The sequence below is a fragment of the Planococcus citri genome, chromosome 1 (assembly GCF_950023065.1).
Source record: "Planococcus citri chromosome 1, ihPlaCitr1.1, whole genome shotgun sequence".
Lineage (NCBI taxonomy): Eukaryota > Metazoa > Arthropoda > Insecta > Hemiptera > Pseudococcidae > Planococcus > Planococcus citri.
The window spans coordinates 23397858-23502157 of NC_088677.1; the positions used below are offsets into that span (position 1 = coordinate 23397858).

Genomic DNA, 104300 nt, shown 5'->3' on the forward strand with positions numbered 1-104300 from the left:
CTACTCACTTACTTACCAAAAGTACCTGATTCCATCCACGTGATGGTGAAGTACATAGAACTGCCACAGCAAAAAAAAAGTCATTTATGCCTAGGTCATGGTTATGAATTTTTTAAGTACCTTTCCTTTCACAGTTGGGTAGGTAAGATTAGACCTCATTGTTACTAAATGGATCTCAGATAGTTGTGTTGGAATTTCTTTTTCAACCACCATGTTTTGAAATACTCGTATACCTATTTTTAAAATTGGAGAATTTGTCGACAGAGGTAGATAAGCTACCAAAAACTCGATATCTTTTTTATGGTGGATATTAGTAGTATACTTAGGGTGCTGAATCCAACTGTGGGGGTTGAAACGTTCGTTAACGATTCTCTTGACCCTAAATCTGAGGTCAAAAAAATAAAGCAACTACATACAGTAAAAGTTGAAAAAATGTTTTTTTTTTATTTTCTTGAAAGGTATGTTCTGGGGAGTTGAAATGCAAATTTTTGCAACAATCGGCCCACATTAGGAGGATTTGTGCCATACATATTATTTTGAGTAAGGCTTGAGCTGGAAAAATCAACTCTTTTCACCTTGAACAAATGTGTTAAGAAACGTGATAAATTTAATAATAATAACTTATTATTCATTAATAATTCATACTCGGGTAGTTTTTGCAACATTTTTGGCGAAAAATTCGAAAAAAATTGATTTTGGGAAATTTCGATTATTGGACTTGGTAACCTTGAATGTGATGATTCTGAAAAAAAATATCGGGTTATGTTGCCACTCATGGGGGCCAAAAGTGGTGCAAGTCTCACGGACCTACAAATTTTAGATCGCCTGATACATAGACTCCCTTCCTGTAAAATTTACGTTTTGGACATTAGGTTGGTTTTCTCGTGACAGGTCACAATCACAAAGACGATTGTATTAAGTGAATTTTCAACTTTCTTCATAGTTTCTTCCGGAATATAGCAATATTCATTGTGCTGATAAAAAAATCGCAGATGGTGTCTGGTTTCTTCTGGTAGAATTAGCCCTTGTAAAGAACTGATTTCAAGTGGTGCTAGACATTCAAATAACCGTCTGATCGCCGAAATGAAATCAGTACTCAATTAGGCGTATTTTCTCGACACTGCACAGCCCTTGAAAAAAAAAGTAACTACATATTAGTTAGACAGGTACACATGTATTGAGATGAAATTACAAATTATTAAAACTAAAATTATACCTAATTAAGTTTAATCTACGATACGTTATGATCATAAGTTCACTGTTGATAAAGTGCATCAAAGGTACCTGACCTTATATTTAGATAGAAGAAAAACACGAATGCGCACTGCAGATTTTTGGGACGCAGTAGTGCCAATGTTTTGGTCACTACTGCCACTTTCAAAAAAACGAGAAAAATAATAGCCGAAAACTAATGAAATTTTTTCAATTTTTTGAATCAAATAGGCAAAAATGATGAAAAAATTGGCACCATTGCGTTCCAAAATATTTCCCCAGCTTCAGGAATGACATCTTTCAATATTTTGGCGTAATTAATGAAAAAATTTTCAAAACACAAATATTTACCTATTTAAAAATGAGCGTTTTGCAATTTTTCGATCGCTTCGTAGAACCCTAAAAATTGTCTTGGATTTGAACAGAAATAACATAGATCGAATCAGAATCTCAAATGAATGCTTCCATTCGGTATTGGGGGCCATTTTCCCCAAAACAAGTGTTGTCGCGACAGGAATGAAAAAATCCAGCTCAAATTTCTCCTCCTGGGACATCTTCGGACCTAAAATTTTTTATGGGTAACTTTTAACTCAAAATGAAGATTCTTGCTGAATTTTGTCAAAATCCGCTGACTTTTTTTTGCCATCCACGACCCTAATGACAGAGTACGAGATAAAAAAATTTACATTGCTTCTTCTTCACCATAAAAGTGAGAAAAATTCGTGCAATTACAGACGATGACGACGTAGACAAAAGTAATTATTTTTTTGATAATCTATTGGAACGAGAAGAAACCCTAATCGTGTGGATACGCAGATACAAAACAAATAAATCAACTAGAAGCTCACATTAATTCCATTTTCTATGTGATTTTTTTCTCAGTTTCTTCTAAGAATAATTGAATGATATAATTTTGTTAAAAATCCGTTCCCATTTTTTTATAATTCAAAAAACAAAAAAATTACAATTTTTATTGGGGAGGGAGGGAGGGAGGGGGTTAAATAATGTTCTATTTTTGTGTTTTGTCAAGAGAAAAAGTCATGCAAAAGTCATGCAAAAGTCATGCATTTGAATTTTGAAAACGTAAATTTGACTAAATCTACAGTAAATGTGTTGAAGTACCTACTAGTAATGAAAATTGAAAGTTGATTTAACCATGCTAAAAACATCTTAAGGTGAGAGGAAAATTTTCAAAAATTGACAACAAATTGGTGTGCTTGATTAATGGGAAAATTCTAGGAAACTTTGTCGTCATTTCACTCAAGTTTGAAAGGAGCCTGTTTTACCTCATTGATTCTCAACTTTCAAGAATTTATAGGTCAATAATTTCAGTAATTTTCTGATAATTTCGCGCTTCTTTTTTGATACTGACAAAGGAACCTCTTGAGGTGTCACACTCCGATTTGAACGAGACCGTAATTTTTGAAAAGAGCATAGTCTAAAACCCCCGAAACCAAATTTTCAGCTGCCCAAGTTCATTTTTCGATTTTTGGCGAATTTTTGAAAATTCAAAATTGACTGTTTTTGGCGATTTATGCTGTTTTTTTAAAAAGTACGTACTTGATCAGTAAAAATGGTCAAAATAAGTCCCAAATCTAATATTAATTACCCAAATCCAAATTTCACCATTTTCAGCCATTCTGGAGCCTCCAGCGCGATTTTCAATTTCTCCAGAATTTTCAATTTGCTCCAGAAGGCGTGAATATGAAGTTGGGCAGCTAAAAATCGAGTTGTATATTACACTCGACCTGTTTAACGAGTTTATCCACATTTGAGCCGATTTCGAGAGTGACACCTCAAAAGTGGTTTTTTGACTAGCTTTTTTCAAAATTAAAAAATCAAAAAAATCAAAAAATTACCGTTTGTGAGGAAATTTTTGAAATGTACGCGAATCGCTGTATTTCTTGAAGAACTAACTCCCGGATCGCAAATTCTACAATTTCCAGCCGTTTTGGAGCCTCCAGCGCAATTTTTCAATTTCTCCAGAATTTTGAATTTGCTCCAGAAGGCTTGAATATGAAGTTAGGCAGCTAAAAGTCGAGTTGTGTATTGTACTTGACCTGTTTAACGAGTTTATCCACATTTGAGCCGATTTTGGGAGTGACACCTCAAGAGTGGCTTTTTGACCAGCTTTTTTCAAAATTAAAAAATCAAAAAAATCAAAAGTTTCCCGTTTGCGTAGAAATTTTTGAAATTCGCGCGAATCGCTGTATTTTGTCCATAACCAACTCCCCAAATCCAAATTTCACCATTTCCAGCCATTCTGGAGCCTCCAGCTCGATTTTCAATTTCTCCAGAATTTTGAATTTGCTTCAGAAGGCGTGAATATGAAGTTGGGCAGCTAAAAATCAGAGTTATGTACGTATTATACTCGGCCTGTTTAACGAATTTATCCACATTTGAGCTGATTTTGGGCAGCTGAAAATTTGGTTTTGGGGGTTTTAGACTATGCTCTTTCCAAAAATCGCGGTCCCGTTCAAATCGGAGTGTGACACTTCAGGAGGTTCTCTTATGAGTAATGTACTTACTTACCCAGTGTAATTTTAAAAAGGCTTTGGTATTGTTTGGCCAACTTCGGTCATTTCTAACGGTTTTTGTAGCAACTTTTTGAAGTTTTTTGAAAATATGACTTTGGTTTTCAATCAATTTCATGTAGATAAGTTTTAAGATGATTAAGTATGAATTTTGTGAATTTTTTCGTCTCGTGTTGTAGTACAATTTTTATGCTATTTTTCATGATTTTTTTTTCTACCATACAAAATTTTCCCATGTTTAGCAAGTTGTTAGTTTCATGTTGTCATTTTATCACAATTCTTTCAATTTTTCCACAAAATCCAAGTTGGTTTTTTCAACTCCAACTCACTCTCGGTTTACTTAATTTTTTCTAAAATGGATTGAACAGACCGTTGACCGCGGGGGGGGGGTCTGTTTTTGAAGTAGTTGGTCAAATTCCCTTTAACTGTTTTTCAATGTTCATATTTTTGCGATTGATCATTATATTCATTACAGAAGCAAATACCTACTTGACCCTTTAACACCCCAGAGTACCTAATTCAGCGAATACTAGATTTCAAAAATTTTCAAGCGAGAAGTTGGACTGAAAAAATCGGGTTTTGATATTTGACAAAAGAAAGTTGAATTCAAGACACCACTCACTTGAGAAATTGAAGTTTCCCTCATTTTCCTCAAAATGATTACATATGTAGGTACCTATATTGATTCCCAAAAAGCTGTTTTTTTTTAGATTCACAAATAGAAAGTTTTAGTGAAACATTTCCTTCTCTTATTTTAACAACTTTGACTACTCATAGGCGAGAAATTTCATGAATGATAGGATGATCACTGATCAGATATCACAGTGCTATTCGCTTTCAAAAAATTCCATTTGAGAGTCTTAAAATTCTGAAAAAATTTGTTCGTATAACACTTGAAATTCTTGGGGATTTTTGACAAAAATTATAAAATTACTGATAAAGTATTTTAAAGGGGATTTTTGACAAAAATGATGAAATTACTGATGAAGTATAAATTTGAAAATTTGTTGAAATTTTGTTTGGTGAAGGGGAAATTGAGATGGAATCTTCTCATTTCATTGTAAAAATTAAAAATAATCATCGATTCAGAGTTTTATTTATTCATTTATTTATTTATTATTATTTTTTTTTGAAAAGAGTTTCAAAACGAGTTTGCCATAAGTACCCTGCTCGTATCAAGTATGGCATTTTCATAAAGAGTTTTCATGTTGTTGTTTTTTTTTTCATTTAGCCATTTTCAAGATTTCACAGTTGATAGGTAGTCATCTCCAGATATCAAAAGATTGAAAGAATCATTCATTTTGCAATTTTTGGATATCAAGATGAGTACAAATTTGACATCTTGAAAAGATGTGGTGATCAGAAAAATGTTCTCACTTTAGAAATTGGAAATCTATTGGTAATTTCACCAGAAAATTTTCGTTTTATAATAAAGAGAGATATTAATAACTCACTTCATTTTCCCGCCAAATTTTTATCTCACTTTATCTACAGTTTTGTCTTTTCTGGAATTTCAATCGAGCATCCTGAAGAAAAAAAAATCAAAGGAAAGACTTTTCGTTATTCTATTTTTTATTTTTTCGTTTCACGAAAGCAACATAATAGCTGCAGTTTTACAGAAATACAAGCAGTCCTACTCTCCTATAAGGTACAGCCACACACGTTACACAGGTAGATACAGATACCTATGGATAGCAAGCAATAATAGTCAATTCTTGCTGAAATGGAAGTCGGTTCACAAAGCAGGTGTAACCTAAACGTATTATTATATTGTGTATAGACGACTCTTCAGTCTTCTTCATTTTATTATTTGCCTAACACGTTTTTATTGGCTTTTGAAGGTCAACGAGAAATGATCCATTTCTTTTTTTTTCTCTCATCTACGATGATTTCATTCCGCGATTGTATCCCCTATTCCGATTTCACACAATTCAAGAGTGAGCCTGTTTATAGGGTGAATTGTGTTTGTATTTACATAAAAGATTACCTGTTTCGGGTGGAAACTGTGGTGTTTTTTTTCTCATTTTTTCAATAAAAGACTCGGGCAATTCTGTATCAATAAAGAAACATCGTATTAAAGCGATGTTTTTATTCAAAAAATATCCCCTGTTTGGAGTACCTTGGTATTTTTTTTTCTTTTCAAAATTACCCTGCGTTAATTTAAGGTAGGTAGCAATTGACTCGACTATGTATTGACAAATATTTTCAACGTCCCCCTTACTTGAGTGTGACGTCTTTCGAGATGATATCAGGTATACATTTGACCTCGTTCAAGTACCAGTAATTGACCAGAAAATCTTGGTTAGTAGAAATTATACCAGAAAAATACCCCTTTAGGCTAAAAAAAATTAGATATTATTCAAACACATTGAAGATTCACGAATTTTGGTTTTGATTAATCATCTGATTTTTTTATTTTCAGTGTGTGATCACTCGGTCTTTTTCGAAGTAGGTAGGTATAAATGTCTCAGAAATTGTGAACAAAGGATCCTCGTGTATTCTTGAATTGATAAAAAATTGACGTAAAAATGAAAAAAGTCTATAAAACGCGACTGAGCATGAAAATGGAGTAGCTTATCAACAATTTGCAGTTGAAATCGACCCGGTAAGGAAGAAACTGCTTTGCTCGAAATATAAATAGGTAACGATTAACTTACCAGAGCAATTGATACAATGTTCTTCAACTGCACATTTTCATGTTTAAAAAAAAAATCAAATCAAATAATTAATCCGTTCACTAAAAAAAAATCAATTATTAAAAAACCAAAATTTATCGAAATTAATTAAATTGAAAGAAAACATCACACTTTTCTATTTACGTAGAACATCAAACCACATCGCGTCGATATTTTAAAATAACCGAATAAAAATATTACAAATCACATTTATTAATTACTCGAACATCGAAAAAGAAGACCCCATCGCGAATGATAATTTGACTAACTGCGAACCGCCAAATTGAATGATACGACTCTCAGGTTCAATGATGATCGTACGAGTATAAAGACCCGTTACTTTTTCGCCACCCTTAACGATAGTGCAGTGCATACCACGATTTAGTAGTCTAGAACCAGGAACGCGATCACTCGATCAATGATAGCAGAATTTTGGCTCTCGAGGAAGGGGTTCTTTACAAATAAGATGGTAATCGTCATCAAAACTCGTCTTTCCATGGTAGGGAAAGCGTGTGTACTGGAAATAGGTATACTCGGAGGTACCACCACCTATAACGAAGATGTGAACCATTTCGCGGTTAGTTTTCTGACTACCTATAAAAAACTACTAACTAATCAACGGATTATTTCGTAATTTTTGTATAGGTACGTACGTAGAGGTAGAGGTACATACCTGAACAGCTGTGTTTCACCCTTCTGAAAGTACCTACGAATCATAACGTTAGCTGTCAAGGGGTAGGTGAGGTAAGCTGAGCGATTTTTTTTTTACCAAAGAGGTACTGCGTACCCGCCTAAAGCATCATTGTTTACACTGAAAAATCGTTGCAAAGGTTTAAGAAAGGAGTCGGCGAGGCTTAGGATGCATGAGAAGGTTTTTTTGTGTACCTACACACGAGTAACTGATTTACTGTGCCTAAAACGATACAAATTCTTTCATTTTTGACGAGTAAGAGTGCTCGGTGTATACGAAGTAAGTATTATGCTTCGTTTTAACCCTTTGGAGGTTCTTTAGGTTTTCATGTTGGGGAAGCAAATTGTTTTGAAGAATGTAATAGGTATATCCTGCCCATCCCAGTTGACCACATGCTAGCAAAAAGCTAGCGTTTTATTCGCGTTTTGATAAGTTGCTAGCAATTTACTCGCTTTTTGTGGCCAGCAATAATTGTCTCGCTAAAAGTAAGCGATTTTCTTGCAGTTTTTCGCTAGCAAATTCAATTCTAGCAATTTTCGAGCTGTTTTCCAGCGACTCTCAGCTAGCTTTTACTTCACTTTAACTTGCTCGCCTTATGCTAGCGTATTACTGGCGGATACTTGCTCGCAATTCTATGCTAGGACAGTTCAAGCAATTTTCTCGCATATCTCAGCTAGCTTTTACTTCACTTCATACATGCTCGCCTGATGCTAGCGTATTACTGATGGATATTTGCTTGCAATTCTATGCCAAGAAAGTTCAAGCAATATTCTCGCATATCTCAGCTAGCTTTTGCCTCACTCTATACCTGCTCGCTTAATGCCAGCGTATCACTGACTAATATGTACCATTGTACCTGCTCACAGATGATAGGAAACTTCAGGTAATATTCTTGCATCTCTGAGCTAGCATTTACTTAGCCATCTGGCTCTAGAAAAATGTAAGCATATCTCTAGTTTCTGCATCTGGTGACTTGGCGTTTTTTTTGTAGTCAAATGATAGGAACGTGCTACCAGATCTTATACGCATTTCTCACCAATAAACCTTTTTCTGCGTTATTTATTGTAGCAAAATGCGAGCAGGTATCTTTTACATCCCTCAGCGCGCATACAAAAATCATTAAAAATATTCCTGCATATGACAATAGGAGTAATTGCACCCCCCCCCCGCCGATCTTCCGGGGCAACTTTTTTTTTAAAGGGGACAACAAAATTTCATCAAATGGACATGGAAAGCTGTAATTTACTCTACACTCCAATTTTAACACCCTCTGAAGACGACTTCAGGTGGGTTCAAGTCATTTTAGAGCCTCCAGTAGGCTTTTGAAACTTTAAATTCCCACAACATTAATTTATCAATTGGAGTTGGCAAGCTGAAATTTACTTCGCAGGTTTCAAATGGTTTTGAAGCTTCCAGCTACTTTAAGGAAATTCCAATTTTCCAAAACACGCCATACAACCTTCGAAAAGTCGCTGGAGGCTCCAAAACGACTTGAAATCCACAAGCAGTCGACTTCGTAGCGTATTAAAATTAGTTTGCAGAATGAATTTCGACTCTCCATCTCAGTTTGATGAAATTTTGTGAAAATTTAAAGTTTCAAAAATCTGCTGGAGGCTTCAGGAATTTTCAAAGAGTCGCTGGAGGCTCTAAAACGACTTGAAATTCACCTGCAGTACTTCGTAGCGTATTGAAATTAGTTTTCAGAATAAATTTGAGCTTTACAACTTCAATTTGAGTTTCAAAAATCTGATGGAGGCTCCAGAACTGCTCAAAACAAGTTGAAACCGTTTCCCATCGATTTGGCATGTCGAAAATAGGGTATATCCCAAATTTCAGGTTTCTTGGTCAATTTGGTAAAATTTTGATTTTTTCTCACATTTTGGCCAAAATTTGATTTTTGAAAATTCACCAAAAATCGAAAAAGGTACTTTACCACTTGAAATTTTGACAGGTGATGAATTTTTGCATGATCTTTCGATCTACGTTTGTGAGGTTTGAAAATTTTCGTGCACGTCCTACGAGTATGTTGAAACGCAAAATCTGCGATTTCGGCTGACCTTTCAATCAAAATGGCCGCCATTTTGTAAGTAAGGCCAATTTTTTTCACCAAGTTTGCTTTAAAATGTTCCTTAGGATGTCCGCTTTAAGGAAAAAGTTGTCCCGGAGGATCGGCGGGGGTGCAATTACTCCCATTGCCGTGGACTAAAATGTTGTTCAAATGTTTTTGAAATTTTTAATTTTGATGGTTTGTTTGATACTTCATTTTCAAATTTTAAATTTTGACAATTTTTCTATTTCAAAAAAAACGTCATTTTTTATTTAATAAAGAGATTTTTCAACCTAAGCGCTAGCATAATGCTAGCGAATTGCTAGCGTCGATCTCTCTCATGGTATAGTTTGCTACTCTTAGATAAAGTGTGTCATCAAGTTGAATATAAGCTCAAGGTGGTATCTTGTTGAAAAGTAAGAAGAGTGACATCACTCTTCTTATACTGTCCCAAGATGCTAGCGTTATGCTAGCTCTGAGCTGGGACAGTCGCCTAATTTTTGGAATTTCCTGGAAAACTACCACCTGTTAAAGGTAAACACCCAGAATTTTTAAAAATTAACTAATAGTAATTATTTTACTGATCAAAGTTTTTCTACGCTAGCAAAATGCTAGCTTCTTGCTAGCATAATTTGCGCTAGCGTAAATGGTGCCGGAATATGAGACACTTTTTGCAAAAATTGCTAGCAAATCAGTCGCGATTTAGTCGCATGTACGTAGCAGAATGCAGAGCAAAGTGCCAACAAAATGCTAGCTTTTTGCTAGCTTTGTGCCAGCTACGTGCTAGCTATTTGTGCGCAATTCTGCTACTCTAATGTGACCTAATCGCAACTGATTTGCTAGCATTTTTTTAAAAAAGTGTCTCAAATTCCGGCACCATTTACGCTAGCACAAAATTTGCTAGCATTTGGTCAACTGGGCAATTGGGCAAATCGCAAAAAAGTTGAGTTTTCAACGAAAAATAATTTTGGAAAATGAAAGTTTTGATAAATCTCAAATCAAATCCTTCATTTCCTACAAAACAAAAGAATACAGGTCGGAAATTGTTTTCAAAAATAATTCAATAACAGAAGTGAAGAATATTAGTCAGAAGAACTTTTGGAATTTTTTTTTTATAAAAATGACTAGGTAAGACAAAAAAATCATAATAACGATAGGTACATAGTTAAAAAGGTCATCTGGAATTTACCCAATTGATCGTAAAAAAACTTGGTGAAAGAAAAATGCCTTCATCTAAAAAATGAAGAACCCCAAAATCTGGGCCTCAAAGAGAAGATTTTCTTACCAAGTCATAAAACCTGTTTGGAAATCAGACTGAAATATGACGCAAAATTTGGCTAAATTGAAAGTTTTGCGATGGAGTAACATAACGATAGAAACGTTGTTGGCTTGAAGAGGCTGATTTCTCTTTACATTACATTTTTCAAACTGTAAAAATATCAGAAATAATGATAATTGGCCAATAGAGAATGCAAAAATACCTCCCCCCGGGCCCCATTGCACGAATTTCAAGTGCTAAATTCTGTGTTTCAAATTTTGATAAATTTTCTAGAATCAGAAAGCCGAATGCTTTTTTGACGACACCCCTCTCCCCTCCAACACTGATTCCAATTACCAAATTTTACAAGATGTGTAATCGGAAAAAGAAAGGGAATGTTGCCCTTCTGGAATATAGTCATGGAAATGTTATTGAGTTTGTGCCATTTAAAATTTTGACTCCAAAATCAGCGAATTTTCTAAAATTAACCATTTATATCTTAGCTGGCAATTCTATAAAACTTCAGATTTTTTCAAATTATTTGCTCTGAAATTTTTCTTATTATTCAATTCGTTTGTTACTCGGTGAGAAAAAGTGTTGGTTTTTTTCCATTTTCCAGATAGGTAACAAAAGTCTTCTTTCTAGGAAAAACTTGATTAAAAAGGGGCTGTTTTCTTGTAAAAATCAATTCTGTTATCTCCTGGAATTTCCACAAAAAAAAAATGTCCAATGTTCTAGTAAAATTTCCAAAAAACCTTTGTTATTTCCCAAAGTTCTTAAAAAAGGTCCTGTTTTGTTGCCAGAATTGTCAGAAAGTCCCTCTATTGCCAAGGTTGTAAAAAAAGTCTCGTACTTTACGTGATTGTCAAAAAGTCCTAATCCAATGTTTGCCAAAATTGTCGAGAAAGTCCTGTTTATTTTCGTAAATTATCAAAAAAGTTACATTCTTACTAAGAATATAGAAAAATAGGTACCTACTACCTACTTGTTTTTCTGTCAAAGATGTCAGAAAATCTCATTTTTCGGCAAAATTGTCAAATAATTATCATTTTCTCCAACACGTAAAAAAGTCGAATTTTTTGTTGAAATTTTCAAGATTCGTTTTTTTCTAAAGAAGTCAGTAGCCAATCAGCGAGCAGCATTTTAATGAAGCCGATCAACGATTCGTTTAAGTTGATGATTCTAAATGTGTGTGAAGCTTTTAACAATGCCATCGAGTTAAGAGTTGAAAGAATAATTTAAAAGCATAGAGCATTAAAGCAGCCAATGCCAAAAAGCTTTGATTTTTGACTAAGTATGTCTACATGAAGTCATCTTTTTGTTCAGATATTGTTCAACAAAGTTCTATTTTCTTGTCAAAATTGCCATAAAAATAATTCTGTTTTTTTATGAATGAAAAAAGAAAAAAAAAGTTCAATATTCTGCCAAAGTTGCCAATAAATTTGTTTTTCCCCAAAAAAGTTCTTTTTTTCCAAAATTTCTATAAAAATATGTTTTTTTTGGTAAATGAAAAAGAAACATTTTTTTTGTTGTCTAAATTGTTACCAAAAAAGTTCAATATGTTCTACCAGAGGTGCCAATAAATTTGTCTTTCCCAAAATTGTCAGAATGTCCTTTTTTTTTGCAAAACTGGCATTCTGTCCTAATTTTTTCTAAAATTGTCAAAGTTCTGATTTTTGCCTAGATTATTGCCAAAAAAGTTCTATTTTCTTGCTAAAATTACCAATGACAATTAAATAATGCCGTTTTTTTATACATGGGTCATTCCATGTCAACTCAAAATCTTTCGATTTCGCTCAATTTTTTTTTACAATAATACATATATACCCATCCAGTAAGTAAAAACCCCGCAATTAGTTTGGTCCCAGCCCCCTAAGGGGGTTGGGGGGGGGCTTCCATTATTTTCACATTGTCTCGAGGTACTCAACTTCAGCAGCCCACTCCTCCAAAACTATGATACTTTGATCAAAACTGATTTCACAGTTCGAAAGGGCATTACATTTAAAACTTTTTAAGTACCTATTTTGAAATTTTCAAAAGTTGAAAGTTGAACTTTTAAATTGAAAGTTCAAATTTCAAAATGGCGCTGTAAGTGGAAGCTACCATTTAGAATTTTTGAAAAAATTTCCATAGATATACCTTTTGATGCCTTTTCTAAATATTCAAGTTTTGAGATGGGATCTCTTAATGGAGGGGGAACACCCCTACCCCCCAATCTTGGGCGAAACTTTCGAAAGAAAATATGGGGCATGATATATATCGAATTGTATGTTTTTGGTAACGCTGAACACGAATATGACGTCACATTTTTGATAGGACCTCATCGAGTGCCCCCAGCACCTCCCCAAAGGGGGTAAAAGTTCAAAAAAGTGTTTTGTTCGTGCGACACATCAAATAGTATGTTTTTGAGGACGCTGAACACGAATATGACGTCAGATTTTTGATTGAACCCGTTCACGGCCCCCAGCACCTCCCCAAAGGGGGTAACCCAAAAAATAGGATTACATTCGTGTGACACATGAAATAGTAGATATGTTTTCGATATCGCTGAACACGAATATATCCATAGTTTTTTTAATCGACCTCACCCATGGCCCCCAGAACCTCCCCCAATAGGTAAAAGTCCAAAAAAATTGTTGGGGGCCGGTAAGACATTACTTTCAAAATCGCCTTTTTTTGGTTGAGTTGACATAGAATGACCCACATATAATGTAAAAAATCCTGGGTTTTTTTTGCATAAGTTGCCATAAAACTCCAATATTTTGCCAGCATTACCAAAAAGTTTGTTTTTTTCCTAACTTGTCAAAAAATTCCATTGTTTGCAAAATTTATAAAAGTTTTCATTTTTTTCCAAAATTGTCAAAAAGTTCTATTTTTTTGCCAAAATTTCCATTAAAAAATGCTTTTTTTTGGTAAGTGAAAAAAAATTTTTGTTGTCTAAATTGTCACAAAAATAGTTTAATGTTCTGCCAAAGTTCCCAACAAATTTGTTTTTCCCAAAATAGTTGAAATGTCATATTTTTTGCAAGACTGGCATCGCAGTCCTACATTGCCAAAAAGTTTGGTTTTCCCTTAAATTGTCAAAAAATTCCATTGTTTGCAAAATTTATAAAAGTTTTTATTTTTTGCCAAAATTGTCAAAAAGTTTAATTTTTTTCTAAATTGTCAAAAAAGGAGGTAGGCTACTTCTTTTGTCATACTTAATTGTCGGAAAATTCTTGTTCTTTATCACAATTGTCCTTAGGTCTCATTTTTGGTATAAATTGTCAAAAATTCTATCAATTTTTTCTAAAAGTGATAAAAGTCACATTCTATGTTTAAATTTTCAAGAAGGTTCTACTTTTTGTCCTAGCCATCAAAAAATCATTTTTGATGAAATATTCAAATAAGTAAGTAGTCGTAATTTTTGTTGAAATTATTGTTTCAGGTTATGTTGTGTTTTTTTTTTCTTAGCAAAATTGCTAATGGTCAAAAAGCCCTTGTTTTGCCAAATTTGTCAAAAAAAAATTTCCTAATGTTTTTATAGTTTCTTTTTGCCAAAATTTCTTCAATTTTCCAAAAGAGTATTTTTTTAAATGTACCTACCTGAATTAAATCATAAGACAACTCGAGTAAATTTCTCCCCTTTTAGCATTATAGAAGTGTTCTGCCCAAGAATGCAGTAATCCAGTAATCATTCCCCATGTTCCCTTCACTACCACCAGTAGGTATACTTTATGGGTTTTCTAGATTCTCGTCTGATTATTACCATGTAAACAGAATGCCCATACATATTTGTTTATTAGTTTAATGAACTTATTTTATGAAATTCGAACCATTTCGAGTAGGTTACATCCAACGTGAGGGTATATACAGTTCAACCCAGGAGGAACGTAGACATACCTACATATTTATATTTTTTATAGTTGGCTATTGTCCGCAGATAGATAGGTCTACGATCATTGTTTATTTCCAGATTCTTACACACATCACTCTCGCAGTATCAGCCCAACTCCCAGTTATGTACCAACGACGATGACGTGAGAACAAACCGAACAGTATGAAGTGCTTGCCTAGCTATACCTCTTTACCTACCTACTCGTATGTCGTAACTCACGAGTGACGGAACTAGAAATGACAAAAAACCCAAACAAGAATGTAATACAAAGCAAAGTACACTGGAGCGAACCGAATTTGAAACTTGAACCCATTGATTCTAAACCTTTCTTTCATTCGTGGCTGCATCAATAGTAAAAAAATAAAAATGCACTTTTTATTCAATCTCTCTGTGTACGCTGGCAGGGGTTGTCAAGTTGGTTGGTGGTTGAACCTTTACTTACATCTTACGACATGTTTTGGTCAATTTATTGTTGTTGTTGTTTTTTTAAATTTCGTATAATGGAATATGTTTGATGGGATACTTACTTACCCTTAGTTATAATAGGTACCTACTTTGACTGCTTAAAATTACGAGTCATTTTACCCAAAACAGTTCTGAAAACCAAAATGATAAATTTTATTTCAACGTAGAAATTTTTTTTTTTTTTTGATGATTTGTGAACTAGAGAGCGAGATGAAACATGTAAAAATTCGTTCATCTACCCACCGTATAGTGTAAAATACAGGTACCCAGGAGTGAATATGAGCCGAAAAGAGACGAAACGAACCATTTTCGTAAACTGATCTTAGCGAAAAAATCTAACGAAAAAAAGAAAAAAACTCGAAAAAAATGGTAAAAATCATCAGGTGTGTATTCAATATCGATCTGGCAGTAAGAATAAGCACATCACAAAACCCATGAGAACCATTCGTCGTCGTCGCAACCAACGCAAACCCTTAACGTTCAAATTAAAGCGTGCATTTCACCCCGGATGTAAGTAAAAAAAAAAAAAAACTGAAAAATATTCGCAATAAATTATATAACACGAGCGTCGAGTGCATACTGTGAGAAAAATATTTTTCAGTTAGTTAAAACCCACTGGTTTGTTGTAAAAAAATAAAAAGAATAAAAAATGAAATACTCGCAGGTGAGGTTGTAAAGACCGGTTACTCCGTTAAAGATGCAATTGAAAAGAGGTTCAAAGTACCCTTTCAGAAAGCGCATGCAGAGACATCAAGGGGAGAAATAAATCCGGAATCGTGGCCTTTTCATGTACTATAAGCAAGCATTTATTAGGTGGTGGGACTGTAAAAAAAAAAAATCGGGGAGCGAAAATAAAAAAACACGAACCGGAGGGATCTGTCAATGTATTTCATAACCGAATCCTTTCACTAATCAATGGATTTACTACTTCCGTGTCCGGAAATCGAAGCGTATAATCCGTTCTTTTCAGAATAGCTAGGTCTCTATACTGCTGCATGTTTTTACCTTCTTTTTACTCGTAGATGCAGTTACACATTTTGTGGATTTTTTTTATTTTTTATTTTTTTGTAGATTTGACTGGTGGACTAGAAAACGTAGAGTAGATTGGCGTGGTTTCGCCAATTGGGATCGGAAAATTAATGATTTTCAGAAAATACTCAAATGGACAGAATAAAAATCGTCATTTTTTTTCAAGTTGACGTTATATAGTCGGGGAGCCCGCTTAAGGATCTATTGCACCTCCTCGTCGATCCTCCGGGACAACTTTGTTCTTAAAGAGGATGACCTAAGGAACATTTCTAGCCCTTGTACTCAAAAAAAAGTGGCCCTACTTACAAAATGGCAGTTATTTTGATTGACAGGTCAGCCGAAATCGCAGATTTTGCGTTCCAACATGGGACTTGCACAAAATTTTTCAAACCGTACAAAAGTAGATCGAAAGATTAAGATTAGGCAAAAATTTATGACCTGTCAAAATTTCAAGTGTTGAAGTGCGTTTCTCGATTTTTGGTAAATTCTTGAAAATCAAATTTAGCTCAAAAATGAGGGGAAAAAACCAAAATTTTACCAAATTGACCAAGCAAGCTGAAATTTGGGATATACCCTATTTTCGGCATGCCAAATCGATTGGAAACTGTTTCAAACCGTTTTGAGGAGTTCTGGAGCCTCCAGCAGATTTTTGTAACTCGAAATTCCTACAAAATGTCATCAAACGGAGATGGAAAGCCGAAATTAACTCTACACTCCAATTTTAACACCCTCTGAACTCTGAAGATGACTTCAGGTGGGTGTAAGACGTGATCATTTTGGAGCCTCCAGTAGATTTTAGAAATTTGAAATTTCCCAAAATTTCATCCAAAATTCATTCTGCAAACTAATTTCAATACGCTACGAAGTCGACTGCAGGTGGATTTCAAGTCGTTTTGGAGCCTCCAGCAACTTTTTGAAAATTACTGGAGCCTCCAGTAGATTTTTGAAACTTGAAATTAACCAAAAATTTCATCAAACGGTGATGGAAAGCCGAAATTTACTCTAAACTCCAATTTTAACACCCTCTGAAGACGACTTCAAGCGAGTTTAAATCATTTTGGAGCCGCCAGCCACTTTTTTAAAATTACTGGAGTCTCCACCAGATTTTTGAAATTTGAAATTACCACAACATTTATGAACTGGAGTTGGCGAAAGCCGAAATTTACCCTGAAAACTAATTTCAACACACTACGAAGTCGACTGCAGGAGGATTTTAAGCCGTTCTCGAACCTCCAGCGATTTTTTGAAAATTACTGGAGCCACCAGTAGATTTTTGAAATTTGAAATTTCCCTAAAATTTCATCAAACGGAGATAGAAAGTCGAAATTCATTCAAGATCAGGCAAAAATTTATCACCTGTCAAAATTTCAAGTGCTAAAGTGCGTTTTTTGATTTTTGGTGAATTTTTGAAAATCAAATTTAGATCAAAAATGCGGGGAAAAAATCAAAATTTCAGCCAATTGGCCTAGAATGCTTAAATTTGAGTTATGCTCTATTTTCGACATGCCAAATCGATTGGAAACTGTTTCAAACCGTTTTGAGCAGTTCTGGAGCCTCCAGCAGATTTTTGGAACTCGAAATTCCCACAAAATTTTATCAAATGGAGTTGGATAGCCGAAATTTACTCTGCAAACTAATTTCAATACGCTACGATGTCAACTGCAGGGGAATTTCAAGTCGTTTTGGAGCCTCCAGCGATTTTTTGAAAATTACTGGAGCCACCAGTAGATTTTCGAAACTTGAAATTTCGCCAAAATTTCATCAAACGGAGATACAAAGTCGAAATTCATTCTGCAAACTAATTTCAATACGCTACGAAGTCGACTGCTGGTGGATTTCAAGTCGTTTTGGAGCTTCCAGTGACTTTTTGAAAGGTCGTATGGCATTTTTTGGAAAATTGAGATTTCCAAAAAGTAGCTGGAAGCTTCAAAACCATTTGAAAGCACTGTGTGGTCGACTTCATATCATATTGACATTTTTATTTCAAGTTTCAAAAATTTACTAGAGGCTCCAGTAATTTTCAAAAAGTCGCAGGAGGCTCCAAAATGACTTGAACTCACCTGAAGTCGTCTTCAGAGGGTGTTAAAATTGGAGTGTAGAGTAAATATCAGCTTCTAATCGCCATTTGTTGAAATTTTGTGAAAATTTAAAGTTTCGGAAATCTGCTGGAGGCTCCAGTAATTTTCAAAAAGTCGCTGGAGGCTCTAAAACGACTTGAAATTTATCTGCAGTACTTCGTAGCGCATTGAAATTACTTTGCAGAATAAATTTCAGCTTTCCAACAAATTTTGTAGAAATTATGAGTTCCAAAAATCTGCTGGAGGCTCCAGGACTGCTCAAAACGGTTTAAAACAGTTTCCAATCGATTTGGCATGTTGAAAACAGGGTATATCCCAAATTCCAGCTTTCTTGGTCAATTTAGTAACATTTTGATTTTTCCCCTCATTTTTGGCCTGAATTTGATTTTCAAAAATTCACCAAAAATCGAAAAACGCACTTTAGCACTTGAAATTCTGACAGGTGATAAATTTTTTCCTGATCTTTCGATCTACCTTTGTACCGTTTGAAAAATTTTGGGCAAGTCCTATGTTGGAACTCATAATCTGCGATTTTGGCTGACCTGTCAATCAAAATGGCCACTTTTTTTGAGTACAAGGGCTAAAAATGTTCCTTAGGACTCCCCCTGGGCTCCCCAACTATCACAGGCTCAAATTTCGAGATGAAAGTTATATCATTTCAAATGGCTGAACTTAAAGATTTTTTTCAATATAGAACGAGTGAAAATGACCGTATGAACAGAAAAAGGTTCAACGATGGAAAGTTGTGATATTTGTTTTTTCAAAAATTTCAAATATGAATACGTAGGTAGGTATTTTACGCTTCCAAAAAAGGTCAATGAACTCAAGAACTAGTTTCATTAGGTATATGTAATAGTGACCAATACTACATAATTTCTCGATTGAACAATTTTTTCACAGCAGTTCATCTTTGGAGGTCTAATCGCTCCCCTCCCGCTCCAGATGTTTTCAGGGAACTGATGAGTAATTTTTTCATAACTGAAAATAATTTAATCTTAAGTAGTCCATCACAAAATCTGGCGAATCAGAATCAGATCGTCACCATTTACCATTTCGAACTGAGCCATCTGCAGCAAGATTCTGATGTTACCTATCTTATAAAAATTTTGCACTTGGAAATCCTATAGAAACCATGAAAATTAATTTGAACAGCTGAAAATTTGATTGGCTTGGCCATTTTTCCATGAATACTTAGTTCAACTTGTAAAAATATTAATTGCGGATTTAAAAAAAAATCGTAAAAACTGTACGATCAAAATTGGAGCAAATGGAATTTCGATTGTGACAGTTTCTGTTTCGCCAGCCTTCGAGTAATTTGACCATGCTGCAGTTTCGCGTCCAAGAAGTGCACTTTTGCTCGTAATGAAATTCAATTCGAATCGAGGAAAAGTGAATAACGCGGCTGCGACGACGAGTTGTCATCCATTGTTCATTGTTCAATTTTAAACACAACTCTTTGTTTGGCACCCTTCCGATTTTTACACTCTTTACGGAACTCTTTTCCGCATTTACAGACCCTTCGACATTATTTTGGGGGTATTTCATTGAAAAATGGTATTTTTTTATTTAGTTCGACTTCATAAGCCGTATCTAACAAGAAGTTGCGAAAATGAATGAATTAGATTGCAAAAAATACGAGTATATACGGAAGCTCCCTCGCCCTCGTTTTCGAATTAAATTCGAAAAATGTGTAAAGCCTAATCTGGTTTTATTAAAAAAAATAATAAGAGATGTATTTTTTTTTTCACTTTGATCTGCGAGTTATATGAATCGAGTTTCAGATGTCCGATTGAGATTAAAAAATCAGCAATAGATGGGTATAGGTACAGTAGGATAGGGTACTTGGATCGTTTTTCAACTTTTTTCGAATTTTATTGGACCTTATAGCAAAAAATTATGGCCAAAAGACCTTAATAAGACCCAAGAAAAATTTCAACTTTGTTACATCTTGCTGGCCCGAGCTTAAAGTATTCAAAAATTTTCAATTGTTTCAACTTTTTTGATTTTTTTTCAGTTCAGTTGTTTTTTTTTGACATCTTTAGTACATAGGTAAAGGATGAACCAAAACTAAGGAGTCCAATAATATTGGAATAAAGAGAGAGTTTTTCTTTTCCAATATCTTTAGTACTTTTATATGATCGCTTTTAGGCCATTAGAAAAGTTCAAAGTTCATTTTAACCAAATGCAGAAGTTCTCAGAATATTCGATTTTTCCTTAAAAAAATGATGTTTTTGTAATCATCTCTGAGGGTAAAATTAAAATTGAACAACTGATTTACATTTGAACGTGATGGTAAGCACTAATAAGACCACCTAAGTTTTAAAAAAAAAATTAATTTTTGAAGGTGCTCTTTTTTTGATTGATGGCCTTTTTTTTTTGCGAATTTTCATATTGTAATTTTCAATCAAAAATTGAGCAATTCAACATCCCAATTTTTCATTTTTTTGAACGTTCAAACAGCCGAAGTTGGAAATAATAGAAATATGTACAATCGCATGTTTCAAACTTTTTGTACCACGATTCAATATTTTATCTCCTGAAATGTTTGCTAGGGCCTGTTTGAGAACAGATTGAATTTCGTAGAAGAAAGAAAAGACGAGATAAATTTTTACATAGTACTTTTTCAAAATTCGTGTTTTGAAACCCTTATTTTCAAATTTTTCATGCCTTATCGTAGTACGAAGTGAAATTTAAAATATAATTTGATCATTTAACATATTTGCGTATGTGTCCTGTGTATTTTGTAGGTACATTTTATTAACAATCAATTTGTTTCTTTGTTTCAGGTGAGTAATGAAATTTCAAACAAGATGTTTAAGTTTCAGAATAACTGAGAAAGTACCTATGTACCTTACCTACGGACCTTTCATACTACCTATGTTACCTAATAAAATTTGTGAAAATAGAACTGCTCCTCACATTTCAAATTTTCAACTTTCTCCCAATAAAGGTACCATGTAAGTAAGTAAAATATAAATTTTCAAAAAAAAAAAAACGATGATAGGTACCTAATAATAAAAATAAAAATGGTTGTTCTCAAAAAAAAAAAAAATGAAACCGGTTTTTGAATTTAAACCTAGTGGAACATACATAAAGTAGGTGCAAACTGCGTTTTTGCACTTTCTCGGGGGTTTATGAAATTGCAATATTACGCTCGTGAGACATTTTTCTGCCTTAATTTCCACCTCCTTCCCAAGTTGTTTTTGTTCTTAAGCTTGAAGAAGACTTTCTCTCTTGAAAAAATAATTGAAAATAAACCCGATTAAATTGATTCAAAAATTTCCCAATTTTGGATCAGAATTCTTTAGGAATAATTTTATTTTTGAAAATGAAACTTTTCTCGGCCTGTCCCTTTGTATTGAACCTTCTAAAGTAGAAAAAGAAACCAAAAATTAAGTGAACGAAGTCGATACCACTTTTTGAAATTTTTCTTTTCTGTATCGAAATGCCTAAAATTTAAAAAATGTATAAATACAAAAAAAAAAATTACAAAGTGGAAGTGTGAAAATGAAAAAAAAATAACCACCTGTGAAGATGAAAAAATTGGCTTCTCGAGCTTTGAAAAACAATAATCTTTTATTTAATATCGCTCGACCTTACGATCGTTTGCGACAAAAAATATAGTGTTCAGATTATTACAAAAATATAAGTCAAGTTCGTTAATTGCTACATTTTACCTGAACGTTTGTCAATTTATCGATAATATTGTAACGGCCGGTTTCAAAATTCATCCAGAAGAGAACCATCTGCATACTTCATGTCCAACCAAGTCTAAATTTGACCTTTTCAGAACAGATTTTGTGGATGCCATGTTTTGTTTTTGACAAGTTTTTGTGAATAACGAAAAATTACTACTAGGTCATTTTGGTGCATTAATTTTTCACTTAGAGAGTAAATCCTGTCACAAAAATGTCAACAATAGGTCCATCGGGGTTACAACAATTCTGCTAGTTTTGATCAAAAGTCCTGTTCAAAGGAAAAAATTCAGGCGGCCTTCAAAATACAGAAATACAGGTCAATGACCTTAGGAGGTTAAACCGGAAGCCAAGCAGCCTTCAAAAGCCAGATAGAGAGGTCAATGACCTTGGAAAGATGAGTCGGACGTCCTTCATGAACAATACAGACAGGTCAATGACCTTCGGAGACCAGACTGGAAGCCAGGCGGCCTTAAGATGCCAGACAGAAAGGCCAATGACCTTAGAAAGGCAGACAGTACTTGAGACAGCATCCAGGAGCCAAACAGAAAGGTCAATGACCTTGGGAGGTTAGACCGGAAGCCAGGTGGCCTTCAAAAGCCAGATAGAGAGGTCAATGACCTTGGAAAGATAAGCTCGGTGGCCTTATTCATGAACCAGACAGACAGATCAATGACCTTTGGTGGCCAGACGGCCTCAAGATGCCAGACAAAGAGGCCAATGACCTTAGGAAGGCACACCGTACTCCAGACAACCTTCAGATGCCATACAGAGAGATCAAAGACATTGGAAGGCCAGGCAAGACGCCAGACGTCTTTTAAAAACCCGGTCAATGACCTGAGGAGGCGAGACGGCCTTCAGATTCCAGACAGAGAGATCAATTACCTTAGTAGAAGGAAAGTAGAATATAATATGTTCTGCATCTAATCATAATAAATCCCATTACAGAAAATGTAGCCTCTAGCATGCACATTTTAAAGATGTGAATTTATGTTTTGATTCATTTTGATCGAGATTTATTAAAAAATTTTCATTACTTTTATTCTCGAGTCTTAAGGACTCCAGACATCTTTTACGCTTCTGTTGTTATACGTATAGGGTATCCAGCGAGAGGTCTGCGAAACTTCAGATTTGGACACAACAGAGCAGGATATAAAAATACTAGATGAAGGTGTTGCCTATCTTTAAATTTGAAGGGGCAAATTGCGTTCTTCAAAAATAACGGTCAAAATCCATTTTTGACCTCGAGAGTGGAAGCTAAACAAAATCACATAATAATATGACATTTTGCTCAACTTTCAACTTCTGAAGGGGCTACGAATGAATTTTAATTTCGTCAAATAAGAGTAATGCAAAAAATATTTACGAAGATAAAATACATCTAAAAATGATTAATTTTATTTCCAAGTCTAAAATTTGAAGATTTGAGAGCTTGAAAGTTCGTAAATTTACAAAAATTTTCTCTGAATTGTCAATTTTAAAATTCAAAAAAAAATTTTAAATCTCAGTTGTAAAAAAAATTATTAAAACAAAATTTGTTCATTTCATTTTTAGACATATTATGTGATTCCGGAATTATTTTTTTAAATGCAATTTTTTGAAATTAAAATTCATTCGCAGCCCCTTCAATTTGCAAGTTGGGCAAGAAGTCATAATAGGAGGTGATTTTGTTTAGTTTTCAATGTTCCACGTTCTCTCACTCCAGAGATCAAAAATAGATTTTAATCGCTAGTTTCAAAAAATGCAATTTGCCCCCTTCAAATTTCAAGATAGGCAACACCTTCATCTGAGTAACATTTTTTTTAAAGTATTGTTGACGATGCATCTGTTCAACGAAAAATTGCTATTATTCGAATTTTGTGGTCAAATGAAGGGGTTAAAGTAAAATTTTTTTGAACAAGATTTGCAGATATTAAAATTTACTGCCGATTGGTACCTCTAATTTTTTTATAAATTTGGGCAATAATAACGATTTTGTAATTATTTTTATACTCCAATTTTCACTGCATATCAACTTCATACGTACTAAAGTTACGCTACATTTTCAGCGAGCAACTAGACATTTTAAAATACCAAAATGTTCAGAATTTTTCGTTCTTGAATTCAGTTTTTCATTTGAAGCTCTAGCTTTTATCGTTCAAAAGTAATTAAAGATGAATTGACGATACAACTCCCATATTTCCACTGAAAATATCCCGTAATTTAAATTCAAAATTATAGATACGATTTTATTCCATCTCGAATCGCAAAAATAAACACACCAATTCGCACACACGGAATCGCAATACGAATATATTACAAATTTATATGAATAGCCAAGTTATACATAAAAATGCGCAAAAATTGTACAATTTCAATATCACAGAACCATTAAAATTAATAACGTGAACGACACTAATTACGTACATTTACAATGATCATTTCTTATCTTAAAAAAAATTGTTACGCTACACGTTCGAAGAAAAAAAAATCCCCTACTTTCAAAGTTTTTGTGGAAAAAAACCCTGAGATCATCAATAATTTTCTAACAGCGCACAAAAACTTTTCAATAAAACAAAAAAAAAATACGACGCTTAATCTACCTACATAAATCGTGTAAAATGAATAAAATCGTAAAAAAAAAAAAAGGAAAATATGCAACGAATTCCCTCGTATGTAAAATTAAATAAATAAAACTCTTCTCATAAAAACTAGCTCAAAAGTAGTTTCACGTTCAATACATAAGCTTCAAGCCAACGACAAATCCACCTTTTTAAAAAGTAATTTATACTACTCATGAGTGATGATGTGATTTCTAATACTTTAATTTCATGTTCTGCAAACAAACCTGTCCGATTTTCAACTTTCGAGTATTTTTTATCTCAACTAAAAACTTTTGAAAGAAAAAAAATAATATCCGAATAAATGGCAGAAGAAAATATAACAGAAACGTACACATCTAGTGGATCGAAATTTCAGTTTAAATAAATATTATTAAAAGGATATTACACCACATAACTCACCATGAAAATAAAACCAACCTCGTAGATTCGTGGTGAACGTTTGGAACATTCAATTCACATAGGTAAAAAAAAGGATCAATTTGCATAATAACAAACAATTAAAATTCAACGCTATACAAATTTTTTTTTACAATATACATTATCTCTAGTTAAAAACATAATCAATAACTTTCAACCATCGTTATTTTATACCTTTGCTTCTAATTTTTAAAAATATACGTATATCTTTCACTAACTTCCTTATACCTTTTGCCAACCGATAGAAAATATGAAACAACTAGGTACCTATACATTTAGTAAACACATTTTTTTTCCATCTTACAGCGAACAAAAAATAAAAAATAAAAAAAAATAAACATTCGAAAGTGGACGATTTCAAGACAAGCATATTAGAAAAATTACATCAAGTTTAGTTGTGATTGTTTTCAGTGAAATGGAAAATATAATAATCAATTCGTCGAAAAATTTTCCCTACTTAAAAAAAAAATTGAAACAAATCAACGCCAATATTTTCACAAGTTACTGGAAATTTATATTCCTTCAAAATATAAGGTATGCCATAATCATTTTGAAAAAATGCCAATTATCAACTACAATTAATAAATTTTCCATTACTCAACAAATTTTTGAAATTTTCTTTCATTTTAAACAATTTTATCAATATTTTGCAGAAATTAAACGGTTTTTTTTTTACAATTTTCTCTGTTTAAAAAAATTTTTTTCACTAAATTTCCATAGAAATTTATGGATTTGAAAGTTGATTTTTCCCACAAATGTCCAGAAACTTTCCAATAATCTTTGTCAGCATGCTTCCTTTGATCAATAACTTGAAAAATACCCCACTTTTTGAAAAAAAAAAAATAGTAATAATCATGACAAGAAAACATTCTTTTGCTAAATTAAAAATGCCAAAGGAAGTGTGGTCGTCTGGTCAAGATACTGCCAACAAATCATATTTTAAAGACGAATGATTAATGCAACATCATCATATTTATATTACATACCGTCGTCGTCGGCGAGCACCTCGAGCAAAGAATTTATTCTCACAGACGACGACGCGTAGTTCGTCGATTCGTCATCATTATAATAAAGAAGTAAAGAGGAAGAGGAGAGAAATTCCCCGAGTAATTTCTCTAATCGCTGAATCGTCTTTCTAAGTAATTAAAAATATACGAAGCGACGTACGATTCTGTATCATCATCGAACGCGAATATTTTCAGTCTTTCAAATTGAAAACACGGTTTGGTTTGGAAAAAATAAATTAGAAAAAAAGAAAAAGAAAAAATGAAATGCACAACAAAACAAAAAACACATCGAAAAAAAAATAAAGAAAAATGAAAATCGAGCTCGAACGAAGGAACCAAAACTTCATCGCAGCTCACAATAACACCTTAACTCCCCAGACAATCTCATAATTACTCATCAGCTAAACGTAAAAGTTAAAACGAAAAAAAAAAAAAAAAAAAAATTGATAAAAATAGGCAACGAGAAAAGAGAAGAAAAATAACGAAAATAAAAAAAAAAATCTTTTCAAGATGAAATACAATGATGGTTAATTACATTCGACTGATTTAAAATTTAAATAAAAAAATGATTTCCATGTCGAAGAATTCGCACATTTTCTTATACCTAATTGACCTTCCCTTTGAGGTTTTCTTCGTTAAACCTCAATTCTATCATTTTTTTCGACAACCGTCCAAAAAAAAAAGAAAGAAATTGAGAACCGAACGAAAAATGCCAAATCTTCGATGTCCCTCATATTAAAAAACATACACCTATTTCAAATTTTAAGGTGAGTATCTCACTCACTCATCATGAGAGCTAAAACGAAAATAATTCATAAAAATAGGTAACAAGAAAAGAAAGAAAAAGACGATGAAAAAAAAAGAAAGAAAAAAAAATCTCTTACAAATGGAATACGAAACAAATGAGAATTGCATTCGACACTCAGCTAATATAAGGTCAAATAAGAATGAACTTCGATATCATAGAGGTTTCGTACATTTTATCCAGTCGATAAGATACTCTACTTTCCCATCGATCGTTTGTCTTTTACCACAAATTCTGAATTCTTCTCCGGCTTTAACCTTGTCTAATTTCGTTTCGGCGTCACTCTTAGTCTCGTCGTTATAATATCCATAAACTACGCTCTTCAGATCAGCCGACGTCGATCCGTTGGGAACTATTTTCACCGGCGTTGAGCACGCCGATGCGGATGTCGATGGTCTGGCTGCTGCTGCTGCAGCGAGGGCCGCTGCCAAGGCTTTGTCGACACTAGGTCTCAGATTACCCAGACTATTGAGTCGATTAATGCGACGACGTTTAACGCGTATTTCTCCGTTGGTCTTCACGCGGATATCTTTTTCGCTGAGTCGACGTTTAGTCGGCCTAATCACTGGGTCGGTTATCACAGCGTTCAACTGCAACGGAAGGCTGATCGACGATCGACCGTTGGCTCTTGTAGTTCGCGATGAAAGAAGATCGTCTAGGTTTAAACATGGACCGGACGTAGATGTTTCAGCGCTGGCTGCGATACCGCTGGCGGTGGTTTGATTTGGCGTCGATGTTTCGTTGAAATCGCAGCAGCGGTCTTCGACCGGTGACGTAGGCGGTTCGCCGTTTACTATGGATAGTTGAGGTGTTTCCGGATCCGAGACCGAGGATGGCGGAGTAGGCGGTAAGTCGGCCAAATGACGATCCGAATTTGACGAGTTATTCGTTGTAGCCTGTGAAAACGGGTGAAAAATTAAGATCAATGTTTTACAAATCAGCTGCTAGGAGAAAAGAGAAAAACTACGTTCAATTTCAAGATGATTTTTTTCAGGTATGATGATAAATGAGCACAATTACAAAACTGACATTTTTAAACGTGTTTTTAATCCCCCCCTTTTTTTCAGAAAAAAATATTCTTTTTAGTAATTTTTTCAGTTTTTTCTGAATAAGTAGTGAACCTTTGTCAAAAATTGAAAAAACTAGAAAAAAACCGGGAAATCAGAATTTATAGGAAAAAATTAATTATGATGAACAAAGGGTGAATTTGCCCCCGAGAGCTTCAAGGTTGATATTTGCATGGAAGGTGGATGCCATAACCTTCATTCAGGAATGTTTCAGACCCCCCCGACCTCACCGTTTTTGAGATAGACTCCCTTTTCTAAAATTATTATGAACTTCATTTTTTCAGCCCCATATGAGCCGATTTTTCTCAATTTTTTAGCATGTTGTAGGCACCTACTAGGGGCATTCTCATAACATCTAGTTTTTAAAAATTTCTAACCAAGGTTCACTATTCAAAAAAAATCTGAAAAAATTACTGAAAATAATAATATGGCCTAAAACACAGTTTTTAGTGAAAACATTTTGCATGAAATTCTTCTAGGTGCTGAGCTAAGGCAATTCAAAGTTTTGTTATGAGCTTTTTGGCAAGAATGCAGCGTAAAAAAAATCTGAAAAAAATTTCCACGAATTAGTCTCCTCTCCATGTGCCCTACACTCTATACGCAACCAAAATTTCCAATTTTTGGTCAAATGGTCGAAGAATAGGATTTTCAAACACACAAATCGCCGATTCTCTTGAATTCAGGGGGGAGGGGGAGGGGAAGACAAAACAATTTTTTTGCTCCTCTAAAGATAACTTTAGATTACTACGTTTTCAAAATCCGAGCTGAGGATCGATTCATCACTTTGGACCTCCGAGTAGGTACTGGTAGTAGGTCTAGGTACCCTTCACTGGGGGGATGGGATTCTGGAAGGGAGAGGTGGTAGAAGTGTAATTTCAATTTTGACTTGATATTCGTGTTCAGCTTCAGAGGCATCGAATTATGCAAAAATGGACACCTCACTCAATTGATCAAATTTGATTTTTTCAATTTTTTTAATTTTTGAGCACAAACCACAACCCATCCAAAAATTTTTACTCGAAAAAAATTTCTTTTGGAGGATCAAAAACACGTTTTAAAATGTCAGTTTCATAGGTGTGCTAATTTTATCATCGTACCAAAGAAAAATAAACAAAGTAGAAAAACACAATTTTAAGCGAAAATTATAGGTGGAGGGGGAGGGGGACATTTCTTGAGGGATGATCCTCATTTTGTAGGTACAGGCATGAAAACTATTGAATTTTTTTTAGTGACTGAAAAATAGCAAAAAAGTGACCGACATTTTGAGAAATGAGAGCAAAGTATATCTATAGTATACAGCTACAAGCAAAAAAAGTTCAGCAGGCTCTCATTTGGCTCCAATTATACCTAGGAAGCTAATTTTTTTTTCAATAGAAAGCTCTCGACGAGTACTTGATGCGAAAAATATAGCGAAGCCCAAATTTTGATTTTTAGGGCCCCAAATTTAAGAAAAAGGGGGCTAAATTCAACATAAAAAAATTTTGGAAATATATTTTCTTCCAAATTGCATTATAAACCTAATTCCAAAATTTGAACCAATTTGGTCCCATACAGAGGGAGAAATGGCCCAAAAACTAATTTTTGGGCCCCCTCCTCTAAATTTATGAAAACTGAACCGATTTTGCTCATTTTTTTTTCAAAATATTCCTTATGACGTGTAGATATGTTATAAAACATTTGTAATTCAAAATTTTTTAGTTTAAGCATGAAAAATTAAAAATCAAAAAAGCATTATTTTGAACAATCATTACTTTGAACCTCAATTTCTCAGCCGAATATTTCCAATTTGCTAAGCATTTTATTTATCATCAAAATAATAGTAAACAAAAGGAGGGGGAGGGGGACATTTCTTGAGGGATGATCCTCATTTTGTAGGTACAGGCATGAAAACTATTGAATTTTTTTTAGTGACTGAAAAATAGCAAAAAAGTGACCGACATTTTGAGAAATGAGAGCAAAGTATATAATTATATGTAAGTCGGGGAGCCCGGATAAGGATCTATTGCACCCCCCCCCCCGGTCGATCATCCGAGACAACTTTTTTCTTAAAGGGAGAGTCCTAAGGAACATTTCTAGCCCTTGTCCTCAAAAAAAAAGTGGCCCTATTTACAAAATGGCGGCCATTTTGATTAAAAGATCAGGAAAAAATTTCACCTGTCAAAATTTCAAGTGCTAAAGTGCTTTTTTCAATTTTTGGTGAATTTTTGAAAATCAAATTTAGACCAAAAATGAGGGAAAAATCCAAATTTTACCAAATTAACGAAGAAAGCTAAAATTTTGGATATATCCTATTTTCGATCGACACGTCAAATCGATTGGAAACTGTTTCAACCTGTTTTGAGCAGTTCTGGAGCCTCCAGCAAAATTTTTGTACCTCGAAATTCCTACATAATTCATTCTGCAAACTAAATTCAATACGCTACGAAGTCAACTGCAGGGAGATTTTAATTCGTTTTGGAGCATATACAGCGACTTTTTGGAAATTACTGGAGCCTCCAGTAGATTTTTGAAACTCGAAATTTCCCAAAATTTCATTAATTGGAGATGGAAAGCCGAAATTCATTCCGCAAACTAATTTCGATACGCCACGAAGTCGACTGCAGGTGGATTTCAAGTCGTTCTGGAGCCTCCAGCAACTTTTTGAAAATTACTGGAGCCTCCAGAAGATTTTTGAAACTTCAAATGGCGATGGAAAGCCGAAATTCATTCTGTAAACTAATTTCAATACGCTACGAAGTCGACTGCTGGTGGGTTTAAAGTCGTTTTGGAGCCTCCAGCGACTTTTTGAAAGGTTGTATGGCGTTTTTTGGAAAAATGAAATTTCCAAAAAGTAGCTGGAAGCTTCAAAACCATTTGAAACCACCATGCAGTCGACTTCATATCGTATTGAAATTAGTTTGCGAAATAAATTTCAGCTTGCTACGTAACTCCATTTGATAAAATGTTGTGGGAATTTCAAGTTTCAAAAATCTAGAGATTTCAGTCATTTTCAAAAAGTCGCTGGAGGCTTCAAAACGACTTGAAATCCACCTGCAGTCGACTTCGTAGCGTATCGAAATTAGTTCGCAGAATGAATTTCGGCTTTCCATCTCCATTTGATGAAATTTTGAGTTTCAAAAATTGGCTGGAGGCTCCAGAACTGCTCAAAACGGATTGAAACAGTTTCCAATCGATTTGGCGTGTCGAAAATAGGGTATACCCAAAATTTCGGCTTTATTGGTCAATTTGGTAAAATTTTGATTTTTTTCCTCATTTTTAGCCTAAATTTGATTTTCAAAAATTCACCAAAAATCGAAAAAGGCACTTTAGCACTTGAAATTCTGACAGGTGATAAATGTTTGCCTGATCTTTTGATCTACATTTGTACAACGTTTAGAAAATATCGTCTCTATCCAATCACATCGTCTTACATTTTTAATGTTGAACAGTTGATTTTTTTTTTTTTTTTAATGATGATTCTGAGAAGGTTTTCATGAAAAATATTGATCATTTCCTAAAATTTTGCACTTTATCTTTTATACACGACAAATCTTTTAAAAAAAGTGACCAAAGTCACTTTTTTTGGCCATTTTTGCCGAAATAGTGACAAAAATGGCTTGCAAGTGAAAATAGTGACTGAGTCACCTTTCAAGTGACCGAATTTCATGCCTGGGAAAATTATAAGTGGAGGGGGTGTACATGTTTTGAGGGATGACCCTCATATGTGGGCACCTACAACATGCTAAAAAATTACAAAAATTGGTTCTCGTGAAACTGAGAAATACAATTGGTCCATCTCTATTTTCACAAAAAAAGGATATCCCAAAAAGGAGGGATGGTCTGAGGGTCAAAAATTTTGCACGTGAAATTTTCTCGACGATACCTAAACGTATCTATCTACCATGAAAATAATATCAACCCTAAAGCTTTCGGGGGCCAAATCACTATTCATATCTCCCCCATGGTCTTTTGAAAAATCATCAAAAATAAGAAAATGTCTGAATCATTCAAATGATGCACATAACATAACCCACAGTACTCGAGTGAACGAACGAAAAATGTTATTATTAAGACAAATTTACCCATCTTCAATTATTATTGAAGGAGCAAACTTGATTCAAAATAATTTCCAAATTTATCGTGCTCAACAGATTTTGAAAATTCTGATTTCTAAGTAGTGATTATGCCTTCAATTTAGAAAATAGGCAAATTATCTTAATAACTTATTCATTAATCATTTGAGTACCATGAGTTGATGAGGTCACTTAAATAACGCAAACATTCTGTGAATTGAAGAAGTTATACCACTTTTGGGCCAAAAATTTACTAATTTTGAAATATATTTTGTTAAAATTGAGAAAAAGTTTGGATCATTGAAGTGATTTCACGAACTCATAGTACGTATTTGAGTCGACGAACAAAACAAGTTATTATGACAAATTGCCTATCTCCAAAATTGAAGGCACACACACCATTTTAAAATCAAAAATTTTCAAAATCTATAAGGGCACAACATATTTGGAAATCTTGAATCAAGTTTGCCCCTTCAATTTTGAAGATGGCAATTTATCATAATAACATTTTTTGATCGTCCACTCGAATACCATGGGTTATGGGAGTTCTATGAAGGATGTGGCTCCTTCAATTCACAAGATAGGCAACCAATCACAATAACGTTTTTGTTCGTACTGTCTAATTAAATTTTTAATTTTAGTAGACGATTTCCAGCACACCCTGTGTACGTGTATACATTATAATGAGATACTCACGTCATAGGGTAAGTCTTTGATAACAGTCTTTTTCGTTACAGGTTGGCAGTTTTTATTACTTCGATTACAACGTTTACATTTCCAATCCTTTTTGGCCGACTGGATGACCGGCTGAAATATATAAAATTACACATTATTTTCATATACTTAAAGGAATCAAATTTTCACACTGAAAAGACGTATCGCAACAAACCTTATAGCATTCTTGATGATACCCACGATCACATTTTTTACATACGACTATAGCGTTATTTTTCTTAGTTTGTGAACGTTTACAGGTAACGCAAACGACTGAACACTCTTCGGTATCTGGTATATTGAGGGGCGTAAGGTCTCTGAAATGTGACCAGGATTCTGTTCCATCGCCAAATTTCACTAAACATTTTTTACTTGAAGCGCATATCTGGGGAAAATAATTATTTTCAAATAACAAACACAACAAGGAATTTTTGAGGCATTGGAAACAAATTCTTACCTCTGCGACAGTGCCTAAATGAAAAGTACCATCTGCTTGTGATACGAGGATATCATCGCCTTCGTAAAAACCAAGACGTTCTTTTGTTGTACTATCTGGTGTATCGTGTTTTTCGTTGACTTCCTGTAATAAAAAAAAAAAAATCAACGGAATGAAAATTACTCCGGTAAATCAAACCCTGCAGTATTAGAAAATCGAAACCATACCTTTCTTTTATCAGAAGACATATCACTGATTTCAAGTGTTCGTTTACCATCAAGAAAATGGACTGTGGTATTTAAAAAGGAGCGTCATACTTTTCTAAATACCACTATGCGAGAGTACCACTGCTTCACTCCTGTAAACCAAGAAATGAAATATGAATAAATACATAATATGAATTAATTTATGTGCCAACAGCATTCTAGGCTCATGAAGTAGGTAATTAGAATTAGAAACATGGTTATGTAGGCTTAAAATATGGTTATCGCAAAACTCATAATTTAACAGGATAATCCATTCATTGAACGTACACGAAAGTGAAAAAAAGTCGAGAACGGTGATTATTTTGAATTTTTTATGAAAAAGTTGAAAAAGAAGAAACAAGGAATCACTCAGGGTAGGTACTTCTACTTGAAAACGTTTTAAAATCAAAATTCGATGAACTTATCGTAAATTTATTAGTAGCTCAAATAGAACGTAAATGACAGTCCCATAATAAATGTTGAACTAATTAGTAATTACCTAAGTAAAAAAATCAACCGCTATTTCAACATTACGTGGTAAGCGTGTTCCAGGATTATGCACTTATGCAGGGTCGTTAACACCGACTAAGGAACAATATGAAAAATAAATGATGAACCTAAGCTTACTGTTAGATGATAGTAGAGTAAGAGTACAGGAAGAGATTCGTATTTAACGAGCAAATTAATTAATTATCCGATGATGAATTTTATGAGTAAAGCGATTTTGTTATAAACAGAAGAAATTGTTATCAACGAACCGATGTGGAGCGGCCATTTTAATTGGACGGTTATTCGCATAACATATCAACAGAACGGAATATAACTTTATAATAACGAAACACTATGGCTATTATTTAAATAATTAATTATTAATTATTTAAATACAATCGTACATCAAAGCATTCACAACTTCCAAAAACACCAAACATTTCTCGCAGACCATTCGGTGCTGTGCTCTGTATTGTGTGTGTGTCTGTGTGTATGTGTGTGTGTGTACAATATCAGATGTTGAGTGGGAGTCGAACCAGTTTTCGTGATGTCAAAATTACTTTTTTGATAACATTTTTCAAAAGAATCACACATTTTTAAAATTAAATACAAATCTTTGCCGCACTCTTTGGTATTATAATTATTAATTAAGAAGGGTCCGTCCGAATCAGCGTCCGAATCTCAGTTCTCACGACTGCAACCTTTAAAAAAGAAAAGATGACCGCAGAACCGCAGAACTCGCAGGGACCATTAGGCACCGTTTACACGGCGAAGTAGTACTTCTGCTTCTTGGAATTTTGATTTTGAAATTTGAAAATTGAAATGAAATGAAATATTTGAATGAAATTTGATTTTTGATTCTGGAATCTGGACAATTTTGGAGCTATTTATGCAGACGTCGGATGTGTTGAAGTGTATTATTTTGTTATAACTAAATGAACCATCAATAAATTACTTGGTACCTACCTACCTTCATTCGCGTCCAATCGTGCATAATTAATAATATTATGTATGTACCAGTGTTGCAAGAGTGGAGTAAGAGTAGGAGTAAGGAGTGCAAGGAGTGAGATTTTTTGAGGAGTATATGCTTGGAGTAAGAGCACTCCATGCTGTAGTGTAGAGCCATACTCCTATGCTGGAGTACTCCCACTGTTTCAAAAAGGAGTAGGAGTGGAGTTGGAGTTGAAGTAGGAGGTAGACCTACGACATACGTGTACCTCTAGTACGGTTATTGACCGGATGCGGACGTTAATAACCACGAGGAGGATACACTGATTTGTTCAACGGATAATACTTCTATAACAAATTAAGACCCATGTACAGAATAATACGTTTATTATAATTAATATCTGTACAATTATATAAACATACATGTATTATTCTCTTCAGCGTTACTCAATAAGACCGACACCAATTATTCTCATTACCGTTCTCGGCTCGAAGCACTGGACGGATTTAGGAATAGTAGCATCAGATCACAAGAGCCAACACTGGGCAACTTTTGGTAGCCCAGCTTCTTCTATATATATTGATCGGATACGTAACTCATCTGCGAGAAGCGTTCCGGCGCAGTACGTAGCGGTTCCCTGCACGCCCCCTACCCACTACATTGCCCCCCGAGCCGTCCAAGGGGTCACCTTGAATCGGCGCGGAAGCCACGCAGCGGGGGAAGGGGGGTGCCACCGATCCTACTTTTCAATCAGAGGCCGGATAGCCAAAGATTTACAAGTAGGGCGTACTTTCCCTAGACCAATTTTTAAAACAAATATCGAAAGATGGAGAGACTCGGTTCAAAGAACCCCCTACTTTAATTCTAATTTCATTAAAACAATAAAAAATTCTTAATACTAAGTATAAAATAACAAAAAATTGGCAAAAACGCCGGTCAATTAAAAAAATGAAAAACATTATAACATAGTTAAAAATATCGACTGTACACAGCGCTATAGTAGCGTCACGAAAAAAAATGAAGGTTGGCAGCAGTGGCCGAAAATCAAACAACAACAGCATCGTGTTTGTAAACACGACGATAAAAACTGGTTGACAATTCCAAAATTTACAATTTTTTATTAAATTTTGAGTTTTTTACCCTACAAATTCTCGCTTAAATGCGGTAACTGCAAAGGACGATGTTGTCGACGATGTTTTTCGACGCTGGATACGATGACCGGTACGTCTTCTCTTCGTAGCAACTGCTACTTTATACACACTTTTTTAGATGGATTTTCAGATCTCATCTTTCTTACTCTGGTTTGTTTTTCAATTTTTTAGGCCACTCAACCGCATATTTCAGGATGACTCATCTCACTACTCATTGCTGCTGGTAAGTACTACATCTCACACTTACTATTGTTTTACTATTTTTTACTAAGATTGTTTCATTTTACTTTACAGGTATTTTTATCCATGGTGAAAATTTCCATAGTTCAATATGGAACCGAAGACTTTTCTCAATTTATTTGGTAAGTTAACTCTTTCCCTCTCATGCTATTTCTATTTCTTTCGATACCAGAGTTTTTTGAGTGTTTTTATTTTTTGTTACAGAATTGAATTTTGATTTTTGCTCGGTATCTACGGTTACTTAGGTCGAACGTTACGATGAAATGATTTTTGATTTTACCTTTTTCTTCTTCGAGCGTTTTTGCGAGGTGTTTTTACACATAAATAACAGGTACAATACTATTTATCGTTTTTTGTCGTTTTATTTGGTACGAGTTCTTATAATTAATATCACAGTTATTTCTTGTTTTTTAATCATCTTCCAGGAGTTTTTCTAGCACGAAATCCGCCGGAAATACTTCGACCTTGTGCCTTGCTGGAATTGTTCGCTGCGATAATACCGTGAAAGAACGGTTAATTATTGTCACCACATTCACCGTCACCGGAGGTGTAATGACGTGCACCCGTACCATTTCTTGTTCTGAAACAGAAAACACATTCATCGTGAGTTGATTTTACTTTTTAATTATTTTGCACAATTTAAAATGAACTTTGTGTATAATTTTCTTAATCAAATTAGCATTAAGCGGGATGAGTTTTTTTTCTTTTTTAGTGTGTAGTGTAATTATTGGTTAATTATGAATACATGAGATGTGATTATTACTATTGATTCGTGCATTAATTATTTGTTTGTAATATGGTAATGAGATGAGTATTTTGCAAGCAAATGAGTAGGTTACTTTTTTCGATGTTTTTCGTGCTTATTACTTTTTTCTTTCTTTTACCTATTTACTTCTTTTGTTTAATAGGTTCTGCGAGGTCTTCTTGACCTGCGTGATGCACGATTTGGGTAGCTCGACCCCCGAAGGTACTCGGCATAGTTTTGTGGCGGTTGATTGTACGATTCGCAATATTGGTCAGGCGGATACCGATTGCCTGCATTTTGCTGATAGGTTTGATGGTTGGTTTGTTGGCGATTGGGCTGTCTGAACCTGTTGCCCATGTTCGGCTTGAACTTTCGCTTCAGTGGTCGTTGACCTTGCCCCCTGGGCATTTGGTGCCTTTGTTTTGGCTTTGGGTGATCGTATTTCGGTGGCTGTCGCTAGGTAAATATGAGATTTTTAATTAGAACATTTTTCGTCGTATTTTTCGCATGTTAGTAGGTACCTATTTGTTAGATTTTTTTCTTAATTAATTTTTTACCAGTTTACCCGAGATGTTAGGTTTAGGTAGGTACCTATCTTATTTTAATGGTTAATTTTTTGATACTAATTTTGAATTTTATTTTTACCGATTTTTCAGCCGAGTTATTTTCCGAAGATTCTGACGATGGAGCCAACTTTTTTCCGGTAGCCAATTCGAGCTCTCGAAATAAATATTCGACTAAGTCGTTGGAAGGTACGTAATAGCCACTTTTTGTACGGTGCCATCTTCCTCCTCTAAAATCCTCGGTCGCAATTTTAATTCTTTCGCAACATTCTACCCTTTCGGCGGATTTTCCCCAATCGATTAAAATTGAATTGTATTTTTTGATCTTAGCATCAATTTCAAAATCACCCACATAGGGTACCAAAGAAATACGCGTAAGTTCGACGTTCGGTTTTAATCCGTCGACAAATTTTTTCACTTCTTCGGCTATTTCTTCGGGTAACCGGTTTCGATTTTGAAAATCTTCAAAACCACACTCAATATAATAATGTTTCTCGGTCGTAGGTGGGCAGTTATCAAGGAAACTTTCCAACGTTGATTTTGGCGCCACATATCCGGCCATATCGTGCTTTACGTAATTTGCTACTGCACCTAACACTCCGTTGCCCAGTACTAGCCTGTGTCTCCAATACAATTTGTTTTCTTCGAAATTGTAGGTCCAGTTTCGAGTTGGCAAACGAATTTTCTTATCCGTTGGAACTAGAGTTTTTTTCAGTTCCTCATTTCGGTCTTTGAGGTCGTTGTTTTTCCTCATTAATGATTCAAATTTCTCTTTTAATGAATCATACTTCGTTTTGAATTCGAGTGCTTTTAATCTTAATGACCGTTCGTTTCTTTCTGTTTCAGATGACGCGAAACTTAGTGGCGAATACGCTGACGACGATCTCACCGGTCGCTGTTGTATTTTATCATCGTCGGAGTCGAACAATGATTCGACGTGTTTGTTCTGGTTTGCAGTTAACGACGGCGAGACACTTTTGGCAGATACCTTCGGCAATGGTACTGGTGACTTCGGAGGTTTAGCAGTTTTGGCGGTTGCTTTTGTCGTTGGTTCGGATTTTTTCTCGGTGGCTTTCGATTGTTTCTCGTTGCGCTTCGCTTTTTTGGTGCGCTTAGACTTCTTTTTAGTTGATTTGGGTGAGTTTGGTTTTGTTTTCTTTGAAGATTTTTTCACTTTCTTAGATATTTTGCGTTTTTTCACCGGTGACGCTAATTTAGATTTGTTTTTACGTTTTTTCAGAGGAGAGGTACCGATGATTTTAGGTATTTTAAACTCAGAAATCTTACCTTCGTTCTCGACGACGGGTATCTCTTCGAAAGAAGTACCAGCGATTTGCATCGAATGGCGGCGGATCGGCGGCGAATTTTGGGGCGAATCGTCGGTCTCGGATTTCAAAAGCTTGTCTTCGAGTTGCTTGGCTGCTATCTCGTCGGTTTCATCTGGCTCGGATAATGATGTCGAGCTTGGAGATTTCGACGGTGACGACGACGATCGGTTCGACGAAGAGGACGACGCCGACGATGACGACGACGAACTCGACGAAGAAGAAGAAGAAGAAGACGACGATTCTGAGTCAGCTTTTTTAGACTCTTGATACGGTGACGGTGATTTTTCCCGTTCATTTACCGGCGATACATTTAACGATTGATTATTGTTCGATTCGTCGTCCATACTAGCAACAGAAAATTACAGGCCACGTTTTATCGATCACGTTTTATTTGGTAAGTTTTTTAATTGAATTATTTTTAAAATTAAATGATTATTAGCTTTACCTTGTAGATTTATTCGACGGATTGATCAGCTTATAGAACTAATTGAGTTCTTTTTCCAGAATTCACACGTAGGATTGGAACCCAATTTGGCGAGCACGTTTTCACGATGCAGATTTCGGTGCTGAGCAATTTTTCACGCTTTTTTCGCGAAGAAGAATCACTTTTATTACTCAGAGGTAATTTTAACAGTTTTTAATCACGGTGTGAACAATAATTGCGCTTTTTAACACTTTATTTGCAATAATTAATTAGTAAAAAAAACTTTTCACTTTTCAACTTGCACGAAACGTATATGTGAGCTACTAGGTAGGTACCTATTTCACTGACACAAGGCAACTGCAACGTTGTTGCGTTCTGCGTTCGGTTCGTGGTGGTTTACGTTATCATTGGGACTTGGGAGGTGGTTTTTTCCCATTGTTTGAGTTTTTCATAGTTTATTCCCAATAACAAAAGATAGATTTAGCTTGTTCCATACTGAGTACCTTTTGGATGAGGTGGGATTTCACTGCATTGGTAGCGTCTGTTGTTTTACACGTTGATAGGCACATAACACTAAGTTCGTGTAACCTATCTTGTGTAATCTGATCGCTTACTTTTTGCAACCAGACTAAATCTTTTTCATCTTGACTTCTCAGTATGGTATGAATTTCTTTGACTTTTTTAGCAATTTTTATTTTTTGATCTTGTTCTCTTTTTTCTCTAATTTGTTTTTGGCGTTCTTGAACCAAAAGTTTTCGAGCTTTTTTCAAATTTTTCAAATGCTCGTGCAGTACAGGGTCGAGCTCCCTATTTGGTAATTTAAATAACCATTTACCAGTTGCTTTGTAATGGTTATGCGCTATTTCTTCTTCTTTTAATTTTTGTTCAGCTCTTTCTTGTAATTCTTTCATTCTTCTTTCTTCTTTCAAAAGCATATCAAAAAATGCATGCTCATCATCAATTTTTTCCTCAATTTTTTTCTGTTCTTTTCTTTCGGTTAATCTGGTCCTGTCATAAATTCTTTCTTGGAAGGGACGTTCGTCAAAGATGGATTTATAACGAACTTCATCCTCCAACATTCTTAATTGTTTTTTATTTACAAATGGGGTCATTTGGCGTACGTTGGCGATAGGCCTATCTTCTTGTTGAGTTGATTTATAATTTTGGACTCTATAACAGTTGGTATGTATTTTATATAGGATAACGTAGGGTCCCTTTCTTTTAGGATATAGTTTACCAGACACCATTTTATTGCTATCGCTTTGGCAATGGGTGTCTAGCATCACGAGGTCACCGACCTCTACTCTTTTTGCTACGTCATCGTTTTTGTTAAATTCTTGTTCATCTTTAATAATTTTTTCGTGATTTTTGAGTCTGATGTAGGTACCTATCTTTTCCATTTTGGTATTCGGATTTTCGCGTAGAATTACTTCTAGCTCATCCTCATACACAGCAGCCTTAGCCAAACGGTCTGCAATGGCATTTCCATAGTCGTACTTATGCCCCTCTACATACTTGATCTCGATATGCTCAAATTGTTTTTTCAATTTGTCAATTTTTTCTAAAATTTCTCTGTTCAAAATTTCTTTTCCATTGCTTTTCCAATTTTTTGCAATGTACTGCTCGGTTCTTTTTATAGTATCGATTGCATATCGAGAATCAGTATTAATTTGCAATTTTTTATGATCAGTTTTTCTCAAAATTAATTCCATGGCCAATTCAATCGCCGTCAATTCAGCTACATTGTTGGTATTTTTTTCTACGTTTAATTTATGGCTTACATTCTTTTTACCATAAGGTTTGAAACAAATTCCAATGCCAGCAACCGCATCATCGTTACCATTTCGAGTACATGCCCCATCAGTATATATATGAACGACCCCTTTTTCAATTAGAAGGTCATCGTCCTCTATATATCGATCATTTTGAATGTTGTCGAACGGTATGTAATCCAGCATCTTGGTCAATTTTTCTCTTAATTTGGAATATTCGCCATCTAAATCATATTCCTGCATTTCAAATACTTGGGGGTCGGGTTGTTCATTAAATGCCCCAATAATCTCATTTGGGGTCAGACCAAACTCAGTTGGCCGAAGGTTCATGACCTTCTCTGAATCACGGATATATTTATCCCAATTTTCATGGGTGTAGTGGTGTTCATCTTCAAATTGCTCATTTATTGCAATTCTGAGCAATGTCCCCAATTCTCTCATCGTACGCTCACAGGAATTAGCTGGAGCATTGTACGGTGCAATGTGTGTACATTTTATTTTATTCTTTTCACAGGTGTCTTTCCATTCTTGGGAGATAAATTGGGGTCCATTGTCAGTAGTAATAGTTTGCAATTTATGCCCCAATGCTGCCAATTCGTCGCGAATTCTGAGTAATAAATCAGTGCAGCGTTCAGTTGTCATGTCGGGGGCATCATAGAACCAAGTGTAATGGCTAAATATATCCTTGCCAACAATGACCGCTTTAGAGCCACCTTCTCTATTTGGCAATGGACCAAAAATGTCCATTGTTACGAGTTCGCCGACCTCTTTGGCTACAATTTTAGAATATTGAGGATATTTTTTAAATCCATAAACTTTATTTGTTTTGCAAGTTCTGCAGACATTTAATAATATTTGTATGTGTTTTTTAGCATTGGGGAAATAATATGTTCGTTCGAAGATGGTGGCAAGCCTGGCACTGCCAAGATGACCATACCAGTGATGCAGATAATTCACTACTTCAGCAAACAAATTTTCAGGTAAGACCACCATGTCCTGCCTTTTTACTTTTCGATATAAGACACCATTTTTAATTATGTATTTGTCTTTCAAATTTTTAATTTTGCTGTTTACTGCCTTTTGTCCGCGTACCTCTACTTTTAACTCCACTTTCCCGCTCCTCAGGACTTCTTTAATTTTGCTCAGGTTGTCATCTAGGTCCTGACGGACTTCAATCATTTCTAGAGCATTTCTAAGGTTGGGGGGAAGTTTTTGTCGCGTAAAAGAATACTGGATCAAATTGCAATGCAAGGTCACTTCGGGGGGCATAGGGTCAAAATACCTTTTATGGTCTTTTTTGATCGAAAAATCGATATTAAAACTATTCAAAATTGTTATCCAGTATGCTGCTTTGATATGCATTTGCCCCACTGAACGTATTTTGTTTACCATTGTTTGCATACTGTGAGGTACATTGACCTTTCGACCTATTAGCCAAATTTGACATTTTTTTAATACAGTAATTAGGGCCAAAATTCTTTTTTCAATTAAAGAGTAATTTTTTTGGTGTTTTTTCAGGCATGAACTGACGAACATGACGATGTTGTCTCGGTTTTCATCGTCCTTTTGGTAGATGACCGCATTCACCGTGTCATTGTCGTGGGCCACTTCAATGAAGAATTCGCGATCTGGATCTGGAGCAGTAAGTTCAAACTGTTGGCAAAATGCCTCGTACAATTGGTCAAACGCTCGCATATGTTTTTCTCCCCATTCCCACTTGGTATCTTTTTCAAGTAGGTCAGTCATTGGTCTTAAGATTGTTTGGTAATTTTTTATAAATTTGGAGTATAGCATAGTTAAGCCAGTTAGCTGTTGGATATGTTTTTTCTCTTTTAAAACTACTCCATTTTTCCTTTTTGAAAAAAATTTATTTCTAAATTTTTCTAATTTTTCCAATTTAATCTGCTGCTTTCCAATTTTATTTTTATCAAGTACATAGCCCAAATGATCGATTTTTTCTTTAAATAATTTTGTTTTATCGGCGTTGAGTGTTAAGCCAGCCGCTTGTAGACGTTTTAAAAATTCAACAATTGCTGCAATATGTTCTTCAAAATTTTTCGATTTGATTCTGGCATCGTCTACGTATAGGTCCAGGTCTTTTAAACCATACAAAATTTTTCTGAGCATTTTAATAAAATAGGCAGCAGCAATTTTAACTCCAAAAGGCATTCTCATATATTCATAGGTCTGGCCATCGACCTTAAATGCCAAAAATTTCCAAAAAGCTGGGTGTATTCTCATTTGCCAGTACCCATAGTTGAAATCAAAGGTGGACTGGTATTTTACTCCATGTCCGCTATGTACAATTTTGTCCAAATTTGATGCCTCGTTAGGGTCATCTTCGAGCAACATATTTAAAATTGGGGGGTCTATACATATGCGAACTCTACCATCAGATTTTTCTCTGACTAATGTACTGCTAACATATTTTGAATCAGAAGGTCGAGCAATTTCATTTATTAACATTCGATTTAATTCTTCAAAAACTTTATGCTCGTTGTGTTTACTAGGTATAAAATTGCGGTGTTTCCAATTGACAGAATCTGGATCGACTTTCCAATTTAATTTGTACTCTTCGGTTTTATCATACCCCACCTCATCTCGCCAAACTCCAGCGTAAGGAGAAATTTGCTCGATGGCATACATTTTTCGGTCGTACGTGAGGTTTGAATTTCGAATTTGTCGAATAATTTGGTCGAATCTGTTTTTTGGAGTTTCCACCGTTTCTTCGTACCTCTCTTCAACTTCGCATACGTGGACTTTTACTTTTTTAACTCCATGTATTGCGTGTAAACTGTCTGCTACGAATTTTTTGTACCTTTTTTCTGGTAATTTTTTACATTTTGCACGACCTTTTTCCGTCGACGCTCCAATTTTTTCTAATTTCATGGTATCTCTACCAGGGATGGAAGAGCCTTGATTTCAGGGCTCCCGCTCTTGGCTCTGGCTCAGCTCCCCACAAATTTTAGCTCTGGCTCGCTCTTGGCTCTTGGCTCTGTTTCTTTACATGTGCTCTTTGGCTCCTTGCTCGCTCCTCAATTCTTTCCGACTCCGCTCTTTGACTCTCAGCTCCCTCTTCCAATTTCTTGGCTCCCACTCCAGCTCCAGCTCTGGCTTTTGGCTCTTTAAATTAGAACTTAAAATCCGTGAAAAACGATGAAAAAAATGAAAATATACTGCATTTATTTTCATTTTATTTTTCAATGAGAAAAAAAAACGTAGAAATTCTTCATTTTCTTTACAAATGTGAGTTAAAAGTTGAATTTTCAATAAAATTGTGCGCATTTTTTCACTTTTTTTCTACTTTTAGGGAGCCAAAGAGCCTGAAAAATTTTGTGGGCTCCCACTCGGCTCTGGCTCTTTCCAGGTTGAAGACTCCTTATGATGATGGCTCTCTTGAGTAAAATAAGGAGCTCTTTTGCAAGAGAGCTCTTGATGTTTTTCTGCACTTTCATTTATTTGGCTCTTGGCTCTGGCTCTAGCTCCTCAAAAAATCCGGCTCTTTCAGACTCTGGCTCCGGCTCGCTCCCGGCTCTTCCATCCCTGATCTCTACCAATTAGGAATCCACAAGGAAGGGTTTTTACGATGTAAAATGGAATTACACATTCGATATCTTTAAAATACATTTTAATATTTACAGAAAATGGGAATGTATTTTCTTTTTCCCCATTTGCCACAGTAATTACTACCCTATGCTTTGGAATTGCATATTCGATCGATTCTTTTTGTCTTTTCTCAATAACTTGCATCATTCTTTCGCTAATTAAATTTACTTCTGCCCCTGTATCTAACAAACCGCAGAATTTTTCACTTCCAATTTTCCATTTGATTACACACGTATTAGGTGGTTCATTTTCTTCTTTATTTTTTTCAGATTCCGCAGAATTTGCTGATTTTTGGTCAGCTGGAAGATCGCTGTTGGTATTGCTGTCAACTTGGGTTTTTTCAACTTCAGCTACTAGTACTTGTTGAGGTGACTCGGATATATTATCGGTCTGTACTGCCTTATTCGATGTTTTGTTATTGGTTTGCTTCTTTTTTTCTTTTTCAGCTGCTTCGAACTCTTGCATGCATTTTGTGAATGAAAACGGTTCGTTTGTTTGCTGCCGGGTGGAATTTGCCACTCCTGAATTGGCCACTGGAATTGAAGATGTCGGCTGTTCAAATGAATCGATCGGTGGTGTTATTACTATTTTAGGTGTATTTGATACGCTCGTTTGAGTTGCAATATTATTTTGTGCATTTTTATCGACGTGTTTTTCGCTTGATTTTGCATTTTGTTGTTGTTGTCTTTCCATGTATTCCCCTCCTTGGTCCTTGTATTTTGAATTTTCGAAAATTTGCGTCTTGGAGTTTAAGGTCGTAGCATTTTTTGGAACTACTTTTTTCGACTTTTTACATTTTTTATTTTTATTCTTTTTTCTTCGATTTTGGGAGTCTAACTTCGCGAGTAAAATTTCATAATCGATTTGTTCGATCTCTCGACCCTCGATAATTTGTTCTACTTCGCGAACCATTGCTACGTGGCATGGTTTTAACATGTATTTTTTCATAGGTGGTTTATTTGATCGATGATTTTTCTCAAATAGGTGCCTATTAATTTTTACATTTCCAAATTCGGTTTTTTCGATCGCGTTAGCTTGATTTTTACGAAGAAACATATCAGCTTGAGATGTTAGGAGGTGGGTTTTTGTAATTTGAGTGATTTTTTGAAACAATCTGCGCAAGGCAAGATATCTTTTCAACGTTTTCGCGTTTTTTCTCTCTTTTACATAGGGTAACAGTATAGGAAAATTAACATAGATGTTTTCACCGCCATTTTCGCGTATATGGTCGATAGTATCGACCATATATTCTTTGATGTAGGCGAAGGGGGCGAAGATATCGTTGACTTCGTCCTCCCCAATCGATAAAATTACATTTTTGTTGAAATTTTTCATTTTCTTAATATGCAGCCAATGCTGCTCAATTGTTCGGTTGTTTGAAATTCGATTTGCCACTGCGCCTTCTCCTATTCGGTCGTATATTTCATTTTTTATTTTATACGTCCTACCCCCACCTCTCGTTGCAGTCTGTTTGACCACATACATCGTCAATTTCCGTTTTTTGAACCCCCAGGCTTAGAATTTTGATAAAACAGTTGCTCTGGGGTTGGTTGGGGAATTGATTGGGAGTTTGGTGCTTGAGGTGCTTGATTTTGGGGGGTACCATTTTGCATATTTTGGATGCTTAAATCGCCTCTAGCACCTTGACCGGTTGAATTGAATTTTGGAGGGGGTTTTCTCCATTGTGTCTCCGGTACATACGATCCATAGTTTCCTCTACCTCGATAATTAAAATTTCTAACTCGTACCTCGTGGAAATTGGGTATAAAATTTTTACCTTTGTAATTTGAAACTCTTGGTTTCTCTTGTTGAATTTCTCTGGCTTCTTCTGTTGCTTGGGGATCCGTTTTCTGATGGAAATTTGTATGTACGTATTTCGTCGAATGGACGTACATAGCTAGATATTCATCAGTCACTGATTTCTTTGCCACAGTAAGTTTCTTCACGAGGTCTTCCTTAGTATTCAACTCTTCGAGGTTCATTTTATTCTGGATTGCATGGGGGATTTTTTCGAGAATTTTATCAATGATTTGCTCGGCTGTTAGTTTGGTAGCCGCTAACGTATCATACCACATAGAAAAATATTCGATATAGTCGGCCATTGTTTTTATTTTTTCGACATTATCGGTTCTAAAGTACTCAATGGCGGATTGTTTCGCCGTTTGGTCCCAATATAGATTTAAAAATTGCGGTATTAATTTTTCTAATTCTTCCCCTTCTTGAATTTTGGTTTCCCAAGCTTGTGTTTTATACTCTACACAAGAAATAAATAACATGCGACGATTTACAGGGCTTAGGTTTTGCTCAATCTCTTTTGTTTGAAATTGTTTAACAAATCTGACCGGATGGTGTATCATTTTCTGAGTGAACATCGTAGCACTTTTCCTGAAAAGTTCAATAAAGACCAATTCAGATGAGGATTTCTCTCCTCCTGCCTGTGCCACTCTCGCTTCAGCACCTTTCAACAAGATCTCTACGGTCTTTTTCATTTCTTGTTCATTGTTTTGCCACATAGTAGTACTTTCATTTTTTAATTCGTCGATGATAGAATTTTTAAAAGATACTATTGCTTCGCCTACGTCTTTATTCGTTTCAGTACACCATTTTCCCATTAATTCGTTGACAGATTTATCAACCGAAGATTCCAACTCTTTCACTTTTTCATTGTGTTTTGCTAGATAGGTAGCTTCGATTTCTTTTACCTTCTCATCTAATTTGGTCTTGTAATTAGTCTCTAGCTCAGTTGCTTTATCTTCGAATTGCTTCTTAATCTGGTCTTCGATTAATGTTTTAAAATCACTAAATTCCTGTTGAGAAACCATTTTGATTTTATTTTTTCTGGTTTTTACGTATATAGGTAGTGATTTATCAATCAAAAGATTACTACGGTGCCTACGAATTTGTGGTGGAGTGATTCTAGCAGGACTTGAATCTTCCACTAAAAAACGACGCGGGGTATTATTTTTATCCGTTTTTGATTAATTTTTTAATTGTTCAATTTCAAGAATAAATTCTTGTTCGGATATTTTTGCGTTTTTATTGCAAAGAAATAATACTTTATCAAATATACTTTGATTTTTTTAAGCCTCACGTTGTTGGATTAATTTTTTATTAATCGTGGGCGATTTTCTCAACAAATTCATTAATTTGTAAAAAATAAATCCGTGCCTTTGTCGAGCGCCAATGAAGTAGGAGGTAGACCTACGACATACGTGTACCTCTAGTACGGTTATTGACCGGATGCGGACGTTAATAACCACGAGGAGGATACACTGATTTGTTCAACGGATAATACTTTTATAACAAATTAATAACCCATGTACAGAATAATACGTTTATTATAATTAATATCTGTACAATTACATAAACATACATGTATTATTCTCTTCAGCGTTACTCAATAAGACCGACACCAATTATTCTCATTACCGTTCTCGGCTCGAAGCACTGGACGGATTTAGGAATAGTAGCATCAGATCACAAGAGCCAACACTGGGCAACTTTTGGTAGCCCAGCTTCTTCTATATATATTGATCGGATACGTAACTCATCTGCGAGAAGCGTTCCGGCGCAGTACGTAGCGGTTCCCTGCACACCCCCTACCCACTACAGAGTGTTGCCAAATCAAAACTCCTTACTCCTCCTTTTTTTCCTAATTTTGTGACTAATTACATCAAAATATTGCTGTTACTCACGTATTTTTAATTTTTTTATTTGTTTATTTTACTGTTTTTCTCATTTGTTATCGCCAATGATATAATTTCATCAATTATTGATATACTTTTACCATCTTACACCTTTTATTCATGGATATAATCAATCACTCAATATCCTGTAGAGGCTGTAGAGTCAAAATTCCTGAAAAATAATGAAAAATGATAGGAGTAAGGAGTGGAGTAGGAGTGGAGTAAGAGTGTTGACAGTTCCTTTGGAGTGAGTAAGGAGTGGAGTATAATGAGTAAATTCCAAAACTAGGAGTGGTGAGTGGAGTTTGGAGTATGATAAAAATGCTTGGAGTAAAAAGCACTCCTCCGGAGTGCTGAAACCAGCACTCTTGCAACACTGGTATGTACCTACGTACAGGTACAGGGTGCCCAGAAATATCGAGCACCCCTAAGAAAGTTTTCTATTAAAATACTTTGGTTGGTCACAGTGAATGATAATAATAATAGCACATGATTGGTTGTTGGACTGGAGAGATAACATTCCACCAATCATATGCATCTATTTCACGTTGCCAACCTATATTTTTAATGAAAAACTTTCTTAGGGGTGCTCGATATTTCTGGGCACCCTGTATGTACAGTTCAAATAGTGCATACCTATTTATTTTGTTTGTACAATAATTAGAAAATAATTTTAGCTCATTTTGAGAACTTACGAATTACGCAACTCAAAACTCAAAAGTCTGAACAAAAACGTCGAAGACAAAGTAAAAGGAATTTTTATAAAATTTGGGATAGTTCGGCAATTGGCACTTTGGCCCAGAAAAAACGTAGTTCTCATTTCTCATTCTCAAAATGGTGAGATGGTGTAAAGGTTATTAGTCGGGGAGCCCGCTTATGGATCTATTGCACCCCGGAACAACTTTTTTCTTAAAGGGGGGCCCTAAGGAACATTTCTAGCCCTTGTACTCAAAAAAAAAAAGTGGCCCTACTTACATAATGACGAACATTTTAACTGCCAGGTCAGCCGAAATCGAAGATTTTGCGTTTCAACATGGCACTTGCACAAAATTTTTCAAACTGTACAGAGAAAGATGGATCGAAAGATCAAGCAAACATTTTTATCACCTGTCAAAATTTCAAGTGCTAAAGTGCGTTTTTCGATTTTTGGTGAATTTTTGAAAATCAAATTTAGGCTAAAAATGAGGGAAAAACTCAAAATTTTACCAAATTGACCAAGAAAGTTGAAATTTGGGATACACTCTATTTTCGACATGCCAAATCGATTGGAAACTGTTTCAAACCGTTTTGAGCAGTTCTGGAGCCTCCAGCAGATTTTTGGAACTCGAAATTCCCACAAAATTTCATCAAATGGAGTTGGATAGCCGAAATTTACTCTGCAAACTAATTTTAATACGCTACGAAGTCAACTGCAGGAGGCTTTCAAGTCGTTTTGGAGCATCCAGCGATTTTTTGAAAATTACTGGAGCCTCCAGTAGATTATTGAAACTTGAAATTTCCTAAAAATTTCATCAAACGGAGATGGAAAGTCAAAATTTATTCTGCAAACTAATTTCAATACGCTGCGAAGTCGTCTGCTGGTGGTTTTCAAGTCGTTTTGGAGCCTCCAGCGACATTTTGAGAGGTCGTATGATTTTTTTTGGAAAAATGAAATTTCAAAAAAGTAGCTGGAAGCTTTAAAATCATTTAAAACCAATTGAAACCACTTCATACCGTATTGAAATTAGTTTGCAAAGTAAATTTCAGCTTGCCAACTCCATTTGGTAAAATGTTGCGGGAATTTCAAATTTCAAAAATCTACTGGAGGCTACAGTAATTTTCAAAAAGTCGCTGAAGGCTTCAATATGATTTGAACCCTCCTGAAGTCGTCTTCACAGGGTGTTAAAATTGGAGTGTACAGTAAATTTCAGATTTCCATCTCCATTTGATGAAATTTTGTGAAAATATAAAGTTTCAAAAATCTAATCGAGGCTCCAGGAATTTTCAAAAAGTCGCCGGAGGCTCCAAAACGACTTGAAATTCATCTGCAGTACTTCGTAGCGCATTTAAATTAGTTTGCAGAATAAATTTTATAGCTTTCCAACTCCATTTTGGTGAAATTTTGTAGGAATTTCGAATTTCAAAAATCTGCTAGAGGCTCCAGAACTGCTCAAAACGGTTTGAAACAGTTTCCAATCGATTTGGCATGTCGAAAATAGGGTGTATCCCAAATTTCAGCTTTCTTGGTCAATTTGATAAAATTTTGATTTTCCCCCTCATTTTTGGCCTAAATTTGATTTTCAAAAATTCACCAAAAATCAAATCCAAAGGTATATACCAATATCATTGCATACAATTCTGTACAAAATCACATTGGAAGTACCTATGTACTATAAATAAAATAATGGGGTTTTCGAATCTGGTTGCGATCTAAAAGTTCTGCCAAGTGCCATGTCAAAGTTCAAAGTTGACAAAATAAAATACTAAATAATAGTGACCTAAATCGCACTTACTTTCTCAGCTAATATCGTAAAATTGTAATTTTCTCAAGGAAGGGGGGGGTGTCAACGTTTAAAGTAGGTAATAGGTATTGTATGTGTACACTTGTGGTTCAAATAAACACTAATTCTTGCTGGAATAAAACTCAAAATGACCCATGATTTTCTAAATCACCCTTCAAATGTACCTATACTGAAAAATAATGTACGCGTATAAATAGGTAAATAATATAAATATGTACGCGAAAATGAATGGAAAGCTAGCTGAATGAAAGCTCAAAGCAGTCAAAGCTATAAAAGCTGAAAGCTGAGGAAGTTTGGGATTTTTGAAAGCTAAGAAGCTCTAACCAAAAGCTTTATTTATTCAGCTTTCTTTCATTTTTTTTTTTTTACAAATTGGTTCAGTTTCTGTTTGAGTTCTATTTTGATTTTCACAGTTTACTTTTCTCAAGTTCCAGTTTTCTCGTGTTTTTTTTTTTCGTTGTGGTTGTGAGTTTCCATTTTCCTTTCTATTCACCCTTTTTCTCTTTTGGAGCAAGGGCCGACAAGGATTCTCAGTCATATCTCTACCTTCTACCAACAAGCAGACCTAGGTATAAATTTAAAAAAATTACCTAGCTCACTCCGTTACTCGTTTTCGTTTTAAAAATAATTTTAAATATTTTCCTTTTTCCTTTTACAGGCTTTATCATAAAATATTTGTGGGGGGTTTCCAAGGTGAACGAATAATGAATAAATCGAATGAACAAAGTCAGGACTCAGGACTCAGGACTCAGGAGATGGACATTGAGGGCATGGGGGAAGTGGTAAATTAATTTGAAATTGAATGAAATTGAAATAACTCAAAAACAGGGTACAAAAAAAATGAGAAATCTGAAAAATAAAATCCACAGCCACAGCATAAGCACTAGCACTACTTCGCCGTGTAAACGGTTCTTAATGGTAGCGTTCCACGGTCAATGTAAGGTAGTCCTGGTACTGGTAGTCTATTTGGAGGTTGCAGTCGTGAGATTCTGACAGACTCTACCATTTCGCCATAATCAGTGCAAGTGATATTTTTTAAAGATTTTTAACTCTCCTTGTCGTTAATTATTCGCGTTTATAATTATTTATAAGTATTTTTTCATGTAATAATAATCGAAATGTCAAAATATCACGCGTGATTGTGTATTTACTCGAACATATCATCTCTCAGTGGAGTTACTCGTCCTTCAGATATTCGTTTCTGTTGGGTCAAGTCAGATTGCAGTTTCAACATAATATTATGTAGAGTAGCTATTCCTCGTATCAAAATCTTCAATATTTCGTCGAGTCTTACCAACTAAATGATTACCAGTTTATCGTGAATTCTAACTACAAACTCGAAATAAATCATGAGTCGAGGTAGCGTCAACAAAATCTACGTTCCCGACGAGCTACGTGAAATATTGCTCGATTTCACCGTGAATTATCTACTGGAACAACCTCAGGAAGATGTAGTCACATACGCTTGCGATTTTTTCAACCGATTAAGGGAAACTCGCAAGTTGGCGGATATAAGATCACCTTCTGTTGGCGAAGAATCAGTCATCTCTGAAGATGGTTTGTAAAACACTTTGCCAATACATCTTGTAGCGTTTGTTGCATCTTAGAAATTGATTATTGTACCATTTATTTGATAAATTTACAGAAGCTCCTATGAATAGATTCAATTCTAGACGAAAATCTGTCTTCGCCGAAGCATATAATCCCGAAGAGGACGACGATGATGATAATAAAAAAGTACGCGATTGTACATAATCTCGCGCTCGTTTCGAATTTATTAGTGCATTACGAAGAATTAAAAATTATGTTTTTTTTAGGTCGTCTTTCCTAAATCCGACGCACAAAGACAAGCATTAGCTGATAGTGTCAAAGATATATTACTATTTCGTTCATTAGACAAAGTAAGTATTCCCAGCACGCTTGCGTGTTGATACGCGTCAAATTAAATTCACCTTATTTGCATATAACTTTAATTAGATGGCTAGATAACGTGTATTTTTACCATTTTAGGAACAAATGAACGAAGTTATCGACGCTATGTTTGAAAAAATCGCGGAAAAAGACGATTATATTATCAAACAAGGAGACGATGGAGATAATTTCTATGTCATACAAGAGTAAGCGTTCCATCTACCGAATAGAACTCGAATTATTACGCTTTTCTTACCGACTGGTATTTTATTACAGAGGCGTCTACCAAGCATTTGTGAATACCGACGATGGAAAGCAATTACTAGTTCATACGTATAATGGTAAAGGTAGCTTCGGCGAGTTGGCTTTGATGTACAACATGCCACGAGCAGCTACAATCCAAGCAGCCACCAAAGGTTCTTTATGGGCGATGGATCGTCAAACATTTCGTCGTATCGTATTAAAAAGCGCTTTCAAAAAACGAAAAATGTACGAAGCTTTGATCGATAACGTACCGATGCTAAAAGCTCTACAGGTATTCGTCGATTTACCTCCTCAGCTGTCGGTTTTGCGACTTGGAAAGTAATCTAACGGATTTTATTATCGTTTTAGTCGTACGAAAGGATGAACTTGGCCGACGCTCTAATTCCTCGCTCTTATAATAACGGAGAATGCATAATCAAACAAGGTGATGCTGCCGATGGAATGTATTTCATCGAAGGTGGCACCATTCGTATATGTATTTCGGACGAAGCAAATAAAGAAGTCGAGGTAGGGTTGCGAATCTTCGTGTACGTCGTCTCGCCGTATTTAAAAAGCCATAAATTCATCTCGAGTGCAATTTACATAATCGCAATTAGCAATTATAACTACCTATTCATCTTAATTAGTAGATCGTGTATGCTTTGATTCATCTTACTAGCTAGAGATATCTAACCGTGAAATTTTTCAACGCTTTCAGATTAAGAAGATCGAAAAAAGTGGTTATTTTGGTGAATTGGCTTTGGTAACACATAAACCCAGAGCTGCCTCGGCCTATGCACTTGGTGATGTCAAATTAGCTTGTGAGTATATTTTACGAGAGTAAAGTCGTACGTTATTTATTTAATCCATCTCGAAGGTTTTTATGGCGTAAAAAAAGAAAATGCGTGTGGGATGTTGAATGATTTTTTGAAAAACTGAAATCTATATCTGGGAATTAAGTCGTTATGAATTACGTTTTAATTTTTTACAATTAAAAAACGATGATATGTTTACGATTCTAATCAGAAAAAGATACGTCACTGTAAAATACCATTTCTTTCGTATGATCAGTGCAATCAAAACCTGATGGTAGGTGAAATGTGACCTGGAGGGAGAATTCTGAGTTTTGTAGCTACTCAAATAATTGTACATATGAAATTGTACACGGCTGAAATTGGTTCTCAAGATTTATGTCGGTATTTTTGAAAATTTGATGTATTTTTTTTAAAAAATGGGTCCTAAATGTTCGTAGTGGAAATCTGATTTTTTTTTTCAAATTTGAGCTACCTAAATACGATTTTGTAGGTATCTTCAATCAATTCCCAACTAATTCGTTCTTGATTATTTTCAGTCTTGGATGTAGAAGCGTTCGAAAGATTACTGGGTCCTTGTATGGATATCATGAAACGCAACATCGACGACTACGAGAATCAGCTGGTGAAAATATTCGGATCAACGTGTAACGTGAACGATGTCCGATAAACGAGCACAACTAACCAAAGTGCCATACAAAAAAATAACCAATTTTAAGTATCATTTTTTCCGCGTTACTTTTTTTCTACTTTTGATATCTAATTTTTCGTTCTTGTTTTATTTTTGTTTTTCGTTTTCACACGCCTAGTTGCGGTTTTTGGAATTCGGAAAAAATTACGTATCACGATTACGTACGAAAAAAAAAAAAGACGAAAGAAAAAAAAACTGCTAAAGTATTAATTTCCGATAATTTTTAATTCACTTTGGTTGATTTTATTTAGGTATAGTAGTAATTCTAGCATGTTTTTTTTTTTCGTAATCAGATGTCAGAACCTACCCTATTTTCATTGTAATATGATTCACTTCTTTTACATAGGCAACTCGAAGTTGGGGAGGTTTTTTTTTAATTTTAATTTTTTTTTTAAATTAAGAAATCAAAAAATTTCAATATCGTGTGCAATATTCTGTTTTAAATTTTTATTTTAATTTTTGTGTTAATTTTGTTCGTTTGTTCATTTCGCTTCCTATATTTCCCCCTCCTTCATTCTTGTTATATTTTGTTAAATATTGTCACATTTTAAATGGTGTACGGGTGACTTGGAAGTGATTTGTGTTGCTTTCCGACATGTTCCTTACGTGTGTCGACTCAATTGCTACGATGAGAAGGGCAATTGTGTAGGGCATATCAGTTGTAATCAATCGTATGTGTGCAGCATATGAACTGGCAGACTTTAAGGTTCGTTGTTCTCATCTTTTATTTTTTTTTTCTCGGTTCAAATGGTTACCTCATCATATTAATCAAGGCGAATACGTATTTTTTTAACGTTTCGATTTCTTTTTTTTTCAATTTTAATTCTAAATCAATTCAGAAGACGAAGGTATTATAAAAACAAAGTTATATTGTAAATATTTTAATGACGTCTTTTGTTAACCTCGATCGAGTTAGTGTTCAGAATATTTTAAAATAGTCTGAAAAATTTGCAGCTTGTATATATATATTTTTTCTTCCTTTTTTGGCCTTATTAAAATTCAGTTTCATTTTGGACAGAAGTATATCCACGTACGTCTTCTTATATTACGATGTATAAATTTTGGCCAATCTCTTCGATAAGAAAATTTAGCTTGACGAGTGGCTTATTTTTCGAGAAAAAATACTGATCAGTGCTGCGCTATTTTGATTGATAAAAGTGAGGTCATTGTTTCCCTCGTTCGAGTGAATGGCAGTGGCATTGGTGGTTATATTTTTCCTTCATTTAACGGTATTAGATAGTTTACTTGTTATTTCTAGTCTTATATACGATATCGTTTAGTTGAATAGTTTCTCGAGTGTGCGTCCGGACACGCTGTGTGATGGTTGATGGACGATACACTCGTCGGTTTGTTAATTTAGTAGAAGTCTTTTAGATTACGATTTTTTATAGTTAGTTCGCGGCTCGGTTTTGTCTCGTGGAGTACGTAGATTACGGCATATCATTTTGGATGAAATTTGTGATGATTTTACGACTGTTATTTTAGGTATAGAATAAACGAAGCTGAGGATGGAAAATAGTCGAAGGAGGAGTCGGATTGGTTAGTCGAGTAAAAAAGCCCCTATTTGAGATTCGGGTTTTTATGGTTTATTGGTGGAGTGAGGCAGAGGTGATGTTTTAATGTGGTTGTGATGAATTTGGATTACATTTTGTTTCGAATGCATATTTTTGAATTCGGATTAGGATCATGGATCTTGAGTGTAGTTTTGAAAATTAGAAGTGGGGTAGGAAAAATTCTCGTTTGAGCCTTTCACCATGAAAAAAAGAATCGTTGCCTTCAGATGAGCGATATTTTTATCAATTGAAGGAATTTGCAAGAATTATTCTTTATTCGAGACTTCATTGTGTTGAAAAGTTGACCTATATTGTCCTGTCAAAGTGACCAGTACAGGCAGCATTAAATCGTTACTGTTGTTAATTCATCGTGTACAATTTAAGCATTATTTTTCCGTCCTTTGTATTTTTCAAATACGTGTTCGAGGAAAAATCGCACATCCAGGGAGGGGTACTCGATTAATCAATTTGCTGCTTTTTTATTTTATCAGTAGTAGATGCGATACTTCGAAGCATCACCGTTGCATGTATAAAAATGATTCCAAAAGATCGAGTGGTCGGTCAGAATTTTTTTCATTTTTTTTTCTAATCAATTTTTTTCTTCACTTAATTTCTATTGGTAATAAATTTTTGCAATCGGTTCCCCTCAGTTCCCAAGTAATGACCGGCTAATTCTATAATGACGCGAAGTTTTCTTCCAAGTTTAATCAAAAGGTTCGACGTACCTTTGACCATTGAAGAAATTCTTTGACGGTGATCGGCACGTTAATTTTGACAATCATTCGCGTATTGTAATATTCGATAATCTACGATTTGAATTCGAATGAGGAGTATTTTAAAAATTTGTACTGTTTGTTCGTACAATAAGAACACGAAACGAATACTTATATATTTTTTATTTCTCATTTGCTAGAATGAAATAAGGTAACGGTAATGTTTCGAGGAACCCGACCCTATAATAATAAGTATTACAAACAAACCCTTTTTACTTGTGTATCAGTGTGTGAAAAAAAAATGTTCCCATGTAGCATATCTATGTAAATGTATAATCATACAAAATGTAAAGTCATATAAATTTTAAAAGCTGTCGCAATATTTTTTACGTAATGTACAAAATTGTCTACGTATATTATAAAATTTTAACCTTCTATAACGTATATCACTAATTTTGTTAATTGAAATTTATATACCTACATTCCAATCCTCTTTGTATCACTGTTGTGTATTCGCTGAGGCGTTTTTTTTTTTTTTTTTTTTTTTCATTTTGTTCTTTTTTCTGTTTTTTTCTTCTTGTTTCTTCGTGGGACCTAATAATTTAGCAATTTAACGTACAATGTAACATATTTACTTAAAAGTTAAAGATTGAAAAAAATAATTACTAATCCTATATTAACTTATGGATTTTAAATTTTTTAAGGAATAGGTACCTACAACGTAAAATCAAAAAAAGAAAAAAAAACGTTTAATAATCCATATTACGAATAATAAATCGTAGTTTGAGACTGTTAAATTATATTTTTAATGGTATGGGTTATTTTACCAGTAGTTGATGTACGTACATTAATTTATTGTTTCGTTTCGTTTTTATTTCTTTTCATTTACTTATTCTTTTATATGTTGTGTGGCAGTCTCTTTAGCGTAGTTTTTAAATATTCTACTATTTAGATACCTACGTTTTTTGCTCATCGAGTTATACATTCCTAAATACGAAAAAAATGAATCAAAATCTCCGCATAATGCAGTATTTTTTTTAAAACTTAATTTTCGTTTCATTTTTATCGATGTTTCTACCTATAAATAGAAAAATTGAATTCATTTTTTTTCTTTTTTTTTTTTAAATAAAAAAATGTGTTTTATTATCACTAGCTTTTAAGTAGATGACGCACACGATTATCGGGGAAAAATCATTTATAGAAAAGGGCTGTTAATCTAACGCGTATTTTACTATGTTACGTTACGTATGTTTTAACCGAAATGTGTAACTTTTTAATCATAAATAGATCATCGTGTTAACGTTCAGTCGTACCATAGTTAATATTAGTAATTTTTAAGCAGTATTAATTTATTTAATAAATGTATTAATTGATGAATGTGTCGAGTATTTTTTAATGGGTAAATGGGGTGGATTTTTTTCTCAACAATTATTGATTCAATAGACCCTAGAAATGAATGTTTTATCAAGGAACCCCACCACTTGAGATGGAGAAATTCTAGTTCTACTGAAAATCCCATTCCTACACAAAAACTAAGAAGTTGACACTAATACTTGATTTACCTATCGTTCATATTTTCAAATTTTGTAACATCAAAAAAATATAGTCCATTTGCATAAACATAAGTATAACGAAATTGGGGTAATGTTTTCTCTCCAAGGGAAAGACAGTTCAATACTTGAAATTTTCAATCAAAAGAAAATCCACACAACATATTGGAATATTATTTTTGAAAGTATGGAATACGTAATTCAGCAATTCATTGATTTCCTTCTTTCGAGTTCTCCCAAATAAGTGATTTTTCGATTCTAAATTCAGCTTAAAAATGGACTATTTTGGAAATAATAAATGAGTTCGGTAACGTCCTGCAAATGGTAGGTATTTTTTTGATTTTTATAAATTTTCAAAAAAAAAATATCGAGTTCTAGGAGTTTTTTATTTTATTCTAGGGCGTTGAGTTCGAAGGCAATGTTGATTTTTAGCAATTGTCATTCCTACATCGAAAAAAATGGTCGTAAAAGCTGTAAAGTCTCCTTTCAAAGGAAAGTTCCAAATCGTGGATATGTTTTTTGGTCAAGTTTACGTACCTAATTGAATTCTCGATCCGAACTCGCCCGTCTCCAGTCAGATGTGTGGGTATATGAACTCGAATTTGATCTGATACTGTGAAACGATTCAGACCAAGTTTTTAACCTGCTGAGTGGTCTGTCTGGCTTTCCAAGGTCGTCTGTCCGTCTATTTACTGAAGTTACTAATATTAGTAAGTAGTAACTTTTGGTTACTTTCTAAAAATTTTGGTTACCAAAAGTTATTTTTTCCCAGTTTTTTCACAAATTTCCTTTTTTTTCAAATTTATAACCAGAATTTTTGAAGAAAGAAAAAATGCTCTGATTTAAATGACCTTATTGCTTTTTTAGCTTTACGAATTTCATTTTTCCTGTTTTGATGGTTTCTCTTTTGTTTTTGTTTTTTTTTAGGTTTTTCCTAATTTTAACAAGTATTACTCTCGATAGTTTTTACTGGATTCGGTTCTGTTTTGATCGATTTTTACATGCGATTTTTTTCTAAAATAATTTTTCAATAAATTTTTTTTTTGAATTTTTATTAATTTTTTTTTTGGTTTTTCAATGATTTTTCCAAAATTTTAATTTTTTTTTCTCTTCCAATTTTTGCGAAGTTTCTCCAGTTTTGGTAGACTTTTTAACTTCGAATTTTCACGATTTTAGATTTGCTCTAAATTACGGTCATTTTTTTTCATTTAGCAGCTTTTTCTGGTCTTGTGCTTTAAAAAAATTATAGTGATTATTTTGTTTACATTTTTGTGGAATTTTGATTTTTCTTCTTCCAAAAGTTATGATTTCCCTTAAATTTTGATTATTTTTTTCAGGGAGGGAGGGGAGCTTTTTCAAAATTTGATGAGTTTGTTTATTTCATTTTCATCCTTTGTGGTGAATTTTTTTTTCAGAATCTTGATATCTTTCATTCGTTGATCCCTCTCTCCTTTCTCTTTCGCTCCCAATTATGAGGAAGGTCCTCGGGATTTCCTCTCTCTTTGAACAATTTTTTTTTTCAAGTTCAAATTATTTTTCTCTTTCGAATCATTCGTCTTGAGTTTTGTTCGAAAGTTTTCGATGATTTTTCTCAAAATGTTTTTGATTTTTTGATTTCGTACTTTTAATTTCAATTCTCGCCAGTTCTCTGTTCTGAATTTTCAGTGATTTTTTTCCTGGATTGAATAGTCAAGAGTTTTCCATTTTCGTCCCATCCCTAATTTTATTTTGAATTTTATCGATTCGTTTTCTTGACTAAATTTTTGTTCTTAATTTCGGCGAAACCTTTTTTCTAGAATTTTCGTGATTTTATGAAATTTCCTCCTAATTTTGCGCCAAATTTTAGTGATTTTTTTCTGCTTAAATTTTTGAGTTTTTTTTTGTATGTCAACAGTGTCAACACTTGATGTTTTTATTTCGAATTTTTTGGGATGCTTTCTTAATTTTTTTTCGCGTTTTATTTTTCTCTCAATTTCAATAATTTTGTTGCATTTTTCCCCCTGAAACTTGTGTTAATTTTTGCCAGGTTTTGATGTCCAGTTCTCGCGAAATTGAGGATTTTTTAACCTTTCTGAAACCATGTACATTTTTTCGAACTCGAATTTTAAAAATGATTTTCACTTTTCCAAAATTTGGATTATAAGTTCCCCTTCCCCGTTTCTTACCTTTGATTTTATTAAGTTTTCTATTATGATTCTTCTCATTTACGGAATTTTTTACAATTACGAGTAGGTATTGTTCATTCATTCTCAACACTCGAATAATTTTTTTATCAATTGCTCGCTCGTGTAAAAATTTCTGCAGTTTTACAATTGACATTTTTTTGTTCAACTTTTTGAAATGATTTCGGATAAGATTAAATTTAGTTCCTCCCTATTTCGGTGGACGACTCTCCCCCCTTCTTTCAATTTTGCAATTTTTTCATTAGTTCGGTACGTTTTTTCGATTATGTTTCCAGAATCGAATATTTTTTTCAAGCTCATTTTTGCATTTTTATCTAATTTACATTCGAAGTGTTGATAATTTGCTAGTTTTTTAAAAATGGTTTTTATTTGAATTTTGATGATTTTTTTCTGGTTATACTTACTTTTTCTATCTTTTTGGTTTTGAGAAAAATTTGAGTACAATCCCTGTGTTAAGGTCATTGACTCACGTGTCTGAACTCTCAAGGTCACTGACTTACCTGTATAGCCTTCAAAGGTCGTCCGTCACGGCACCGCCTGTCTGTTTGGTCTTTTAAGGGTATTGACCCGTCACTCGTCAATGTCAGTATGGCTTTTCAAGGTACTGAAACTACTAAAAAGATGACAACAAACAAAACAGAGACCGCGGAACGCTATCATTAGCCATCGTTTACATGGCGAAGTAGGTATGCATCAATTCCGACTCGATTTTCAGTTGCCCAACTTCATATTGACGCCTTCTCAGCCTTCTGGAGCATATTCAAAATTCTGGAGAAATTGAAAAATCGCACTGGAGGTCCCGGAATGGCTGGCAATGGCAAAATACGCCCTGGTGGGGTTAGTTCCTGACAAAATACAGGGATTCGCGCAAATTTCAAAAATTTTCTCGCAAATGGGAAATTTTTGATTTTTTTGATATTTTTATGTACCTAACCTATACCTAAGTATTATGAAAAAAGCTGGTCAAAGAACCACTCTAGAGGTGTCCTTTTCAGAATCGACTCAAATGTGGATAAACTCGTTAAACAGGTCGAGCATAACACAAAACTCGATTCCAACTTCATATTCACGTCTTCTGGAGCATATTCAAAATTCTGGAGAAATTGAAAAATTGCGCTGGAGGCTCCAGAATGGCTGGAAATGCCGAAATTCGCCCTCGAGGTTATTAGTTCATGACAAAATACAGCAATTCGCGCAAATTTCAAAAATTTTCTCGCAAATGGGAAATTTTTGATTTTTGGATATTTTTATTATGAAAAAAGCTGATCAAAAAACCACTCTTGAGGTGTCCCCTTCAGAATTGGCTCAAATGTGGATACGTTCGTTAAAGAGGTCGAGTATAACACACAACTCGATTTTCAGCTATCCAACTTCATATTGACGTCTTCTGGAGCAAATCAAAAATTCTGGAGAAACTGAAAAATCACGCTGGAGGCTCCAGAATGGCTGGAAATGGCGAAATTTGGATTTGGGCGATTAATATCAGTTTTAAAACTTATTTAGATTATTTTTACAGATCACGTACGTACTTTTTTGAAAAAAGCATAAATGCCAGAAACAGTCAATTTTGAATTTTCAAAAATTCGCCAAAAATCGAAAAATGAACTTGGGCAGCTGAAAATTTGGTTTTGGAGGTTAACTTTTAGACCATCCTCATTCCAAAAATCGCGGTCCCGTTCAAATCGTAGACGGACACCTCAAGAGGTTCCCTTGTCAGTTGGTTCCTCGGTAAAACATTCACTTCTATAGATTTTATAAAATCAATCATCGAGAAAAAAAAAGTAAAAACCATTCATCAATTAATACATTTATTAAATAAATTAATACTGCTTAAAAATTACTAATATTAACTATGGTACGACTGAACGTTAACACGATACTCTATTTATGATTAAAAAGTTACACATTTCGGTTAAAACATACGTAACGTAACATAGTAAAATACGCGTTAGATTAACAGCCCTTTTCTATAAATGAATTTTTCCCCGATAATCGTGTGCGTTAGCTACTTTAAAGCTAGTGATAATAAAACACATTTTTTTTATTAAAAAAAAAAAAAAAATGAATTCAACTTTTCTTTTCAAATAGGTAGAAACATCGATAAAAATGAAACGAACATTAAGTTTTAAAAAAAAATACTGCTTTATGGGGAGATTTTGATTCATTTTTTCCGTACTTAGGAATGTATAACTCGATGAGCAAAAACGTAGGTACCTATCTAAATAGTAGAATATTTAAAAACTACGCTACAGAGACTGCCACACAACATATAAACGAATAAATGAAAAGGAAAAAAAAAACGAAACGAAACAATAAATTAAAATACGTACATCAAGTACTGGTAAAATAACCCATACCATTAAGAATAGAATTTAACAGTCTCAAACTACAATTATTCGTAAATTGGATTATTAAACTTTTGTTTTTAAACATAACATAGTATCCCTAAAAAAAAAAATCAAACTCGATTAAATAATTTAGGATTAGTAATTTTTTTCTTCAAACTTTAAGTAAATACTTATGTTACATTGTACGTTAAATTGCTAAATTATTAGGTCCCATGAAGAAACAAGAGGGAAAAAAGGAGAACAAAATGAAAAAAAAAAAAAAACGCCTTAGCGAAAACACAACATAGTGATACAAAGAGGATTGGAATGTATGTATATAAATTTCAATTAACAAAATTAGTGATATTCGTTATAGAACGTTGAAATTTTATAATAATACGTAGACAATTTTGTACATTACGTAAAAAATATTGCGACAGCTTTTAAAATTTATATGACTTTACATTTTGTATGATCATAAATTTACATAGATATGCTACATGGGAACATTTTTTTTCACACACTGATACACAAGTAAAAAAGTTTTGTTTGTAATACTTATTATTATAGGGTCGGGTTCCTCGAAACATTACCGTTACCTTATTTCATTCTAGCAAATAAGAAATAAAAAATATATAAGTATTCGTTTCGTGTTCTTATTGTACGAACAAACAGTACAAATTTTTAAAATACTCCTCATTCGAATTCAATTCGTAGATTATCGAATATTACAATACGCGAATGATTGTCAAAATTAACGTGCCGATCACCGTCAAAGAATTTCTTCAATGGTCAAAGGTACGTCGAACCTTTTGATTAAACTTGGAAGAAAACTTCGCGTCATTATAGAATTAGCCGGTCAGAAATTAAGTGAAGAAAAAAATTGATTAGAAAAAAAAATGAAAAAAATTCTGACCGACCACTCGATCTTTTGGAATCATTTTTATACATGCAACGGTGATGCTTCGAAGTATCGCATCTACTACTGATAAAATAAAAAAGCAGCAAATTGATTAATCGAGTACCCCTCCCTGGATGTGCGATTTTTCCTCGAACACGTATTTGAAAAATACAAAGGACGGAAAAATAATGCTTAAATTGTACACGATGAATTAACAACAGTAACGCCTTAATGCTGTCTGTACTAGTCACTTTGACTGGACAATACGGTCAACTTCTCAACACAATGAAGTCTCGAATAAAAAACAATTCTCGCAATTTCCTTCAATTGATAAAAATATCGCTCATCTGAAGGCAACGATCCTTTTTTTCATGATGAAAGGCTCAAACGAGAATTTTTCCCAGCCTAGTTCTAATTTTCAAAATTACACTCAAGATCCATGATCCGAATCCGAATTGAAAAATATGCATTCGAAACCAAAAGTAATCCAAATTCATCACAACCGCGTTAAAACTTCACTTCTGCCTCACTCCACCAATAATAAACCATAAAAACCCGAATCTCAAATAAGGACCTTTTTTACTCGACTAACCAATCCGACTCCTCCGTTTGACTATTTTCCATCCTAAGCTTCGTTTATTCTATACCTAAAATAACAGTCGTAAAATCATCACAAATTTCATCCAAAATGATATGCCGTAATCTACGTACTCCACGAGACAAAACCGAGCCGCGAACTAACTATAAAAAATCGTAATCTAAAAGACTTCTACTAAATTAACAAACCGACGAGTGTATCGTCCATCAACCATCACACAGCGTGTCCGGACGCACACTCGAGAAACTATTCAACTAAACGATATCGTATATAAGACTAGAAATAACAAGTAAACTATCTAATACCGTTAAATGAAGGAAAAATATAACCACCAATGCCACTGCCATTCACTCGAACGAGGGAAACAATGACCTCACTTTTATCAATCAAAATAGCCCAGCACTGATCAGTGTATTTTTTTTTCTCGAGAAATAAGCCACTCGTCTAGCTAAATTTTCTTATCGAAGAGATTGGCCAAAATTTATACATCGTAATATAAGAAGACGTAAGTGGATATCCTTCGGTCCAAATTTGAAACTGAATTTTTAAAAAAGTCAAAAAAGGAAGAAAAAAATATATACAAGCGGTAATTTTTCTCACACTACTTATTTTAAAATATTCTGAACGCTAACTCGATCAAGGTTAACGAAAGAGGTCGTTAAAATATGTACAATCTAACCTCGTACTCGTAACACCTTCGACTCTTCGGAATTGATTTAGAATTAAAATTGAAAAAAAAAAAGAAATCGAAACGTAAAAAAAATACGTACTCGCCTTCGTTAATATGAGGTAACCATTTGAACAGAGAAAAAAAAATAAAAGATGGGAACAACGAACCTTAAAGTCTGCCAGTTCATATGCTACACACATACGATTGATTACAACTGATATGTCCTACACAATTGCTCTTCTCATTGTAGCAATTGAGTCGACACACGTAAGGAACATGTTGGAAAGCAATACTAAAAATCACTTCCAAGTCACCCCAACACCATTTAAAATGTGACAATAAATAACAAAATGTAACAAGAATGAGGGAGGGGAAAATTAAAATACATATAAAGAAGCGAAATGAACAAACGAACAAAACTAACACAAAAATAAAAATTAAAAGTTAAAACAGAATATTGCACACGATATTGAAATTTTTTGATTTCTTAATTTAAAAAAAAATAAAAATAAAAAAAAACCTCCCCAACTTCGAGTTGCCTATGTAAAAGAAGTGAATCATATTAGAATGAAAATAGGGTAGGTTCTGACTTCAGATTACGAAAAAAAAAACATGCTAGAATTACTACTACCTATACCTAAATAAAATCAACAAAAGTGAATTAAAAATTATCGGAAATTAATACTTTAGCATGTTTGGTTTTCTTTCGTCTTTTTTTTCGTACGTAATCGTGATACGTAATTTTTTCCGAATTCCAAAAACCGCAACTAGGCGTGTGAAAACGAAAAACAAAAATAAAACAAGAACGAAAAATTAGATATCAAAAGTAGAAAAAAAGTAACGCGGAAAAAATGATACTTAAAATTGGTTATTTTTTTGTATGGCACTTTGGTTAGTTGTGCTCGTTTATCGGACATCGTTAACGTTACACGTTGATCCGAATATTTTCACCAGCTGATTCTCGTAGTCGTCGATGTTGCGTTTCATGATATCCATGCAAGGACCCAGTAATCTTTCGAACGCTTCCACATCCAAGACTGAAAATAATTAAGAACGAATTAGTCAATTGAAACACAGAAAACCCTCATTATAACGCTAAAAGAATACTCCTAGAATAACCTTCAGAAAGACACTTCCATAAAGAAAAATGGCAAAAATGGTCCGATCCTCCCCCCCTCTTCTTCGCTCCTTAATCAAGTCCATAAAATCATCAAAACAAATTGTAGTTTTAAAATTTATACTTGATGAATTTCAAAAAAAAATTCAGATAGAAGTATTTTTTTTGTTTTCAATTTTTACCTACTATTTGACCGTTGAAAAAAATATAAAGATTTGAGATTGTTTAATGCTCAAAAAAAATTTTGAATTCACTTAAAATAAGTATATGGAGGAAACATGAGTCTAGCCACGTGAATTTTTTCAAAATTTTTAGGCTCCCAAGGGGGGTGGGGGGGGGGTGATATCGACCAAAAAAAAATTGAAAAACACATTAAAAATGTTTTTTTTTTGTGTGTGTGATGGCACCACTAAAAAAAGCGATACTGCCAGTAATGTAATTTTGAAATTTTTCATGTGGCCTCTAAAAACGGTAGAAAATCAAATAACTTCTTGAAATCCCCATTATTAGCCCATGTCCACCCCCTCCCCCAATTTTGGGGCGAAAGAAGATTGACAATATAGGTATCGTTAAGATTTATGAATCGAACATGCTGAACACGAATATGAAGTTAGATTTGCAGTTGGGCCCTTCCAAGGGCCATATATTGGGTGCCGATGTTTTGGATTTCGAAAACTCGAGAAAAATAATGGCAAAAAATTAAGAACATTTTTTCGATTTTTGAAGTTGGCAATAATGACTAAAAAATTGCCACCACGTGCGTTTAAAAGTATTTCCTCAGTTTTAGGAATAATTGTATCTTTCAATATTTTGGCATCGTTAATATGCGAAATATTTGCGAAGAATACATTCGAGGGGATGGGTTGCCAAAAATGGAATTTTTTGTGAAAAATGCATCATCATTTCGCTATTTATGCCATGCAAATTCATGATTATGGTGTAAATAGCGCAACAATAAAGCATTTTTCACGAAAAACTTCAATTTTTGGCCAACCTCCTCCCTCAATGTGGACCTTAGAAGAGTTCAACTACAAATCTAACTTCATATTCGTGTTCAGCTGGTTCGATTCATATGATAACGATACCCATATTGTCAGTCATCTTTTTCCAAAAAATTGTTGGGGGGGGGGGGGGGTGATGAAAAAATCGTGTGACATATCAAAATACACGCCAGAGGTCACTATTGACGAATAAACTAATAAAAACGCGATCAACTCAACTCACCTCCCCCAAAGTCAGAAAATGAAATTATTTGAGCCATTTTTAATTCATTTCATAACAATTTCTCGGTAAAGACCTTTTTTTCATGATGTCCTGCTTGTTTGACACTTTGTAGCATACTAGATCACTTCTTCTATTTTTTAATCATGAAACAAAATTTGAGACTCTCCCTTCTAAAAAAATATTCAAGTATTTTTGGAAGAGAATGGTGAACCTTAAACGATGATTCCAGGTGATTTTAATAGGGTTCCCCCATTAATGGAGAAATCTAAAAATTTTTGTACTTCACATATTTTATTCTTTATTTTATTTTTTTTTTGAAAATATGAATTTTTAAAAATTTTCTGCCAAGTGATGATAAATTTGAGAGAAGGTGAGGAACATCTAAACATTTGAAAATTTTGAATTGAAAAAAAAATCGAAATGCTTTCTGAAGCAGTGAAAAAATAATATCGAACCCCTCCCTTCCACCTTTCATTCAAAATATAAAATTTGAGAAATTGTCCTGCTATTGTCTTTTTCACTATTTTCTAACTATGGAACAAAAATTTGAGGGGTCCCCTTTCTGAAAATATTGAGGTAGGTATTTTTGGGAAAATGGCTTGTTTTTTCATAATATTTTGAATTAAAAATTTTTGAATTTCCATTTCATTCTTCCCTTATTTTGGAAATTTCAATTTCTAAAAATTTTCACTCAAATGATGATAAATTCGGAAGAAAAGATCCAAACATTTAAAAATTTTGAATTAAAAAAGAAATCAAAATATTTTCTAAAGTAGCGAAAAAAATAGATTGCAATAATATTGAACCCCTCTCCTTTCCTTTTAAATAAAATATAAGAAATTGTCCTACTTTTGCCCTATTTTTTCATGCTTTTCCGTTTTTTGGACAACTTTTCTAGTTGAAAATCACAAATAGATGCAAATAACATCCAGTTGTGAAATTTGCGGGCAAATGCGCGCATTTTAACATTACTGGGGGGGAGGGGTGCTCATGGACTCAAAATTGGGGTTTCGAGAAGTTGTTTGATTTTCTAATGTTTTAGAGGCCACATGCAAAATTTCGAAACTATATCATTGGCAGTATCGTTTTTTTTTGTGGTGCCATGACACAAAAAACACCTTTTTTTTCAGTGTTTTTGAGCTTTTTGAAGATGACCCACCTGGAGGAAACATTTGAAAAAAATTCCAATAATAGAATTCATGCAGGTATATTTTTGGAAGAAAAAAATTTCGTGTGCTTGGATTAGTTTGAAGATAATTATGATGGTTTCAAATTTTCTTTTGAGCGAGAAAAGGTGTATTTTTTGGGCCAATTTTTTTCAAAAAAATATCCTAAAATCCAGAAATGTACCATTGAGCAGCTACAGCTCTGGGAATCTCTTTCTGCGTCATAATTTTCAATTTTAACTAAGTATCAACAAGTTTTGAGAGCCACTTCCAACATATTATGTGATAAAAACTGTGCTTTTTGGGCCAAATAATTCCAAAAAATGCCTTCAAATCTCAATTATACAATTTGGACAAAAAAAATGCGATTTTCTGATTTAAAACGTGAAAAAAGTTTCGATTGGTGAAGTTGACCCATTTTACCCCTATTTTTACATATCCGTTGAAAAAATGGAGAAAACCCTTTCACTCGATGAAATGAACTCGATCACAAAAAAAATCAAAGTAGAAAAAATTCGATTTTCAATTCCAAACATCAAAAAAAGTTTAAATTTATTCAGTTGCCTTATTTTGACCCCTTTATGACGTATTCCATGAAAAAGTTGTTAAAAATTACACTCGCAGCAAAAAAATTAAAATTCGTTCATTTTTTGAATTTTTTCGAATTTTGATTTTTTTTTTGGTGATGAGTTCATTTCATTGAGTAAAAGGGTTTTCCCGCTTTTTCAACGGATACGTAAAAATAGGAGTTAAATGGGTCAACTTCACCAATCAAAACTTTTTTTCAAGATTTAAATCAAAAAATCGCATTTTTTCGCAATGTTTAAATTTTTTTAAATCGACTTTGTTACAAGTTACCATCCCCATTTTTTATTAATGTTGTTCAACATGAAAAATTATCTATAATATATTTTTTTCAGAATTTTTGAGAGTTGGAACGATATGAAAAGTAAGTTTTGAAACTTTTCGAACTAATTTTTCATATGAAAAAAAGTGGCAACACTGATTTTTATGATATCGCCAAAAAGCCTTTTAATACCTCTAACTATTAAAAAAAGTTGCATTTTGGTAGGTATCGCGGTTATCGAGTAATCCACTGCTGAAATGGATGATATTTCAAGTTCACTGAAAACTTTGACACCCCCTAGCAGTCTTTGAAAAAGGGCTAGAGGGCTGTGATTTGCGCCATTGGTCATCCCTTCAAAAAAGTACTTCCACCGGAAAAATTTCAAAAAAAATCGCCCACCCCCCCGACCACCTTACTACTTCTTGATCGAATTGACATGGAATGACCCAAGTAATATGCCCATGTGAAAAACAAAATCAATGAAAAAATGCTGAAACTTTCCTTATAATTTTAATACAAATTTTATCCTTATAAAAAAAATCATTTTAGAGCACACTCTACCACGCCGTACTAATAATCGAAACACTCATCATGAACCGTTCACAATTTACGTACTAATTACAGAAAGTATACAGCAAAGTGAAAAGAAACCCCTCCAATCAATATTTTTTTCAAAACCCATTTCAAAAAAATACTTCGACGTTTTGCTAGGGGAATGAACGTTGAGGTCAAACACTCTAACGACAATATGGCACACTAAACTACACTCTCAAATTTATTGCGTACCGCTCCGGGATCACTCAACAACACACCTATACCACTTGTAATAGGTAGGCAACCTATATGGGAGAATTTTTCGCCGAATAAAAATGCGTGACTAAAAACCGTTTCCCTCCAGTCTACTGTCAGCGGATAACCGTGCAATGCGATGAAAAACTGAAATATACACGTTATCAGTCGGGTTCTCTGGACGAGGCAAAGTGAGCGGCGTTAGATAGGTGAAAAGGATGGTGTAGTTGATAGTCGCCGCATCGTATTCATTAATATGTAATATGTTGCAACAGGGAATACGTAACTTGCTCAACTATACACATCCTGTTATTCTTCGGCGACATGACGATGGCGGTTCGCGCGAGATATTCGTCTCTCTGTACACGTCGCACGTCGTCGTATATAAACTTTACGATAGAAAGCTATAGCTATTGTCGTAAAAGCGAACATAAAAAAATACGCCACACAAACGACGACGACGACGATGATTCCCGGAAGTAGTCAACTAAAGGTAAAATCCCTCCTGCGCTTCGGCATCTACCTAATACACCCCGCGATATTATTTTAACCGCCGATTCATTACCCAGGTAATAAACGTCGAGAGGTGTACGCGAGTATAACGAAAAACGCCAAACATAAACAAAAAGTTTTCTACCCCTCACGGTAGATAGTCATTAAGAATAAACGATTTTTCAATTTTTCCCCTAGCGTCATCGTCGTATTCTTTGATACACGATTCGAGCTGCATGAAGTTACGATGAAGCAAGTTTCGACATTATTTTACTACGAGTAGTACTTATTATTCTCATGTGAACGAGCTCGAAGAACGGTAAAGTAGATTAAACGGTTTCGATAACCACCACGAATCGAGTGCAGTTTTTACTCCACTCTTCGTCGAAAATAATATAAAGAAGAAAATTATTAGAAATTGTCACGATCTCAATTCGTCTATAATGTAGTACCGATCAAACGGAGGAAATAATTTTTCTCATTCGAGTATCCTTATCTGATTACTCGTAGAATCGACTAGTATAAGTATTTTTCTAATTGCGTGATGAGGGTTTCATCTATCGTTAACTTATCATCGTTTTTTACTCGAAAAAAAAATTAAAACGTAATTTATAACGACTTAATTCTCGGATATAGCTTTCAATAAAATAAAAAAATCGTTAAACATCCCACACATATTTTCTTCTACGACATAAAAACCTTCGAGATGGATTAAATAAATATAACGTACGACTTTACTCGTATTCTCGTATATATACTCACAAGCTAATTTGACATCGCCGAGTGCATAGGCCGAGGCAGCTCTGGGTTTATGTGTGACCAAAGCCAATTCACCAAAATACCCGCTTTTTTCGATCTTCTTAATCTGAAAACGTTGAAAAATTTCACGGTTATATATATCTAGCTAGTAAGATGAATCAAAGCATACACGATCGACTAATTAATATGAATAGGTAGTTATAATTGCTAATTGCGATTATGTAAATTGCACTAGAGATGATTTTATGGATTTTTTAAATGCGGCGAGACGACGTAGACGAAGATTCGCAACCTACCTCTACTTCTTTATTGGCTTCGTCCAAAATACATATACGAATGGTGCCATCTTCGATGAAATACATTCCATCGGCAGCATCACCTTGTTTGATTATGCATTCTCCGTTATTATAAGAGCGAGGAATCAGAGCGTCGGCCAAGTTCATCCTTTCGTACGACTAAAACGATAATAAAATCCGTTAGATTACTTTGCAAGTCGCAAAACCGACAGCTGAAGAGGTAAATCGACGAATACCTGTAGAGCTTTTAGCATCGGTACGTTATCGATCAAGGCTTCGTACATTTTTCGTTTTTTGAAAGCGCTTTTTAATACGATACGACGAAATGTTTGACGATCCATCGCCCATAAAGAACCTTTGGTGGCTGCTTGGATTGTAGCTGCTCGTGGCATGTTGTACATCAAAGCCAACTCGCCGAAGCTACCTTTACCATTATACGTATGAACTAATAATTGCTTTCCATCGTCGGTATTCACAAATGCTTGGTAGACACCTCTGTAATAAAATACCAGTCGGTAAGAAAAGCGTAATAATTCGAGTTCTATTCGGTAGATGGAACGCTTACTCTTGTATGACATAGAAATTATCTCCATCGTCTCCTTGTTTGATGATATAATCGTCTTTTTCCGCGATTTTTTCAAACATAGCGTCGATAACTTCGTTCATTTGTTCCTAAAATGGAAAAAATACACGTTATCTAGCGATCTAATTAAAGTTATATGCAAATAAGGTGAATTTAATTTGACGCGTATCAACACGCAAGCGTGCTGGGAATACTTACTTTGTCTAATGAACGAAATAGTAATATATCTTTGACACTATCAGCTAATGCTTGTCTTTGTGCGTCGGATTTAGGAAAGACGACCTAAAAAAACATAATTTTCAATTCTTCGTAATGCGCTAATAAATTCGAAACGAGTTCGAGATTATATGCAATCGCGTACTTTTTTATTATCATCATCGTCGTCCTCTTCGGGATTATATGCTTCGGCGAAGACAGATTTTCGTCTAGAATTGAATCTATTCATAGGAGCTTCTGTAAATTCAACAAATAAATGGTACAATAATCAATTTCTAAGATGCAACAAACGCTACAAGATGTCAATTGGCAACGTGTTTTATACAAACCATCTTCAGAGATAACTGATTCTTCGCCAACAGAAGGTGATCTTATATCCGCCAACTTGCGAGTTTCCCTTAATCGGTTGAAAAAATCGCAAGCGTATGTGACTACATCTTCCTGAGGTTGTTCCAGTAGATAATTCACGGTGAAATCGAGCAATATTTCACGTAGCTCGTCGGGAACGTAGATTTTGTTGACGCTACCCCGACTCATGATTTATTTCGAGTTTGTAGTTAGAATTCACGATAAACTGGTAATCATTTAGTTGGTAAGACTTGACGAAATATTGATGATTTTGGATACGAGGAATAGCTACTCTACATAATATTATGTTGAAACTGCAATCTGACTTGACCCAACAGAAACGAATATCTGAAGGACGAGTAACTCCACTGAGAGATGATATGTTCGAGTAAATACACAATTACGCGTGATATATTGACATTTTCGATGATTATTTTAAGAAAAAATACTTATAAATAATTATAAACGCGAATAATAAACGACAACGGAGAGTTATAAATTTTTAAAAAATATCACTTGCACTGATTATGGCGAAATGGTAGGTGTAGTTTATGGCTGACGTCGTGATGTTGCGATGCCGGAAAATTTTCGAAAATTTTTGCATTGGTAGGTATGTGGAAATGAAAATAGGTAATACAATTTTCCAAAAATTTTAAATTTTAAATTTTTTAGAAAAAAAATTTGAATTTGAATTATTTGAAGCAAATGAAATGAAACTGAAAACAAACTGGGGAAATTTCAAAATCAAAATCCATTTTTGCCGATTTTTGCGTGAAAAGTAGAGTAGAGTTTATGTATTTTAGTAATGAGTAGGTAATGATAGAAGATTTTTCCACCAAAAGTTTCTGCTGCTTTCTTTCTACCCTTTATTCCTATATGGAAAGGAAAAAATGCATAGGGGATGGGCGGAAATTTTTCTTCCATGGAAGTTCAAATTTATGAAGTAAAAAAATCAGGGATGGAAAGCTTGCTGAAAGCTAAAAGCTAAAAAGCTGAAGAAGTTTGGGATTTTTGAAAGCTAAAAGCTCTAGCCAAAATCTTTACATTATTTTTATTCAGCTTTCTTTCAGTTTCGTTTCAGCTTTCTTAATTCTTACAAATTCAATTCATTTGGTTGGTCACTGGTCAGTTTCTGTTTGAGTCATTGATTTTCAATGGTTTGAGTTCTTTTATCTTTTTTGATTTTCACATTTTACTTTTCTCAAGTTTCAAACTTCAGTTTTCTCTTGTTTTTTTTTTTTTCGTTGTGCTGGTGGGTTTCCATTTTCTTTTCTATTCACCTCATTGAAAAAATTTTGAAAAGCTGAAAAGGGTGAAAACCTGAAAGCTAAAAGCTGACAGCTGACTGGCTGAGGAAGTTTGAGATTTTTGAAAGCTAAAAGCTAAAGCCAAAAGTTTTATCTTCCAGCTTCAGCTTTCCATCCCTGAAAAAAACTGTTGTAAATGACGAGAAAATTCAAAAATTAAATTGTAAAAAAAACGTATAATTTGAAATTTCTCAAAAGTATTGAGCACAAAATTAAAATACTAACAAAATTTTTTAAATTAATGTTATTCCTCTCCTCTCCCTCCCTCCTCCAATCATACTTAACCATGATTTGTTCAATAGAAAATTGAATTGAAAACTTCATGTCATTCATTGAAAAATGAAAATGTTTAAAATCGATTTTATGCATTATGCATTGAAATTCATTTTTCCAGTCTTAGAACAATTTCTTTGCTCACGCAAAGATCACGTGACCCCAATGTCCAATACCTACTTGATTTTTTTGAAATGTGCATATTCTGGAGATTGAGTTCTTTTGCAAAATAGTCCATCTTCAAAATTGAAAAAATTGTCATCTTTACAGTTCATCTAAATTTTTGAAAGTTGGAATTATTTGTTGACTTTGAAGTTTGGGGGGAGGGGGTGTTTATAATTACCAGATTATTACACCCTACGTCAGGTTATATTGAATTTGTCAGGTTGTGCTTTTTAACAAAGAGCAATAAATTTTTTTATTTCGGAAGGGTTGTCAGGAAGGAATGGAGAGAGAGTTTTCATCTATTTGAAAAAGGGGAACAATAGAATAATAGAAATTAGAATAGTAGGTGTTGAACAGATATGGGTTCAGAACTTCAGAAGGGCTTAGGAGCTTTTAGGTAAAATGGTCATGTTATGTGTGATTTTGGTGTGTCCAATTCTCAGTCTTATCAAGATAACTTCTTTAAGTCTATTTAAGTGGGAGAGGTTTTTCCAAGGATGAACTGATTTTTTTCATGTCGAAAGAGCTTGTTGGCTGTTTGTTGGGACCAGAAATTTTGTCAATTCATGTATATATTTTGAGTATGAGAAAAGATTTGATGTCGTCAGCTGTGATGATGGTAAGGGGGGAAAGAGTATTTGCAGATTTTGCATAAGTATCAATAATTTTGTTTCCAGTGATTCCAATGTGGCTGGAAACAGAAACACATATATAGGTAAACTGATTAACTGAATAATAAAGAGGGAATTTTGTAACTCAAATAGTTTTTAAAGAATATTTTGAACTATAGGGTGATCATAAAAAATAGGTTTTGTATAGCAATCAATGAACTTAAGGAATCACTCTGGATCAAAAAATATTAATTGTTATCTGGTTCAGAGGTGAGTAAGTATATCACAAAGGCAATGATAGATAGCAGTGAGTTCAACAGAGTAAATAGATGAACAGTTTAGGAGTTTGAAATTTGAAATTTCACCATTTATAGAGTACCTATATGGATATCCAGAATGATGATTTGGTATTTTTGATCCATTGCTGTGAAACAGAGGTTGAATTCAGGATATTTTGATAGAAGTTCCAGATAGGTAGTTATTTTTAATTATTAATGGGGAATGACTTTTCATTGAATAATTATTCAAATAGTAGGTAGTCAATTTGAGGAGGTGTAAGCAGCCATGGAGGGTAAGGATAGGATATTGGTTTTTGAATGAGAGTTTTTGGGTCTATTTGAAGATTGGTTATATTATAATGTTCTAATAAAATCAAAGATAGGTCCGTTGTAAATGTTCAAAAAGATGGGGGTTGGGTAGGTGAATTGAATATTTGAGTGGATGAGTAAATTTTTGTAATTGAAATTCTTTTTAGTTTTTCGGAACTGTTGGTACCAGGGACGGTTTTAGGGGGGGGTAGGGGGGATGACACCCCTCCAATGTTCAGCAGAATCGTTGGCAAAAATGGCAACATGGTAAACTGTCGGAAAATGTCGGCAAGTAGGAGAAAATTTGAAAAAAAAATCGTCAGTTTGGTGGAAAATTGTCAATTTGTCGACAAAATCATCGATCTATCCTCAAAATTCTTATCCCTCGCCGTCAGGTTGGGGACTGGGGAACCCCGAAAAAAGGTTAGGTAGGTACCTTACCTTTTTTTAAAAATTTTTTAACATTGATAATCGTTTATTTTGCCATTGAAAGTTAACAAAAACTAAAAAGTAAATTCCACTTGAAAATGCACTTATAAATGAGTAAATAAACGAAGTAAGTTGTAAGTACGTAAATGAACAGATTCTAAATTACAAAATATAAACACAGTACCTACCTACCGTTCTCGGTAATCTACATTTATCCCGATTTTTCTCGTTAGTAATGAACAAAAAAAAAATCTGAAGATGTGCAGACAAATCGCAGTTAGGTAATAAAGGTAGACATTCTTTGGAAAAAAATATATCTTGATGAGAAAATGGTAATTAGAAACACTTTTGTTGCAAATTAAATGAACTGAAAAATTATAAAATTGAATATGAAAACTTTCTCGGTCCAATTGTGCGGAGGAAAAACACGAGAAATGAGTTATGAATATTCACTGATTGTACAGATGCCGGAGACTGGAGACATCGGCTCTACTCAAGCGATAAAATGGTTGATGTTCATCGTGTATGTCAAACTTATACGCAATGACATTGTCCAGATTATTCATACTCGATCCCATCGTCTGCAAGCATGAAATTCCGGTGAGAATTGCCCGGGAAACTGGGACATTTAAAGATTTTACAATTGACGAAAGAGCGCCAATGCATAAACCAATTATTTCTCGAATTTCATTTTCTGCACTACGATAATATCTCCCTGGCGGCCAGGCTTCTCCTTCCGGTATATCGTCTATACTATTGACAGCATCGCTGCACATTGAATCGTAGTCATCGCATAAAATTATCACGTGTTTTTGCCAATATTTTTTCAAATAATTCGCCAAATTTATCAAGGCCGCACTAATCACTGCTCCGCATAGTTCTGGAATTTCACCCAGATCACACCACATTTTGAAGGCTGTCTTTTCACTGTCGCTCAATTCGCTGTTCGATATCAAATAGTCGTGTTGTTTGTATGCTGCTTGGACCACCAAAGCTAGCTGATTCAGTGCGGTAGTAACTGAAGAAATTGGACATAAAGCTTTAAAGTCCAAGTACAGAATTGGATACTTTCCTTGATGGCATTCCATTATTTTTTTGTGTTTATTGATGAGAAGTCCTTTGAATAATGCTCGATTATTTTCCATTATTGTATTGCTAGGAACAACTTCCAGGAAACATTTCAACATCAGTAAGTTAACGGACTTGCCGGATTTTCTGGGCTCCACCAATAATATTTTAGAGTTGGGTTCATCAAACACGGCTTTGATCAATAATGATTTATCAACAAATTCTGGCAGAAGTCTGAGTTCAGAAAAAGTTTGCGAACCGGAATCCATAATCTTGTTTGGTGAAGACGTTGTCAGCGACGATGATGGCGGGCTTTTCAACCAGAGCCGAGCCGATTGTGCACTTGTTTTTACTTCTTTAGGGTTCGACTGTACGGCCTTCCTCTTCTGTTAGCTTTTCTTTCGTATACTTTCATTTTCACTGTTACAATGCAATTAAATATTTCAATATCAATTTTCCATAAATTACACACCACACGGAGTGATACTACGTAAGTAAGATAAAGATATAGCTAGCATAGCAGCAAAAGCGAACGAACAAACCTCACGTTAGGTTAGGTTAGACTTCGTGTATTTCCGTTAGGTTAGCCTTCGGGCAATTCCGTTAGGTTAGGTTAGCGTTCGTGCAACTCCGTTAGGTTAGCCTTCGGCTATGCTCGAGTACTTTGAATAGATTCGTTCATTTATTATTATTACCTTTTAGAGCTTTTATACTTAGTTTATTCGATTTAAGATTCAAGAAAAGTTCAAAGCTGTGTAATGAAGAGATGGGAACGAAAATGAAATTCGGACGAAGAGATAAAATCTGAGGATTTACATATTATTGTGACCGATGAAAGATGAAACTGATTGAATGAATGAATGAATGAAGTGGATATAAATTCGATTTTCAACAACCTTCAGTGCTTCAGTGGTAGTGGTCACTTAAAACTTCTTTCAGCGAATTTCTTCTCATATTGAAATGATTTAGTTTCTATTTTTCTCTGATTCCTTCTTCGCGGCGAACATATCTTAGAATTTCCATAATTTATTATTTGATGAACGAGAACTCGTAAAATTTTTAAAAAGTTGAGATCAGAGAGATCGATCGAATTTTCATATTAAAACTGATGTTGTTTCACTTTTCAAATCAAAAGTTTTCCAAAACTTTTGCCCTCGCTTCGCACGAGCCATTCAACATACTGCTTTTCCGAAATCATAAGAATTATGTATGGAAACAGAACAGAAAAATTCTAGAAATATGTAGATACCTAGCTACCTACTCATAAATGTACTTATAATACTCAAAGCAGTCAAAGCAATCATCTCAACATCTTAAACTGGTATAAGAAGCCACTTCATATTTTAAAGAAATATTAATTTACTGTAACTTTCAGAAAAGTTTCCGCAAGTTTTCGAAATATAAATTACTAGAAATTTATTACCCTATACTAGTGGAGTTGGTGTAAAAATTTTCCATGCTCTGTGCTCCTTCTTTTTTTTTTAATAAAGAACGAGTAATATTGTTCATTTTTCAACGTTCAAAGGTGATTTTTGACGTTCTTTATGAAGTCCAGCTTTTTTTTATTTTCAAGTGCCATTTTTTACCAATGATTGCCAAAAAAGTTTTGCTTTTTTCCATAATTAACTACCAAAGTCTTGTTTTTTTTTTTTTTGGACAAAAATTCTTCAGTTACTTAGCTTTTTGCTAAAATTTTCAAAGTGTTGTTTTTCACGAAAAATTGAAAACAATAATAAAATCTTGTCTTTCCAAAAATTGACAAAAATTTAGCATTTTCTAAAGAAGCTAAAAGTTGTCGTTTTTTGAAAAAAAATTCAAAAAGTAACTTTTTTCAAAAATTGTCCAAAACTCAAAACTCTTGGTTTTTTCACAAATTATTAAAAATTTTGCTTTCTTCTTGAAAATTGCAAAAACTTGTTGCTAAAAATGTCTCCTTCCTGTTAAAAATTGTCAACAATTTTTGTGTTTTCAAAAATTGGCAAAAAATTTTGCGTTTTAGTAAAATGGTTGAAAATTGTCGTTTTTTTTGCAAAAAAAATCCAAATTCAGAAAGTTTTAAAAAGTATTTTTTTCCGAAAAATTTTAAAAAGAAACTTTTTCCAAAAATTATCCAAACTAGGTTTTTTGGCAAAAATTGCAAAAAAGTGCCATTTTTTGCCAATTACAGCCAAATAGTTTTGCATTTTGCTATAATTATCAAAGTCTTGTTTTTTTTTTGACAAAAATTCTCACTTTTATCTAAATAAAAATTGCTACCAAGGCTGAATTTTTCAAGAGGTCACTCGGAAGTCTCTTCTGTTTGCTCAAAATTTCCAAAAACAATCAGTTTTTCTTGTACTTTTGCTAAATTTTCAAAGGGGCGTTTTTCATGAAAAATTGTCAAAAAATATTGGTTTATCAAAAATTGACAAAAATTTTTAAATTTTCTAAAAACAGCTGAAAGTTGTTGTTTTTTGCAAAAAAATTCAAAAACTCAAAAAGTAACTTTTTTCAAATATTATCCAAAACTCAAAACTCTTACTTTTTCCAAAAATTATTAAAAATTTTGCTTTTTTCTTGAAAATTGCAAAAACTTGTCGTTCTTTTTTTATGATTGCAAAAAATTCTGCTTCCTGCTTAAATTGTCAACAATTTTAGTGTTTTCAAAAATTGGCAAAAAATTTTGCATTTTAGGAAAAAGGCTAAAAATTGTCGTTTTTTTGCAAACAATTTTCTAAAAGTAACTTTTTTCAAAAATTAACCCAAACTTGCTTTTTTTTTACAAAAATTGCCATTTTTTTGCCAATGTTAGCCAAAAAGTTTTGCTTTTTGCTATAGGTAATTCTCAAAGATTTGTTTTTTTGACATGAATTCTCACTTTTTATCAAAAATTGCTCAAGTCTAATTTTTTTTAAAAAGTTACTCAGAAGTCAGAAGCCTATCCTTTTTGCTCAAAATTTCCAAAAACGACCCGTTTCTTGACTTTTTGCTAAAATTGTCAATGTATTGTTTTTACAAAAAATTCTTCAAAATCTTGGCTTTCTAAAAATTGATTTTTGCATTTTTTGGTAAAAAATGTTAAAAAGTTGCTTTCTTTTGTATTTACTAAAAACAGCTTAAAGTTGCCATTTCTTGACAAAAAATGTCAAAAAATAACTTTCTTTTAAACATCAATCAAAATTCTCGCTTTTTTCACAAAAATTGCAAAAAAGTGTCGTTTTTTGCCAAAGATTGCCAAGAAGTTTTGTTTTTTTCTATAATTATCAGTCTTGTTTTTTTGACTAAAATGCTCACTTTTTATTAAAAATTGCTAGTCTAATTTTTTTTCAACAGTCACTCAAAAGTTTTTCATTTTTGCCCAAAATTCTCAAAAACGATAATTTTTTTAAATTTTTGCTAAAATTTTCAAAGTGTTGTTTTTCATGAAATATTGTTTTAAAAAATCTTGTTTTTCCAAAAAAAAAGACAAACATTATTGCATTTTCTAAAAACAGCTAAAAATTGTCGTTTTTTTGCAAACAATTTCAAAACGATACATTTTTTTAAAAAATTGTTCAAAATTTTGCTTTATTTGACAACGATTTCGTAAAAGTGTCATTTTTTGCCAATAAATGCCAAAAAAATACTGCTTTTTGTACTAAAATTCTCAAAATCTTGCTTTTTGTCAAAAATTGACAAAAATAAAAAATCTACTGGATTCTCCAGTGGGTTTCAAAAAGTTGCTAGGGGCTTCAAAACGACTTGAAATCCGCCTGCAGTCGACTTCATAGCGTATAGAAATTAGTTTATAAAATAAATTTCGGCTTCCCAACTGCATTTGAAGAAATTTTGTGGTAATTTCAAGTTTCAAAAATATGCTGGAGACTCCACAGCTGTTCAAAACGGGTTGAGACCGTTTCCAATCAATTTGGCAGGTCGAAAATAGGGCATATCCCAAATTTCAGCTTTCTAGGTCAATTTGGTAAAATTTTGATATTTTTTCTCATTTTTGGCATAAATTTTGATTTTTAAAAATTTACCAAAAATCGAAAAATGCAATTTAGCACTTGAAATTTTAGCTGGTGATAAATGTTGCATGCTCTTTCGACCTAGTTTTGTTCAGTTCAAAAAATTTCGTGCGATTCTCAAGTTGGAAAGCAAAATCTGCGATGTAGGAGCATGTTTAAGGCTGGAGAGAGTAAGAGCAGACTAAGAGTAGGAGTAGATGGAATGCTCAGAAGAGTTGGAGCAAAGTAGGGCAAGAGCAGTTATGGGGGGGGGGGGTCCGATACTCTCGCAGCCCTGAAGAACATTGGAGAAAAAAGGATCGTCTCCGTCTATATCTGTGTAATTTGCTGATATCCTGAAAACGATAAATTCGAATAACTCAGTATCATTGGTAGCAAAATACCATTTATTAATTCAACACACAAACAATACTGAAAAATTTTCAACTAATCTTAAATAATTACACAGTTTCATCGTACATCACATTTACACGGCACATATGTATTATTACCACATCACATCACGCTCAAACACACACAAAAAAACACACAACAGAATAGACGAAGGTTGAAGAAAGAAAAACACTCGCGAGAAAAAAAATGCGATCAAGGAAGAACAATGAAATGTAGCACAAACAACTGCCAAATGCTCACAAATTTATAATACAGTTTTAAAATTGAAACGTAAAATTCACTGTTGTTTTTTTTCAGGTAACTAAAGTTTCAGTTGCATTCCAACGGCGACCTTAAATTGAAATATTATGTTAAAAAAAAAAAAAGTTGCGTATTTTCTGTGTACCTACTAACAAAACAAAACTGACGATATACAACATTTTTTTTTGCGGCCGTGCACAATAATAACTTGGGTTCGAGTTGAAGGATTCAGAACGATTCCGGTTCAGTACCAAAATACCTATCGCCGAAGTTACCGATACCTGGCAATACGTAGAATTTCTCGTTTACTTCCGGGTCTACAGCTGTTGTAACTATTCTGACTTGAGGGAAAGCGTACGCGATTGTGTGAACGCCTGTGTTGAAATTTTATCAAAATTAATACAGATGAAAATTTACTCAACGACGAAGGACCAGTTTTTTGCTTACCAGATTCAGCCATTAAAAGAGACACTATCAGAATATTCTCTTCGGGAACATCGTGATCGAGTAAAACGCGAATGGCCATCATAGCAGCGGCACCGGTAGCGACAGTTGCATCCATCAGGATCACCATGTAGTCTTTTATATCCTTAGGTAGTCGTAGATAGTACAGCTGAAAATCAATTTTGATAGGAATAATTGTATTTATAGTGATAAGAGGGCAGAAAGACGTGAGATGAGTTAGGCTGTTCAATTTTTACCTCCGGTTCACCGGTAACTCGATTCGTTTGGATTAATATCTTCCCGATACGAGTATCTTTACACACATCACAGAATGCTTGTTCCATCGTTTCACCGGCTCGTAATATCGATACACCGCAGATCTTATCCACCGTGCATCTCTTGCCTCGGTACGGTACACCTTGCGGAGTTTCAACCATCACATCCTAAACCCAAATTTATATAGAAATTAAAATAGGTAATTCTCATTAACGTAGCAATTTGTTTTCGTTGGAGTGAATTCCTCGATTGTTTTCTGCTTACTTTGAACGGTAACAAAGATAGCGCGTATTCGATAACCAGTCTCATCAAGCGTTGAGAATAAAATACGAATTCATCACGAGGCGTATCCTTATTCCTAATGAAAGTATGCAAACCTTTGATTTGAGGTGTCACGGTTAATATGTACAATGAGCCGGGTAATGGTTGACCTTTATTTAGCATCGCCAACGATTCTCGAAGTGCGAATCCGCGCTGAAACAGAATATAAAACCTGCGTCAGCATTTTAACTTGGCAACATGAATAGTATACTATTTGAACATTTTGAACTAATTAAACGCTGCGTGTTGCATTTTCACACGAAAAAACGAATACCATAACGAGGCCTGCACCGTTACTCCGTTTCAATTAAATCATACGTCATGAATTTTTTCTCAAACGACGTTTTTCTGTTTCAGCCTTCTATGGTAATTAATTATTCTTAGTCCGGAACATTCCGAGGAACATTTTGAAGCAAATTTGTCAAAAAAAAGTTGGCCTCATTAACAAAATGGCGACCATTTTGATGGACAGGTCAGCCGAAATTGCAGATTTTTCTTTCCGACATAGGACTCGCAAGAAATTTTTTGAACTGGACAGAGCTGGATCGAAAAGGCATGCCAAAATTTCAAGTGCTAAAGTGCATTTTTTAATTTTTGGTAAATTTTTGAAAATCAAATTCAGGTTAAAAATGAGGGGAAAAATGAAAATTTCACCAAATTGACCTAGAAAGCTGAAATTTGGAATATTCCATATTTTCGACCTGCCAAATCGATTAGAAACTGTTTCAAACCGCTTCGAGCAGCTCTGGAGCCCCCAGCAGATTTTTGAAACTTATTCAACAAAATTTCTTCAAATAATGTTTTTTTTCCAAAAATCATCAAAAATTTTGCTTTTTTCTTGAAAATGTCAAAAACGGGTCGTTTTTTGCCAATGATTGCTAAAAATTTCTGCTTCCTGCTAAAATTGTCAACAATTCTTGTGTTTTCACAAATTGGCAAAAAATGTTGTTTTTCAGCAAAATGGCTAAAAAATGTCCTTTATGCAAAAAGATTCCAAAAAGTAACCATTTTTCAAAAAATTCCAAAAAATGACTTGAAAAAAATTCCTAAAAGTAACCTTTTTTAAAGTGACTATTTTTTTAAAAATTTAAAAACTAAGTAAGTAACTTTTTTCAAAAAATTTTAAAAATTGACTTTTTTTAAAAAAATTATTCAAAACTCTCGTTGTTTTGACAAAAATTTTCACTTTTTATTAAAAATTGCTAAAGTCTAATGTTTTTTTCAAGTCACTCAAAAGTCTTTTCTTCTTGCTCAAAATTTCCAAAAATGATCAGTTTTATGGCTTTTTGCTAAAACTTTCAGTGTCGTTTTTCACAAAAAATTGTCAAAAGTCTTGTCTTTCCAAAAATTGGCAAAAATCTGTAAAATTTCTAAAAACAGCTTGAAATTGTCGGTTTTTGGGAAATAATTTCAAAAAGAATTTTTTTTAAAACAATATCCAAACCTTTTGATTTTTTCCAAAACTTGCAAAAAAGTGTCTTTTTTTGCCAATGATTCCGAAAAAGTTCTGCTTTTTGCTAAAATTATCAATATTTTTTTTTGACAAAAATTCTCACTTTTTATTAAAAATAGCTATAACTTAGGACTCAATTTTTAAAAAATCGTGCAGAAGTTTTTTTTGCCCAAAATTTTTAAAAACAATCTGCTTTTTTGATTTTTGCTAAATTTTCAAAGGGGTGTTTCTCATAAAAAATTGTCAAAAAATATTGATTTTTCAAAAATTGTCAAAAAATATTGATTTTTCAAGAATTGTCAAAAAGTACTGATTTTTTCAAAAATTGACAAACATTTTTGCATTTTCTAAAAACAGCTAAAAGATGTCGTTTTTTGCAAAAAAATTCAAAAAGTTACTTTTTTTTAAAAATTATTTATCCAAAACTCAAATTTCTTGCTTTTCGTTTTTTTCTGGAAAATTGCAAAAACTTATTGTTTTTTGCCAATGATTGCAAAAAAATCTGCTTCGTGTTAAAATTGTCAACAATTTTTGTGTTTTCAAAAAGTGGCAAATAATTTTACTCTTTAGTAAACTGGCTAAAAATTGTCGTTTTTTTGCAAAAAAATTCCAAAAAGTAACTTTTTTTCAAAAATTAACCAAAACTCGCCACTTTTTACAAAAGTTGTCAGTTTTTTCCAATGATAGCCAAAAAGTTTTGCTTTTTGCTACAATTGTCAAAGTCTTGTTTTTTTGACATAAATTCTCACTTTTTATTAAAAATTGCTCAAGTCTAATTTTTTTTTTCCAAGTTACTCAGAAGCCTCTCCTTTTTGCTCAAAATTTCCGAAAACGATCAGTTTCTTGACTTTATGCAAAAATTTGTTTTTCACAAAAAATTGTTGAAAATCTTGCCATTCTAAAAATTTACAAAAATGTTTGTATTTTCTAAAAACAGCTAAAAGTTGTTTTTTGGTAAACAAATTTTAAGAAGTAACTTTCTTCCAAACATTATCCAAAACTCTCAATTTGTTCACAAAAATGGCAAAAAAGTGTCGATTTTTGCTAATTGTCAAAAAAATTGATTTTTCAAAAATTGACAAAAAATTTTGCATTTTACTAAAAATACCTTAAAGTTGCCATTTCTTGGCAAAAAATTTCAAAAAGTAACTTTCTTTCAAGCATTATCCAAAATCCTCGCTTATTTTACAAAAATTGCAAAAAAGTGTCGGTTTTTGCCAATGATTGCCAAAAAGTTTTGCTTTTTGCTATAAAATTATCAGTCTTGTTTTTTTGACAAAAATGCTCACTTTTTATTAAAAAATTGCTGAAGTTTAATTTTTTTCAAAAGTCACTCAAAAGTCTCTCCTTTTTTCCTAAAATTCCCAAAAACGATCATTTTTTTTTTGAATTTTGCTTAAATTTTCAAAGTGTTGTTTTTCATGAAAAACTGTTAAAAAATCTTGCTTTTCCAAAAAATAGACAAAATTTTTAGCATTTTCTAAAAATTGTGGTTTTTTGCAAACAATTTCAAAACGGTTCATTTTAAAATTCTCAAAATCTTGCTAAAAATCTAGTGGAGGTTCCAGCAGTTTTCAAAAAGTCTTTGGAGGCTCCAAAACGACCCGAAAATTGAAATCCATCCGCAGTTGACTTCATAGCGTATTGAAATTAGTTTACAGAATAAATTTCGGCTTTCCAACAGTGTTTTTGATAAAATTTTGCTGAAATTTCAAGATTCAAAAATTTTCTAGAAATTCCAGAACGGCTCAAAACGAGTCGAAACTGTTTCCAACCGATTTGGCGGGTCGAAAATATGGTATATCTCAAAATTCAGCTTTCTAGGTCAATTTGGTAAAATTTCGAATTTTTTCTCTATCTTTTTTTGGCATAAATTTGATTTTCAAAAATTCACCAAAAATCGAAAAATGCACTCTAGTACTTGAAATTTTGGCTAATGATGAATTTTTGCATGCTCTTTCGATCTAGTTTTGTCCAGTTCAAAAAATTTCTTGCGAGTCTTATGTTGGAAAGCAAAATTGGCGATTTCGGCTGACCTGTCAATCAAAATGGTCGCCATTTTGTTAATAAAGCCAACTTTTTTGTTGGCAATTTTGCAATAAAATGTTCCTTGGGATGTGGTGCCCTTTAAGCAAAAAATTGTATCAGATGATCGGAGTGAGAGGGGGGGGGTTCAAGCTCCCCAAGCATTGACATTTTATGGCACCATTTAGCTTAATATGCTCTCGATAACCAATAATAATTATAGAAAGGTACATTGAAATACTAAATTCAGCGAATCAAATCACCTGTTGCAATTGAGAGTGTACATGTTGAACAATCAAATGAATAGCTACAGTATTTTCGCCACCTCTAGGCACGATGATATCGGCGTGCGCCATGCCCGGAGCGATATAATGTAAAAATGCCGGTCTCACGAACCGAATGTATTGTTTAAGTACGCCATTTAAGTCTCTTCCACGTTGGATAATGTCGCGTTTCATTCGTCTGGCCAATCGTACATCCGCATCGGTATCCACAAATATCTTCATATCCAGCATCTTGACAAAAATTAATCAAAATTACACAACAAAATTCGCTTCGAGAAACGAGCTATCGAAAATTATAATAAGATTATATTAGTACGTTTTTTTTAGTACCTCATCGTAGGGTAATTATTTTAAACTCGATAATTAAAAACAACATACTTTTCAATTTTAAACATATCTTTTCGATGGCTGATCATGGTTTAAGTACCTCAGCGATGCGATAACCTCTTTCCCTATCCGTATATTTATCAATCGTATACATGCATCGTTTTGTACGTACAATTTTCAATTCGTGTAAATATCTACCTGAGATTTTCCATCAAGACGATTTTCGTGGAAATGGAAATCGACCAAGTAGGTACATCAAAGAGACCAAGAATAGGTAATTGCTGACTCAACGAAACGTAGGTAAGGTACAATCTAAATCACAATCTCGCTTCACAGGTTACTAGCAACGATTAAAATACAAAATTAAATCTCACCTTCACTACTTCTGAATTATGAAAAGCTAAAATTCCTTCGAATACGACCACGTTAGCGCCGTACATTGTTTTCTGTAACAATCGAAATAATTCATCGTTACATAACGTTTTATTTATCAACAATAAAAATAACGTAGAAAAACATTCGGTTTACGATGGCGGTGTGAACAAAAAGTTGAACTATTTCTCAAATTCATAATTACATAGTAATATATCGATCGATTCTATTAGCTGTATATTTTTCCACTCGCAAACGTTTGTTATGATGGAATAGGTTCAATTGTTTCGAGATTAGAAAGTTCAAATTTCGTACTAGTTTCGCTAAATCGATAACCGAAATATGAATGAACTAGCGTACCTCTATCTCTTCATAGTAAATTTACGAGAACAATCATCAAGTTGATCAATAAACAGTCGAATAAGCTCAAAGTAAAGTAAGGTAACGTACGCGGATGCTGTTATCGCGATTGTTTTTGCATCAATGACCTCAACTAATCGATAACTCGTACAATTGTAGTCGCGCGATAGGCGAGATCGTTATCGAATTTTATCGGTAACATTGCTCGTTACAATGTATTTGTATCGATTTCTAAAATATTTCAATTGATTTTTTTCTTTAAGACGTTGTCAATGGAGGAAATACAGAAGGTAATCGTCGCAGCACGCGACTGAGTTCATCTATGGTGCCCTTGAATCACGCGAACGTTATCGAAAATCTAATCGATACGATTACAGAATACCTTTTCGAATATTTAGCTAATACGAATGATACAATTCCGAATAAATCTTACAGTTCTGGCTTCGCGTTTATGGGTGACGAAATTGTAAATAGGAACATCGACTTTTTTGCCTTCTTTCAAACGCTGCAGCGTAGAAATTAATAAATCAAAATCGAAAGCATCCGGATGATCGAAGTTATACTCGCATCGTCGACATAATTCCACCTCTTCTTCGCTCGTAATACCCTGGAACAACCCAAGTGTGTTATTTTCACCGTACAAATGTTACAACGACGAGCGAAATCAGTAAGCTACCGTTAGTATTACTGAGAGAAAACTAGAAACCAACTTTGTAAAAAGAATCTAAGCTTAACAAAGTCACCCAAGGGACGTCTAATTCTTCGATGATTAGTCGAGCTACCGTAGTTTTACCAGATGCACTGCCACCACAAATGCCTGTGAGAAATAAGGCAGAATGGGACGTTAGTAAAATTAAACGAGGGCAGGTTAAATTCGAATAGCCATTATCTATTATAGTCACCTATTACGAAAGGTTCTACTTGTTGACCAGCGGTATTGTACCATGGTGGACGACCAGCTGTGTAAATAGTTCGTTTCTGCGATGTCAATACAGATTCGGAGACGGTTTTCTTTATAGACTGGTTCGGTACAGCTATCTTTTGCCTGCTGCTTCCCCTAGAACCTGGAATGAAGAAAGCTGTGTTTTTACTCCGATTGCAAAGTAGATCTTATTTTTTATTTGTTTTTACTTGATTTAGGCGACAGTGGTCGAACAGAAAGATCGGCTTCGTCGATACCATTTTTCTCATCTGCATCTTCGCCTTCTTCTAATATATCGTGATCGTTGAGGATAGCGTTTTCTCGATCATTACAATCACTGGATAAAAAAACGACACAAGAGATGGAATTTTTAGTACATACAACGTGTTACAAACAATTTTCAACATTTTACATCAACGATGAAAATACTTTTACCTTTCGGAACTGGCGGAGCTCGGTGGATCGATTAATTTGATTTTTGCTGCCATTAAAAATGAATTTATCTAGGTTGATATTTTTCTTAGTAGATGGCACAATTATTACTTATTCTAGATCACAGCATAATAATTATGAGATGAAATCACGTAGAATAAAGAAACGTTAATCCAGCAAGGAGAAAATTGACCGCAAGTTTGGCAACGAATACAGACAGAGTGATGAATGAATGATGGTATCAATTTCTTTCGGATTTTCAAAAGCACAAAATCAGCAACTTATATTTAGGTAGTGTTCGACTATTCATGTATGGCAAACTCAATACGATTCACACGACGCTAATTATGAAACAAACGAACAAGTACAGAAAAAAATTTAAGCATGGAACTTGCCAAACTTGAAACTTTCAAAAGTTCGAACCCCGAAAACTTCACTTTTTCACTACGCACTTCCGAACTTCCGATGAAAGTTTTGTTGTTCTCCTTTCTTTTTTTCTGTACCACCCCTCTTACCCCCTTGACTTGTGGTTGATTGGGGGATTGGGGATGAAAAAAAAAACAAAACTGCAATTGTATTCGTTTCAGTTTCGGTTTCCACTTTCCGTGACGTAAGACGGACTCAACCGAACGGCGAACAGGAACAGCAATTTTTTTTAACCGGAAAAAGGAGAAGGAGGGGGTACGTTCCGACTTCGGAAATGTTCGGATGCGTTCGGAATATTTTCGGAACTGATGCCGGTAAGGGCGGTAAGCACGATTTCTTGTTAATTTTCGAGGAAACGTGTTTGAGAAACGATGAAGATGTTCTTTTTTAAAATTTTGAATAAGTACCTTATCTCACAAGGGAACCTCTTGAGGTGTCACACTCCGATTAGAACGGGACTGCGATTTTTGGAAAGAGCATAGTCTAAAACCCTCATTTCATTATCAAATTTTCAGCTGACCAAGTTCATTTATCGATTTTTGGCGAATTTTTGAAAATTCAAAATTGACTGTTTTTAGCGATTTATGTTTTTTTTTTTTTTTAAATTACGTACTTTATTAATCACCCAAATCCAAATTTCACCATTTCCAGCCATTCTGGAGCCTCCAGCGCGATTTTTCAATTTTTCCAGAATTTTTAATTTGCTCCAGTAGGCGTGAATATTCAGTTGGGCAGCTAAAAATCGAGTTGTACTCGACATGTTTAACGAGTTTATTCATATTTGACCGGATTTTGAGTGTGACACCTCAAGAGTGGTTTTTTGAGGTGTCACTCTCGCTCCAAAACGGCTGGAAATAGTAGAATTTGCACTCCGGGGGTTAGTTTTGGACAAAATACAGCGATTCGCGTGAATTTCAAAAATTTCCACACAAACCGGCATCTTTCGATTTTTTGGATTTTTTAATTTTGGAAAAGCTGGTCAAAAAGCCACTTTTGAGGAGTCACTATCAAAATCCGCTCAAATGTGGATAAACTTGTTAAACAGGTCGAGTGTAGTTAATATACAACTCGATTTTTAGCTGCCCAACTTCATATTCACGCCTTCTGGAGCAAATTCAAAATTCTGGAGAAATTGAAAAATCGCGCTGGAGGCTCCAGAATGGCTGGAAATGGTGAAATTTGGATTTGGGTAATTAATATTAGTTTTAGGACTTATTTTGACCATTTTTATTGACCAAGTATGTACTCTTTTTTAAAAAAGCATAAATCGCCAAAAACAGTCAATTTTGATTTTTCAAAAATTCGCCAAAAATCGAAAAATGAACTTGGGCAGCTGAAAATTTGGTTTTGGGGATTTTAGACTATGCTCTTTTCAAAAATCGCAGCCCCGTTCAAATCGGAGTGTGACACTTCAAGAAGTTCCCTTGTAAGATGATGTTATTTCTATAATTTCCTGTTTTTCTGAATTTTTTTCTTTTCAATCATCTTCAATTCTTAAGTTAGTTGTAGAATTAAGAATTCTGTTGCATCAGTGTGAACTTTTTTATTGAGATATGGCTACCAATTTGTCAATAAATCTTATGAATTTTTGCTTGTTGATTTCTATTAACCTGTTGGTATATTCTTGACCCTTAAAATCGATGTAAGTAACTTTACTTAGTAACTAAAAAAGCAAGAAAAAGTAACCAAAAAGTTGAACAAAAAATTTTAATGCAAAAAAAAGTAGCGACAAAAAACTTCAATGCATTTTAGATTACAAAAAAAAAAACAAAACAAAACGGAAATTTCGATAGCAGTTTTTTCATAAAACATCAAAATTCGAATAAAAACCATTTTTGAAAAAAAAAATTGGCAAAAGCTCAAAACAGATAATAAAATTATTAACATTTCGAAAGTATTCACTACTCGTAGATCTAAATGCAAAAAGAATAAAGCATGAAAAAAATATTGGATTCCGGAAACGTAATCGAAAAATGTGTTACACTGCTGATAAAATTGCAAAATTGAAAGAAAAGGGGGAAGCCTTTTGATACAGGGAGGAACAAATTTTAATCTTTTATTCAAAATCATTTCAAAAAATCAAACACAAAAATACCAATTGTAAAATAGCAGAAATGTTAACATGAGCGAGGATTTGATGAAAAAAAAATTATTCGAATGTTGAGAAATAATAAATAATAACTTGTAGAAAAAAATCCATAAATCAGAATTATTTTAAAACGGGAAACTTATTAAAATCAACAGTACACGGCGGCGGGGAAGGAGGGAAATTGCAATCCAAATTTAGAAAAAAAATTGATTTGTGAAAATCATTTTAAAAATTCGAATACAAAAAATGTACCTTGCTTCAAAAAGAAAAAACATCCTCCATCAAAACTGTCAAAAATTGACACGATTCGAATAAAAAAATGAAAAAAAGATGACAAAATTATTGAAATTGAGAGAAAATGATCAAAACAAGAAGCAGAGCAAAGATCAACATCTGGAGAGAAAAAAAATAGTCAAAAAATAAAGTCGGAAAACTTCTTTGTGATCTTCTTCTAATCAAAAGCATAAGTCCCTAAGAATAAAACTCAAGAGCGAAATTCAAAATGAACCAAAAAACAGAGTTTTGTCAAAATTTGAAAAGTTGAAGAAAATCACGAGGTTCAAAAATTATTCAGTTCAGCAATAATCATTAAGAATTCAGAACAGAAAACTGACGAGAATTAAAATTAGGCATCAATTCGGAAATTAATCAAAAATTTTTCGAGAAAAATCATCGAAAAATTTCTAGCAAAACTCAAGAAAATTGAAAAGAGAAAAATAATTCGAGCTTGAAAAAAAATTGTTCAAAGAGAGAGGAAATCCGGAAGACTTTCCCTCAAAACTGGAAGGGAAGAGGAAAAAAAAGAGGGATTAACGAATGAAAGATATATAAAGATGCAGAAAAATCCATCACAAAAGACGAAGTTTAAAAAAAAAGACAAAGTCATCGAATCTTGAAGAAGCTTCCCCTCCCTTCACGAAAAAAATATCAAAATTTAAAGGAAATCGTGATTTTTGGAAGAAGAAAAATCACAATTCCACAAAAATGTGAACAAAAAAAATCACTTGTTTTTTTACAGCACAAACTCAAAACAAAAACTGTTGAAATAAAAAAAATGTGGCCAAAATTTAGGCAAAAAAATGACCACAATTTTAGAACAAAATTATAGAGTTGTGAAAATTCAAAGTTGAAAAAGTCTGTCAAAACTGGAGAAAAATTCGCCGACAAGAAGAATTCAAGATAAAAACACATTAGAAAAATTAATAGTCGAGTACTTCTTAAAACATTGGATTTTTTATTGGTTCGTTTAATGTTGCAAATTTGTACAAAGATGATACATAAATTAATTTCCGTAAAACAAAATAATAAAAACATTAACCTAAAGCTTTTAATTACTCAATCATTCAAGTTTTCAAAACCAGACTGGACCTTACACACAATACATTAAAAACGATGGAATTTAAATAAAAATGAGATATTAACAAAATTTATACGTATCAACAATGGTGATTACGAGAATCTAATATATAAAAAAAAATGATGCACCACGATCGACTACTTCTCAACGTCTTGTGGTTCATACAGAGTTTTTTAAATCGAATTTTTTTATGACAAATTACATCAATGATTAAAAATCGCCTTTAAAAAAAAATTACACCTCCACAACAGAACAATTTTGGTTTAGTCAGGAACATTTAATAATAGAAAAAAAATAAATAAATAAATTATAATTGAAGTAAACAAATAAACAATATACATTTAAAAACACTCGTAACAAAACTGCGAAATTTAATTAACAAATTTAACAAAATTCAAATGATGTGCAACGTATTATATTATTCAATCTACTACTTAATCGTATTGCAGCTATAATAATAAATTGTTCTTCGTTAGAAAAAAAATGTCTAAAAAATTTCAACGTTGAATTACGTACATTTAGTTAATTCGTGTTTGAGGAATGAGGAGCTTGCCAAAAAAAAATGGATGATGGAAAACCGAGAACACAGTTCAAACGATGTAAATGCCATAAAATTACTGAGACCAGCATTCAAAGTGTTCATGCGATTGTCTGAATATCTATCTATTATGATATAAATAACGTAATTGTTTTAATTAAAATTAAATTTAAATCCTTAATCGATAAAAATTTTAACATAAAACCTAAATCCTAATTAGTACATTATTCTCCTTCGTCTTCATCATCGTGTTTTCTTTTTTTACCGCGCACTACGCTTTCTATAAAACAAAATTCGAATATTATTGTAGTTGGAAAATTAATGTTTGATAACTCGAATGATTTTTATAAAAACGAAGTAGGTTACCTTCTTTTTCATCTTCGCCTTCGTTTTCGCTTTCTTCTTCTTCTTCAACTCCATCGTCATCGTCTTCACCATCTCCTTCTACATCGTAATCGTCTCCTTCGCTTTCCTCCTGAAATCAACATCGAGTCGTATAAGTATTTGAAGAAATTTCAATATAATTGGGAAACCCGCTTGAGGATCTATTGCACCCCCCCCCCAACCGTCGATCCTCTGGGACAATTTTTTTTTAAAGGGGGAGTCCTGAGGAACATTTCTAGCACTTGTACTAAAAAAAAAGTGGCCTTACTAAAGGTCAGCCGAAATCGCAGATTTTGCGTTCCGACTTAGAACTTGCACAAAATTTTTCAAACTGTACATCGGTAGGTCGAAAGATCAAACAAAAATTTATCACTTGTCAAAATTTTAAGAGCTAAAGTGCTTTTTTCGATTTTTGGTGAGTTTTCAAAAATCAATCAAATTTTAGCCAAAATGTAAGAAAAAAAATCAAAATTTTACCAAATTGACCAAGAAAGCTGAAATTTGGGATACACCCTATTTTTGACATTCCAAATGGATTGGAAACTGTTTCCAACAGTTTTGAGCAGTTCTGGAGCCTCCAGCAGATTTTTGAAACTCGAAATTTCTACAAGGAAAGCCGAAATTTACTCTGCAAACTAATTTCAATACTCTACGAAGTCAACTGTAGGGGGATTTCAAGTCGTTTTGGAGCATCCAGCGATTTTTTGAAAATTACTGGAACCTCCAGTAGATTTTAGAAACTTCGAATTTCCTAAAAATTTCATCAAACGGAGATGGAAAGTCATAATTCATTCTGCAAACTAATTTCAATACGCTACGAAGTCGTCTGCTGGTGGATTTCATGTCGTTTTGCAGCCTCCAGCGACTTGTTGAGAGATCATACGGTGTTTTTTTGGAAAATTGAAATTCCCAAAAAGTAGCTGGAAGTTTCAAAATCATTAAAAAGCATTTGAAACCACCATGTAGTCGACTTCATATCGTATTGAAATTAGTTTGCGAAGTAAATTTCAGTTTTCCATCTTCATTTTATGAAATTTTGTGAAAATTCAAAGTTTCAAAAATCAACTGGAGGCTCCAATAATTTTCAAAAAGTCCCTGGAGGCTCGAAAATGATTTGAACCCATCTGAAGTCGTCTTCAGAGGGTGTTAAAATTGGAGTGTAGAGTAAATTTCAGCTTTCCATCTCCATTTGATGAAATTTTGTGAAAATTTAAAGTTTCAAAAATCTACTGGAGGCTCCAGTAATTTTCAAAAAGTCGCCCAAGGCTCCAAAACGACTTGAAATTTATCTGCAGTACTTAGTAGCGAATTTAAATTAGTTTGCAGAATACATTTCAGCTTTCCAACTCCATTTTGATGAAATTTTGTGGGAATTTCGAGTTTCAAAAATCTACTGGAGGCTCCAGAACTGCTCAAAACGGTTTGAAACAGTTTTCAATCGATTTGGCATGTCGAAAATAGGGTGTATCCCAAATTATAGCTTTTTTGGTCAATTTGGTAAAATTTTGATTTTTCCCCTTATTTTTGGCCTAAATTTGATTTTCAAAAATTCACCAAAAATCGAAAAACGCACTTTAGCACTTAAAATTTTGACAGGTGATAAATTTTTGCTTGATTTTTTGACCTACCGTTGTACAGTTTGAAAAATTTCGTGCAAGACCTACGTTGGAACGCAAAATCTGTGATTTCGGCTGACCTGTCAATCAAAATGGCCGCCATTTCAACACCCTCTGAAGACGACTTCAGGTGGGTTCAAATCAGTTTGGAGCCTCCAGCGACTTTTTGAAAATTACTGGAGCAAATGGAGTTGGCCAGCTGAAATTTTCTTCGCAAACTAATTTCAATACGATATGGATTTGACTACATGGTAGTTTCAAATGGTTTTGAAGCTTCCAGCTACTTTTTGGAAATTTCAATTTTCCAAAAAACGCCATACGACCTTTCAAAAAGTCGCTGGAGGCTCCAAAACGACTTGAAATCCACCAGCAATCGACTTCGTAGCGTATTGAAATTAGTTTGCAGAACGAATTTCGACTTTCTATCTCCGTTTGATGAAATGTTGAGGAAATTTCAAGTTTCAAAAATCTGCTGGAGGTTCCAGTAATTTTCAAAAAATCGCCGGAGGCTCCAAAACAACTTGAAATTTACCTGCAGTACTTCGTACCGCATTGAAATTAGTTTGCAGAGTAAAGTTCGGCTATACAACTTCAGTTTTGATGAAATTTTGTGGAAATTTCGAGTTTCAAAAATCTGCTGGAGGCTCCAGAACTGCTCAAAACGGTTTGAAACAGTTTCCAATCGATTTGGCATGTCGAAAATAGGGTGTATCTCAAATTTCAGCTTTCTTGGTCAATTTGGTAAAATTTTTATTTTTCCCCCTCATTTTTGGCCTTAACTTGATTTTCAAAAATTCACCAAAAATCGAAAAAAGCACTTTAGCACTTGAAATTTTGACAGGAGATGAATTTTTGCTCGATCATTCGATCTACCTTTGAACAGTTTGAAAAATTTTGTGCAAGTCCTACGTTGGAACGCTTGGCTGACCTGTCAATCAAAATGGCCGCCATTTTGTAATTAGGGCCACTTTTTTTTTTTAGTACAAGGGCTAGAAATTTTCCTATGTTCCTTAGGACTCTCCCTTTCAGAAAAAAATCTGTCCCGGAGGATAAAGGGGGGGGTGGTACAATAGATCCTTAAACGGGCTCCACGACTAATAATTATTACGTCATTCGATGATCCAACTTACATCTAAGTTTTCTTTGTAAACACTTTCAAGACCTAAATCATCTTCGTCTTCTTCTTCGGCTTCCTCGCCATCATCGCCATCATCTTCTTCGTCAGCTCCTTCCTCATCACCATCTTCGTCGTCATCATCATCTATCCCAAAAAAAAACACATAATTAACTAATAATCCAACAAGCCTAATACTCGATTTAGCTGCAATAATCGTACCATCTTCTCCATCGAAGCTCACTTCTTCGCCATTACCATTAATTTCCTCTTCGTCGACTTCACTGTCGTCAGATTCTTGATTAGCGTTATACCTACAGCAAAAATACAATTAATACAGATCATACGAACGTAAACAGCGAAAAAAATACACTTACCCATCGACAATTTTCAATTGTGGAATAAGATTGAACAATTTTTCTCTGTAGTTTTCAATGGAAGCAGCTTCGTTACTGCAGATTTCCAAGATTTTCAAATTTTTACATTCTTTCTGTAAGCGAATTATTCGTGATTAGACCAGATTTCGAGTATATTTTATTCAGAATGCTATAGGCCAATATACTTACAAGTGGTTCCAGCGATTCCAAATCTTTAATTTTATTACCGCTTAAATTAAGGTAGTTTAACTTGGGGCTTGACTGAAGAACACTTAATCCATTCGAAATCCTATTTTTGCTCAATTCCAACTAGATACAAAATAAACGAACGAATGATTTAGACAAAAAACGTTACACAATACTCGAGTATTGATCGAGTTCGAGTCTCTATCGTTCGATACGTTACCTTTTTAAGATTCGGTAATTTAGGGAATCCTTTGAGACTGGTGAGACCAACATTTGACAAGCTGAGGGTTTCTAGATTGACGAATTCATCGGTTAATCCGACGATATTAGGACTCCGGCAATTATCCAAGCAAAGCTCGGTAATCTGTAACGAAAAAAAAAACAAAAAACAGGTGTTATTCAAAGTAGGTACTCGTACGTAGGCGAATAAGGAGAAAAAAAAATCAATAAAATAATACAGCTCTCAAATTCAATAACAATATTTTCTACGAGGCATATTATTCAACAGTGAATTATCCAGAAGATATATTTAGCTTAGCAAAATGTTGATCGTTAAACTCGTGAACTTGAACTTGAAATCTCGAGGCTAGTGTGCCATATCCAAAAAAGCGTATCGGTTCGGCGACCTACAAAATTGGGCCAAAGAATGGGGAAAAACTCTTCGGTTATGGCTGTCGAAAGCCTCGAAAGGATATCAAGACCAACGCAATGAACGGCGAAAACCGGCGTAAAATTCATGTACCATTTACTTCATCCTCCCACCACCAACAATGGAGTAAAAAACTACGTACGGTTCGATTCACCAGTCAGAAAAGCCAAGTTTTACAGAGTGAAAAATTTATATATAAAAAAACAACACTGATTACACATTCTCTAGCCTAAAAAAAAACCATCCAAGGTAGACCTAGAGCCAGACCGCTGATAAACAGTTTAGCCATTAAAGAGGCGAAACGATGGTCTGCAACACTGTCATGTTGTCGCGTTCTTTGAAATGTTTTACCTTTAAAATTAACCTCATGACACGCGCCATTGTTTATATAATTATCAACAATACGAAGCTGCCACAGAGGTGCTGATATTTACTATATATTCGGTACAGATCCAACGACATCTCGATTATCGAAGACACTCTGTACAATTAATTAAAAATGGCTGCTTTTCGACCATTACCCATATTAATCAATTGACTTTTCTACTACGACAACAATGTATTTTCACTCGTAGTCCATATCAGTTGGGACAATATTTCAGCAAAATTTAGGCGAACTTGATCGATGACCGAACTATTCGAAGACACCATTCAGGCTCGTAATGATCATCTTCAATAACCTAGAGTTATCTCAATTATAAAAATGTTGCGCCAATTTAATGACAGGTGATTTGTTTGTAATCAATACACAAGTAACGTGCTCGTATAAAACACTGTATCGAACCGTATAACATCGAACCTAACATATATCCAATTACTAGACTCCATTCGTAGCCTCTAATATGACTTAAAAAATACTAAAATTTCGAACCGAAACAATACCGAGTACTTCCTATATACTACGTAATTATCACATGGAAACGAGTATAATAATAAAGCATGTAAATAGAAAAGTAAACCGAACACAAGACGTACTTAAACTTCAGCTACATTCGAATTGACCAAACACTAACTATACTCTCGTACATTAATCGATTATCAACTCGTACACCTTAGTTAAGATTAATTAATCACTAGATAACTATTCCTTATTAATATACAATTAACCCGTGAATTTTGTCGAAGAAAAACCTCCTCAACAGCATGAAACTGGCGATATTTTTTCGTCATTTAAGAATATTTACAACATGTTTACTTACTTCTTTGGCGTCTCTTCCTCGTTTCTCTAATTCGATACGTTTCTCCATAGTTAAAATAGTAATAAATAAGTTATAATTATTAAAAACACGATGCAAATTACAGATAAACAAAAAAACTACACTCGATCGGCATGAGAGTTAACACGCAGCGACGAATTGACACAATTTAGGGGAAAGGGGAACACGAACCGTACAGAATGTATTGTAGTGTTCTTTACGGTTCGCGTTATTCTTTAAGAGGGGGTTAGACGACCGTATTGAACAATCGTTGGCGCGAACTAGCTACGAATTCGAATCGACCAATCAGCGTGCGAGGATTTACCATCAGCGTATTTAAAATAGACCAATTACCGAGTTTCCGTTTCTAGTGATTATTTATTTGAAATATGCGGAAATCGGTTTTATTATTGGGTGAATTTTTTTATACGGAGAGATGTATTTTTTTTTTTTAATAAATAAAAATATACGATGGTTTTATTTTATGAAATTAAAAATTTATCGGATTGTATTTTCAACGAAGAGACGCGAGCGAAAATAATTACGAAAGTGAGAACGACAGGGTGTTGATTCGGCGACCATCTTATATTTGGTAATACTGATCAATAAATAAGAATTTCCAAAAGTATCGACGGCGTTTTGTTTGGTTTGATGTTAATTTTTTCTAGAAATATTTTCAAACCATGTTTGAATAATATGACTAGTCATTTTGGTGTAATTGTTTTAATTATTTAGTTAAACCGGTGTGGTGGGATAACGGCGAAATGTCCTCTTAATTGATATCAGTGTAACCATGGTGGAAATTTTTACGAATAAAATGATTATTTACCTGTAATAAAATGAATTTATTACATAATATGTAGTTGTATTTTCGATGTATGTATTTACATTATGTATGGAGCGAAAAAATTCGCTGACTTATTTTTGAACTAACTTGTTACGTCAATGATTCGATAATTTTAACGTAAAACTCTGATTAATCGTTAATGAAACGGTTTCAGCAAAATAGATTATTGAGGTTGGCGTTTTTATCAATGGCAAAATACCTATCTGTTTATTTTACGCGAGTGATCCGTTAGCCTAGCTATAGCTATGTTTTTTAAAATCAATAAGTACGCCAATTCTAGAAAATCTGGCTTTGAACGTTTTTCAAGGGTCATATTTACAGTTACAGACGTTACTTGCTTGGCTAAGTAAGGATTTTTAAAGTTAATTTTTCAGTGATCATGATTGAATTTTTAAAAGTGGATTTATCATTAAATTGAGAGATTGGATTCTAAAGTATTCATATACATATTAGGTACCTATTTTAAAAAAATTGAAATTTTAATTCGTTAGCTAAAAAAATTGAAAAGAAATCCGCTGTTTATAAATATCGTCTTAAATCTTATTTTAAAACACTTTTTAGATTCTAACCACAAACTTAGGGCTACAAAATCTTTAAAGTCTTCTCTCTTTTAGTAAATTTAGTAAACTGAAAAATACATTTTCAAAAGCTACTACCCTAGCAGATTATAGTGGAATTCAAAATAATCTGAAAATATGTGTAAAAAAAATCAAACTTATTTTGTTTTACTGGTTGTGTTTTACAAAATTGTCTGTCAAATCGAATGTGTTTTTTTTGTTTGTAAAGTGTTGAGTGTTTTTCAGCTGGTGAGATAAAATATCGAGTACTCAGGTAGGTACTCTTAAAAAAATGTTGTCTTAAATATTTCGGTTGGTCACAGTGAATAACAATAACGATGCGTGATTGGTTGTTGGATTGTGGTGATGAAATTCCATCAATCATAAGCATCTAGTTCACGTTGCCAACCTACATTCTCAATAAAAAAAACTTCATTTTTGGAGTATTCGATATACATATTTTCTGTGCACCCTGTAGCTCAATATGTTTTTACCTATCCAAGTAGAGAGCAATGATCGGATAAATACCATTTGTGCTTCTTCAACGATAATCGATCATTTTCAACTTCCTATTCAACTATCAGGAAGTCACAAAAAAAAATCAATTTATCTAAAAAACACAAAATACTTTATTAGAAAATTTCAAAATTTATAACGTGATACGTCTTGATACTTTCAATGAAATTTTGAATTGAAAGAACATAAAAATAAACAGAAAAACATACTTTTAGGTATACATAAGTACTAGCAGAGCATAAAATAGAAAAATTTCACTGTATATGGCAGTAGCCATAACTTTTCAATATCAAACAATACTTCCTTAGAAAAAAAAAAAAAAAAAAGACTGTCGAGAGCCGATGCGAACCCATGACAGATATCATGTTGGATCCCATTCTAAAGCAGAAGCTATTTTTAGGTTTTTGAGGGAGGGGGGGTGGTGTAGACTGAAAATTTGATAATTTTTCTAATAGAAATTTCCACCTTGATTCCGAAAAAAAAGAATACAAGCCCGAGCGCAGCGAGGGCAAAAGTTTTCGAAAATTTGTGTTTCAAGAAATAAAAAATGTTTTTCTTTCATCACAGGCTCTTTAGAAAAAAAAAAAAAAAAAAAAAGGATACAGTTACAGAAAATTTACGGATCATAATCTTCACTTTTCAGATATCCAAATATATATTTTGTCAATACTTTTTTCATTTTACAATTTACTTTCTGAAATTCCGTATGAATGGTTTCAAATTTCATTCGTAATATTGCGAGCCTAGAATTTCGAATATAATACAATTGATCAGAAGCTGTTTTGAATCGATGGAAACTTCTCATACGTTGTTCTGTAATTCACTTTCATCGTTGCTCGGTTTCGTGCATCATGTTCAACTGAAAACAGAAAAACGATAAAAATGAAGTAAATTTGAAGCCTAATTTCTAATCAACGATGAACAATATTATTGATAAATATAAGTATCAGAGATGTTTTCACTCTTTTAAGAAGTTACAAGTTTTTCGTAATTAAAATATTAGTCATATTTCTGTATATGTAGGTAATTCCTTATTAGTACTTTCAACTTTCATGTTGTTTGAACAACACTTCAGCCTAATAGTAAAATATCATACTTATGAAAATGTTTACGAATTGTCGGGACAACAAAGCTTGTTTCTCACCGATCTCTTTTTAGTATAATCCAACTAAATTCATAGGCGCGAGTCGATCGTGTCCCAGAAATCAAAAGTTGAAAATCTTCGGTTGATACTGCTAGTCAACGATTCTCGAAAGTAGGCCTCAGTTTCTGACACTCTCGATAGTATTCTTCTTCCACATAAACTGAAACATTTTTTCAAGGTACATATGTATAAGAGAAAACATTCATATCGAACTAAAAAAAAGTGATTGAAATGCAACGAACTCACTATCAGTGTTGTTGTTGGTGAAATTATGATATTTTATTGTAACACTTTCAGTAGTTCGGTGTGTCGAACTTGAACATATTAGTTTTTCTCAAATTAGGTTTCATATTCGCTTCATTCTATTTCTGATTAAGGGCAGATATTTCCAAGTGCGAAGATTTCAACGCAAATTCATTATAATGACGATGTTTCTAAATGAGAGCTGTTCGTTAAGTATAAGGAACAAAATATTCAATTAGTAAAACAACTCACAATGCACATACCTATTTATACATACATAGGAACCGAAAATTCCAATACTCACTATTTTCTACGTCTGAATTCCCACTTTTCATAGTTTATCAATATCTGATATTTATTCTCTAAAAGTAGTCTAGAAACAGGAACTTCTAAATACACGTTTATTTCTTCACAACACTGCTCCATATTATAATTCGCCATCTTTGCTAAATACAGAAAATACCACCACAATGAGTGAAGTGAAAAGTTGAAAAATTAAAGAAAGATATAATATTAAGATAAGTTCAAGTTTACTTTGCAGAGGCATTTTTTCGAACTGAGGAATCAACGTTGCTTTCTTAATCTAAGTTTGATCTATCATTACCCAGCTATACCGAAACCAATTATCTCTGATAAGTTGATGAAATTTCTGGAACCTTTAGCTTCTCCTGTGAAATTAAATAATAAGTAATGAAAATTGTAGTGTTAAACATAAATACATGTAAAACAAGAAAAGATTAAAATAAACATTTCGAGACAGTTTCCTCTGGCAAGCAACATACCATAAGCTGAGAAAACTCTTCGAGTTCACGTATGTAGTACGTGATTGCAAATCATTTATGTGCCTACATTGTGTAAGTCAAAATTCAACACTTGCCGAAAAAATATTTAAATTTCCAATTCCAATGGAAAATGAATGAAGAGAAAATCTTTCATTCCATATAATTTTTCATTTGTTTTTATTTTTACTGATAACTGTTATCACTCCTCGTCCCTTGCATGTTTATGTCAACCAGTGCTGGTAATAGAGGAAATATTTGAGAAGTGACTACAAAAATGAAAAATTTTTGAAAAAAAAACAGCTGATTTGCAACTGTTTTGTTACTTTTGTTGAGTAATTCTGAATGGCAATCTTAAATTTTAAAATTTTCATTTGAAAAACAGAAAAACTAATAGATAAGTGACTAAGTATTAAAGAAAAATAATATATGTAATAATTATTTATAATTAATAACAATGATAAGTTTTTGTTTTATTAAAGCAAAACCAGTTCAAGATTTCAAAAAAATGTATTTACGATTTATGGTACCTACAGAGTTGGCGCGATTCCAGGAGCTTGAGAATCGGATTCCAAATGGTGTGATTCCACAAAATTTTGAGTCCCGATTCCGCTCATCAGATTCGCCAGATATAGGAATCCGAATCCGAATCGTAATTTTCGATTCCGATTCCTTTCGCGACTCCGATTCAGATTCCACTCACGACTCATCTTAGGATCCTCTCACAACTCCAACCAGATTCCTCTCACGACTCCAGCCAGATTCCCATCACAACTCCTTAAATTTCATAAAAATGAAGCATTGAAGATGAAATGAACATTCTAACAAACATTAGTAAATAAATATAAAGGCTCGCCGGTGTTATTTTTTTTGTAGGAGTGGGGGGGTGAGGCGTGGGGAGGGGGCAATTCTAAATTTTTCGTACATTATTGTGTAATATGTCGATTGATATGAATTTTTCGAACATTATTGTGTAATATGTCTAATAATATGTTTTCGAAATCGTAGAATCCGAATTTGGAGTAATTTTTTTTGTAGGAGTGGAGACTGGAGGGTGAGGCGTGGGGAAAGGGAAAATTTCAAATTTCTCCTACATTATCCTTATCGTGTTATATGTCGAATAATATATTTTCGAGGTCGTAGAATTCGAATCCGGAGTCATTTTTTATGGTGAAGGTGGAAGGTGAGTCGTAGGTTCGCATGGGTGGGGCCCTCTCCCCAAATGGTGATACTTGAATAGCACTCGACCCTAAAAACTAGCTCAAGATTCGAATTCTGCGACCTTGAACACATATCAACCAACATGTTACACAATATTATAGGCAAAATTTGAAATTTCTCCTCTCCTCTTGCCTCGCCTCATACCCCTGCGAAAAAATAACCCCAGATTCGAATTGTACGACCTCAAAAACATATCAATCAACATATTACACATTAATATAGGCAAAATTTGTAATTTACTCTCTCTCCCCTTGACTCACCTCCCACCCCTACAAAAAAAAATATCTCCAGATTCGAGTTCTACGACCTAGAAAATATATTATTCGACATATAACACGATAATGTAGGAGAAATTTGAAATTTTCCCTTTCCCCACGCCTCACCCCCCACTCCTACAAAAAAAATTACTCCAAATTCGGATTCTACGATTTCGAAA

General features: G+C 33.8%; 7 protein-coding genes and 1 long non-coding RNA gene across 10 annotated transcripts; 2 read left to right on the forward strand and 6 right to left on the reverse strand.

Moving 5' to 3' along the window:
- Positions 1 to 23825: 23825 nt before the first annotated feature.
- On the reverse strand, positions 23826 to 33872 carry LOC135849943 (integrator complex subunit 12-like). Of its 3 annotated transcripts, none has more exons than XM_065370605.1 (6): positions 33666 to 33872; positions 32890 to 33020; positions 32684 to 32806; positions 32402 to 32611; positions 32209 to 32319; positions 23826 to 27289 (listed from the first exon to the last, which is right to left on the reverse strand). In XM_065370605.1, exons 2-6 carry the CDS (start codon positions 32908 to 32910, stop codon positions 26549 to 26551), a joined length of 1206 nt encoding a protein of 401 aa, XP_065226677.1. In that variant the 5' UTR covers positions 32911 to 33020; positions 33666 to 33872; the 3' UTR covers positions 23826 to 26548. The 3 variants fall into 3 exon arrangements, with proteins under 3 accessions (XP_065226677.1, XP_065226678.1, XP_065226679.1); XM_065370606.1 differs by having other exon boundaries at positions 33535 to 33668; XM_065370607.1 differs by lacking the exon at positions 33666 to 33872 and adding an exon at positions 33407 to 33510.
- An 866-nt stretch (positions 33873 to 34738) lies between these two features.
- LOC135849944 (uncharacterized) lies at positions 34739 to 47199 on the forward strand. Its single transcript, XM_065370608.1, has 10 exons — positions 34739 to 35566; positions 35668 to 35858; positions 35941 to 36339; positions 36645 to 36941; positions 37138 to 37233; positions 37891 to 38181; positions 38285 to 38993; positions 41441 to 41548; positions 42087 to 42210; positions 44444 to 47199. Exons 4-7 carry the CDS (start codon positions 36794 to 36796, stop codon positions 38299 to 38301), a joined length of 552 nt encoding a protein of 183 aa, XP_065226680.1. The 5' UTR covers positions 34739 to 35566; positions 35668 to 35858; positions 35941 to 36339; positions 36645 to 36793; the 3' UTR covers positions 38302 to 38993; positions 41441 to 41548; positions 42087 to 42210; positions 44444 to 47199.
- LOC135834182 (uncharacterized) lies at positions 38319 to 38716 on the reverse strand. The gene is made up of 2 exons (XM_065348024.1): positions 38371 to 38716; positions 38319 to 38326 (listed from the first exon to the last, which is right to left on the reverse strand). The coding sequence occupies exons 1-2, from the start codon at positions 38714 to 38716 to the stop codon at positions 38319 to 38321; spliced, it is 354 nt and encodes a 117-aa protein (XP_065204096.1).
- Positions 47200 to 51342: 4143 nt separating the features above from the next.
- LOC135849945 (cAMP-dependent protein kinase type II regulatory subunit-like) lies at positions 51343 to 57661 on the forward strand. Its single transcript, XM_065370609.1, has 8 exons — positions 51343 to 51918; positions 52007 to 52098; positions 52179 to 52262; positions 52372 to 52478; positions 52549 to 52807; positions 52885 to 53043; positions 53234 to 53336; positions 53867 to 57661. Exons 1-8 carry the CDS (start codon positions 51711 to 51713, stop codon positions 53995 to 53997), a joined length of 1143 nt encoding a protein of 380 aa, XP_065226681.1. The 5' UTR covers positions 51343 to 51710; the 3' UTR covers positions 53998 to 57661.
- A 4147-nt stretch (positions 57662 to 61808) lies between these two features.
- LOC135849946 (cAMP-dependent protein kinase type II regulatory subunit-like) lies at positions 61809 to 72881 on the reverse strand. The gene is made up of 8 exons (XM_065370610.1): positions 72332 to 72881; positions 72148 to 72239; positions 71985 to 72068; positions 71769 to 71875; positions 71440 to 71698; positions 71204 to 71362; positions 70911 to 71013; positions 61809 to 65550 (listed from the first exon to the last, which is right to left on the reverse strand). Exons 1-8 carry the CDS (start codon positions 72537 to 72539, stop codon positions 65420 to 65422), a joined length of 1143 nt encoding a protein of 380 aa, XP_065226682.1. The 5' UTR covers positions 72540 to 72881; the 3' UTR covers positions 61809 to 65419.
- Positions 72882 to 81143: 8262 nt separating this feature from the next.
- On the reverse strand, positions 81144 to 89132 carry LOC135849947 (uridine-cytidine kinase-like 1). Its single transcript, XM_065370612.1, has 11 exons — positions 88629 to 89132; positions 88403 to 88530; positions 88174 to 88335; positions 87982 to 88088; positions 87705 to 87878; positions 86914 to 86985; positions 86192 to 86443; positions 82394 to 82603; positions 82111 to 82296; positions 81857 to 82022; positions 81144 to 81783 (listed from the first exon to the last, which is right to left on the reverse strand). The coding sequence occupies exons 1-11, from the start codon at positions 88679 to 88681 to the stop codon at positions 81638 to 81640; spliced, it is 1656 nt and encodes a 551-aa protein (XP_065226684.1). The 5' UTR covers positions 88682 to 89132; the 3' UTR covers positions 81144 to 81637.
- Positions 89133 to 92354: 3222 nt separating this feature from the next.
- Positions 92355 to 98746, reverse strand: LOC135849948 (acidic leucine-rich nuclear phosphoprotein 32 family member A-like). Its single transcript, XM_065370613.1, has 8 exons — positions 98561 to 98746; positions 96933 to 97076; positions 96716 to 96835; positions 96527 to 96639; positions 96372 to 96463; positions 96166 to 96296; positions 93402 to 93510; positions 92355 to 93315 (listed from the first exon to the last, which is right to left on the reverse strand). Exons 1-8 carry the CDS (start codon positions 98606 to 98608, stop codon positions 93260 to 93262), a joined length of 813 nt encoding a protein of 270 aa, XP_065226685.1. The 5' UTR covers positions 98609 to 98746; the 3' UTR covers positions 92355 to 93259.
- Positions 98747 to 100553: 1807 nt separating this feature from the next.
- LOC135849949 (uncharacterized) lies at positions 100554 to 102843 on the reverse strand. The gene is made up of 6 exons (XR_010559629.1): positions 102647 to 102843; positions 102399 to 102532; positions 102169 to 102310; positions 101868 to 102066; positions 101622 to 101781; positions 100554 to 101336 (listed from the first exon to the last, which is right to left on the reverse strand). It is a non-coding gene; the product is annotated as an uncharacterized LOC135849949 (long non-coding RNA).
- Between the last annotated feature and the right edge of the window lie 1457 nt (positions 102844 to 104300).

Coding starts and splice junctions, on each gene's coding strand:
- LOC135849948 (XM_065370613.1), bottom strand. CDS start 98,608: ATGGAGAAACGTATCGAATTAGAGAAACGAGGAAGAGACGCCAAAGAA. Junction 96,640..96,715: donor TGGAATCGCTGGAACCACTT/GTAAGTATATTG, acceptor ATTCGCTTACAG/AAAGAATGTAAAAATTTGAA. Junction 96,297..96,371: donor GAGCTTCGATGGAGAAGATG/GTACGATTATTG, acceptor TTTTTGGGATAG/ATGATGATGACGACGAAGAT.
- LOC135849943 (XM_065370605.1), bottom strand. CDS start 32,910: ATGTCTTCTGATAAAAGAAAG. Junction 32,807..32,889: donor TGTCTTCTGATAAAAGAAAG/GTATGGTTTCGA, acceptor TTTTTATTACAG/GAAGTCAACGAAAAACACGA. Junction 27,290..32,208: donor TCAAAGACTTACCCTATGAC/GTGAGTATCTCA, acceptor CCGTTTTCACAG/GCTACAACGAATAACTCGTC.
- LOC135834182 (XM_065348024.1), bottom strand. CDS start 38,716: ATGGACGACGAATCGAACAATAATCAATCGTTAAATGTATCGCCGGTA.
- LOC135849944 (XM_065370608.1), top strand. CDS start 36,794: ATGGTTGGTTTGTTGGCGATTGGGCTGTCTGAACCTGTTGCCCATGTT. Junction 36,942..37,137: donor ATTTCGGTGGCTGTCGCTAG/GTAAATATGAGA, acceptor CCGATTTTTCAG/CCGAGTTATTTTCCGAAGAT. Junction 37,234..37,890: donor TTCGACTAAGTCGTTGGAAG/GTACGTAATAGC, acceptor TTTCTGTTTCAG/ATGACGCGAAACTTAGTGGC.
- LOC135849945 (XM_065370609.1), top strand. CDS start 51,711: ATGAGTCGAGGTAGCGTCAACAAAATCTACGTTCCCGACGAGCTACGT. Junction 52,479..52,548: donor AATTTCTATGTCATACAAGA/GTAAGCGTTCCA, acceptor ATTTTATTACAG/AGGCGTCTACCAAGCATTTG. Junction 53,337..53,866: donor TGGTGATGTCAAATTAGCTT/GTGAGTATATTT, acceptor GATTATTTTCAG/TCTTGGATGTAGAAGCGTTC.
- LOC135849947 (XM_065370612.1), bottom strand. CDS start 88,681: ATGGCAGCAAAAATCAAATTAATCGATCCACCGAGCTCCGCCAGTTCC. Junction 82,297..82,393: donor TATCTTTGTTACCGTTCAAA/GTAAGCAGAAAA, acceptor ATTTGGGTTTAG/GATGTGATGGTTGAAACTCC. Junction 82,023..82,110: donor GAGTTACCGGTGAACCGGAG/GTAAAAATTGAA, acceptor ATTGATTTTCAG/CTGTACTATCTACGACTACC.
- LOC135849946 (XM_065370610.1), bottom strand. CDS start 72,539: ATGAGTCGGGGTAGCGTCAACAAAATCTACGTTCCCGACGAGCTACGT. Junction 71,363..71,439: donor CGATGCTAAAAGCTCTACAG/GTATTCGTCGAT, acceptor TTATCGTTTTAG/TCGTACGAAAGGATGAACTT. Junction 65,551..70,910: donor CGGCGATGTCAAATTAGCTT/GTGAGTATATAT, acceptor AATTATTTTCAG/TCTTGGATGTGGAAGCGTTC.